The following is a 144,179-nucleotide window of genomic DNA, read 5'->3' on the forward strand; positions in this document are numbered from 1 at the left end:
ATACGAAGCTTCCATAATCCAGCTTGGAGCGGACGATCGACCGATATAGACGAAGTAGGACGGTTCGATCCGCTCCCCACGACAGACCACTGAGAACACGGAGGACATTTAAAGAATGGGTACAACGGGCGGCCAAATATGACACATGTGGAGACCAGCTAAGTTTCCTGTCAAATGTAAGGCCTAAAAATTTGGTTGTCTCCACGATTGGGAGAGCAACGGGACCGAGTCGTAAGGACGGTGGGAGAAACTCTTTGTATCGCCAGAAGTTAATACAGACCGTCTTCTCGGCAGAAAAACGGAAGCCATTGGCGACACTCCAGGAGTAAAGACGGTCAAGAGAACGCTGAAGACAGCACTCCAGGACACGTGTACACTGCGCGCTGCAATAGATGGTAAAATCGTCCACGAAAAGGGAGCCTGATACATCAGCTGGGAGGCAATCCATTATTGGATTGATCGCGATGGCGAAGAGAGCGACGCTCAAAACTGAGCCCTGTGGCACCCCATTCTCCTGGCGAAAGGTGTCGGACAGGACAGAACCCACACGTACCCTGAACTGTCGATCCATTAAAAAGGAACGAATAAAAAGAGGGAGGCGACCGCGAAGGCCCCATGTATGCATGGTGCGGAGAATGCCCGCCTTCCAACAGGTGTCGTAAGCCTTCTCCAAATCAAAGAACACAGCCGCGGTCGGGCGCTTCCGCAAGAAGTTATTCATAATGAAGGTCGACAAGGTAACCAGATGGTCAACAGCAGAGCGGCGCCTACGAAATCCACATTGTACATTGGTAAGTAGGCGTCGAGACTCGAGCAGCCAAACCAATCGAGAGTTAACCATTCGCTCCATCACTTTACAGACACAGCTGGTAAGCGAGATAGGTCGATAACTGGAAGGCAAGTGCTTGTCCTTCCCCGGCTTAGGAATCGGGACAACAATAGACTCGCGCCAGCATGCGGGAACATGTCCCTCAATCCAGATGCGATTGTATGTACGAAGAAGAAAACCTTTACCCGCAGGAGAAAGGTTCTTCAGCATCTGAATATGAATAGAATCTGGCCCTGGAGCAGAGGACCGTGATCGGCCAAGTGCGTTTTCGAGTTCCCGCATGGTGAATGGGGCATTATAACTTTCACAATTCGAGGAGCGGAAGTTAGGTGGCCTAGCCTCCTCTGCCTGTTTGCGGGGGAGGAAGGCAGGGTGGTAATGAGCGGAGCTGGAAACCTCTGCAAAAAAGCGGCCGAAGGCATTGGAGACAGCCTCAGGGGCCACAAGGATGTCATTTGCGACCTTCAAGCCAGAAACTGGTGAGTGGACCTTAGTGCCAGATAGCCGGCGCAGGCTACCCCAGACAACAGAAGAAGGAGTAAAACTGTTGAAGGTGCTTGTGAAAGCAGCCCAGCTGGCGTTCTTGCTTTCTTTGATAATACGACGACACTGAGCACGTAATCGTTTATAATTGATACAATTCGCCACTGTAGGGTGGCGTTTAAAAGTGCGTAAAGCACGTCGACGAGCACGTAAAGCGTCTCTACATGCTGCGGTCCACCAGGGGACCGGTACGCGACGTGGAGAAGAAGGAGGGTGAGGGATGGAATATTCAGCAGCAGCGAGAATGACTTCCGTGAGGTGTGCGACCTGACGATCGCAGCTTGTAAAGGTTTGATCCTGAAAGGTCGCCCTGGAAGAGAAGAGCCCCCAGTCTGCCTTGGAGATGGTCCAATTAGAGAAGCACGGAGAGGGGGTATGCTGCAGGAGATGGATAACACACGGGAAGTGGTCGCTCGAATATGTATCAGAAAGTGCATACCACTCAAACCGGCGTGCAAGTTGGGGAGTACATATAGAGAGGTCTAAATGGGAATAGGTGTGAGATGTGTCCGAAAGAAAAGTAGGGGCGCCAGTATTGAGGCAGACAAGATCGAGCTGGTTGAAAAGGTCTGCTAACAAGGAACCCCTCGGGCAGGATGCTGGAGAGCCCCAAAGGGGATGGTGGGCATTGAAGTCTCCAGTTAACAAAAATGGTGCAGGTAGCTGAGCAATAAGTTGCATCACGTCTGCCCTGGTAACGGCAGATGACGATGGAGTGTAAACGGTACAAAAGGAAAACGTAAAAGTGGGGAGAGTAATGCGGATGGCAACTGCCTGCAGGCCGGTGTGCAACGTGATGGGATCGTAGTAAATATCATCCCGGACCAGCAACATAACCCCTCCATGAGCTGGGATACCTACCACAGGGGGTAGGTCAAAACGCACAGAGGTGTAGTGTGCCAAGGCAATTTGATCGCATGGGTGTAGCTTCGTTTCCTGGAGGGCTACGACAAGCGGACGGTGCAAGCGGAGCAGCAACTTCAAGTCCTCTCGGTTGGAGCGAATGCTGCGAATATTCCAGTGAATAAGTGCCATCGTAAGAAAAGGAAGATGAGAGAAGTGGTCATCTCGAAGGCCGCTTAGGGCCTGGCTTCGAGCGAGCACTGCCGCCGCTATCAGTAGGCGGACAGTCATCGTCCATTGGGTCTATAGGGTCATCGGCCATCTCGGGAGGATGGCCGGGAGGGGGAGCTTCCTCCGCCAGTGAACGGCCAGATGTACGGCGACCAGCGGTGCGGCCAGGCGAAACGGATGACGGCCTGGGGCGGCAGCCGCTGGGTGGCGCAAGAGAAGAAATGCGCCGTGGCGGGGAAGGAGAACTGTGCTTCCTATGCGCCTTTTTGGAAGGACGTGTAGTGGAAGTACCGGTCGAAGGCTGGGAGGTCGAGGTACGGAGGAAGTCTGCACGGGATGGTTCCTTCTTGAAGGCCCGTGCATCTGACTTTGGTGTCTTCGTCTTAGCAGAAGCTGAGGAAGGTGCTCGTGTCTGTGGGGTGATGGGAGGAAGAGGAGACGTCGACCGCGCGATCTTAGCACTGGCCGAACGGACGACCGTGGTGCTGAAGGTCAGATCGCATGTCTGGGTTGCTACCTCCCGGGTAGTCCGAGGAGAGGCGAGGACAGTACTGTATTTCCCCGCTGGGAGCAGCGTGGGCTTCCTACTAGCCAATAGCTTGCGAGCAGCCGAGGTGGACACTTTCTCTTTGACCCGAATTTCCTGGATACAGCGTTCTTCCTTATAGACAGGACAGTCGCGGGAGGATGCGGCATGGTCACCCTGACAGTTCACACAACGAGGAGACGGAGGTGGACAGTCACCCTCATGGGCATCCCTGCCACAGGTGACACATTTAGCCGCATTGGAACAAGACTGTCGAGTGTGATTGAAACGCTGACACTGGTAGCAGCGCGTAGGTGTCGGGATATAGGGGCGAACAGAAATAACCTCGTAGCCCGCCTTGATGCGCGATGGCAGCTTAACACTATCGAAGGTCAAGAAAATTGTCCGGGTCAGTACAAGGTCATTGTTGACCTTTTTCATGACCCTATGGACAGCCGTCACGCCCTACTCAGCGAGGAATGATTGAAGCTCCTCGTCAGTCAATCCGTCGAGGGAGCTAGTATAGACTACACTACGAGACGAATTCAAAGTTCGGTGGGCCTCCAGCCGGACAGGGAACGTGCACAGGAGGGTGGCCCGAAGCAGTTTTTGTGCCTGAAAGGCACTCTCAGTTTCTAGTAATAAGGTGCCGTTACGCAACCTGGTACAAGATTTGACAGATCCGGCTATGGCATCTACGCCCTTCTGAATAACGAAAGGGTTGACAGAGGAAAAATCCTTTCCGTCCTCAGATCGAGAAACTACGAGGAACTGTGGGGCAGGCGGTAGTACTTTTGTCACTGTTGGCTGGTCACGTTTCCGTTTTTGGGTCGAAGTCGAAAGAGATGGAGTAGAATCCATTGCGGAGGAATCCCCCGTGATTGCCAGCGTCTCCGATGGCGCGCTCCTTCCTTGTGGGGACCCTCTCAGAGGGCACTCCCGCCTTAGGTGAATGTTTACACCTCAGGTCACACCTCCCGAGAAACAGACGGAGGGACCAATCGGCATGGTCAGAAGGTATCAGCTCAGGCAATCACCCCTCCCCGGGGCTGGCCTTTACCAGGGGGTACGCGCGTGCCTTACATGTCTACCCAGGGCGGGGACTTACGCGTTACCCCGTCACCGGCTACGCGTGCGAACGCGTGGGTCGGACTTCAGGCACGCACAAGGAAGGAAGGAAGGAAGAAGAGGAAAAAGAAGAGAGAGAGGGAGAAAGAGGACAGACTGTCTCAAACGCCGAGGCGGAGACCAGAGAAGGCAAGGAGAAGAAGGCAATGAGAAAGCAAGGGGAAGAAGGCAATGAGAAGGCAAGGAGAAGAAGGCACTGAGAAGGCAAGGAGAAGAAGGCACTGAGATGGCAAGGAGAAGAAGGCAATGAGAAGGCAAGGAGAAAAAGGCAATGAGAAGGCAAGGAGAAGGCAATGGAAAGAGTAAGGAAGACAGTGAGGTGGAGAAGAGCAAAGAAAGGAACCAACAAAAGGAAGGAAGAAACGAGAAGTGAAAAACCAAAAGGACCACGATGATAGGTTGTGGAACCGTCCGTCTCCGGACGCAGGCGCTAACTACCCCCGTGAGGGGGATGGACTCCTTTTAGTCGCCTCTTACGACAGGCAGGAATACCGCGGGCCTATTCTAATCCCCGGATCCGCAGGGGGGGCCAGCCTGGATGAAGAAGTTCAACTAAAAATGGGGCCAGGGGTAGAGGTAGGTAGAGAGAGGTAGAGAGAGAGAGAGAGAGAGAGAGAGAGAGAGAGAGAGAGAGAGAGAGAGAGATGTTGGTTGGTTTGGGGAAGGAGACCAGACAGCGTGGTCATCGGTCTCATCGGATTAGGGAAGGATGGGGAAGGAAGTCGGCCGTGCCCTTTCAGAGGAACCATCCCGGCATTTGCCTGGACTGATTTAGGGAAATACAGAAAACCTAAATCAGGACGGCCGGACGCGGGATTGAACCGTCGTCCTTCCGAATGCGAGTCCAGTGTCTAACCACGGCGCCACCTCGCTCGGTAGAGAGAGAGAGAGAGAGAGAGAGAGAGAGAGAGAGAGAGAGAGAGAGAGATTTTTTCTGGACACAGACAGGTGACTGATCCCTTAGTGTCACATTTACAATAAAAATGTTATTTGATGAAAATGAAACAGAAATTGATTCTTATGAACCTGAAAAACAACTGTAACGTTTCAGTAATGTAAATAGTAAGATTACTGACTATATAAATAACATACGTAGGTAAAAAAATCTACCATCTACATAATTCACAAAAGCAGGCATAAGGGGTAGGGGTTAGGTATGACTCTAGATGCCAAGGGTAATGACGCAGGCCTTAAAATTGCACCTGCTGGGTAACGCTATTCTTGCTGCAAAGTTAAATGCCATACACAACAGCAGGCGAAATGGAGTACAAAATTCACAAATACACCAAACAAATACTTCAACCTACCTCCATATATTTTATGTTGTCATTAACATACACTTGTGTTTGACACACTTGCGCTTGATTCTGAGGTAAGCATATCTGAATCCTCGTTGTGGAATATTTTTACTGTCAATATTTGGCCAGCACATGGAGAGGTGCTGTTCAAAAGGATTAGGCCTTTTGCTGGTACCAGTCTCACACTCACCTTTCCCTTCATCTACAGTAACAAACTTAACACTACAATGTGGAAGCACACATTACAGTCATCCATATGACACAGGCACACAGTTGACACTTTGTAACAGGTCAGAGGAAGGTAATGGCAAACTGCATCCACTAAGACCCTCTCCAGGACAGCAATGTGGGATTCCTACATCTGCCCCCCTGCACTCAGTTCCTGAAGACGTGACTGTGTGAAACACTTCAGCCTAATGAAATGCAGAGCATAGAACACCTTAGGCCAATTGTGCATAAACAATGTCTGCATGGAATGGACTGTACTTGCTTACAGCTGGACTTAAAAATTCATACACTTCCTCTACTTCACTCTTAAGCCATTGTGTTTCATTTTTTAAATTAGACTGTTCCTTCTTTCTGTGTCAATCATAAGAAACTTTGGTACAACAGAGAAACTGATGGTGGGCTACATCAAAACCAGTCATACCACTGACTGGGAAAGGGGGGAATTACAGGAGTCCAAATACAACCTTGGGGTACTTTTTACAGTTACACTTAGTATCAGTATTTTGATGTTCCTTTCACAAATGTTCAATGTACCCTCCATCAGATACCCAACAAACATCTAGATGATAGTCAAACCCATACCACACTGAAGCACCAAAGAAACTGGTATAGGCACGCATATTCAAATACAGAGAAACATAAACATGCAAAATATGACACTGTAGTCGGCAGTGCCTATATAAGACAACAAGTCTCTGGCGCAGTTGTTAGATTGGTTAATGCTGCTACAAAGCCAGGTTATCAAGATTTAGGTGAGTTTGAATGTTGTGTTATAGTCAGCAAACGAGTGATAGGACATCATATCTCTGAGGCAGCAATGAAGTGGGGATTTTCCCGGATGACCACGTCATAAGTGTACTATATCAGGAATCCGGTAGAACATCAAATCTCCAACATTGCTGCGACCAGAAAAAGATCCTGCTAGAATGGGACCAACACAATTGAAGAGAATCAGTTAACGTGCAGAAGTGCAACCCTTCTGCAAATTCCTGCAGATTTCAATGCTGAGCCATCAACATGTGTCAGTATGTGAACCACTTGATGAAACATCATCAATATGGGCTTTTGGAGCCAAAGGCCCACTCATGTAGCCTTGATGACTGTGTGACACAAAGTTTTACGCTTCGTCTGGGCCCATCAACACCAATGCTGGACTGTTGATGACTGAAACCATGTTGCCTGGTCGGACGAGTCTTGTTTCAAATTGTATAGTGCAGATGGATGTGTACTAGTATGGAGACAAACTTATGAATCCATGGACCCTGCATGTCAGCACGGTACTGCTCCAGTTGGTGGAGGCTCTGCAATGGTGTGGAGTGTGTGCAGTTGGAGTGATACGGGACCCCTGATGCGTCCAGATACAACTGACAGTTGACACGTACATAAGCATCCTGTCTCATCATCTACATTTATTCATGTCCATTGTGCATTCCGATGGACCTACGTAATTCCAACAGGACAATGTGACACCCCACATGTCCAGAATTGGTACAGAGTGACTTCTGCTAGCCACCAAACTCCCCAGACATGAACACTGAGCACATCTGGATGCCTTGCAACATGCCGTTAAGAAGAGACCTCCAGCCCCTCATACTCTTAGGGATTTATGGACAGCCCTGCAAGATGCATGGTGTCAGTTCCCTCCAGCACTACTTCAGACATTAATTGAGTCCATGCCACATCATGTTGCAACACTTCTGCATGCTTGCAGAGGCCCTACATAATATTAGGCAGATGTACCAGTTTCTTTGGCTCTTTAGCATGTATTGTTGTAAGCATGTCTAGTGTTACTCCATTCACTGATGTTGCTATGTAGCAACACAGTTGACCCAAAGTTGTTAGCGTAGAAGGCATATACAGCAGAACATTGATTACCCCACCTTCAATTAACTGACTCCTCGGATTATCTGACCACATGTTCAACCATCTTTCTGTACTTCAAACCAAACAGCATGCCAGAATTGTTGATCAGTCTTACTCCTGTCACAAGTGTCCGATTGTGTCACACGACAAACTACTGTACTGCGCTCTACAGTCTGCTGTTTACCTGTGTGCTTTTTAAGTTTATTACTGTATTTGTTTTAATTTTAAAGTTTCAATTTAGTTTTAGAGAATTTACTTGGTATTAAGCTGTGACTATATAGTGCAAGGGATTCTGAAAGACTAAAAATTGCTACAAATCGGAAAAGGAAACGTGTTGTGTGCACAACTGAACAGAAACTAAGTGTTCTGACAAAGGTGAGTCAGTTACTAAACTAGCCTCTGAAATGGGGGTTGGACAGTGAACCATTTAAGACCAGAAAAAGAACCAAAGGATCTTCAACTTTTAAATTAGAAAAAGCATTGAAAAAACAAAAAATAAAGCTCTTGGCTGACACTCTGTGGATTTGGTTTTGTTAGGAGAAGCAAAGGGATCAGCACTTTCAAGCTCTACAATAGAAGAAAAAGTTTTACAGTAGCAAACTCTTCAGAATGATATCTGGCCTTCTGATGTTGTACATCTACTGACTAGTAGAAGGTGGTGGTGAAGCTGCTGTTACCGATGAAGACCTTGATGATGATCATATTGGTGATCTTGTTTTGTAACAGTATAGCATTGAGCAAGAGCAGTCTGATGATGATGGATTATGAAAAGGATGAAGATGAAAAGATCAGCAGCTCTGCAGCAAACAATGCATTTGAGACTACCGCCAAATGTTTGGAACCACTACATGGAGGTGCCAGTGCAGTGGTGCTTCATCCTGTTGAAAAAATGAAATTTTCAGCATGTTCCCACAATGGCAGGTATACCAGGTCTTCAACACATCCAGGCATGTGAGTCCTTTAACAGCTTTTTCTGCAAGAACTAAGTTGCTATAAATCTTCACTAGGGAAACAGTGCAAATAACAAGCTGTGGAAAATCTCTCTCATACTCTTCTGTGGTATGTAGCAGTTTTTCCTCACTGTTATGTTAGGATGGCTCAATTTTCCACTTAAATGGAATGAAGCCTCATTACTGAATACCAACTATTCAGAAGAAATACTATATCAATGCCCAAAATGAATTCACATTGTTATTGTACCAAATGAATGTATGATTTGAAACACAAACAGCTCCATTAAACATCACACACACACACACACACACACACACACACACACAGGAGGAATGGCTAACTCTTAGCTGGCATGGTAAGTAGACTTCAGTGAACTATGTGCAAAACTTTGATCAATATAATCTCCATCTTGAATGAGCACTAAAATACAAGCTGTAAATTTTCCATTACATAAGCAACCAGTGTTGTGAAACTACTGGTATCTTCAAATGCTTTGAGCTAGTCGTAAGTGCAGTGTTGTACTCTTAAACTATGATCATGGTGTGCACTTTTAACTAAACTGCACCCATTGTGACAGTGAACACAACATGCTGTTTGTTGCTATGTTTTTGCCATCTCAGCTCAAAGCACACTGGGTAATGAATGATGAGTGAGTCACATGTACCTGGGATATCCCTGCCACCAAATTCACAACTCAGTGGCTTGCAGTTGGTGCTCAGATTATATTTAGTTTCATTGCTCAAACTTACACTGAATTTTTATTTTCATTCACATAGAATCTCGAGCCTTGTGAAATCTTAAGAATCTCTTTGAAAGCCCTATCTATTTCTATTGGGTTCTGGCACTTCCACCAATGACAACCTATATGAGTAAATATCCAACAGTTAAAAGTTATTGGCAGTACTATATACAAATTACAATGACTATTCTCTCTTGTGCATATATTTAACTACCTTCATGTTGTAAAAGTCCTGTTTCCTTCGGGAAAAACACTGTTGCCCTGAAGTTTAATATGATATCAGTAACAACCTAGCTGAATGAGCCATTGCAACATTTGTCTGGAATGAGGTAGGGTAAACAATAAGCCAGGACGACGTGGTAGATTCAAATCCTTTTATTCCTGAACTGGACTCCTTTGTGTTGACCTAGCTGGTTTCCTCCATTTTCCTATGCTTCATTTACACTAGTGTTCTTAGACAAAATGTCTATATCTTGTAAACTTTTCCTGTTTTTCACTACTGTATCTTTTCTTGGACCTGTCTCTAATTTAACACCATTACCACTGTCAAGGACATAGTCCTGGCACATTGATCTCTAGAAGATTTTCACTGTCCATCGGCAACTGATGTAATTCACTTTTATAACCTTACATAAAATTTTGTTTCCAATAAAATTGTTTAAGATGTTAGCATAATTTTTACACATGATTGGGATCAAGAAGTCAATTTTGTATGGAATGCATTACATATAAATTCCGTAAATCTCTCTTGTGGTGCCATGAAAACTTTGTAGTGTACGAACTCTACAAATAACTTATGTAAACCAATAGTCTGTGAATGTGTAGAAACTCTTTAAAAAAAAAAAAAAAAAAAAAAAGCATAAGGATGACTTTATGTAAACAGTTCTAGAATAATTCAAAAAGTATAATAATTTCTTTGTCTCATACTCAGCCCACAAATGAAAGGCGTGGACATTTCAATAAGGAAATGAAAAAAATACCATCACAAAGAAACTTCAATGATGTTAAGAAGCTCACTATGGATAAGAAGTGATTATTTTAAATCACATCTGAATGTTGCACAACTTGTGGTTCAAAAGAAAGTAGGTAGTTTTACGTAAATTTGTATTTGCTTCATTTTCAGAACTAGCTTTAAAACAAAGATTTAATGATGTCCCTGGTTTACACAATATTATTAACAATTAAAAAGTTAATATTTTCCAAGTATCAAATATCAGAACCTATTAATGGTACTATATTAGGTGTTGAAAGATGAAAAATAATATGCGCATGTGGTGATTTTTACATGAAAATTTGTTTTCTTCTTCTTTTTCTTCTTCTTCTTCTTCAGTCTGGAGACTGGTTTGATGCAGCTCTCCATGCTACTCTGTCCTGTGCAAGCTTCTTCATCTCCCAGTACCTACTGCAACCTACATCCTTCCGAATTTGCTTAGTGTATTCATCTCTTGGTCTCCCTCTACGATTTTTACCCTTCACGCTGCCCTCCAATACCAAATTGGTGATCCCTTGATGCCTCTCAATATGCCCTATCAACCGATCCCTTCTTCTAGTCAAGTTGTGCCACAAACTTCTCTTCTCCCCAATCCTATTCAATACATCCTCATTAGTTATGTGATCTACCCCTCTAATCTTCAGCATTCTTCTGTAGCACCACATTTCGAAAGCTTCTATTCTCTTCTTGTCCAAACTATTTATCATCCATGTTTCACTTCCATACATGGCTACACTCCATACAACTACTTTCAAAAACACCTTCCTGACACTTAAATCTATACTCTATGTTAACAAATTTCTCTTCTTCAGAAACGCTTTCCTTGCCATTGCCAGTCTACATTTTATATCCTCTCTACTTTGACCATCATCAGTTATTTTGCTCCCCAAATAGCAAAACTCCTTTACTACTTTAAGTGTCTCATTTCCTAATCTAATTCCCTCAGCATCACCCGACTTAATTAGACTACATTCCATTATCCTCGTTTTGCTTTTTTGATGTTCATCTTATATCCTCCTTTCAAGACACTGTCCATTCCCTTCAACTGCTCTTCCAAGTCTTTTGCTGTCTCTGACAGAATTACAATGTCATCAGCGAACCTCAAAGTTTTTATTTCTTCTCCATGGATTTTAATAGCTACTCCGAATTTTTCTTTTGTTTCCTTTACTGCTTGCTCAATATACAGATTGAATAACATCGGGGAGAGACTACAACCCTGTCTCACTCCCTTCCCAACCACTGCTTCCCTTTCGTGCCCCTCGACTCATAACTGCCATCTGGTTTCTGTACAAATTGTAAATAGCCTTTCGCTCCCTGTATTTTACCCCAGCCACCTTCAGAATTTGAAAGAGAGTATTCCAGTCAACACTGTCTAAAGCTTTCTCTAAGTCTACAAATGCTAGAAACGTTGGTTTGCCTTTCCTTAATCTTTCTTCTAAGATAAGTCGTAAGGTCAGTATTGCCTCACGTGTTCCAATATTTCTACGGAATCCAAACTGATCTTTCCCGAGGTCGGCTTCTACTAGTTTTTCCATTTGTCTGTAAAGAATTCGTGTTAGTATTTTACAGCTGTGACTTATTAAACTGATAGTTTGGTAATTTTCACATCTGTCAACACCTGCTTTCTTTGGGATTGGAATTATTATATTCTTCTTTAAGTCTGACGGTATTTGGCCGGTCTCCTACATCTTGCTCACCAGATGGTAGAGTTTCGGCAGGACTGGCTCTCCCAAGGCTGTCAGTAGTTCTAATGGAATGTTGTCTACTCCCGGGGCCTTGTTTCGACTTAGGTCTTTCAGTGCTCTGTCAAACTCTTCACGCAGTATCATATCTCCCATTTCATCTTCAACAACATTCTCTTCCCTATTTGTTAACGCCATGGAAATCATAGTAATAATATTCAAACATGAAATTAATACCTTTATTTCGAAGTTGACTGAAAATAAACAGGAGAAATGAAAAGAAGGGAGATAAACTCTGATCATACCAAACACCAGGGATAATTTAACAATGGGAACAATCAATTATTGACAAAATAATTTAATGGGATAGATAAAAAATCTTCTCACCAAGCGGTGGCAGAACAGACACACAAAGTATGGTTGTAATTGGCAAGCTTTCGAAGCCAGTGGCTCCTTCAGGCAGAAGGGTTGAAGAGGAAGGAAGAGGGTTGAAGGAAAAGAAGGACTGGAGAGGTCTAGGGAAAGGGGTATATTTCGGGAAAGTCACTGAGAACCACGGATTGTGGAGGGGGGGGTGGGAGAGAGACTTACTGCACTGGATGACAAGGAAAGTCCTCATAGACCTCTCCAGTCCTTTTTATTAATCAGTCTTCCTTCCACTTCAATCCTTCTGCCTGAAAAAGTACTGTATTTACTCGAATCTAAGACACACCTGAAAAATGAGACTCGAAATCAAGGAAAAATATTTTCCCGAATCTAAGCCGCACCTCCAAATCGAAACAAAGTTGGTCCACTGTAATATGAGACACAATTTAGGTCGAATGAATGACGATACAGCTACAGTAGTTTGGTTCGAGTCAAGCTTAGCAGTTAAGCTTTACCATGTAGCCATTGCTGTGTGTCAGGTGCTCCGGGTACCATTCCTTTTTTCATGTGCTTCGTCTGGTTTGAATTGATTGCTTATTTTTCTTTGATCTGGTAAGTGCCATTCTCTTTGCTATAGATGTTTATGACACTCTAAGCAGAAAATGCATAACTGTACTGTGTCATGCATAGTTTGTCGCATTCTGATAGTGAGTGTTTACGACCTGTCGCTGCTCGCAGCATGGCTTGCTTTTGTGCGCGCTACCACCTATTTAAAAAAATTGCGTATGATAGAAGATGTTCTGAACGAGAGTTTAGTGAAAATTTTTCTCCGGTTGAAAATCTTTGCAGATGCCTCTGTAGTACATTACATTCTGCACAGAAATTAGTCATCTTAGATTTAAAAATCTTGTCAATTGCCATGCTTCGTTTCTGACTGTATCACTATTAGGCATAAGAACAATACTAATATAAACATGAAATGATATGTATATTATTCCGCGTTTGCTGTTGTCTCACACTAGTTTCGTAGTTTATTAGGCAGACAGGATTTAAATGAGATAGCAGCAAACACAAAAGAATACATGACGAAATGTTTATATTCATACGGTATTATTCTTATGGTGAAAAGAATGCTGCATGCGAATCACAATTCATAAAAGTTAAAAAGTTCTTATTAGCAACGATCTCTTGTCACCGGTAGGAAAAAATTCAGAACGTAGAGTTGGCCATATTGACAAACAACCCAAACAATGTTGCCAGTCAGATTTTCATAGTACGTTGAAATGCTGCTACATTCGAAGACAAACAATACGGAATTTGTATTTACTTCATTGGATAATGTATGAAAATGCAGTGGTCGAAACTCGGGGCGGTGAAAGATAGCTCGTCTTCCACCTTTTTTTTACTGACGCAGAGGTTTTGTCGCCAGTATTTATCTTTGTGCCTGCAAAGCATGCCTGTGTAGCACTACATAATTTGACGGCAGAAGTTAATTGTGGCGGCACCTACCAACATTTTTCAGAACGTCCGCTTACTTTGCACTCGATTCTAAGCCACAGGCGGGTTTTTGGATTACAAAAACCGGAAAAAAAAGTGCGGCTTAGACTCGAGTAAATACGGTAACCAACGGCTTTGAAAGTGGCCAGTTACAACCATCAAATATCAGGGATGGATCACAGACTTACATAGGACAAGCACTGGGGCAAGAAATCGTGCTGTGATCTTGTCAAAAGAATCATCCTGTTGTTTACTTGAAGTAATTTTCTTAAATCACAGGAAACTTAATTCTAAAAGCCTGGAAAATAATCTGAACCATATTTTCTCTGGATGTGATTCCAGTTCCATAAGTGAATTGAATCACTTACTTAATAAATTAATTTGTGGAATGATTAATTCTGTAATGATGGGTTGTATCTGAGTGAGAATGTTGCATCCTGATCTTTCATTTACTTCAGGTTTGAATTTGTTTTTTATTTATTTTGCAGAATTCATAATGTGTTTATTGTGCCAATCTGTTTCAAGCAACTTTTTTGCTGATGAGGTAATTGAAAATTGGATTTGCAGAACACCATTAACAACCGTTAACAGAGTACTATGTTTAATATTTGGCAACGCTCTCTAAGTAAATGGCCCACAGGTGTCCATAACAGGGGGGCAATTGCCCTCTCCTGCAATCCGCTGTGGACTTTTTATTAATTTCTAAATTCTCATTTCAAGGAATGATTGTCTCTGAGTCTACTTAACTGCATGCAAGAGGTAACACTGTGGCTTTAGTAAATACAACATTGTTTGGCAAACGAGTTGTTCAAGGGAAATTATAATTTTCTCCTGTTGAGGCGGCAGTTTCGGCATTGTTTTGTAATCTTTGGGGATGTCAGCCTTTACAGAACAATACTGAAATAGAGTACCTGACTTTTCTGTATTTCTTTCTAGCACAGCCCTTTTGAGCTACAGAAACAGACACATCCAACACCTAGCACATTACAAGTATGGCTGCTTTATACGTCCCCAATTCCCACAAGAATTGCCCCTTAGCTTGTGCACATCTTAATCTCAACAGTAAGTCTGCATTTCATCCACCAAGGTTTGCTGAGACTTCGTTCAGTTTTACATGGTTGAGTGAATAGTTGTGTATGAAGAACACAGTCATGCTATAACACAGGTGTCTTCGTCAGCAGATCCAGCAAAGATATAAATTTCTGTTGTAACAGCAGGAAAAAATAGTGAAATATCATGATTGAAAAGGTGTTGGACCACCTTAAGCTAAATGGAGTGCAGCCCTGCATGACTCCCAACCACTGAGTTCGGTGGTCCAATTGCCATGTTACACAATACTGAACCAAACTGCAGAGCAGAGACAATTGGAAGTATGCTTTTTATTTTATTTATTTACTTTTTAGTTTATAAATTGGTTCTACCAGCTAATTTTGATGGTTGTTTCCGAAAGCTTGCTACACCCATAATAACGTTGATAATACAAAGCAATGTGCTCTGGATATACTAGTGAAATATGCTTACCTGTAACGTATAGAAGTAATCTATAGTACTTTAAAAATATTGACTGTGTAACTATCAAAAGTTTAAGTGTCCTTCCAGTCAAATTATTTCTTGGGGCATGACAAATTCTGAAACTCAACTAATCTGATGTATTCAAAAATGAACCTTATCTCCTCTTGGATAAACCTCTGCGGATGGCCATGAAATGGCCACGTTATGTCACAATCTGTACTAGTATATTGAACTTTTTAACTAACAATCTGGTTATTAAAGCAATGAACAGCTCTTGGTCACAAAAAGACTTCATTTGAGACCGAGGGCTGTTTACTGCTTTAATTTCACGTTGTACCAGTCACTGACAACGTAGCCATGTTTAAAACTTCAATCTGGTTATCAACATTCACTTATCTGAAAGTTTTCTCTCATTTGGAGTCACATTTTATAGTGTCTATGGTGAAATGTAAATAAAATAATTATGTCATTTTAGATAAATTACATCTTGAACAATTTGAGGGGTCTTATGTTGTCAGAGTCAGCAGAGGTAGGCAATAAACAACAAGGGCTATGCCTATGGGCAACATTGCATCTTATTGGTCCATGTATCCAACAGTGTCATTTATTAGGGTCCAAACTTTGACAATGTAAAACAACTGTTGTTGCAAAAACTAAAAACCTTTATGTAGAGGAGAGTAACTTACTTCAGGTGTATTTAATGTTAACATTGGTAGTTCTCATTCATTCCTCCAACTCCAATATCTGAGAGGTATTTTATGCACTGAAGATTGTGTAAGACTGAACTGATTTCTACATGATACAGGTCAATTTTAATTTAGTATATCACTGTACATTCGTAGCTTTCACATAATTAGCACTTCTGCAATGTGAGCAACATCCTGAGGCTAGTTACTAGTTTGGGAAGAGCCCGTTTCTTCACAACCGTTTACATGTAAACAGCTTTCTGTAACACTTTTTCTATGTATCTGCACCACACAGCTTAAAATGTATTCCACATATGTAACGGTGTCCAGCTAATTTGTGTGTGTGTGTGTGTGTGTGTGTGTGTGTGTGTGCGTGAAATACTTAATGCTTTTAGCAATATCTTTATGAAGCACACATTTATTGTTTTTCACATTTATATGACAGAAAAATCACTCATCTTTGTTGCCATTATTTCAGCTACAAGAATAATTTTCATTATATGTTGCTGATGGCAAGATAAGTGAAAATTGTGCTGAAATAACAGGAAACATTTGTTATGATTTTTAAATATTTGTTTTTACAATTTTAACAATCTAGAACATCAAAAACATTCAGAAATTTTGTAATATTTACTTATTCTGTTCTAACCCTCAAGTCTTACGAAAGGTGGAATTATGCTAAATTCAATGTCAATGGTAGCTATTTTCCATGATCTGCAGTGTAAGTCAAACATTTCCTGAGAATTTGCAGAGGAAGAAATATTAAAGCTTTTCTTCACATAAAGATGAAATGAATAAAATGAACATTTCTCAACTGCTAACATAAATCCATTTACTGTAAGGTATTTACAATTTTGAAGCGCACACAAATTCTGCAAACTGACTACTTTCATTATGCATCAGGCCAAAAAATCAGTCTCATTCCAATAATTATAAACTATTTAGTAGAATCATTTCCATTTATCATACTCTGTGTCCTCCAGGAACCTCCCCACAAAAAAATATACCTACAATCTTTCAAATATAGTGCAAACTATATTACTGTTACAGAGCCAGGGAGAATGCAACATACAAGGTTTAATAGAATGGAGCAGATAAAGTGTGATCATCACAGCATAAGTTTGAAGTGCATATAATCGTGTCTGCAAATTTATGAAGGTGAGGCCAGTCTGTAAATCTCCAAAACTCATACTAGTATTATAATTTGGAAGACTTCTCCTTGACTTTTCAAAATTAATACCTATGTAGCAACACATAACCTATTCATTCTATATCAGTTACTGTAATCAGAAATTCTTACAGGTGGACACAGTTGTGTACCATGGCAGACACACCTTAGTAGTTGAAAACTTCCATTTTGCTGTATGTGCAATGCAGCATTAAAATGAACTTGCAGTAATTCCAAACACATTAAATTTGTAATAAACTGAACATAAACAAATAACAATACAAAGACTAATGGTTAAAGATGTTATACATCAATAAGCCATGCCAGAATTCTTATTTGTGTCTTATAGATAGATCAAATCATTTAAACATTAAATGCTATGAGGAGAGAACTAACAGGTAAGTCTATAACATTTCAATAAGATATTTTATAACTTAAGATGCAATCATATATACAGCACCGTGTGAGAACACTTTCTTTCCATTCTGCACTGTTCACCTGTTCTAAGCTCCATCTTCTCAAAAAATTATGCCAAGGTAACATTCTCTTTAGTCTTGTTTTACCTTTTCTTATCATTACCATTTTGAATTTCCTGAACAGTGACATTCTGGTAAGTGCAGGGGGCAACACTATGTCATTTAAGCAAGTGATAGAAGATAGACAAATGACACACTAGCTCTGCAACTTCACAATAATACTACTGTACAAAACACAATGAACTGTGATCACCCACTTTGTACTCTGTTTAATAACATTGTTTTCCATTCAACAATATACAAAAGTTGACAAACAATAGTTCTGCTGACATATATGTCTAATTACAAATTTACAAATCAGAATAGAAAACTATCTACAAACCTGTGACTACGAATAGCCACACAAATTATGAAACACATACATTTATACATGACACAATGTAATGTCACCAGCTTTGACTTTCAGTATAGCTTTGAAACTCCACAGTATGTACTTTTATCACAACAATGCAAGTCACGATGTTTCAACAGCTATTTCAATTACTTCTTCAGGATTCATGTACTAATTTGAAGGGAACTGACAAGGTTAGTGACATCGACCAAATTATCTGTCTGCAATTTTCGCTTCTTTGCAAGAGCATTAACTTTTACCGCAGCAGCTTCAATCAAACTACGCCACTCATCACCAGTTACAACCTTAAAGCCACAGCAAAACACTATTTCACTAACTTCTTGTTCAAGTTTGAAAGAGCTTACTGAGTCGAAGACTGCAGTGAGGTTCTTGAGCGCCTGCATCCTCAAATCCACATTTCGGCACACAAGATTCAGCACGAAGTACCCTAACACAGAAGAAATTGCTGTACTTGCAAAATTATAAAAGAACAAGGACTTGCTCTGAAATAAAGGAAAATTTTTGTGAAATATGTTACTTAACCTAGCATTAACTATACACATCTTGCTACTGTACTACAGTGAGATTTAGAACCATGGATGCTTCATTCATCACATAACAAACTCAGAAGAAAGATTTTGGGACCTTCACTACTGATTTTGTATTGGTCAAACTAGATATTTTCATAATTAATCAAACATTAGAAGAAATGGCACACACACACACACACACACACACACACACACACACACAAAAATTGCGTTAAGCCTATGATGCAATTCTGTTGCATTTTTAACTGTCCAATGTTATTGTAGGATAATGCGTGCATGCTGCATCTGCAACACTGACATGTCCTAAAATATTTCTGAAGTGCTTTCAACTTTTTGCCACATTTAATGACCATTAAGAGTATAATCAGATGTGTAGCCCGAGCTGCTATCTGCATGTAAGGGGAAGAAGACAGCCATGCAAGGGGAACCACAAGTGGGAGGGAGGGTGAGTACTCATCCCACTGCCCACCTTAAAAACATTATGCGACCCTTGAAAACAGCAAAGCTGGTTGAATGTTCATGTACTACTGTCGTGAGCATCTGTGGAAAGAGTTAGGACAGTGAAACTACCACTAGACACAAAGTGTTTGGACAGCCATGCTTCCTCACAGAAGGTGGTGTTTGGAGGCTTGTCTGTTCTGTGAAGTAGGACAGATGGTGATATGCGGCATATCTGACAAAAGATCACAATGTTTATCGTACGTTGTTGAACATGGAATTCACAAGTTGACCCAACAGCATCATGAATTATCGCCTGATGTAAATAATTTGGAACCATTTGAGTCACTATTGGGGGTTATCACCGTGTAAATGGATTAGTGGCCCATTATTTACGTGACCTGTGCATAGACATCTAATCTTCCTACAAGCCTACCAACAAACAGTTGGATCCCTGATATGTGTAATCAGTGATGTATTTCATTCCGAAGATGGCTACACAACCTGTTAAGCAAGCAAGAGAGAGAGAGAGAGAGAGAGAGAGAGAGAGAGAGAGAGAGAGAGAGAGAGAGAGAGAATTATTAAGGAGAAATCTCCCAGCTTGTTTCACGAAGCTGTGTAAAAAGTAGAGTTTTCTGTCTTACTGAAGTCAACAAGGCTGCATTTGAAATAAAGTTGATGATATCAGTACTGTATATTAACACACTGTTTTCAGATAACTTTCCATATCACAAAAAGTTTTTGTTAGTTAGTTATAACATTATTCATGCAGGATAAGGTGTGCATGTAATGTAATGTTCTTCCTTGTTTTTAAATGTACAAAGTTCTCATCCCTCCTAATGTTGTGATGGTTTTATGTTTTCTGCAGTTCCTTCCAGTTTTTTTGTTTAAACAGTTCATCAATCACATACCTGCTTCATACTGCACCTGTGTTCTGAGTCACATGCAGCCTTATTACACGTGGCTAGCAAGTATTTACTATTACATGGTTTTCCTGTCAGTGTTCCCAGTTGGGCATCACCGGTGAACATTTTCATTGGAATTTGTGTAAATAGTTCCATACAATGTGTGATTTATCTTCTGCCTTTATTGCAATTCATGTCTCATAAATCTGGTAACTTTCAGTGTTTGGTTGTGATGTTAGTTTTTTTTTTCCTAGGTCCCTTCTTATTATTTTGAAATCGAAATTTTGTTCCATGACAACGCCGGGTTTAGGATGACCTCAGATGGTTAAGTGATTTTTACTTCTCAGTAATGTCCTGTTCTTCCTCTCAATTTACTTTCTCTCATTTTAAAAATTTCATCTGCATACTTCTTTATCTGACATGTTTTTGAACTTGAGGATACTTTCCCACAGTCTTGTAATACAATATTTTCATTATTACAGTTTACACTAGATGGAAGAACTAAGTGTCCTGAAACTAGACCTGTATCCAATAAAAGGTTGTCGATTCAGCAACTATTGTGCAGTTTCTTCATTTTACAAACTGGACTTATACAGTTGTGGCTGCCCCCACAAGAAAAACTCTATCCTCCATTAGTATGCACTAATACAAATTCCATACATTTGACCAATATCCGTAGAATGAGCTGTACAAGTGGTTTGTAATCTACATCAAATATAGACAAACTGCAATTCCCCAGAATCCTAACAATTAATAGAAGCCTGCAATTGTACTATACACACAGCTGAGTGTATGAGAACATTCCCTAAACAATGTTCCTCCCAGGTATTTATATTGCTACTGTCTTTAGTTGTTTCACATTTATCATGTACAAAAAGCTACTAATTTTTTACATTTATTGAAGTGCACAGCTCTGATGACTAGCTTTTGATGCAGATAAAAGTAGTCATTGCAATAAGCTGACCGAACTCAGTACTACTACAATCTGAAAACTCTCATAGATTCATGAATCATCCACAAAAGTCTGACTGCAGCCAATATTATCTGTTAAGTAAATGTGTAACTCTAATGATCCCATTTCACTTTCCAGGAACACGTCATATGTTGTTTGTACATCTACCCTCTCCCTTAAAACCCACATCCTTTCGTCTTTCCCTCTCCTTCCCTCTTTCCTGATGAGGCAACAGTTTGTTACGAAAGGTTGAATTTTGTGTGTTTGTTTGTGTTAGTTTGTGTGTCTATCGACCTGCCAGCGCTTTGTTTGGTAAGTCACAGCATCTTTGTTTTTAGATATGTTGTTTGTACATCAGTAGGTAACAACTCATCCACAGTAATGTGCTGTATTCTACCTACTGAACTTTTAATGTGATTACAATGCTGGCTGTATGTCCTATACGAACATATTTTCTTTAATCAGCGGCAACATGATACCGAATCACAAGCTTTACAGAAAGTATCAAACCCATCTTGGTACCTCTACTGATGGCATTCAGAGTATCATATATGAAGAGCACAAATTGGGCTTTGCATGACTGACTTTTTGGAATCCACATTGGTTTCCATGAGAATGGCAATTTGGTTGTAGAGATGCTGCTGGTATTGGTGGTGGTGGTGGTGGTGGTGGTGGTGGTGGTGGTGGTGGTATTATCTGAGTATATGCAGGATCACCACAAACTGATCAAACATTTAAAAGATAATCCTTGATTCCCAATTCAGGGAAATTTAAAGCAGTGTGAGAACAGCTTGGACAACAATTTCCTCAGATGAAAGCTTTAAACTTGTCTGACTATTCTTTCAGTCAACTGTCATAAGCAACTGGCAAGGAAGCCACATACTGGTGTTTAGTGTGATTACTCTGGTGAAATGCTCTGCTGCAGTCTGATTGATGTCTCTCAGGTAGCTCTCTCTACAATCTTCACAATTGCCTCCCATACTACTGTACTGGTTTGTAGTGTTCAGAAACAGTTGCCATGACATTTGCTTACGAAATTCAATGGTTTTGGTCCTCAGTACTCAGGGGTGAGAAGTTGTGTTTTAAATTATCCAGAACCACCTGCCTGCTCTAAGTAACAGTGGCAATATCAATTCCACCAAGAAAAAGGCTACCTTAATAGATAGCCCGAAGTCTGTGTGATGGGTGCTTCAGTATCATGGTGGACTGTGTGTGTGATTAGGCTCTAACAACTCCTGGACACTGTCATGGTGTTCAAAGCTAGTAGACTGCCCACTTTGTCTTGCTGAGAACCCACCTGCACAACTTTCTACTGTGCATTCTTCTGTCTGGCAGCAATATCCAAATAAGTTATGGTCACTGGAATGCCGATCAGTAACTACCCGCTGGGCAGCACATATGAAGGTAAGAGAGCAAATCAAATGACCAATGTCTGAGAATAACTCCATATTCAGAAGACATCTATGATCTGTCAATAGCAGGCACTCAGTGACTCCACTCACGGGGCAGGTGGATGTGGGGGCCCACTGCACACTGTATGTATTAATATTCTCATATAAGAGCAACTACTTAGACCTGCATAACAAGGAAAAAGACACAGGGAACATACAGTGATCATCTGATCCATGTTAATTGTGGAAGTAACCACCTCTGTGTAGGTCGGTAAAGAGATGTACTGTGTGGCATATATTATTTTTGAAGACGTCCCGTCTGAGCTTGCCCATTCTGCGAAGGCTACATCCACTTATTACCTGGCCATCAGACTCCTTAAAATATGTCTTAAGACAGAAGCACAATTTCCATCTCTTCATTATTGCTTTCAGTTCCTCCATATGAGTTCTGAATCCAACAATGTTCTGATTGAGTTTATTAGCCAGTTTTTGAATTGTCAATTGTTTCTTTCACAGTCTTTCCAACTGCCAATTTCTGAGAGGTCATTTATGTATAAGTTCAGAATTCCGCTGCAAACAGAAGTAGAAGGATAGTTCTGTGGTTCACTTCTGATGGCTTTTGTATGTGACGTGTGCTGTTTTCCAGTTATAACAGTTTTCTGTTCACAAAATTTGTGGTAAATTATGGTTATGAGTGGAGCTGATTCACTTGTAGGTTCTGCACAAAATCTCACAGGGGATTCTCTCAGGCCCCAAAGTCTTGCCAAGTTTCAGCAATAGCAGTTATTTCCTGGCAGCATTAATCATTATTACTTATTACTATGTCACTCACCAACTGTTATGTACTTCATTCACTGTCTTGTCAACAACTGTCCATCCTAATTTTGATGTCTCCTCTGGAATTTTTGCACCTGAGAATAATTCTCAAGGCTTTTGGGAGTTGTCATATGATGACTTCTTGTTATCATAGTAGTAGATGGTTTTAGACATTATCCTACTGGTAGTCAAGCATGTTTCAATCAGGATCTGACTATTTACATGTTTATGCTTGCCTTTGCAACCACTGTGCAGTAGGGGCTGACTCTTAAAAAGTTTACTAATATTACTCTTATGTCAAGAATGACTCTTATTTGTTTATTATGTTATATATTTTCTCGAGTCTGATCAACTATTTGTATGAATTTTAGAAACATTTCCCCTGCAAATTTGTTGCCCACATTCTAGTCACTAATTGAAAAAAATGTGACCATCCTCTTTAAACGTTTTACTGTACATGTTAACTGTTCTTATTTCAGCAGCTCTTTGTGCCTTGATTGTTCCTTCAATCACAGCATTATCATTTACCCGAGTCTTCAAGTAAATGGCAGAAAGTTATATAATCCCATTGTGGCTAGAGACCAAATTACATATCCTAAGAAATTTACATAATTTATGTAGAAAATTTACTCTACAGATTTAGACAGCATTAGGCAGGGAAGTCTTTTTTTTACTAGCATTATTTTGCAGTAAATACAGAGTATAAACGGAATTGACTGGACACATGTACACACACAAAATACATATTTTTACAGGATGACCCACTTAAACGTTTCAGGGGAAATACTTCTGGGACAACAATAGGTATTGGAACATGACTCATGGGTATGAAAGTAAATACTATGACATATTCTCAAACATAAGCAAATATTAGTTTCAACATAAATTTATGCTTCTTAATTGGACACCCTGTATTATTTCTTATAAATCAATAAATTGAAAAATCACAAAAACAATGGCGTTGGTTGTATCACATTAAGTCAACTACATTGAAATGACTGGAATGCACTGCTACTGCACATCCCTAGATGCAAGTGTGAACCCCACATTGCTCGTAATCGTCATAGGATTGATGTACATAATCTTGTTATCACTGTTATCATGAGGGCCCAAAGGAATAATATGGTTTCCTGCTACAAACATTGATCTGTACGTAATGGTTTTCCTCTTGAGTGTTTTATTTATATACATATACAATATAGAATAGTAATAGGGGGTGTAAGTTGACCTGTTACACTAACCACTCGCCTCTGCAGTTGTGCACTGGAACAGACTGCCATTGGCATTGTGTGGCGCTCACTACAAAGCAGGATTATCTGTGTAGATGTGTGTATAGGTAAATAGCATTGTGTACTGTACACTGTAACTGGCACAATGTGTACACTGTAACTGATGTTGAGTTGTAAACCTGATATTAATTTACCTGTCCATCTGTTCTACGCATTCAACATGGTTTTCACAAATGAAATAATGGTTGACATGTTATTTTATGGAGAATGTCACCAAAATGGCACATGCGCCACAACTGTATGCCCAGCGTTACCCCAATAGACATTACCTGACCCGCACTACTTTCACGAATATTGTTAGAAGGCTTTGTGTGACAGGACACATCTCCAAGAATGTGGATCTGGAACAAATGATTGGCACACAATGCAGCAGAAGTACACTATGTGATCAAAAGTATCCGGATACCTGGCTGAAAATGACAAAAAAGTTCGTGGTGCCCTCCATCGGTAGTGCTGGAATTTAATATGGTGTTGACCCACTCTTAGCCTTGATGACAGCTTCTACTGTCACAAGCATATGTTCAATTAGGTGCTGGAAGGTTTCTTTGGGAATTGTAAAGAATGGGCTGCAGAGTGCTGCACTGAGGAGAGGTATCGATGTCGGTCAGTGAAGCCTGGTGCTAAGTCGGTGCTCCAAAATGTCCCAAAGGTATTCTATAGAATGCAGGTCAGGAGTCTGTGCAGGCCAGTCCATTACAGGGATGTCATTGTCGTGAAACCACCCTGCCACAGGCCGTGCATTATGAACAGGGGCTCAATCATGTTGAAAGATGTGATTGCCATCCCTGAATTGCTCTTCAACAGTGGGAAGCAAGAAGGTGTTTAAAACATCATGAATTTTACAGTTGGCACTATGCACGCTGGCAGATGACGTTCACCAGGCATTCGTCATATCCACACCCTGCCATCGAATCGCCACATTGTGTACCATGATTTGTCACTCCACGCAACATTTTTCCACTGTTCAATCGTTCAATATTTATGCTCCTTACACCGAGCAAGGTGTCGTTTAGCATTTACTGGCATGACGTGTGGCTTACGAGCAGTCGCTCTACCATGAAATCCAAGTTTCCTCACCTCTGCTTAACTGTCATAGTACTTGCAGTGGATCCTGATGCAGTATGGAATTGCTGTGCGATGTTCTGGATAGATGTCTGCCTATTACACAATACGACCCTCTTCAACTATCGGCAGTCTCTGTCAGTCAACATATGAGGTCGGCCTGTACACATTTGTGCTGTACGTGTCCCTTCACATCTCCACTTCACTATCACATTGGAAACAGGTGACCTAGGGATGTTGAGGAGTGTGTAAATCTCGCGTTCAGATACATGACACAAATGACAACCAATCACTTGACCACGTTCAAAGTCCACGAGTTCCATGGAGCACCCCATTCTGCTCTCTCACAATATCTAATGACTACTGAGGTCGCTGATATGGAGTACCATGCAATAGATGGCAGCACAATGCACCTAATATGAAAAACTTGTGTGTTTGGGGGTGTCTGGATACTTTTGATCGTATTGTGTAGGTGTTCTGGCAGCCCCCGCAATAAATTCTCGTGCCAATTCTCATGCAACGGAGAGACCAGTGGACATCTCTCTAACAAGCGTGCTGTGTGCTTTTCACAGGCATAAATACCATCCACAGAATATGTCACTACATCAAGGGCTTCATAGCCATGACTGTCAAATTTGCCTGGAATACTGTCAGTGGTTTTTGTGGCACAGCTACAACTATTCGTAGGGTACTGTACCAATGAAGTAACATTTACAAACCGTGGGAGTTCAACTTTGGCTTTGTCAGGTAGAACATCACCATAAGTTGAGTGCCAATGTATGGTGTGATATTGCTGTGAGAAATGTGAATGCATTTCAGCGTACATACTGTATGTTTATGAGAAGACGCATGTTTGTTTTGTAGGTACAATTTTATGTTTATGTGATCGTTTCACCATGTGCCAAAGTTCAATTTAACATAGTGATTAAAATTGTCAGTGACATGTCCTGCAAATATCATGTACCATTATGTAAATGATGTACAACTAGCATTTACCTCTCTGTTAGATCCTTGGTCTGCTATTAATTATGTTTATCCTGGCCATTGATATTTAGTATTTCATACCGTTATGTCCATTCTAATACTGTAATATAGATAAATAAAGCATGAACAAGCGAACTCTTTCCTTATTTTTCGATGTGTGTATTGTTTCCCTGTCCACTTACTAACAGCGTAAACAGCAATAAATACAGCATTTGTCACATCAGAGTATGTCAATCTCACAACGATTACGAATAACATGGGGTTGATGCTTGCACTTCAGGATGTGAAATAGTGGTGCGTTTCATTTATTTCAAGTGTCAACTTCACTTTGCAATTTCTCAGGCTGCAACTGATGTACTGCAATGCAACCAACGCCATTCTTTTTGTGATATTTCATGTTACTGATTGCATATAAGAAATAATATGGGGTGTCCATTTAAATAACATAAGTTTGTGTTGAAAGTAATATTTGCTTATGTTTTAGAATGTCTCATAGTTTTTACTTATATAAGCCCCTGCTTTACATTCTTATACTGAAATATTCAAATAACAGTTGCATAAAAAGAAGCTTCATTTCTTAATTGGTTTCAGGCACTTAGTGCCCTTCTTCCAAAGGCTGTCCCCAGGAAAATACACACAAATAAGCAGAAGTTAGAATAATAATCTTAATGATGAAAAGTTTGAAAAATTTTAAAATTAACAGAAAAAAATGGTACATACTTTCAACCATCACATTATTTGTGAGTGTCAACAATAAGATGCATGAAGCACATTGCTGTTGTCCTAAGACATTCAAGAGCAGTAAGTAATGCAATAATTACTCCAGTAATGCAATAAGAGCTTGTAAGACATGTGGTTCATAGTGCCTGTACAAAAATGGTATAAGGAAGTCAAACATCAAGTGCAGACATCACGCCAGTATTTGAGCTAGTCAGCTATGACATGTATATCATGAAGCTGGTCTAAGGGTAGAGGTGAAAGTACAATAAAATAATAAAACAAAATTGTGTTGTTGCTGTTGTGGTCCTCAGTCCAAAGACTGGTTTGATGCAGCTCTCCATGCTACTCTATCCTGTGCAGGCATCTTCATCTCTGAGTAACTACTGCAACCTACATCACCCTGAATATGCTTAGTTTATTATTCATCTCTTGGTATCCCTCCACTATTTTTACCCTCCAATACTAAATTGGTGATCCCTTGATGCCTCAGAATGTTTCCTACCAACCTATCACTTCTTCTAGTCAAGTTGTGACACAGATTCTTCTATTCAGTACCTCCTGATTCATTACATGATCTACCTGTCTACGCTTCAGCTTTCTTCTGAAGCGTATTTCAAAAGCTTCTATTCTTTTCTTGTATAAACTCTTTATTCACCACGTTTCACTTCCATACATCACTACACTCCATACAAATACTTTGGATTGTTTGGGGGAGGAGACCAGGCAGCGAGATCATCGGTCTCACCGGATTACGGAAGTACAGGGAAGGAAGTCAGCCGTGCCCTTTCAAAGGAACCATCCTAGCATTTGCCTGGAGCGATTTAGGGAAATCACAGAAAACCTAAATCAGGGTGGCCAGATGTGGGATTGAACCATTGTCCTCCAAACGAGAGTCCAGTGTGCTACAAATACTTTCAGAAACGACTTCCTGATACTTAAAACTATACTCATCGTAAACAATTTTCTGTTCTTCAGAAACACTTTCCTTGCCATCACCAGTCTACATTTTATATCCTCTCTACTTCGACCATCATCAGTTATTTTGCTGCCAAAATAGCAAAACTCATCTACTATTTTAAATGTGTCATTTCCTAATCTAACTCCCTCAGCGTCACCTGTTTTAATTTGACTACTTTCCATTACCCACGTTTTGCTTTTGTTGATGTTCATCATTCAAGACACTGTCCAGTCCATTCAACTGCTCTTCCAGGTCTTTTGCTGCCTGACAGAATTACAATGCCATCAGCAAACCTCAATATTTTTATTTCTTATCCCTGGATTTTAATCCCTGCTCCAAATTTTTCTTTTGTTTCCTTTACTGTTTGCTCAATATATCCTTTACTACTTGCTCAATATACAGATTGAACAACACTGGGGATAAGCTACAACCCTGTCTCACTCCCTTCTCAACCACTGCTTCCCTTTCATGCCCCTTGACTATTAACTGCCATCTGGTTTCTGCACAAACTGTAAATAGCCTTTCACTCCCTATATTTTACCCCTGACATCTTCAGAATTTGAAAGCGAGTATTCCAGTAAACATTGTCAAAAGCTTTCCCTAAGTCTAGAAATGCTATAAACGTAGGTTTGCCTTGCTTATCCTAACTTCTAAGTCAAGTCGTAGGGTCAGCATTGCCTTATGTTCCGACATTTCTACGGAATCGAAACTGACCTCTGTAGTTTGTTTCTACCAGTTTTTTCCATTCGTCTGTAAAGCATTCTTGTTAGTATTTTGCAACCAAGACTTACTAGACTGACAGTTCAGTAATTTTTGCACCTGTCAACACGTTTTCTTTGGGATTGGAATAATTGTATTATTCTTGACGTCTGAGGGTATTCCGCCTGTCTCATACATCTTGCTCACCAGATGGAAGAGTTTTGTCATGGCTGGCTCTCCCAAGGCTGTCAGCAGTTATAACAGAATGGTGCCTACTCCCGGGGCCTCTTTTCAGTGCCCTGTCAAATTCTTCATGCAGTATCATATCTCCCATCTCATCTTCATCTACGTCCTCTTCCATAGTACTACCCTCAAGTACATCGTCCTTGTATAGACCCCCTATACACCTTTCAAAATTTTCCCTTCTTTGCTTAGGACTGGGTTTCCATCTGAGCTCTTTATGTTTATACAGGTAGTTCCCTCTTCTCCAAAGGTCTCTCTGATTTTCCTGTGGGCAGCATCTATCTTACCCCTAGTGATATATGCTTCTACATCTTTACATTTGTCCTCTAGCCGTTACTGTTAAGCCATTTTGCATTTCCTGCCAATCTAATTTTTGAGACGTTTGTGTTCCTTTTCACTTGCTTAATTTACTGCATTTTTATACGTTCTCCTTTCATCAATTAAATTTAATATCTCTCCTGTTACCCAAGGATTTCTACGAGCCCTTGTCTTTTAACCTACATGACCCTCTGCTGCCTTCACTATTTCATCTCTCAGAGCTACCCTTTCTTCTTCTACCATATTCCTTTCCCTTGTTCTTGTCAATTGTTCCCAAATGCACCCTGTACACAGCTATACTTCTCATGAGATGTAAACAAAAATGTAAATATACAAAAGCAACATAGTAAGCAATGTTTTTTTATCATGTCAATATCAATGAAAAGTGGTGTTATGGATGGGAAATTTGGGAACTGATCTCCAAATAGCTGCAGTGAGATCAGTAGCATGCAGGTAGGAAACCTGTCAACAAAAGGAGTGTGAAGAGCATCATGGGGCTGGAACCTGTGGCTGCAGTAGCCAATATTAAGAGTCGGAAAGTGACTAGAGGAAAGGAAGTGTGGGGGCAATTATATTATAGTGAAACAATTAGTACTAGAATGTAAGCAGCTCGCAGATACATTTCATGAAAGAATTGTGTCTAGTGGATTTAATACCAACAGCATGGCACCAGGAAATACAACCACACAAACTGCGTGTGAGATGCATCAAGGAGTGAAAAGCAATAACTGGAGTAGATGGAGAAACAATTCCTAACCAGTAGCAAAAATGAAGACTCAAAATTAACCTTACAAGAAAGGACAAGTAGGCATCATAGAACTCTCTTGATACAGTGGAGAAACCTGTTCAGGTATGTATACGAAGTCTTAAGTATACTTCATGAAGTAAATATAACTAGTGACACCGTAAGATGTATGAAATAAGTACAATAGTTTCGACTACCTGATCATGAATGACAAAGTGGTTATTAACCGTTAACATTACTTGTAACTACAGAGTAGAGCACCTGTAACTATAGAGCATCTTTAGGTCACTGTTTGCATGGAGATAACCACCTGTAAATTGTACATGGTTTAGTATCTGCAATAATAAATGGTTAACTGTCCGGGACAGTAAGTAGCTAACCACTTAGAACTGAAAATCCTTCACTACTTAGAATTGTAATATCTAACAACCTGTGAATATAGAAGATAAACTTACTAAAATCTGGATAAAAAAGTTAAAGAACAAACTTCAGTAACAAATGTACCAATAGTAAAAGGTGGACTAATTGTAGCTGTGAGCAGCTGTTTAAACGTGACTGCAAATGTAACAGCAACCAAACACAACAATGCATGGTCAAGCTATAGTGTGTAAAATACTACTAAACATTTAGTGGTTACGAATAGCAAATTAGTGACCATTTGAGTACAGAAACTTGGTACTGATTGCAACCTACTGACTACAACTTACTGAATATAACAGCAAATAACTAATTTTAGGAAGAACTGTAACTTACCAAATGACAATATTCTGCCTACAAAAATTAACAGGGTCAGGTAATTAACTACCTACACTCTGAGAACCCAATTATATACTGGAGGCTGACTGTACAGCACTGCAATCTTTAAAAAAATGTGTGTGCGTGTGTGTGTGTGTGTGTGTGTGTGTGTGGGGGGGGGGGGGGGAGGAGGAGGAGTAGGGGAACTGGGTGGGGGTGAATGGTTGGTTGGCTGCAAGAGGTGGGGGGGGGGACAAACTGGGGGAGGGGGAATGAGTTCCGCATACACAGAAAGGTGTGGGGTGGGGAGAAAGAAATAAAGAAGCTGAACTACAAATGCAAAACTGTGTGAGCAAAATGCAATGTGTGTGTGTGTGTGTGTGTGTGTGTGTGTGTGTGTGTGTGTGTGTGTGTTTGGGGGGGGGGGGGAGGGGGGGCGAGGCGGGGGCACTTGGGATGGGGGTTTCAGGAAGGGAGGGATACATGGGGGAAATGTGATGAATAGGAACAAAATTAGCTTGAACAGCTAAATTCTTAGAACTGATAAGGTGTAGCAATTGTGATAATTAGTTGCTTCATGATTATAGCAACCTTCTGCAAACTACTCAAAGTAACATATTAATTGTAACTTATGGAGTGCAATGTACCATTTGTAACTGTGCCACTAACTGTGGCCTACTAAGTAATTACATTCTATCTATGAAAGTTGACAGGTTTCTGTAACTAATTATATATGAGAGGAGAATCAACTAAATTTCAGGAACTGATAATGAAGCACTGCAATTACAACACAGCTGTATTTCCTGCTGCCATGCTATTGACATCTGCACATCAGTTCAGTGATGTGCTCTTAAATGTACAGAACTGTGTAACTTGTATAAAAGCTGTTAGATACAATTCTTTCACAAAACATGCTTCCAGTACTAATTGTTTCACTGTAATATAACTGCACTTGAGCTTCTTTTCCTCTACAGTCACTTTCCGACGGTTAATAGTAGCCAACGATTGAGGACTCTTTCTCCACTTACTCCAGCCACAGGTTTCCAGCCCTATGATGCACTTTGTCCTCTATTTCTATTGACAGGTTCCCTACTAGCATGCTACTTATCCCACTACAGCTGTCTGGAAATTAGTTTCAAAATTTCACATCCACAGCACCTCTCGTTGTTGGTATTAACACATTTTATCTATTATCAGGTTTGTATATTACTTACTATGCTGCTTAAGTGCATTTACATTTTTGTTTACACCTAATGACAACTATAGTTGTGTACGGTTTTGTTTTTTTATTATTTTATTGTGCTACACACCCTGCCCCTCCCCGAGACCAACTTCTTGATATGCTGAATAGACCCCGTTCTGGAATGATGTCTTTACTTGCTATTTGGCTTCTATATACTATTTCTGTACCAGTACTATAAACCACATATAAGCATTTATGAGCTCTTACTGTATTGATGGATTCAGTATTGTATTACTTATTGCCATTATGCTTTTGAAGAGTGACAGCAATACACTGCATGCATCTTACAGTTGACACTCACAAATGATCCAATAGTTATGAGCACAAACTATTTTTTGGTCTTTAATTTTTTATATTTTTTAAAACTTTTCATCCTTAATTTCAAAATTATTATCTAACTTCTACTTATTTGTATTTTTTCTGTTCAACCTTCCGAATAAGTGCCTGAAAACAGTTAAGAAATTAAATTTCTTTTATAAAACTGGTTGCTGAATATTTTGATATATACAACTACAGTTGCTAAAAGTGCATTAAGTAGTAAATGATATTCTTTCTTTTCCTCCCATGTGGGAAATGAGCCATTGACTGCATGTAGAAGTAAGATGGTCCAAAAACAAAAAAGAAGTACTGACTGAAACAAAGCTGTGACAGCAAGTCGTGAACTGAGTGTGGTGGCTCCATTGGTAGAACAATTGAAAGACAATGGTTCCAGGTTCCAGTCCTGGTCTGATGCACAGTTTTAATCTGACAGCAAGTTTCAAATAAGCACACACACTGCTGCAGAAAGTAAATTCCTTATGGGAAAAACTGTTACGGAACTTCACATGGAGGGAATGGGGGGTATAGCTTTGTGTGACAAATCATGTGGTTTACATGGTAAGTCTAATACTTGCTGATGAACTGTTCAACACGTATATAACCACTATGTGAATTGACGTATGATGAAATGCTGGTTTGTGTGCTGTTGAAGATGTGAAATGAGTAACACTCTAAAAGAAATGTCATTGCTACAGATTAAGATGGTCCAAAATGCAAGTAATTTTTAACTCTAAGGACCAATAAATAAGAGTGAGCACAAGTAACCATTACCAACAGATGTGAGTTGCACTATAATGAATAAATTATTCGTTTTCGTGGCTCTTCTTTGTGAGTATAAATAATTTTTTTCAGGCTCCTGGAGATATCTACAATAAATTCCAGCTGATGTCATCAACAGAAAACATGCATGAAGAGCATCCTATGTGTGAAATGGTTGTGAAATAGGGAAGAGTTACATTCTTGAACGAGAGAGTAACTACCTGTAAATGAAAGCCAGAAAGTATTTATTTATTTATTATTATTATTTTTTTTTTTTTTGAAAAGGCACTGGTAAATTATTGGAACAATAGCAGCTAGAGAACTATTTGCGTCAGTACCAATTTAAAAATAATTTAGTTTTAGATATTTAGGGTCTACTGTGCAACTGGGCTTTAGATGTTGCAAAATATATACAACTTGAAAAATTTGCAGCTCCTTCACTAGATTATTCATTTCAAAAGACTGCATGAGATTTGGTCTACAAAAGTAAGTAATAATGCATCAAGAAGCTTTTGGTATGAGTTTTAAGGACAAAATTTCTTATTCTAGTTACGATATGAGTACAATGTAGATTATCCCAATTTTAAAAGAAAGAAGTAAAGGATGGTGCCATTCGGAACACGCTGTTCACAGAGTCCAGTTCATACTTTCACATTAACTCACCATACAACACTTATGATCAGTTCGAGTGGTTTAATGTTACCTGTGTTGTTGATTTGTCTTCAAGAATCAACAATAAACTTTAAAATGTCTGTTCAGAGGCATAAACAACCATGTGATAAATTTACTGAGCTGAGAGGAAGGATGATGTTACCTGTTTTCATCTGTCACACTTTTGTTCCAACTTCTTGTGGGAACAAATCCTATCTCCTTTTAAATACTTTGATAATTGTAGGTTTTGTTTTGCTTTGTTTTAGGGCGCAAAAACAACTAGGGTCATATGCGTTCATGTCAGGACAGTAGAACATGAAGACAAAGGGGAGTTAAAAACAACTACACATTAATCCCAATCAACGAAAGAGAAGACAGCTAAAAACAGGGACGTGGAAAAAAGGCCTATAAAATATACCTTAGAGAAACAGTCTTGAACTAAAGATCTAATGTCCTTAGTCATACTGCTATAACGGATAAAAAGCAAAATGTGGTTGACAGCCTGCTCGTTCGCTAAAACGACTGATAACTCAGACGGCAAACACAAATGAAGTGGTTAAAAAAGGGCATTCCATCAGGAAATGGCAGACTGTCAAAGGCTGAGGGCAATGAGCACGAAGGGGTGGGGGATCACCACTTAACAAATGGCACTGTTAAAAAGACAGTCCCTGATATGCAACCTCTTAAGGTGAGAGGCCTGAGAGGAAGTCATCCAAGCCACTGGGAGAGGCTTAATGCTCCTGAGTGTGTTCCCAAGAAGGGGGGACCAATGGAGACGCCAAAGTGACACTGCCTGCTGACAGACGGCAACACACATCATCGGAGGAAAGATCAAGTGACAAGCTTTCCTGGACCCATTGCACTAAGGGATGGATGGTGTACAGCACACACAGGCTTTGAAGGGCACAGAGTGAGTGAGCAGATCAAGCAATTGAAAAGCCTGTGTCACTGAGTGTACTGTGTAGCCTGATCAGGGCAAAGAGCTCTGCTGTAAATACTGAGCAGTGTTCCGTGAGCCAATACTGAAAAACATTGGTACCAATGACGAAGGTGAAGACACCACCACAGTCAGTCTGAGAGCCATCAGTGTACACAAAAGCACTATCATGATAGTTTCGTGCGCAGGTCGTGAAACTGAAGGCAGAGTGAGGCAGTAGTACTGTCCTTAGGAAGCGAATGAAGACCAAGGTGAACACGGGCCAGCACACGAAGCCAAGGTGGTGAAGGGTTCACACCCATTGGGAAAGTGGCAGGTAATATGAAGTTGAGCTGCCAGAGCAAGAGCCGAGAGTGAACTCCAGAAGACAACAGAAAAGGGATGTGCCCACTACTGGCAATTAAAGGAGTCATCAAAGGAGGAGGCATAGGGTGGGCAGCCACGTATGGCAGACAAACGGCATGCATATCTGCTGAGGAGAAAGTCACGGTGGAAGGGGAGGGGTAGTTTGGCAGCTTCTGCATACAGATTGTCAACTGGGCTAGTGTAAAAGGCACCAGTGGCCAAATGGATGCCACAATGATGGATAGTATGGAGATAGCATAAGAGGGACGAAAATGTAGATGCATAAACTAAACACCCATAGTCTAGTTTCGAACGTACATGGGACTGGTACAAATGGGGGAGGATGGTTCAATCTGCTCCCCAGGAAGTACCACTGAGGACATGTAGGACATTGAGGGACCCCATACAGTGGGCTACCAGGTAAGACACGTGGGAGGACCAAGAAAGTTTTCTATTGAGCATGAGCCCCAGCAATTTCGTAGTTAAAACTAACAGAAGAGCAATAGGTCCAAGATGTAAAAATGGTGGAAGAAACCAATTGCGCTGCCAGAAATTCATACAAACGGTTTAGTCAGTGGGAAAATTAAAGTTGTAAGGGTGCCACTACCAATACACTCACTGCAGTCTACATTAGTACGTTATTTCTGGTGATCGCAGTATCGTTGATATACCAATCATCGGGGAATCCCAAGTAGACTGAGTATTTTTGAGACATTGGAGTTAGTCATTTGATGACTAGTGATGAAGGATGATTGTTAGGTTGCATCCCAGAAGCAAGGGTAAAAGATTAATTCTGAAGAATAAATAGTTTGAAAGTGATAAGAAATACTTAAATTCTGATAATAATTAAATATTTATGGGAAATAATTTTGTGAAGCTAACTGTGAAGAATCTTGAGTAATGAGCAGTTTGAAGACTGCAGAATGATTCATGTATGGCAGCCATTAGCAGCACACGGCAAACTAATTTCTTTACAGGTAATATTGTATAACAGTTGAATATTGGGAAAAGTCAGACAATTTCAGGTGAAGGAACTAAACAACTGAAATACTCATTACATAAATTAGGTGAAGAAAACTGTCTTACATGACTACTCAGAAGTGGCAATGTCAGACTTTGTGACTGATTAGGACCCTTAAATTTGCTATATATAATGCAAAACAGTGTTTAAATTGACATATTATTTCTGAACTATCATTAAATACAGTTGCCTGTAAGTAAAGGGTTCACAGTGTAGAGGTTGATTTACTGTTCTAGACTATACGTAGGAAGGGTTTACAAACCATGAAAATAATTGTGAATAATCACTGAAAGCCACATTTCAAACTTGCTCTGACAAAGTGTTACAGATTTTTCAGAGCCCACCTGACATACTTTAATTGGAAAACTGAAAATATCTCGATAGTGGAAAGAATCTTGCAGATCGTTAACACAGGTAGTACTCAAACTAGACAGCAAACTTTCACGTACAAAATTGCAATATCTTAAAGTTTCAGTCCTTGGTACATAACCAATTTTCATCTCTTCAGTTTATACATACTATGAAGTACACAAGGCGTAACAACAGCAACAAAATCAGTCATTTCTGTCAACTTGGGTCATGAAGATTCCGAGGTTGCCTGTCCCAAGCCAGAATAAAGGAGAAATGACAGATGAGTTAAAACACACACACACACACACACACACACACACACCCTTGGTTCAGCTGGCATGGCTGACAGCACCACGTAAGGGCCCTTGCCACAAGGTTACAGTAAATACCTCAATGGCAGTGAAGATGATGGCAGAGCTGACAAAAGAGACAACCTCCTCTCCATGGCTAAAATGGACAGAAGAAACAACTGTTCCACATGTTAACAGTGGTACCCCGACAGAGTCCGTTCCACATGTTAACGGTACCTGACTAAGTAAATTCCAGGCGAACAACCCTGTCTTATTTTTGGGATTCAAGGATGATCCTGGATTTCCTGCTTTCTACAACTTGTAACTTCAAATCACAAAATGGCAAGTTCGCACAATGGATGCAGTACCCCAGATGGTAACTCTGATGAGGAATCCACCATTACATTTTGTAATGCACTGGGACCTAGGATTCTAGGGAGACTTAACATTTACGGTGATGAAGAGAGTGTTACATCGAAAAGCCTTCTACATTTAAGTTCAAGAAGTAGCACTACTTTGGAACACTAAATGTAAATTCTCTTCTGAAAATTGGGAAACTGAAGATATTGGAGTTATTTCTAAAGAAGAACTACATACAAATTTTAGCAGTGCAGGAAATGAGATTATTAGATGAGAATGTAATTGAGACACAACATTAGAGAATTTATAAAGGAAAACCAGCAATAAAAATAACAGAAAAAGTGCCTCTGTCAGGAACAGAATTTTACGTATACAAAAGATCGTAGACAGCATAACTAAATTTACACTGAAATCAGAAAGAATGTCCATGTTTACAAAAAAGTGCTAGAACAAAAGTTATACCCTTATAAATCGCCATCCATCTATAAATGATAGCAACAGAAGAAACCTGCAGAAAGAAAATCAATTTGGAATCTACGAGAAACTGAAATCTCCAACATACCTAAAAACAACACTAAATTCCTCCTCAGCAACTTCAATGTGCAAGCTGGGAATGAAAAGATATTTTAAAATATTGTCGGCGAATATCCAACACACTTAAGAATAAAACAGAAATGGTGCGAAACTGATCAATATGTGTAAAATGTTCCCATTAAAATTAATGTCCACACATTTTCATGACCTACCAAGAAGAGCCAAAACCAAACAACAGAAACTTCAGCTAGAAATATCAAGACTGTAAGAAAAGGAAGATTGCTATTTACCATAAACATAACACGCTATGTTGAAAACTGGCACAATTAAAAGATATTTACACATAAGCTTTCGGCCTTGGCCTTCATTGGAAAAAGAAACCCGCATCATTCATTCACACAAGCAAGCATTCTGAGCTGCCAGAATTGGTGCATGAGCTTTACTTGCTTGAGTGAATGAATGATATGCATTTTCATTTTCCCAACAAAGGCTGAGGATGAAAGTTTATTTGTAAGTGTCTTAATTGTGCCTGTCTGCAACTTTGGGTGTTATCTTTACGGTAAGTAGCAATCTAACTTTTCCTACCTTGTTAAGAAAAGCCAAAACCTGGCTTCTCCAAACCTATGAAAACTTCAACTTATCATACAAAGAAATATGGAAATTGTGAATGCCAAAGTAATCAGAAATAGGGAATTCGGTTCAGATTATTACTTCTCTACTAAGATTAAAATACGATTTCTCCCTTCTAAGACAAAACAATAAAACCAGAATTTGGTCTCATGCAACTCCACTATAGCTAATGTTGCAACAGAAAATAAAAAAAAAATTAGAGATGAAATTTAGATAACAAAAGAAGGTGACGAATGAACTCCAGGTAAAAATTACTAAAGCAGCAGAGAAAGCTTTACGACTGGCCAAGAATAACAGGAAGACAGGGTGGAACAACGAGCATGAAGAATCACTAAAACAAAGAGCTAAAAATGGAGACATTAAAAGAAGAAAACAACATTTTCAGAAAAAAATCAAACAAAGAAAAGAAACAAAAAATAATATGGAAAAGCACAAGAACCTTTGAAAATCTCAGTTTATGGAAACACAAGAAAATTTTAACAATAACACTAGAAATTTTTACCAAACTTTTAAATATATACTTAAACAGTATCAAGCACAAAGTATTTGCTCTGAAGAGGAAAATGGCAAAATAGGATTAAATAACAAAGAAAATAGTGTAATACTATCAAAATGTTTTGACACTCCTAAACTGTCTAGTTCCAATACTTACGTTAGATTTAAAATAAAATAAAATAAAAAAAAAACCCAAAGAGTGAAAAATCTCTCACCAACAGAGCAAGAAATTCATGAAGCGATCATACCACTCAAAACCACAAAGCAAGTGACAAAGATTATAGTGCAGCAGAATTAATGAAATGGTCAGAAGTAAAGAAAAGTTTTGGCAACAATTGGAAAAACCAAAAACATTCCAAAGAAGAATGGAAAATAGCATTAATTCACTCATTACACAAAAAGTGAGACAAGCAAAATGTCAATAATTGCCGAGGAGTGTCACTTTTGCCAGTGGCATACAAAATATTATCAAAAATTCTCCTGGACACAGTTGTAGAAATTTTAGACAAATGATTTGGGGAATATCAGGGTGGTTTTTGAAGGGAAGAGCCTGCACGGAACAGATTTTTAATTTAAAATCAATAATTTGTCAGAAAATGTTAATCAGCAAACCTATAATAGTATCATTTATTGATTTCAAGAAAGCATTTGGCATTGTAGACAGAGAATCAATAGATAAAATCATTAGAGAATTTCATGTTAAGGCAAAATTAGCAAATGATATGTGAAACTCTTAACAAATACAATTTCTGAACTTAAATTTATGGGAGAAGTGTTTCAGCCATTTGAAATAACAACAGGTGTTAGACAAAGGGATGGTTTATGTTAAACATCTTTATATAACTGATGCTGCCCTTTATCCAAAATATAGTGACAATAATATAGTCCTGGTCCACATGGTTCCCAATGGAATTAGACATTAAAAAAAATTATATTAAACTGTGTTCTAGAAAAAAAATTCTAGGGATGTGGAATTAATGTGTACTGTCTGGCTTTTGCAGACTATTCTGGAATGCATTCAGAAAATCTGACATATGCAATTATTCAAATCTTCTGGAAGAAATAGCAAATAGAAAGATTTGCAGTAGATGCAAGAATTAACAAAATTGAGAGAGCACTTGATTTGGAAAATAATATTCACAACAAGAAACACACATGTAGAAAAACAAAATTAAAAGACTATACCACAGCTGTATGATCAGAATGTTTATATGGATGCGAATGCCTAACAATGAATTATGAGCTGCACAGATAAGAAAGATGGATTGTTAGGAAAATAAGGGGTGCAATACAAACTACTGATGGCTTGAAAATGAGAAGTAATGAGGAGATCTAAAAGAATAGAGAAAATATCACCATTAATACCTAAAAGATGATTAAAGTTTTTAGGCACCTCTGCCGAATGAATGAGAACAAGCTAACGAAACAAATATTCATGTATTTCTGGAAGAAGAAATCAACAATATGCTATTGTTACACAAGTAATGAAAGAACTAGAAAGAAACAACATCAATGAATTGGAAAAAACAGACAAACTTTTTTAACAATAAAATGCTAAATTTAGAAGGCCTTGAATGCAGAAGAAAGGAAACGACAACATGATGAGAACATTAAGGCATACTGGAAAAATGATAATTTGTGAAAACACAGTACTGTGTGCTGGAATAAAAGCGCTAACCTGGATCATACCAAGCCACTGCATTGTTAAATATGCTACCCGGGCACACCTCAGAGACTGACAAAGTATCAGGTTTGCATTGGTTACTTTCCCCAAAATTCAAACCTGATGTAGGATCCTGGTACTCCACTCAACTGTTACCTCCAGGATGAAAGATATAGTAGGAAGTTCAACTGAACTACAATGTCAGGGCAGTTTGGCACTTTGTACTACGAGGGATGTTCAATAACTAATGCAGACTTTTTCTGAAAGCAGGTTGGGTTCATTCAGGATTCTAATACACATTATCCTCCACTCTTTTGCTACAAAATTTAAACATTATTTCCTTTCAATGCAATGGCCTTATGCCACCTCACAGAGAGCCTGTATGTCCGCATGGCGCTACTCTACTTCTCGAGGTCGGAGCCAATGTCATCCACATACTGCTCCCCGTGGAGTGCATCCTTCATTGGACCAAACGGATGGAAGTTTGAAGGTGCAAGATCCAGGCTGTAGAATGGATGAAGAAGAACAGTCCAATGAAGTTTTGCGAGCTTCTCTCGGGTGCACAGATTTGTGAGGCCTTGCATTGTCATTGCTAAGAAGAATTTTGTTTGCACTTTTGTTGTGAATAACACACTTAAGTCTTTTCTTCAATCTGCTGAGTATAGCACAATACGTACCAGAGTTGATCGTTGCAGCATTAGGGAGGACATCAAACAAAATAACCTGTTCAGAGTCCCAGAAGACAGTCACAGTGACTTTGCCTGCTGAGGGTGCGGCACTTAACTGTTTCTTTGGAGGAAAGGTAGTGTGGCGTCACTCCATGGATTACTGTTTCACTTCCAGTTTGAAGTGATGAATCATTATTTCATTGTTTGTAACAATGTTTGACAAAAAATTGTCACAATCAGCCTCGTAAGGTGCAAGCAATTCTGCACAGATGGTCCTTTGTTGCTCTTTATGGTCTTCTGTTAGGTGGAAGGGAACCCATCGGGCGCACACCTTTGAGTATCCAAACTGGTGAACAAGTGTGTCAAGACCATCAACAGACATCCAGTTGAGTATCCAGGTGTTTCACGGAGATCTGTTCATCACCTCACAGCAGTGTGTGGCTGGCCGGCACACGGAAGACTGGAAAGTTTTGCACAAGCTCATTGTGATGACAGTCACCTCATCCAATGACTCACCATGCTTTTGTTCACTGTCAGTTCTCCATAGACATTCTGCAAGTGTCTACGAATATCTGTGATGCTCTGGTTTTCTGCCAAAAGATACTCAATGACAATTCTTTCATTACAGATGCCATTTTGAAGGCTACGTGTAGTGTTGCCAACAGTCTGAACTTCATGGAACTGTAAGGGCTGAAGTGCAAATATTCTCACAAGAAATTTTTCAACTGAAATTGGCAAAGGAAAAAGTGAGTTGCATTATTTACTGAATCCCCCTCATACTACATGCACACATTTAAACTTGTGTGGACTACATTCCATATAATTTACTCTATAAAGAAATTAATATACTTCCAGGGTAATACTATCCTCATTTCATACATACATAATTACAAAAATTTATTGCAGCACTATAGTAAACTGACCTGTCTCTCCAATGCATGTTTTAACTGCCTGCAGAACATCTGGCTCCAGAAATTCCTTTGGAGGGCAGCTCATACCAAGTGTATGATTCTTACTGTCAACATCAAACAACACTACGTCGAATGTTGTACCTGGAATTAAAAACAAATATTACTCTCTATTTTAACCTGCCCCTTATATGTGTGTGTGTGTGTGTGTGTGTGTGTGTGTGTGTGTGTGTGTGTGTGTGTGTGTCACATGAGTGGAGGGGAGGAGAATAGTTGAGAGAGTGAGAGAGAGAGAGAGAGAGAGAGAGAGAGAGAGAGAGAGAGATATTGGGGGGGGTGTACACTTTGTATCCTTACCCTTCTCTGCAGCCTGTTGAATATACTGAATGCCATCACGAATGTATACACCCAAGCGCTCATCTTGAACCAGCCCAAAATAATTTGTTGCAATTTCCAACATAACAGGGTCTATATCTACAGCTGTTATTCGAATCTGTGAAGATAATCATAATAAATGTTAAAAGCTTCTTAAAATAAGATATATAACAGGACTTAGAAAACAACATTTACCTTTGTAAAACAGTGTTGTATGAAACTGCATAGACCACCACCTCCCAGACCAATTACTGCTACATGACACACTGAATTTTCTGGTGCTGCCAGAGCCACTCCAACAGTCATATAAATGAGGTAGTCACTAGCCAAATATCCAATGTCAACAACTTTCTTCGGCTTTCCTTTCCTCGATTTTACTGAAAATTGTGAGAAACCACCTTCATCCTGAGCAATACTTAACATAAACAACATTGCCCAGTTTGGTTTATCTGAATATTTTTGCTGCATGATGACACATCGCTAATACTTACGTATCTTCAAACGAGCTTCTGATTGTACTGTGCCTTGATTGTTCAGGAAAATAAGTCTTCTAAATAGTTTTCCACCATCACCTTCAGCTTCTTCTACCACAAAGTCACCTGACATTTGACTATGGCCTCGGTAACAGACTTCTCTACGGCCAACATCAGATCCAACTGATAGGAAGGGAATCTATGAAATACAAAAATTAGATTATCTATGGAATCAATTAATGAAAAATAATTACAATTTAATAAGAAATGAGATACTTAACCTGATTACCCTGTCGACATCCTGGCGGCGCTAAGTGCAAGATACTGTCACACAATTCTTCCTGTACTGCATCCAAACCCTTATACGTGTGATCTCTATGTAATGCTACTACTGCCAGCCTGTCAAAGCCAGCAGACTTTAGCAATGCAACTCTGCCTTCTGGGGTTGCAAACAGCCACTCAGTTTCTCTGTAACGAAGGATAACATGAAGTACCTAAAATAGACTGGGGATACTTAACCTTGGAAAACACACTTCATACTCACATCTAACAGTCACTATCAAGACTATATGTACACAAGTATGAAAGCCAAATAAGGTTTAAATTTGCAATGTGATGAACTGGAAAGGAGTATACCTACAAAGAACTTTGTATGAACCCTTTCCTGCCCAATGATACTTGAAAGAACTTTCCTCTTTCAAGAGTCAAAAAACAGCATGGTGTTGACTTCTTGCATTCGCATTCTGTCGGGACATCATTACTCTGATGTATCACTGGAAACATTTTGGCTATGATAGTTCAACATCTCTGCCTAAAGATGGCAGTAAAAGAAGATCTTATTCATTACCTTGCACATGGAGTTTCAGTGAAGCTCATAATCTGCAGCAGTGTCCCCAGAATTGATCATGGCCCCCTGGTTCTGAGTCGAGTGGAAGGACTGAATCAAATATTTCAAAGGTTCTGTGAAAAGCTATGCTGCAACTTCCTGGGCTTGTGCCATAGGGCTGAGAACTGGTAGGGTCCCCCTAAATGGGTCAGGTGTGCACTACACATCAGAGGCAGCTACCCACGCAGGTGACTGTGTAGATGGTGCTCACAAGGGCTTTTTAAGTTAGGCGGCTCTCCACCCAGTCCAGCTCATGACAGTTGTAGGAGACCAGAAGTACAAGTGTAAGATTCAAGATAATGCGCTAAGTGGCGCTACCCCACCACTTTGTACACATTACACCCAAGTTTTAACTGTCCACCACCTTCTGATGGAATGCCCTTTTTTTACCACCTATGTTCCAGCTTGGGTTTGCTGCCTGATTTATCAGGCATTTTAGCAAATGACGCGTGGGCCGTCTACCGCATTTTACATTTTATCCACCGAAGCTACAGGAATTTTTCCACAAGTGATGTCTCACCACCACCAACTACACTGTCACCTTTAAGTTTGGCCAGCCTCCCCTTCCCATACCAATTGACTGGTTTTTGGTTTTGTTGTACTTCAGAGCACAAAAAACAACTGGAGTCATACACACCCAAGTCAAAACTATTGAACACGAAAACAGAATAGTGGTGAGTATTAAAATCCTAGTAATTAGCTGCTGAAGCATGCACAACAACGCACCAGAGCTTGAAGCACTCCTGAAATGCAGTGAAGCTTACATAATACTAGGTACAGAAAGATGGTTGAAACCTGAAATTGACAGCAGTGACATTTTTGGGGAACATCTGTGTATATCGAAAGGATATGCTAATGGGAAATGGTGGTGAATATATTTGTCATGGTGGTGAATGTAGTTGTCACAGTAGACAAGAAACTCAAATTCACAAAGATATAAATTGAAATGGCATGTGAGTTCATCTGGGCAAGACTTAGTAGTAGCAGTGGGCACAAATTGTAAATATGTCGTCCTATTGTCCACCAGACTTATAACCCAATGTAACAGAAAACTCACAAAACTCCATTACCTTGTGTGTAAGTTTTTCAATCATACCCTGCTCATCGGTGAAGAATTTAATCAACCAACCATCAGCTAGTAAAATTACAGTTTTGCTAGTGGTGGTCATGGCAAGACATCCCGAAAACATTATTAAATGCCCTCTATGGAAACTATCTAGAACAGATAGTTCTAAACCCTACTCATTTTTATTTATTTTTTTCATTTACACACGAAGTTCCTTAGGGCCAACTTGAGGAGCAAATCTCCAGGGTCACAGAACATGTCAGTACTTGAAATTCCAACTTAAAAGTAATAACAGACAAAAATAAAATGTTTATGAACCCAAAAAAAGTCAATCCATAAGTCAAAGTAAATGCAATCAACAATACAACAAGAATCAGCTTAATTTTTCAAGGAACTAATCGACAAAATAGAAGGAGTGACCCATGAGGAAATTCTTCAGTTTCTATTTGAAAGCACTTTGATTACTGCTAAGATATTTGAATTTGAGCAGTAGCTTATTGAAAATGGATGCAGCAGTATACTGCACACCTTTCTGCACAAGAGTTAAAGAAGTCCCATCCAAATGCAGGTTTGATTTCTGCCAAGTATTAATTGAGTGAAAGCTGCTTATTCTTGGAAATAAGCTAATATTGTTAACAAGGAATGACAGGCCAATGTCAAAATACCCAGACTCGTGAGCATGGGTCAACAAGAGGTTCATGAACTTAGACCAATTACTGCCTGAACCGCCCGTTTCTGAACAAAATATACTTTTAGAATGGAAGAGTTACCCCAAAATATAATACCATATGACAGAAGTGAATCAAAATTAGCAAAGAAGACCAATTTTTGTGTCGAATGATTGCTCACTTCAGATATAGTTCCAATAGTAAAAATGGCAGCATTAAGTATTTGAACAAGATCCTGAACGTGGGCTTTCCACAACAGTTTACTATCTATCTGAACACCTAGAAATTTGAACTGTTCAGTTTCACTAATCGTATACTCATTCCGTGAAATTAAAATGTCAGGTTTTGTTGAATTGTGTGTTAGAAATTGTAAAAACTGAGTCTTACTGTGATTTAGCACTAGTTTATTTTCTACAAGCCAAGAACTTAGGTCATGGACTGCACTATTTGAAACCGAGCCAATGTTGCAAACAACATCCTTTACTACCAAGCTAGTGTCATCAGCAAACAGAAATATTTTAGAATTACCCATAATATTAGAGGGCATATCATTTATATAAATAAGGAACAGGAGTGGCCCCAACACTGATCCTTGGGTCACCCCCCCCCCCCCCTCCCCACTTGACTGTACCCCACTCAGAACCCACATCACAGCCATTCTCAACATAGTGAATAATGACATTTTGCTGCCTGTTGCTGAAGTAAGAGGTGAATCAACTGTGAGCTACTCCCTGTATTCCATAATGATCCAACTCCTGGAGCAATATTTTGTGATCAACACAATCAAACACCTTAGTTAAATCAAAAAATATGCCTAGCGTTCGAAACCATCCAATAACTCACAGAGAAAAGAGAATATAGCATTTTTCCTTGTTAAATGACTTCTAAAGCTGACCTGTACACTTGATAGCAAATTGCATGATATAAAATGCTCAATTATCCTTACATACACAGCCTTTTCAATAACTCTAGCAAACACTGATGGCAATAGGTCTAAAATTTTCTACATTATCCCTTTTCCCTTTTTATAAAGCGGCTTTACTACTGAGTAATCGTTCAGAAAACTGGCCATGCCTAAAAGAAAAATTACAAATATTGCTGAATACAGAGCTAACATGTGCCGCACAGTGCTTTAACATTCTGCTAGGCACTCCATCATATCCATGAGAGTCCTCAATGTTCAGTCATTTAATTATAGACTCAATCTCCCCCTCGTCTGGATCACAGAGTAGTATTTCACACATCAATCTCAGAAAGGCATTTGCCAAAAAAGTTATATGATTCCCTCTAGAAAATAACGATTATTGAATACTGTACATATATCTGATTTATCAGTAATAGAAATATTTTTACTACAAACTGATTTTATATCGATGACCTTAGGCTGCTAACTCTTCCTTCACAACTGACCAAATGGTTTTAATTTTATCCTGTGAATTACCTATTCCATTTGCATACCAAATACACACTGCCTTCCTAATAACATTTTTAAGCACCTTATAATACTGTTTGTAATGGGCTACTGTAGCCTGATTGTGACTACTTCTAATATTTTGATATAATTCCCACTTTGTTCTACTTTTATTTCCTTATCCCACTAGTCAGCCACCCAGGCTGCCTATTACTATTAGCACCCCGTTTAGATCATCATCATCATCATCATCATCATCATCATCACCACCACCACCACCACCACCACCACCACCACCACCACCACCACCCCGTTTAGAATGTTCTAATGGAAAGCAACCCTCAAAGAGCATGAGAAATGAGTTAAGGAAAGCATTATATCTATCATCTATGTTATCAGCACTATAAACATCCTGCCACTCTTTTTCCTTGACAAGGTTTAAAAAACTCTATTGCTGTTGGATTAACTTTTCTACGAAGTTTGTAATTACATGTGACGTTTGAGTACAAAAACCTTTTTGTGTTAAAATTTGTGCATCCTTGTCTGAAAGGCCATTCGCCCTTTTACTAACAGAATGGCCATCTAGTGATGAAGAATGAATAAAAATACTGTCTATGGCTGTGCTACTTTTCTGCTGCACCCTAGTTGTAAAAAACACAGTCTGCATCAGATCATATGAATTTAGGAGATCTACCAACATCCTTTTCCTTGCACCATTATAAACAAAATTTATATTCAAGTCACCATATATAACTAATTTCTGGTACTTCCTACAAAGCGAAACAAGAACCCTCTCTAGCTTGAGCAGATTTGCTCTGAAGTCAGAGTTAGGGGACCTATAAACAACAACAATTAGATGTTTAGTTTCATTAAATTCAACTGCCCCTGCACAACATTCAAATACCTGTTCAGCACAGTGCCATGATGTGTTTATGGACTCAAATAGAATACTGTTTTTATGTACATAGCCACTTCCTCACCCCACAAGGAACTCCTTGAAAAACAGCCAGCTAATCTGTATCCTGGTAAAGGAAGCCTCTGACTTGTCAAATTATTTAAGTGGTGCTCCAACACACCAGTAATTTCAGAGCCAACATCTATAAGCAGCTCACTAACTTTATCTTTAATACTTCTTATATTTTGATGAAATATGGTAATTCCTTCTCTACTTGGAAACATGACATCCTCTGAAAATGGGCCCGTAGTTAGAGGGGCTTCCTTTAAGCAAGTATACCTATCAGCTGACTTCAATCTAAAAAAGATGCAGCTCTAACACCAACTACTCCCACCACCACCCACTACACTATCACCTGTAAGCTTTACCAGCCTCCCCTTCCCATACCTATTGATTGGTTTTTGGTTTTGTTGTGCTTTAGGGCGCAAAAGACAACTGGGGTCATACGCGCCCAAGTCAAAACTACAGAACATGAAAACAGAGGGGAGTTAAAAAATGACAATATGTCGGTCCCAATTAACATAATAGAAGAGAGCCCGCGTGTCATTTGCTAAAATGGCTGATAAATCAGGCACCAAACCCAAGCTGGAATGTAAGTGGTTAAAAAAGGGCATTCCATCAGAAAGTGGCAGACAGTTAAAACTTGGGTGCAATGTGCACAAAGTGGTGGGGTAGCACCACTTAGCAAATGACGATGGCTAAAAAGGCAATGCCCAATACACAGCCGAGTTAAAATAATCTCCTCCTGGTAGGAGGGCTGAGAGGAGATCGTCCAAGCTGCTGGGAGAGGCTTAATAAGCCGGAGCTTATTCCTGTGAAGGGAGGACCATTAGCGATGCCAAAGGGACACCACCTCCTGACAGATGGCAACACAGAGATCATCTGAGGCAATATAGGTACTCGCAGACTGAGGTATGTGGACTGCAGCCTTGGCAGCAGCGTGAGCAGCCTTGTTACCTGGCAGACCGACATGGCCAGGAACCCACAGAAACATAACACTGGCTCCACAAAGAGTGAGCAAGTGACAGTTTTCTTGGACTCGCTGCACTAGGGGATGGGCAGTGTACAGCGCATGTACTTTGAAGGGTACTGAGGGAGTCTGAGCACAGGACACAATTGAAAAGGCTGTGGCGCCTGAGGAAGTGCGGGGAATGGAATGTTCTGCAGCAGTAAGAATAACGTTTGTGAGATATTCTACCTGGTCATCACAACTGGGGAAATCTTGTTCTTCAAAGTTCACCAGGAAGGAGTAAAGCTGCCAGTCAGCCTTAGGAAGCTGCCATTTAGGCGTGCACGCAGATGGGGTAGGGGTCGGCAAACGCATAGCACACAGGAAATGGTCGCTCGAGTAGGTGTCAGAAAGAATGGACCACTCAAGACTAGGGGCAAGGTGGGCAGTGCACAAGGAGAGGTCCAAATAGGAATAGGTGTGCAAGGAGTCTGAGAGGAAGGTGGGTGCTCCAGTGTTAAGCCAGAAGAAGTTAAGTTGATTAAGGAGGCCAGCCAAGAGAGCACCTTTCTGACATGTCCTGGGAGAACCCCAAAGTGGATGATGCACGACAAGTTTGTGTGGCTATCTTCCACAACAAGCATATCAATACTTGTTTTGCAAATAAAACTGTCTTTTCCTGCTGCTAGGGATGCACATTAAAGTCACAGAGTAGCAGAAATGGGGGAGGTAGCTGCCCAATAAATTGAAGGAAGTCTGCCCTGGTGACAGCAAATGATGGAGGGACATATATGGTACATAGGGAAAAAGTCAGGTGGGGAACGAAAAGGCAAACTGTAACAGCTTGAAGATGGGTAGTCAGGGAAGATGGTTTGACTGAATGTCATCCTGTATGAACAGCTTGACACTTCCATGGGTCAAGCCAAATTAAGTGGTCCAATAAAAATTAAGTTGGTTGCTTGACCATTTTTAAATATTTTAATTTTTTTTTATATGTGATTACCCTACAATTAAGAAGTTCAAATCAGTTTTTTTAAAAAAATTACCTTTCACCTTGAAAAATGGCGGCCATTTTCGTTTGTAAGCACGCGACAATGTTTCAGTTCAGAGACATTAGCAAAAAATATGAATATCACTGCACTGGGTTAAGTTACTGTGGTATCAACATTCGATACCACACTTGTTAGGGGTTGCAGATATCGACCGTGGTACGTAATAGATATCGCTGGACCTGTGAGTCGCAGCTGGCACTGCTCAGTGGCTTGCGACAAGTATCTAATGAGCTCTCGTCCACTCTTGCTCAGGACGTCAACTTGGAACATAGCATAGCCTTCAGCTGATAGGAAGCAACCTCTAACAAGGTGCTTAGTGAATTATGGCATATGTACTGCCTCTCTAGATATCTGTTTGTAATTTATGTATGCAGCATATGAAGAAGCCTGCAACACAAGTTAAGTACAATATTTATTATTTTTTACCAATGACTACTAACTATTTCAGTTGTTGCAGATACAGACTATGCTGCCAGCTCCCTACAGACTTCACTGTCAAACCTGCAATATGTGTTTCTATTTAGCATTGGCCACCTATCATAACAACTGACGAGAATCTTAACAGTTACAACATTGCAATTGACATTATTGTCTATTACACAAAATACCCTAAATGCAAAAATAACCAGTCAAAATGACCTCCAAAGTTTGGTATCCAAATTTTCAAAAATCCACTTTTTAGGCCCAAAAATAATAAACAAGGAGTGATTTATGAGAGTATTTTCTTCCTATGGTTAGATATCATACACTACTAGCCTCATGTACAGCGAGAACACTTACAAATGTTTCCTTAATTTTTTATAAATTTTTGAAATTTGAAAATTTTCATTTTTTGTAATGCTTGGGGTTAGTTATCTCAGGTGGGACTGAATATAAAAATGATTTTTGCAAGTTTGTACACCTATATGATAGCAATGTACGGTAAAAATTTCAACGTTGATATCTGACTGAACAAAGATATGAATTTTTGAAAATGAAATAATTCACATTACTCTGCAACTGATCTTATGGTTGTTGCCTATTCATGTGTGATATTGGTAGGATATAATCAATTATTGAAGTAAGGTACTGAATTATATACAAAAAGTGGAACCATCACTGAAAGTAACATTTATATTATTTTGACATACTTAAAATAAATATTTTCAATTAACAGTCTTCAAGATGCAACTGTTCCTAAACCTGGTGGTGAATGTTACAAACACTTATTTCTTCAGACAGCTTCCGTGATATAGAATAAGACCTCCCAGTTGCTGTGGTTCAAGCACTGAAAGTTTCCTTAAAACATTTTTCATTGGTATCCAAATTTTGTCACTATTAGATTTCTGAATTATGTTCTTGGGCCAGCAGGGTGGTAAAAATGTGCAAAAATAACATTGTTTTCCAAACGCATTCTTTCAACCTCTGCTGTACATCATACACACATGCCACTATGTCATTCAAAGTTAAAGACAGATGTAATTTTACTGACTCAATGATCCTCATAAATTTCTGTTTCTGATGTTACATAACATAGAACTAAGTTTTCTGCAATGTCGAGGAATTTGTGGAAATGACTTGTTCCTTTTATTGCTATACAGTTCTCAAATCTGGTTTGAAGTGTTGTTTTCATATGCAGAACCACTACCTTCTTGATCAGAAAATAGGAAATGCCTTTAATATTGTCTCTGCAAAAGCTATACATGTCCTGTACTGTGAGAATTTGGTCTGTGGTTGGTCTTTGTAAGCTGGCTTTACTTACTTCACGTTTTGTTGTACCATCACAAGCATTTTTATCATTGCAAGATGCAAAAAAGTGCCATTCAGCCTCCAACTCAAAGTCTACTCTGTGGTTGCACAGATTGGAAAAATTCTTTTTGTTCTTATACAGACTATCACTTCCATCTGAAAAGTATATCAGCTTCTCAACCTTGGGAAAATTTTCTTTTATGTAATTTTTTACATACTTTTGAAACATGTACAACCAAAGTGTTGTACTCCAAGTAGTCGCTTAGAATGCAAATTGAAGAACTGCAAACTTCATCTTACTCATTTTTAAAGTAGAGAATAGATGGATGCACAGTTGCCTGGTCACTGACCCAGTGGTACCCGTGTATTGCATCCTGAATCACAAATGTAAAATTTTCTGCATAATCAGCTAGCACTCTGCATTCAGTTTCATGAAGTTGAGCTTTTTTGTCCTCCAAAAACTCACTTTGGATTTTATAAACATAGTGGTGCCTTGAGTTTTTGTACTTTATCAATTAAAGATTCCAAGTACTCTTCCTGAGATTTAACCACTGTTATCATTTCTGCACTGTGAATTGTGATCCACTGTTTGAAGGTAATACTGTCAGGCATTTCCTCTCATATTCGTGAAACAATTCAATAACGGTTTCCTTGCCAGGGCATTTATTACACAAACTCATCATGCACTCATAACTTATTTTTGGGCCTAAAAACTGGATATTTGAAAATTTGGATGCCAAACTCTGGAGGTCATTTTGACTGGTTATTTTTGAATTTAGGGTATTTTGTGTAATAGACAATCTTGTACAGGACACTTTTCTAAAAACAGGACACTTTTCTAAAAACAATCATGTCAATTGCAATGTTGTAACTTAACACAGTGCAGAGACATTCAAATGCTCGCTAATGTCTCCAGACTGAAAAATTGTCTCGCACCTACAAATAAAAATGGCCGCCATCCAGTAAAGGTGCAAGATAAATTATTTTAAAAATCTGTTTTGAACTTTTCAAATATAGGGCAATCTCACATAAAAAAAATTAAAATATTTAAAAATGGTCAAGCAACCATCACTGAACCACTCCATATGGGTTGGCCCTCATGAGATGGAATGCAGACCGCACAGGGAGATCAAAACGAGTCAGAAGAACTGTGGAAGCTCAAAGCGGTTGTGAGGGCATAATTTCATTTCCTGAAGGCAGAGTACAAGGGGTCTGTGGAGTCCAATGCTGAAAAACAGTTGTTGGTGCACACCAGTGACATGGAGGCTGGCTGGGTGAGGTATCATGTGGTGCCACCATCGAAGAGCATCTTCAAGGTGGTGAAGGAGAAGACCATTTGCCTTTAGTGGACTTCTTTGAGCCTTTCCGGTTAGAGGAAGACTCAGGTGTTGTTTGGCTGGAGGGACAGAGGAAGTCTTCATGGGAGTACTCCTGCTGTCCTTTCCGGCCTACCAGTTGGGTAGCTGGTGGTTTCACCCCTTGAGGCAAGAGTTTGATGGCTTGTTGCACAGCTGGACAAGGGGGATGGCAATGCTACCTTGACACTGGGCGATTTCACAACCTCAGAGCCGAATTGGAGGTCACATGTCTGCATGGCCATGTCCTTCATGGAGCCTGGTGTAAATTACACCACAGGAAGAATTCAAAGTTCTTTGGGCCTAGACATGAACAGGGTAACCGTGGAGAAGCGGGGCAGCAAGCAATTTTTATGCTTGAGAATCAGAATTGGTCTCCAAAAGCAAAGTGCCATTCCGTAAACGAGAGCAATATTTCACAGGGCCAGCAATTACATCTACACCTTCCTAAATAATAAACGGATTTACGGAGGCAAATGACTGACAGTCTTCAGTATGTGAGACCATGAGCAACCGTGGTGCAGCAGGAAGGGCCTTTGAATAATTAGCTTCATTGCTTTTATGTTTTGTAGACATTTAGTGGGAAGATGATTGACTCATCGCAAGGAAATCCCCATGATAGCCAGCATCTCCGATGGCGCGCTCCTTCTAACTGGGGGCCCCCTTCCCAAGAGGGTGCACCCACCTTAGGTGATTGTTCACACCTCAGGTCACCCCTCCCTGGGCCTGGCCAGAGGGTACGGGTGAACACTACCTGTTGACCCAGGGCTAGGAATTCTATGTTACCCAGTCCCCTGTTACGCGTCAGTCGCGTGGGCTGGCCTTCAGGAGTGCACACGGAGGAGGAGGAAGAAGAAGAAGAAGAAGAAGAAGAAGAAGAAGAAAGAGGATCCTCAAACACTGAAGTGGAGGAATGAGAGGATAAAGGAAACAAAGAAAAGAAAAGGGAGAGAAAAACAAAAGTGAGACTGTTCGTACGTCAGCAACAGAATGCAGAACATTTCCAATAATAACCCAGACATGTTCCCCAAGGGAGGGGAAAAAAATAGAAAGAGGATAGACATGAAGCATGGAAGGGAAAGAATTCTGCAAAGTCTAGGGCCCTGTTGGTAGCCAAGCATGAACCCGCCAAAGAGGTGCAGGCCATGCCTAGTGAAACCCGACCTACTGATGGACCTCACTGGCACCACTGAAATGTGACCCATACCCTCTGCCATCACCACCCCCTCCAGCTCCATGTTAACACACCTAACAGCCGCATTAAGATGAGGCCGATCATGACGCTGAAACAGTTGCACGAAATGCACGTTAGTGCCACCAGTTTCAGTAGCTCATGATGAAAACATATTGGCTCTAATGGCAATGAAGAGATCTGACCTCTTTGAGAATGTCCACATTGAAACTTATCAGTGAGCAAGACATGGTTGTGGCAGCAATGATTATCAAGGAAAAAGGACAACTAAAACAAGCAGAAAGATATATAGGGTGTTACAAAAAGGTACGGCCAAATTTTCAGGAAACATTCCTCACACACAAAGAAAGAAAATATGTTATGTGGACATGTGTCCGGAAATGCTTACTTTCCATGTTAGAGCTCATTTTATTACTTCTCTTCAAATCTCATTAATCACGGAATGGAAACACACAGCAACAGAACGTACCAGTGTGACTTCAAACACTTTGTTACAGGAAATGTTCAAAATGTCTTCCGTTAGCGAGGATACATGCATCCACCCTCCGTCGCATGGAATCCCTGATGCGCTGATGCAGCCCTGGAGAATGGCGTATTGTATCACAGCTATCCACAATACGAGCACGAAGAGTCTCTACATTTGGTACCGGGGCCGCATAGACAAGAGCTTTCAAATGCCCCCATAAATGAAAGTGAAGAGGGTTGAGGTCAGGAGAGCATGGAGGCCATGGAATTGGTCCGCCTCTACCAATCCATCGGTCACCGAATCTGTTGTTGAGAAGTGTATAAACACTTCGACTGAAATGTGCAGGAGCTCCATCGTGCATGAACCACATGTTGTGTCGTACTTGTAAAGGCACATGTTCTAGTAGCACAGGTAGAGTATCCTGTATGAAATCATGATAACGTGCTCCATTGAGCGTAGGTGGACGAAACTAAAATGAGCTCTAACATGGGAATTAAGCGTTTCCAGACACATGTCCACATAACATCTTTTCTTTATTTGTGTGTGTGAGGAATGTTTCCTGAAAGTTTGGCCGTACCTTTTTGTAACACCCTGTATATGTTCAGTAAATTAAATAAAAAATCAATAGTGTCATATCAATGAGGAAATTGAAACTTTCAGCACAGAGCCGGAGCATGTGGAGGAACCATGGCTTAAGTTTTAAATAATAGCTGACCATGCACTGGATAGATGTGTGTCCAGTAAAATGGTTTATAATGGAAGCTACCTTTCATGGTATATAGTTACCATAAAGAAACTTTCAAAGCAACAGAGGCAACTGTATAATAGATGTAAAATAAAGTAGAAGGCTATAGATAGAGAGATGCTTAATGAAACATGTTTTATAGTCAAGAGAGCAATGCATGAAACCTTCAATGACTACTATCACAGAGTATTGTCAAATGAACTTTCCTAAAACCCAAAGAAAGTCTGGTCATATGTAAAACCTGATAATGGCAGCAAAGTTAGTGCACTGTCACTCATGAGCGAGACAGCAACAAACTGAGGATAGAAAAGCTAAAGCTGAAAGGATTAACTCCTTTTCCACATAATCCAATCTTCGTATTACTGAAAAGATGAATGAAATGTGCTGGTCGAGTTAGGCCTTCTTAATTACAATCTATGGAAGATGCCTTGAACAAAAAACCTTTTCTGGTAGTTGGAAAAATGCACTGGTCACATCTGTTTACAAGAGGGTAGTAAATGTAATCCACAGAACTACCATCTGATATCCTTGACAGAAATTTATTATAGAATTTTTGAATATTTTCTGAGCTCAAACACAATGAGGAAACTAACAGAATGACCTCCTCCATGCAAAGCAGGGAGTATTTTCAACACGTCAATCATGCAAAACCCAACTTAAGCTTGTCTCACATGACATAGTGAGAGCTTTGGATCAAAGCAGTCAGGTAGATGCAGCATTTCTTTATTTCCAAAAAGCATTTCCCTCGGTATCACATCTACACTTATTGTCGGAAGTACAAATCATATGGGGTATCAAGTGAAATTTAAGACTGAAATGAGGACTTTTTTGCAGGGAGGACACAGCATACTGTCTGGGAAAGAGTCATTGTCAGATGTAAAAGCAACTCTAGGTGTGCCCTATGAAAGGGTGTGTAGACCCTTCATATTCATGTTGCATATTAACGATCTTGTGGACAATATTAATAATAACCTCAGACTTTTTGCAGATGATACCACTATCTATAATGAAATACTGTCTGAAAGAAGCTGCATTAATATTAAGTCAGATCTTGTTAAGACTCCATCATGGTGCAAAGACTGGCAACTTGTTTTAAATGTTCAGAAATGTAAAATTCTGCGTTCCAGAAAACAAAACATAGCTTATGACACAGGATCTATGAGTCACAGGCAATTTTTGGAATTTTTCCCGACAGGATAAAATACGCAATTATGAAACCACTTTATAAGATAGGTGACAAGACAGACTTAAGCAATTATCATCCAATTTCCTGACTCTCATTTTTTAGAAAATATTTGAAAAAGTAATGTACTGAAGAGTAGTCACACAATTAAGAGGAATCAATTTACTCCGCACATCAAAGTTAGAATTCCAAAAAGGTTGCTTGACTGAGAATGCTTTTTATACATTCCTCATCAAATTGTAAAAGCCTTAAGAAATAATATATCTAAAGATTGTATTTTCTGTGATCCCTTCAAGGCCTTCAAATTGTGTATACCATGACACTCTTACAAAAACTCTAGTTTTATGGAACTGATTTCTTTACACCCAGCTGGTCTGAATTATGCTTCACAAACAGAATGCAAAAGGTTGTGGTGAATAATTCAGGCAATGTCGGAAAGGTACAAAATTTTAGTGACTGCATTAAAATCACAAAGGGAGTCCCACAGCGCTCAATTTTGGGTCCGCTCTTACTCCTCATATATATCAACGACCTTCCACTTAACATTCAACAAGCAAAATTTGTACTTTTTGAGATGATACCAATGTTATAATAAATCTCACTAGAGAGAAGGCAACGGAAAAGTTAGTAAATGATATTTTCCAAATTCTTAAGTAGTTCTCTGAAAAAAGACCCTCCCCTAAATTATGGAGAAAACGTGCGCGCTACCCTGATGTGTTCACTAGGCTAAATACGTGGTGACGAACTTTCATTGGTGTGTGTGCCATGGAACGGCAACTGATCTAACACTTACATCTTCACGTACGAAGAGTTAGTTTGTGAACAAACAATCACGAACTAGGCACTAAAGCAAGACGACGGCTTTGGAAGAACTGCAAAAGGCAATAGACAGATGAAAAAAATTAGATGAGCTGTTAGTGCACAACCAGAGGCCGAAGAGCGAGCTACAGGTACCCTCCACATGTCTGGTCTCTGCCCACCCAGAACCAGCTGAGGGAAACTTCCATGCACATGGCATGGCCACACTGACCTTTTACTGTCACAGGAGCAACGGCAAGCAAAGGATGTGTGTTGGTTAGGCTGCTGCCCTTTTGGCTCTGCAACCAAATCATATGGTTCAGCCTGTGACCTCGTCAACTTTGGACACGTAATGAGCCAGCTAAATCAACACTACGCCACTGAAATACGGGTCACAGTCGCCACACCGCTGAAGCAGTCTTCATGTAATCGACTAGAAGAGGAGACAATCCAGTGAATTTCATAGTCACAGGAACAATGGGTGCATCAGTTGCTGCTCCAAGGAGTGTGGCAATAGGAGTCCATCTCAGTTGCTGCACCACTTGTGGAGTCCTGAACTCGCTGTTACCGTCTTGATGCGCAGCCTTCCAGCAGAAGTGCAAGTAAACACTGCTGTGTAAACAGAAATGCAGCTGGATGCCGTCACGGACTTGGCTGATAGGGTGCATGGTGCGCTGAGAACAGCGCCCAATGCTGTAGCCATGGCAGCAAATTTGACTCCGCACCAACACGTGCCTTAGCCACCGACACAAGACGCCAGGATGCCCCATCTAGTCCACGAGTTGGTAGCACGGGTGACAGCACTCAGCATGCAGATCAACCAGTTGGCACCATTAGTGGCAGCAGATCCTGATATCGGCAATTTGGCTCGTGCAACCAATAGCGCAGTACCAGCCGTTTTTCCGGTACACTGACAATGTTAGAGCAGCAGCTGAGCGGGCTTTTCCGGTATCATTCCCGCATTGCAGTGAAGCGACAAAGTGTTTGCCTCCCTCCTCGCACCCAAATGCCAGTTACAACCAAGCCTAGCTGCACTCGGCTGAAGTACAATATACAGGCATCTCTTCACAATGGAATGGGTTCACAGTGTGAAGTACCTTTTCAACAAGGGTTCTGATAGGTCTATTTTCTCCTAATCTAAGCTAAGAAACCACTGGAAGGCTGAGGCACTGCCTGTTACAGCAGGAAACAATTCAACAATAAAAACGTACCAGCACTCCTCACTGAAATTTAGAACTTGGACTGTAATGCACATTTCCATGGACATTTACTGTGGCTGGTGGCAATGAATCAATCCTGGGTTTGGATTTACTCGGCCACTACAATTTATTAGCTGACTTCGCAAATGCCCTGCTGATCGATTCGAGAATAAATCTGAAGATAGCGGGATAGTGACAGCTGGCTGCCTTCTTCTGTGTTAAATGAAGTCTCCCAGACTGTACACAAACATTCTGGAGAAATTTCCAGACCTCATTCATCCACCTGGTGCACAGAGGTATGCCGATGGCCCATGATACTGGACTACACCTGGTCCATCCACCTCACTTGTGCCGAACAATTTACTGTAGCAAAGGCCGAGTTCAAGGCCATGCTGCTATAGGACATTGTTCAACCGTCATTCAGCCCATAGTCCTCGGCCCTGCACTTACTGTCAAAGAAAGATAATTCGTGGCAACCCTGTGGAGACTATTGTACCTTGAATGCATGAATGGTGCCAGACCCACATCCAGTACTGCACCTGCAGTATTTTAGCCACGCTTTGGTGGGATCAGTTTATTTACCAAACTACTGCATGAATGCGTTCGTGCAGATACCCCGTAGCACATGAAGACGTTCAGAAAAACAGCAATTATCATGCACTGCAGGCTTTTCAAAAGCTTATACATGATGCTCGGTCTTCAGAATATCACCCACACCTGGCAGCATTTCCTGGATGACATTCGAAGTCTCCCAAACTCCACGGCCACCACCTAACAACCTTCTTTTGGCACCTGAGAGGCCGGCATTGTCATTAATCCCTCAAAAAGTATACTTGGAGTATACTTGGGTCACGGAAATTGAGTTTCTAGAGCATTTACTCATCCCTCGCGGACCCACGCCAGTACCACACGAGGTACAGAGGATCTTCAACATGCTGTGCCCGCAGATGCACAAACACTTATGGTGCTATCTTGGCAAGTGCCTAACACTTTCACGGCACTGCAACCCCTGACTGTGGTGCTACACAGACCTACCTTGAAGGGAAGGACTCCTGTTAAATGAATGGAGGCAATGCAGAGAAAATTTCTTAAGTCAAACAAAGCCTCGCACAATGCTGAACTGACCGTGGTCATGGACGCTAGCCAGAGAGCCATGATGCAGTGCTTCAACAACGCATCGGTGGCAGTTGACAGCGACTTGGTTTCTTCTTGTGCAAGCTTTCAGAGTCATAATGTGCATGGACAACTTGCAATAGTGAGTTGCTTGGGGTGTTTGAGGCAGTACAATACTTCCACCTGTTGGTACAAGATCGTCCCTTCTTCATTTTCACCGACCACAAGCCACTAACTCGCCCATTTCCAAACAATAATACCAAATGTATGCCATGCCAATTGTGGCAGCTGGAGTGTATGTCACAGTTCTCCACCAACATCTACCATATTTCTGGAATTGACAATACAATCACAGACTGCTCATCCTGCAATTGTGCCATTATCTCTCCTCCTGTGAATTTCAAGAACACTGCCCAAGAACAGGAAAATGACAAACAACTGGACGGCCTCCGCCATGACACCTCCAGCAGCCTACAGCTCAGGCTAGTGCCTGGTTGGCTCTGCCCACAAAATTTGGTGTGAAGTTTCAACAGGCACAAAGAGCCCATTCCTCGGAGAGAAATTCAAGTGTTGTGCTTTTGACCATGTCCATGGAATGTCACACCCCTGCATCAACACCACAGTGTCACTCATAGCTCAATGTTTTGTCTGGCCATGACAATAGGAAGACTTCCATCAATGGGCACACACTTGCAGTGTACACCAGCATGCCAAAGTTGGGAGGCACACCCACACACCTGTTGGTGCCTTTCCCGACATGACACAATGTTTTGCGCACGTCCATGTCAACAGTGAGGCCTGTTCCCTCTGTCCCAAGGCAAGCTTTATCTGCTGACAATAGCAGACCACTTCACGTGCTGGCCCGAGACAATGCCAAGACTGTCGGCACACCAATCGTTGACACATGGGTCGCACGGTATGGCTGCCCCAGTCACATCAGAATGGATCACAGCCGGCAGTTTCCTATGTGCTGTTCAAACAAGTCGCCCAACTGTGTGACGTGCAGTTACACAGAACTGCCATCTGCCACCTAAAATCTAAAGGCACAGTTGAGCAGCTCCATCAAACACTAAAAGCCACCCTAACCTGCCATGATGCACCCTGGGCAAATGCACTCCTGCTGGTACTGCTCAGCCTGTGAGTAACACTGAAATAAGAGATCAGCACTTCACCTGCTTACCTTATGTACGGACAATCTCTCACCATCCCTGATTATTTTATGGAGAAGATACCATTAACGTGCAATGCATCGGCCCCTCCACTGGCAGAATGTCTGCACGCCCACATGGACTACCTCCTATCGCACGGCACCGGCAAAATATTTGTACATGCTGACCTACAGCGCTGCACACACATGCTACATATTGACATAGTACAGCGACCACTTCAGCAGCTTACTCAGGTCCACACTGTGTCATTACCTGCGGTGAGGGAACGTTTGACATTAAGTACTGCGACAAGCTGGTGAAAGTGTTAATCGACAGAGTCAGGCAAGCTTACATCTTGAATGCTCCTGCCACCATTCACTTCTTCGACCCTGTGGAAGATCTGTTAATGGACAATGCTTCCTCCTCCATCATCGATCAAGACAGAGCCTGCATTCGTGGCTGCCAATGACGCACGCACAATGCCAGCTGTCATCATGCTGCCACGTGCGGCCCACCCCACTTTGCTCAGACCGAAGGCCCAGCCATCCAGACTGCACTCACCCCAAGAGCCCACGCCAACCCCACCACAGCCACCAGCAAACTACATCACATGCTCCAGCCACTGCATCTGTTTCAAATGCCCGTGCTGTGTCTTTAACAGTCCTGCAGGCGCCCCTGCTGTACACACCCTGTCTCCAGTGAGCCGAGTCATCAGCATGTCATCTCTAGCTGAACTCTGGAAACAATCTCCCGTGCTTGACTGCTTGCCCATTGCAGCTCCCGGTCTCATATTCATGTCCCTGTGCCTCCGCCACATCAGGCACTGAGGCCAGATTAACTTACATGCCGGGTTTTTGTGTCCTTTCCCATCAGGCTCTGGATATCTCCCTCCATACCACTGGGCTTGCCCATCGTAATTCCAGGAACTGCGTTCGTGTGACGACACCACTCTTACATGAGTATAGACACTTCGCATGATTTCTGTACCTCCTCTGAGTTGAAGTATTGAGTCCGGACTGAATCCTACGCCACGCTCCCGCAACCAAGTAAGTCTGTGAATTCTCAACAGTGAAATTCATAACTGTTTTATTTAGTTACCTTTTATTATCAGTGTTGTCCCCCCCCCCCTCCCTGGGACCAGTGTTCGAGTGGAACTGTTACGTAAACACAGTAATTGCGATCTCTGGTCAATGGCCATTGCAATCCAATTTCATTTTTGTCACTTGTTCATTTACTCATTTGGCAGAATAAATATGTTTCCGGAGAGTGTTGTTATCACTTCTCATTACCACTCTCTCAGCATAGCCCACACCCTGAACAAAATGAGTGGGTGCAACAGTAAAATCAGCTCTCTCTGCATGACTGACAGGCAAGCAGTGATACTTTCACATTCCCTCTTCAGTGTGACACGTGATCAGGAGTCAGTAAGTAGAGTAGAACACTCCAAATTTGTGTACATACTGATGAAAACTAACTGGAAGAAGCACTCCCAGTCTATTTCTCTCCTTTTCCACTACTCCCCCCCCTTCCCCACCTCTCCCGTGCCCACCGCCTAACCTGCAGCACTTCACTGCCTGCCAACCTCACCATACTATCCCTCCCCATCCCCGCCCCACCTTCTCCTTACCCCCGCCCAGTCACTACTCCCATCATGCACTGGTGCTGCTGCTCACAGTGTGGTTTCAGCTGCTTTAGACTACAGTCATGTGTCTGAGGTGTGTGTGTGTGTGTGTGTGTGTGTGTGTGTGTGTGTGTGTGTGTGTGTGTGTGTGTGTGAGAGAGAGAGAGAGAGAGAGAGAGAGAGAGAGAGAGAGAGAGAGAAAATTTTAGACGAAAGCCTTAATGGCCGAAAGCTTAAATTGTAAGAGACTTTTTTTGTGCCTATCTGCAATCCAGCATCTCCGCTATATGGTGAGTAGCAACTTTCCTTCTCATAATATTGTAACTATGCCTTCATAACATATATTTTTGCTAATTAAATTTGTAATAAATAATCCATCACAATTTGAGAAAGAGTGATATACATACGTGTAACACTATTGGGAAAAATGACTTATTACACACTGTTAAAGCTGTCAGTGGCTCAGAGAGGAATTCAATAAGCAGCAATAAAAGGTTTTGATCATTTGTCCATAAACGTAAAATGTCTGACAGGTAGCAAAGTAAGTTTTAAATCTCCTGGACAACTGCTGCTCTTCCATTCACAAATTTCTACTTAAAATTTTGTAGCAAAATAAAAAGACAAAAAACCTTTTAGGTGTAGGTGCATGTGTACGGATAAAATAATGTTTTCATTAATGTTGACAGTCATGTATACATATCCTATAAACTGACTGGTCCCACATCATTTTGATGTCAGAATTGCTGGTGATATATGGAACATGTAGCTAACAGTTGGAACTGACCAACTCGTACAAACACCCAGGTGTAACACTTTGTAGGGATATGAAATGGAATGATCACATGGGCCCAGTCATGGGTGAAGCCGGGTTCAGACTTTGGTTTACTCATACAATATTGGGAAAGTGCCATCAGTGTACAAATGAGATTGCTTACAAATCACTTACGTGACCCTTGAATAGTGTTCGAGTATGTAGGACCATAGGACTAACAGGGGATACTATACATGTACAGAGAGGCACAGCACAGATGGTCACAGGTTTCTTTGACCCCATATGAGAGTGGCCCCGAGTTTCTGAAGAAACTGGCAGACTCTTTAAGATAGTTGAAAATTATCCCAAGAAAGCCTGCTTACAAAGTTTCAAGAATTGGCTTTAAATTATAACTAATAATATACAACAAACCCCTTTGTATCTCTATTATGGGGATAATGAGGACAAGATTTGATTAATTACAGCAAGCTCAGAGGCATTTAAACAATATGTAGCAGCCAAGATCACCACTACCCAGTGTAGTGCAGTGTTGCGAATGCGTGTTGACATGTGATTATTTTCGTGTCACTCTCTACAAGTGCTGTGTTTTGCAATGATGTCTTTGTTATTCTTTGGTGGAACATAGTACCTTCCTTGTTATAAAGAGTTACTTAGCTACAGGTTGAGCCAAGTTAATACTTTCGGGGACAATACTACCTACAGATGGAATTTCTCAAACTGTATTTTCCATTGACAAGCTTTTCCTTTCTGTACATCTGAATTAAGTTAACAAAAATTCTCATACAAGAATATGCTACAGAGATTCAAGACATAATCACTGCTCCTGTTGCAACGGGTGCTTACAAGAAACTTAAGATGGAACTGATCCACAAGGTATGTGTCTCACGAGTAACACATCAGGTAAGTTTTAACACAAGAAGACATAGGCGACAAGACACTGTAGGAATATTTGAGAAATTTATGGAGTAAGGTTGACACCAATATTGTGCCTGATAGTCTTCTGCATACATTGTGGAGTAGTCATCTGCCACCTCAAGTGATTGTTGTTATAAGCATCTCAAACCAACAAGGTATTGGATACAGTGGCTGAATTGGCCTGTAAAATACTCAGCGCAATAACACCCATGCCGTAAATGCAGTGACAGCATCATGCAACAGCTTGTTGATGCCCACTGCTACACGCACTGATTATGTTCTGGTGGCCAAGGTCAATTTGCTGGTTAAGCAGATAAGTGAGCTGTTGATTCACCAACATTGCAGCAAGGACAGAGGCCATTACAGCAAGAAATTGAGAAGCTTCTTGTGAAGTACCTCCTCAGCATCTGGGAGGACTCAACCCTCCATCTGTTGGTGCCAAAATGGTTCAAATAGCTCTGAGCATCATGGGACTTAACATCTGAGGTCATCAGTCCCCTAGATCTTAGAACTACATAAACCTAACTAATCTGAGGACATCTCACACATCCATGCCCAAGGCAGGATTCGAACCTGCGACCATAGCAGCAGCGCGGTTCCGGACTGAAGGGCCTAGAACCGCTCGGCCACAATGGCCAGCTGTTGGTGTCACAAAAGGTTTGGAGACCAGGTGTGTGAATGCACAATGCCTTGTGCTCACCTAAATGCCACTGCCAGTCGGAAGTAGGCCTATCAGCCGACTGCCCGGCTACGACACAGTGAATGTTCATAAGTGAACTCAAGTCCGGACAAAAATATTTAGTGTACTTCTGTGCACACAGTAACACAGCATATGACCACCAACCACCTTCTGCCTGACTGCAGCTAATAATGCTACATACTGACGTGCAGTACACTGCAAATCAAGTTGGATCTCTGTGGCGTGACCTGGTATGGGACATTACAATTGCGGACATGTCAGTACCCATAATAGGGGTGAGATTCTTAGCCTATTACTAACTGTTGTGAATGCTCGGCTAGTTGATGACCTCACTGGCTTAATAACCTTGGGTTTCTGCTGAAATGTAGCAATGCAAATGGCCAAGCTCAAGCTTGTACATGCCACATGGACTTACTGCAGAAATTCCACCTTTCAGTAGTATTATCCCTGAAGCATTGTAGTGCTGCAAGAATTTCTGTGTAAATTCTAGACCCATCGGCCTTCCACTGTCTCGAACACCCAATATTTTAGTTGTCAGTGGGAGAAAGGAACCCTATTTACTGCACATCACCTGTCTGTGTGTGCAGATTTGAAGTTTATCATGGGACGATTGTAGACGCAGCAATCAAATGGCACCAACGTGTGTTTGCCGGTCGCACCATGGAAGCCATAGTGAAAGAACAAAGAGTGTTTATGTATTCTGTGGCGACACAAGGAGACTTACTTGACTGTGTTTGATTATGTGGAGAATGAGATTTATAAAAGTTTGATGTTTAACTATACGTCGTTAAGTGAAGCAAAAGAAACTATGTACGTCTGCTTATTTTTATAAGCACAAAGAGTCTTGAGAAATTTCTGTTCCTAGCAAACATACTTCAGAGATGAAGAGAAAAGGAGGCTGCAGCAGCAAGCTAACCAGCAAGGAAAGTCGACTGACCATCTCAAGTAAGTCGTATCGTTAAGGAAGTGGGACTTTACACACATACCTCACCACTTTAAGTTGTCCAAAGCGTTAGAGCATTAACTTACTTCGCCTGTAGTGAAGTAAGGTACTCTGTGGAAAAGAGTGACAAATTAGTAGCATAGTTGTGGATGAAGAAAAAGAAGACTCCCATCCCCTCTCCCATAAAGAACTGCCAGAGCTGGTATTCATCAACTTCTAAACGTAAAGACGAACTATAGACAATTAAACATGGATGAGCCAGGTGATGACTTCAAGAACACATTTTGGCAGAAGGCTAATGCCTGTGCCTTCCTCAAACAATCTAAAGTTCCAAAAGAAATCCCACCACTCGTGCTGCAAAGTGAAACAGATTTTCGCAGGGCAGGTTTAGTTGTATCATAGAGGCACTACTGTGTCGATCGAAATTTTGACTTTATGTTACGAATTAACAAAAAGGGAGACAAGTTAATTATCTTATGGAGATACTCAACAGCTTGAGGCGATTCAACTATATTTTTTTTTTACTTTTCATTTGAATATCATAAAGAATTTTATTTCTTGCAAAGAGCAGTCATGAAATGACCCTACAGAATATGATTATAGCAGACAAAAATTTTTCTTTTAGGGACATGGTCAATGGATGAATAGTGCGGCCATTTTAAGACACTACGATGTTTGTAAACACAGCAGCAAGAAAACACTAAGACCAAAATATTTATGTTGATGCAATAATGTATTCACTGAAAGTGTTAGTCTCATGCGTGTAGTTTTCACAGTAACCTAATTCGTTATCACAGTTTTTTGATTTTCCTTTGGATTTGAGCACGCCTAGTCACTTTGGTATGAGCACTTGCACTTGATTCATGAATTACTTGCTACCCCACTCTCAAGCACCTGCTAGACCATGAGCAATGAGTGAGTTTGATGCATGTGCTGACTACCTCTATTAGTAATGCATTTCACATAGGAATACTTCATGCTGATCTAGAGTATATCAGAAACAGAGGAACTCTATTTAAAGCATCACAAAACTACCAATTTTTCAGCTTAATATGGCCTACAGCAACTTGTAGGGACCTGAAAATCAGAATGTACTTTGGCAAAGTTAGCATCCTTTGCGAAATTACCATGTACTTTCGAGAAATTACTATGTATTTTTATATGAACAGAGACGGTCTCTCTTGGTTGTGAAGTTATTTTTATTAAAATAATGCCTTTTTGCCAGTTAAGGATTCTTCAGATTTTCTAAAAGAAAACGGCAAGTAAAGATGTATTTATACAAAATTAGGGGCATGGTTCTAAGCTGCACTAAACTTTTGCACATTATTTAAAAATATTTAAATAAAGCAAATTAACAGTTACAAAAGGCTATCATAGCATCACATATCACTAGCTGGTAGTGCCGTTAGAACAATGGCACAAGCATCCAAAGGAAGAACTGTTGAACAAGATACACTGGGACAAAACCCAGCGTATAAATTTAAGAGGACGAAAACAACGGATGAATGTATGAGGGCAAACATAAAGGGGACGAGATTAGTGTTTAACGTCCTGTCGACAATGAGGTCATTAGAGAGAGAGAGAGAGAGAGAGAGAGAGAGAGAGAGAGAGAGAGCACAAGCTCGGATTAGGGAAGGAAATCAGCAGTGCCTTTTTGAAGGAACCATCCCGGCATTTGCCTGAAGCGATGTAGGAAAACACAGAAAACCTAAATCAGGATGGCCAGACACGGGTTCGAACTGTCGTCCTCCCGAATTCGAGTCCAGTGTTCTAACCACTGCGCCACTTCACTTGGTGCATAAATGGGAGAAGGGGCACAGACAAATAATGTAACAGAAAATATCTTAAAACAGTCAGAGCCACCAGGTGAAATGCAATTTAGAGCCAAATACACATTGAATGTCCTGGATATCAGGTGACTAAACAGTCTAATAGATGGCTACATTGAAAACAGAGTGCACAGGAAAACCACGTCGCTCATATTAGTAGGACAAAACAACAGAAGGCACTAGTGTCAGTAAAAATTAAACAAATCCAGGCATAAGACTATAAGAATAAGTGGCTACAGGCAAAACACAGCATCTTAACTAAAATGTGTGAGAGCACATAGGATAAAAAATTAAACAAAGGTTAGGAAATATAATAAAATAAATGTTGCCATTAAAACAATAAAGGCTACCAAGAGACTTATGCTTGGTTTTCATCTTTTTAAGTGTACAAACTTGGTTTTGTTTCAGTGTATCTCGTTCGACAGTTTTTCCGTTAGATGGTTTATTACTATCGTCCTGATTAAATGCCCCATCAGCTAGTTATATGTGTTGTTTTGATAGCCTTTCATTAGTGTTAAATTTTTAAAAGTAATTCAGTGAGACATTTGTCACAAATTTCAAAAACGAAGAACTGCAAAGACAGAGGAATTCCAGAGAGGGCTGTTTTAAGTGCTCTTAACCTACCCAAAGTGCAGACACAATTCAAATAAATGGTATGCGCACACACACACACACACACACACACACACACACACACACACACACACACACACACAAATCAACTCTACAATTTTATTGTGCATGCAGCCTAACACCCACTGAGAATGTTGTAAAGTGGCAGACTTAAGTGTACACACACAGTTCATGCACGCACAATTGTGAGTACTCTAAATTGACAGTAACCTTTCTTTCCGCTAGCTTTGAAGGCAGATACATACATGGGATGGAGGCATGTCTCAGTAGTGTGTAAACAATACTTTAATACATTGCAGAGGCCTTAATATTCACTTACCTTCCTTGTGGTACAATGAAAGCTGCGAAGCGACGACTGGTCTCTCTCGAGTATGGCTGATCCAGTACATAAACAGTATAACGTGGTGTATCTTCATTAGGTCGATGCAAATCTAAAGATACTTCACCATGGCCTGCAACAGTGCCACGACTCAATCGGGCACACACCATTGCAGATTGCTGCACAGACCTCACAGCAATAACAACATCTGATTGTGTCTTTACTCTCTGAATTTGTTCACAAGTAAAGCACACTTCCAGAACCTGTAGAAAATTGTGCCCATTTTGTGATTAAAACTAAGGTCTTGGCAACTTTTATATACATATTTTATATCTATATGAGAAATACAAAACATGTTACGGTAATAAGGAAATTTTTATTGTAACAGATAAAAGATATGGCCATGAAGGTAAAAAGGCGCTTACACTAAGGACTAATGTAGCATGCGTAATACGCACAGTGACAGCCTCTGTGGTTTAGGAAGTGCCTAAATTAATGAAACATACGTAGATTATCAGTTGGTTTGTTAAATATGACTTACATATAAAATTAAAACAATGGAATAGCAAAATTATGGAAAGGATAGATTGCTACTCATCATATAGTGGAGATGTTGAGTCACAGACAGGCACAACAAAAAGTGTCTTTTTGTTTTACCTGTCTACGACTCAACATCTTCACCATATGCCGAGTAGTAATTATCATTTTCATAATTCTGTCAAAAAATGCAGTAGAACACTTATTCAACTGCATTGTCTAACTGACAAAAATGAATGTAAAGGAAAATAACAAAGAGAGAAAATTGTTAGATTATAAACTCAGTGCCAATAAAAGCAACAGATATCCTCAAGTTGAATGTGTGTTGTACAGGTGGTGTCAGAGTCACTCAAGATGCTAAAATGTATGCAAAAAGAATACAAGGCAAAAATAAACATCTGACAACATAACTACAAATTAGCATTATAAGACAGGATTCTGGCCATTACTTACCTTCAGGATGTGACATGTATAGTACTGACATAAGACACACAAAAGTAAAAGTTACTACACTTTCTTGTTTTCAGAAATAGTAGTTCTTCCCTTGAGGAGAAGAGGTGAATTGGTTGGGGAAGGTTAAAAGAGAAGGGCAGGTCACTCAGAAACCAGGATGAAAGGGACCCTATCTGGAAAGAAAATTAGAGTAGATGGTCATATTATGATGAAACACACGTATAGAGAGGGAAGGGAAATGTCTGGTTGGTTGGTTTAAAAGAGAGGGGGAGGGACCAAACTGCTTGGTCATTGGTACCTTGTTGCAAATAAAACAATGCCACAAGGGTAAGAATAAAGCAGACAAGACGTACAACACAAAACGGAAAGAAAGAAAAAAACCACAAGAATGAAGGAAAGGTAATGAACACTGAAAGGAACAAAAGAGGACAAGAAAGCAACAGAGACACACTAGAAACAGTTAGAAGAGAGTAAAACAAGAAAGCAGATTACAGTGGCTGGCTGACCATGAGAGTAAAAAGGAGAAGCCAGCCACTCTGCAACACATTAAAAGCTCCACCCTAAAAGCACTAATACAGAGGAATGAAGGACATGCACTAAAACTTAGATCAAACGATAAAATCTAGCCACACGAATAAAATTTAAAACTAAAGCTGCCGAAGGTAGGGTGCTGGGAAAGTTAAAAGTTCGCCGCAGAGCGGCTAAAAGTAGGCAGTCCAGCAAGAGATGGACAACCGTCATTCGTAAGCCAGTGACACAGAGGTGGGTCCTTGCAACAAAGGAGGTGACCGTGCGTTACCCACGTATGGCCAATGCGAAGCCAGCAAAGGAGAACCGATTCCCTGCAAGAGGTCCGCACGGAAGACTTCCACACATTCGTAATCTCCTTACTGACATGAAGTTTCTTGTTCACATTGATATGCCAGTCGGTCTCCCAAAGCTGAAAAGCCCTGTGGCATAACACAGAACGCAGGTCAGGTTCAGAGAAGCAGATCTCCATAAGCTGTTTCCGTGTAGCCTGTTTGGCCAGCCTGTCGGCAAGTTCGTTGCCTGGGATTCTGACGTGACCTGGGGTCCAGACAAACACCACTGAACAACTGGACAACACCTGGGCATAGCTGGACTCCTGGATGGTTGGTATCAAAGGATGACGAGGGTACCACTTGTCGATAGCCTATAGGCTACTCAAGGAGACAGCACACAGAAGAAACGACTCCCCAGGGTATGAATGGATGTGCTCAAGACCACGAGATATAGCCACCACCTCTGCAGTGAAAACACTGCAGCCATCGGGCAAGGAGTGCTGTTCAATACGTCCTCCATGGACATACGAGAAGCCGACCTGAGCATCAGCCATTGAGCTGTCGATGTAAACCACTTCATGGCCTCGGTACATGTCAAGAATTGACAGGAAGTGGCAGCGGAGAGCCAAGGGGTTAACTGAGTCCTTAGGGCCATGTGTGTCCAGGTGAATCCGCGACCTAGGTGTACACCATGGAGGTCTATGCAAATGGACCTGAAGTATAGGTAGTAAACACAAGGACTCCAGTTCAGATTCTAGGGATTGGACATGAACTGCAATTGTAAGCCCCTACCTGGGACACTGATGCAGGAGATGAACTGCCGTGGATGGGAAAAGGGGAAAAGGAGACGGTCATTCGGATGCACTGGAGAACTACGAACATGTGCAATGTAACTGGCGAGCAGATGTGCAGACCTAACCTCTAATGGAGGGGCCCCAGCCTCCACCAGGAGACTGGTCACTGGACTCATCCTAAAAGCTCCCGTCACTAGTTGGAACACCACAGTGGTGCGCTGGATCGAGTAAACGCAATGCTGAGGGTGCTACCGAACCATAAACCACATTCCCATAGTCAAGGCGGGATTGAACAAGGGCTCTGTAGAGCTGCAGCAGCATAGAGTGATCTGCATCCCAGTTGGTGTTGCTCAGGCAGCAGAGGGCATTGATGTGCACTTCCACTTAAGCTGACGAAGATGAGGAAACCACGTCAATCGGGTATCGAAAACAAGTCCCAAGAATCAATACATCTCCACTATAGTGAGTGGATCATCATTAAGGCAAAGTTCTTGTTCTGGATGAGCGGTACGATGCTGACAGAAGTGCACAACGCACAACTTTGTAGCCGAAAACTAAAAACCGTGGGCTACAGCCCACGACTGCGCCTTGTGGATGGCTGCCTGTAGGCAACGCTCAGCAACACCAGTACTGGAGCAGCTGTATGAAATGCTGAAGTCCTCTGCATACAGAGAAGGTGAGATGGAGGGCCCGACAGCTGCTGCTAGACCGTTAATGGCCACTAACAATAGAGATAGATTCAATGCAGAGCCCCGCAGGACCCTATTTCCTGGATATAGGGGAACTATGGGACACACCAACTTGGGCACAGAAAGAACGAAGCGACAGGAAATTTTGGGTAAAAAAAGGGAGTGGGCCTCAGAGACCCCAGTTGTACAATGTGGCTAGGATATGATGTCGCCAGGTGGTGTCATACACTTTCCGCAAATCAAAAAAGACAGAAACAAGGTGTTGGTGTCTGGAAAAGGCTGTTTGGATGGCAGACTCGAGGGACACGAGATTATCAGTGGTAGAGCGACCTTGGTGGAAACTGCTGTAACTTGAAGCCAGTAGGCCACATGACTCCAGGATCCAACCTAACCACTGACACACAATACATTCTAGCAGCTTACAAAGAACGTTGGTGATGTTGATGGGCAGATAGCTATCTACGCCAAGCGGGTTTTTGCCAGGCTTGAGCAATGGTATGATGGTGCTCTCCCGCCATTGTGATGGAAAGATGCCATCGCATCAGATCCAGTTGAAGATGATGAGGAGATGTCACTTGTAGTTAGACGAGAGATGTTTAAGCATCTGACTGTGGATCCGATCTGGCCCAGGAGCTGTGTGAGGCAATGTGCATGAGAGGACTTTCCCTTCCATCTGCCGTTGAGAATGCAAAAGGCTGGGGGGTAATTCTCTGATGCAGAGGCCCGAGCAAAGTGGTCAGCAAAGAGCTCGCATTGGTAGGTAACATGCCATTGATGGTAACACCAGGGACAACTGTTGGGGTCTGGTACCCAAAAACACATCTGATCTTCATCCAGACTTGGGAAGGTAACGTATGGCACCCAATGGTTGAGACATACCTCTCCAAACATTCCTGTTTCCACCTTTTGTTAAGCTGGCGAACGCGGGCAGGGAGCCATTTAAACGCTATTGGGTGCTCTAGGGAAGGGTGCCGCTAATGTCATGTAGAGCTCGCCAATGCTCTTTAATTGCCTCAGCAACTTCTGGCGACAACCAAGGTACCGACTTTCTCCGGGGGAACTCAAAAGAGTGAGGGATTACATTTTCCGATTGTTGTAGTTACCTGTTCAACCACAACATCGATGGCACGATGTGGGAGAGTTTAAACGGTGACAGAAGAGGTGGAGGCTACCCAGTCTGCTTTGTTCAACGTCCATCTGAATAGGTGACCATGGGCATGATGCCAGGGGAGTGACAAGAAGATGGGGAAGTGGTCACTACCACACAGGTCATCATGTGCTCTTCAGTGGATAGATGGGAGAAGTCCTGGGCTGCAAAGTGATAAATCAATGGCCTAGTAACTACCATGAGCCACGCTGAAATATGTGGCAGCCCCGGTATTTAAGACGCAGAGGTCGAACTGAGACAGTAACATTTCGACATCTCTGCCTCGGGCAGTAAGCACGGTGCCACCTCACAAGGGGTTACGAGTGTTAAAACCTCCCAAAAGTAAGAAAGGTTTAGGGAGTTTAGGAATCAGCCAATGCGTTCAGGGGTACTGCACCATCTGGAGGAAAAGGTATGTTGCAGAGATTTGTTTCCTGCGTCATCCATGTCCTGACAGCCATAGCTTCAAGAGGGGTGTGAGAGGGCACAGGCTCACTACATACTAAGTCCAGGTCATAGACAACTCCACCTGACACACTGTTATATTCACTACAGTTCTTTTAATACCCGCTGGAGCTGCAAAGGACAGGGATCTGCATTGCCGGGAACCAGGTTTCCTGGAGGTCAACGCAGAAAGCAGGTGTAAAGTGTAACAAGTGCCGTAGCTCAGCCAGGTGGTGGAAAAAACTGCCTCATTTCCACTGGAGGATAATGTAATCTTGAGGCTGGGAAGGCATCAAGCATTCAATGAGGAAGTTTACACCTCAAGGTCACCTGCCGCCACCAACTTCTTATTTCCTGAGCAGCCTATATCCATTGTATCTGAGGGTCCAGTGAGATCTAGGTCCTCAGCAGACGCCAGAATCTCCACCCCATCCTCAGAATCAGAGCTTGTAGGTAGAAGTGGTGTGGGTGCCACTGCAATTCGCTTGGTCTTGGGGGTCTTGTTTTTGGGTTTCTCTTGCTGCTCCTTGGGTTTCTCTGGCTGGGAGGGCTTCACTGTTTCAGTCTCAGGGACTGAGGATGATCATGAAGCCCTACAACCAGCTGCTTTTGGGCACTTCAACTTCCGCCACTGATGATTGTCATCTTTCCCACTAGCAGAAACCTGGGAAGCGAGCTCAAGGGACCTCTTCCTAGTGAGATGAGCCGAAAAAAAAACTTACGCTTCTCCACCTAAGAAGTGGGGACTGGTGTCCGCGATGGTTGGGGGGGGGGGGGGGGGGCAGTGCTCCTGAGGTAGGTGGTGTGGGAACAACAGGGAGGGAAGTGCCTCCAACCATCAAGAGGGCAGGTGTCTTCCCGTTTGGTTGGTTTAAAGGCAGGAGAAAAGACCAAACTACGAGGTCATCGGTCCCTTGTTCCTAATAAAACAATGCCACAAGTGTGAGAATAAAATGGACAAAACATATAACACAAAACGGAAAGAAAGGAAAAAGCCACAGGAACAAAGGGAAGGCAACAAACACTAAAAGGGACAAAAGAGGACAAGAAAACAACAGAGAGACACTAGAAACAGAAGAGAGTAAAACATGAAAGCAGATTACAGTGGCTGGCCAACCACAAGAATAAAAAAGGAAAGCTAGCCACTCTGCAACACATTAAAACCTCCACCCTAAAGGCACTAGGGTGGAGGACACAGAGGGACAGAGGACATGCGCTAGAATCTACATAGAAGTATAAAACCCACTCTCACGGATAAAATGTGAAACTAAAGCTGCTGTGGAGGCACTGTTGCCTAACACCGAAGGTAGGGTGCTGGGAAAGTTAAAAGTCTGCCGCAGAGCAGCTAAAAGTGGATAGTCCAGCAAGAGGTGAACGACTGTCATTTGGGAGCCACAGCGATACTGAGGTGGGTCCTCGGGACAGAGTAAGTAACCATGCGTTAGCCACGTATGGTCAATGCGGAGCTGGCAGAGGACAACTGATTCTCTGCGAGAGGCTTGCATGGAAGACTTCCACACATTCATAGCCTCCTTAATTACACACAGTTTGTTGTGTATGCAGTTATGCCCTTCCATCTCCAAAAGCCAGAAAACCCTGTGGTGTAACACAAAAAGCAGCTTTGGAGATGCCTATCATGTCGCCTGTTGGCAAGACTGTTACCGGGGATTCTGACGTGTCCTGGGGTCCACACAAACACCACTGAATGGCAGGACTGTTCCAGAGCATAGATGGACTATTGAGTGGACGCTACCAGAGTGTAACTTGGGTAGTACTGTTTCACACCTTGTAGGTTGCTCAATGAGTCAGTACACAGGAGAAATGATTCGCCAGGGCATGAGCGGATGTACTCAAGAGCACAAGATATGGCCGCCAGCTTTCCAGTGAAAACACTGCAGCCAACCGGCAACGAGTGCTGCTGAATATGTCCTCCATGAACATATGCGAAGCCTACGTGACCATCAGCCATTTAGCCGTTGGTGTAAACTACTTCAGAGCCCCGGAACACGTCAAGAATCTAGAGGAAGTGACAGCGGAGAGCGGCAGGCTTAACGGAGTCCTTAGGGCCATGCAAAAGGTCCACATGAAGCTGTGGCCGAGGCGTACACTACGGAGTTGTTCGTGAACAGACCGCAAGTAGTGGTGGTAAAGGGGAAAACTGCAGTTTGGAGAGAAGGGACCACATGAGAACCGCAATCGTTAGCCCCAATCTGGGCCGCCGGTGTGGGAGATGGACTGCCACGGGCGGAAAAAGGAGACAGTAATTCGGATGCTCAGGGGAACTATGAATGTGTGCTGCATAACTGGCGAGCAGTTGCGCACGTCTGATCTCCAGTGCTGGGACACCAGCCTCCACCAGTACGCTGGTCACCGGACTTATCCTAAAATCTCCTGTCGCTAATCGAACCCCACAGTGGTGCACATGGTCAAGTAAATGCAAAGCTAAAGGCACTGCCGAACCATAAACCACACTCCCTTAGTCAATTCGGGATTAGACAAGGGCTCTGTAGAGCTGCTACACCGTAGAGCGATCTGCACCCCAATTGGTGTTGCCCAGGCAACAGAGTGCATTGATGTGCTACCAGCACTTCTACTTAACTGACGAAGATGAGGGAGCCAAATCAATCGAGTGTTGAAAAACCAGTCCTAGGAATTGATAGTCTCCACTACACTGAGTGGATTGTCATTAAGGTAAAGTGCAGGTTCCAGATGAACGACACGATGCCGACAGAAGTGCATTGCATAACAAACGACTTTGCAGCTGAAAACTGGAAGCCGTGGGCTAGAGCCCATGACTGTGCCATGTGGATGGCTCCCTGGAGGCACTGCGTAGCAACAACAGTATTGGAGCAGCAGTACGAAATGCAGAAGTTGCCTGCATACAGAGAAGGTGAGACGGAGGGCCTGACAGCTGCTACTAACGTGCGCGTCATTTATGTTGGCGGCCGATTTTAGGTTCGTTCTGCGCATCTGACGTCGCAAAACACAGTCAGCCAATGAACAGAGAACGACATTGCCAAGTCTCGACTGCAGTGCAGAGCATGGATGAGTGTCTTCAGTTTTAGAAACGTTCAGTCATAAATAAAGTAATAGAACAAAAGCAATGTCTTGATAGCAGACATTCTTTTACAGAAAGTTTGGAAAAAGCATTCTTTATACCAATTGCTTCATATTCTATTAATTAATTAAACCAAACAAGCAATAAGACTCCTAATTCAGGCGATGGCAAGGAAAGGTGTTCGTATCACTCTCACGAACCGCTTTTTCACAATAAAGAACAGCGGTAATTGTTTATTTCCTATTGTACTTCGACAAAGCGTGAGTAATTCATAGTCACACCAACAGTGTTTGTCAGTATTTTGCGTGACGTGTTATAGTCCTCATGCCGTTATGTAGTCAGACGAGGTGCGTTAGCGTAACGGTTAAGGTGTTGGGCTGCTATGCGAAAGGTTATGAGTTCAAACCTCGTGCGGTGTTTAACATTTTCATTATTTAAAAACAATATGGAAGTGCCTTACTTCACGAATTATATTCGTTTGAATGCAATTTTTTGGAATTTCTAGTGCTTTGTCTCTTCATTAACCCTTTCGCTGCTGCAGACACGTGCTCGCCACATTCCGCGCTGTGCGCGATTTTGTCATCACTGCACTGCTCGCCTGTGCAGAGACATGGTGTTCCCACTGCTTTGACACACTTATCATTCGATTTCACAAAAACTATTTGGCCCAAAAATTTGATTTTTACACGTCTTCTCGACTGATACCTTCCCCCCATTGATGTTGTTGTGGTCTTCAGTCCTGAGACTGGTTTGATGCAGCTCTCCATGCTACTCTATCCTGTGCAAGCTTCTTCATCTCCCAGTACCTACTGCAACCTACATCCTTCTGAATCTGCTTAATGTATTGATCTCTTGGTCTCCCTCTACGATTTTTACCCTCCACGCTGCCCTCCAATGCTAAATTTGTGATCCCTTGATGCCTCAAAACATGTCCTACCAACCGATCCCTTCTTCTGGTAAAGTTGTGCCACAAATTCCTCTTCTCCCCAATCCTATTCAATACCTCCTCATTCGTTACGTGATCGACCCACCTTATCTTCAGCATTCCTCTGTAGCACCACATTTTGAAAGCTTCTATTCTATTCTTGTCCAAACTAGGTATTGTCCATGTTTCACTTCCATACATGGCTACACTCCATACAAATACTTTCAGAAACGACTTCCTGACACTTAAATCTATACTCGATGTTAAATTTCTCTTCTTCAGAAACGATTTCCTTGCCATTGCCAGTCTACATTTTATATCCTCTACTTCGACCATAATCAGTTATTTTACTCCCTAAATAGCAAAACTCCTTTACTACTTTAAGTGTCTCATTTCCTAATCTAATCCCCTCAGCATCACCCGATTTAACTTGACTACATTCCATTATCCTCTATTTGCTTTTGTTGATGTTCATCTTATATCCTCCTTTCAAGACACTGTCCATTCCGTTCAACTGCTCTTCCAAGTCCTTTGCTGTCTCTGACAGAATTACAATGTCATCGGCGAACCTCAAAGTTTTTATTTCTTCTCCACGGATTTTAATACCTACTCCGAATTTTTCTTTTGTTTCTTTTACTGCTTGCTCAATATACAGATTGAATAACATCGGGGAGAGGCTACAACCCTGTCTCACTCCTTTCCCAACCACTGCTTCCCTTTCATGCCCCTCGACTCTTATAACTGCCATCTGGTTTCTGTACAAATTGTAAATAGCCTTTCGCTCCCTGTATTTTACCCCTGCCACCTTCAGAATTTGAAAGAGAGTATTCCAGTTAACGTTGTCAAAAGTTTTCTCTCAGTCTACAAATGCTAGAAGCGTAGGTTTGCCTTTTCTTAATCTTTCTTCTAAGATAAGTCGTAAGGTTAGTATTGCCTCACGTGTTCCAACATTTCTACGGAATCCAAACTGATCTTCCCCGAGGTCCGCTTCTACCAGTTTTTCCATTCGTCTGTAAAGAATTCGGGTTAGTACTTTGCAGCTGTGACTTATTAAACTGATAGTTCGGTAATTTTCACATCTGTCAACACCTGCTTTCTTTGCGATTGGAATTATTATATTCTTCTTGAAGTCTGTGGGTATTTCGCCTGTCTCATACATCTTGCTCACCAGATAGTATATTTTTGTCATGACTGACTCTCCCAAGGCCATCAGTAGTTCTAATGGAATGTTGTCTACTCCCGGGGCCTTGTTTCGACTCAGGTCTTTCAGTGCTCTGTCAAACTCTTCACGCAGTATCTTATCTCCCATTTCATTTTCATCTACATCCTCTTCCATTTCCATAATATTGTCCTGAATTACATCGCCTTTGTATAAACCCTCTATATACTCCTTCCACCTTTCTGCCTTCCCTTCTTTGCTTAGAACTGGGTTGCCATCTGAGCTCTTGATGTTCATACAAGTGGTTCTCTTTTCTCTGAAGATCTCTTTAATTTTCCTGTAGGCAGTATCTATCTTACCTCTAGTGAGACAAGCCTCTACATCCTTACATTTGTCCTCTAGCCATCCCTGCTTAGCCATTTTGCACTTCCTGTCGATCTCATTTTTGAGACGTTTGTATTCCTTTTTGCCTGCTTCATTTACTGCATTTTTATATTTTATCCTTTCGTCAATTAAATTCAATATTTCTTCTGTTACCCAAGGATTTTTATTAGCCCTCGTCTTTTTACCTACTTGATCCTCTGCTGCCTTCACTACTTCATCCCTCAAAGCTACCCATTCTTCTTCTACTGTATTTCTTTCCCCCATTCCTGTCAATTGTTCCCTTATGCTCTCCGTGAAACTCTCTACAACCTCTGGTTCTTTCAGTTTATCCAGGTCCCATCTCCTTAAATTCCCGCCTTTTTGCAGTTTCTTCGGTTTCAATCTGCAGTTCATAACCAATAGATTGTGGTCAGAATCCACATCTGCCCCCGGAAATGTCTTACAATTTAAAACCTGGTTCCTAAATCTCTGTCTTACCATTATGTAATCTATCTGATACCTTTTAGTATCTCCAGGATTCTTCCAGGTATACAACCTTCTTTCATGATTCTTGAACCAAGTGTTAGCTATGATTAAGTTATGCTCTGTGCAAAATTCTACAAGGCGCTTTCATTTCTTCCCCCCAATCCATATGACTTAATTTTGTTTCGATGTTCAACGCAGTTATTATGCAGCATTAAATGTAGTGAACCATTGCACGAAATTTTGAAGAGTTTGCAGAGGTAGAAGTCCGTATACTTTCCGTATGGTCAATTTTAGTTGCCACAATGTTGAGAATGAAATGTGGACAAGATACCTAAATTTCATATAAAATTTACTGTATAACAATATCTCATTTAATTTAAGTACGACATAGGTGTCGTATGTAATATTGAGAAATATTCCGTCTTTTGTGAATGTAATAAAAGTATTATTTACACCGGACGCGTTTGGCTTTATTTTAAAGCACTTCAATCAAGGAAAGGTATGGCACATACACAATGATACTCATGTTCTCTTTCTTGTTTTTGTTCCACAGTCGCAGTTTTACCAATGGTACTGAAATATATTCCTCTTCTGCAACTGTAATAAGGGGCTTATTTAGACCAGACGTGCTTCTCTCTTTTGAAGCATCTTCTGTGGACAGTATTTTGTCTCCTCCATTGCCAAGTCACCTTTCGTAGTTTTGTGCTGCGGTAACACAATATTCAATGTTTGTGTTGGCAGATCAGTGTTTTAGCAAATAAATGATGTTTGTGTGTGCCCCACACAAAAATTATATTTGACATAGCTCAGAGCACTTCACTGATAGACGGTATATTCACGTCCTAATGTTTTTGTAAGTCCACAGTTTTGTTTAATGTATTTTGTCTACATCCTTTTGATTGATTAAGTGCTTTGAAATAAAGCCAAACATGCTCAGTGTAAATAAAACTTTTGTTACAGTCGCGAAAGACTGAATATTTCTCAATATTACATACGACACCTATGTGGTACTTAAATGAGCTATTTTTATACAGTAAATTTTATATGAAATTTAGGTATCTTGTCCACATTTCATTCTCAACATTGCGGCAACTAAAATCGACCATACGGAAAGTATACTCTATGGACTTTTACCTCTGCAAACTCTTCAAAATTTCGTGCAATGGTTTACTATATTTAATGCTGCATAATAACTGCGTTGAACATAGAAACAAAATTAAGTCATTTATGGGGGGAAGGTATCAGTCAAGAAGATATGTAAAAATCAAATTTTTGGGCCAAATAGTTTTTGTGGAATCGATTGATAAGAGTGTCAAAGTAGTCGGAACACGGTGTGTCTGCACAGGCGAGCAGTGCAGTGACAAAATCGCGCACAGCGCGGAATGCAGGGAGCACGTCTTTGTAGCAGCGAAAGGGTTAATGCGGCCGTGGTGGCTGTACTTCATGAACTGTGCGCTCCCCCCTAAACGTAAGCTTGCGAACCATGCTATACTATGGCGCTGCTTCTCTTGGCGCGTGCGTCGTGTGCAACTGGCAACGCAGCAATCTCTCGCATCTGGGCGGGCATGCACGAGCCGCCAAGATAAAAGAATTGAACTATAGATCGTTAATGGCCACTAAAAAAAGAGACACACTCAATACAGAGACCTGCGGGACTACATTCCATTCTCCTGGATATGGGTGTCACCAACTTAGACACGGGAAGTACGGAGCGACAGGAAGTTTTGGATAAAAAAAATCAGGAGTGGTCCCCGGAGACCCCACTCATACAATGTGGCAAGGATATGATGTCGCCAAGTCGTGTCGTATGCTTTACGTAAGTAAAAAAAAAGATGGCAATCAGGTGTTGAAGTCTGGAAAAGGCTGTTCAGATGGCAGACTAGATGGACACAAGATTATCAGTGGTTGAGCAACCCTGGCAGAAGCCGCCCTGACATGGAGCCAGTAAGCCACGTGACTCCAGGACCAAAACCAACTGCCAACGTACCATACATTCCAGCAGCTTAGAAAGAACGTTGGTGAGACTGATGGGCCAATAGCTATCCACATCAAGCGGGTTTTTACCAGGTTTGAGCACCGAAATGATGGTACTCTAGTGCTCTCCCGCCATTGAGATGGAGAGACGATATCGCACCAGATCCGGTTGAAGATGACAAGAAGATGTCGCTTGTAGTCAGATGAGAGATGTTTAAATCATCTGGCTGTGGATGGGATCGGGCCCAGGAGCTGTGTTGGGGCAATGTGCAAGGGCACTGAGGAGCTCCCACTCTGTAAATGGGGCAATGTAGGATTCACTGCAGCGTGTAGTGAATGAGAGGACGTTCAGTTCCAGCCACTGTTTGAGTGTGCGAAAGGCTGGGGGTTAATTCTCCGAAGCAGAGGCTTGAGCAAAGTGCTCGGCAATTTCATTTGCATCAGTACAGAACCTGCCATTTATGGTAACATTGGTAACAGGTGTTGGGGCTTGGTACCTGTAAAGACGTTTGATCTTTGCCCATACTTGGGAAGGTGCCATGTGGCACCCAATGGTGGAGACGTATCTCTCCCAACACTCCTCCTTCCATTGTTTGATAAGGTTGTGAACACGGGCACAGAGCTGTTTAAAGGCTATCAGGTGCTCCAGGGAAGGGTGCCGCTTATGCCGCTGTAAAGCTTGCCAATGCTACTTAATTGCTTCAGCGACTTCTGGCGGCCACCAAGGGACTGCCTTGCACTTTGGGCGCCCTAAAGAGCAAGGGATCGCGTTTTCTGCCACAGAAACAATTGTGCTAGTCACCTGCTCAACCATTACATCAATGTTACTGTGTGGGGGGATTCAGTGGTGACAGCAGAGGTGAAAGTTCCCCAGTCCGCCTTGTTCAAAGCCCATCTGGGCAGGCGCCCATGTGCCTGACGCTGGGGCATTGACAGGAAGATGGGGAAGTGGTCACTACCACACAGATCGTCATGTGCTCTCCAGTGGATAGATGGGATAAGTCCTGGGCTGCAAATTGATAAATCAATGGCCGAGTAACTACCATGAACCACACTGAAATGTGTGGTGGCCTCACTATTTAAGAGGCAGAGTTCGAATTGCGACAGTAAATTTTTCACACCTCTGCCTCAGCCAGTAAGCACAGTACCACCCCACAAGGGCTTATGGGCATTAAAAGTTCCCAGAAGTAGGAAAGGTTTAGTGAGTTGATCAATTAGTGCAGCTAATACATTCAGGGGTACTGCACCATCTGGAGTAAGATATACATTGCAGACAGTTATTTCCTGCATCGTCCTTATTCTGACAGCCATAGCTTGAAGAAGGGTTTGAAGGAGCACATGTTCACTACAGACCGAATTTAGAAAATAAACGCTAACTCCACCTGACACACTATTATAGTCACTAAGGTAATATCCCTTATAGCCGCAGAGGGCAGGGGTCCGCATTGCTGGGAACCAGGTTTCCTGGAGAGCAATGCGGATAGCAGGTGTAAAGCTTAACAGTTGCCGTAGCTCAGCCAGGCGGTGGAAAAAACCGCTGAAATTCCACTGGAGGATGACATCGTGAGACTGAGAAGGCATGGAACATTCAATGAGGCAGTTTACGCCTCAGAGTCACCTGCTGCCACTGATTTATTGCCTGGGTAGTCTATACTCATTGTGTCTGAGGGTCTGGTGAGATCCAGGTCCTCAGCAGATGCCAAAATCTCCACTCCATCCTCAGACAGAGCTTGTAGGTTGCAGTGGTGAGGGTGTAACCACAATTTCCTTAGTCTTAGGGGTTTTCTTCTTGGATTTCTCTCACTGCTCCTTGGGTTTCCCTGGCTGGGAGGACTTAACTGGCTGAGTTTCCGGGACTGAGGATGAGCGTGAAGCCCTACGACTAGCTGCTTTTGGGCTCTTCAGTCACTGGCGGGTGTCGTCTTTCCCACTAGAAGGAACCTTGGAAGGGAGTGACCCAAAGAACCCCTTCCTAGTGAGCGAAGTTGAAGAAGACTTACAGTTCTCCGGCTTAGAAGTGGGTATGGACATCCCTGATGGTTGGGGAGGGGGGGGGGGGGGGGGGGTTGCTCCCGAAGTAGGTGGTGCAGGAGCAACAGGGAGGGAAATGCCACCCACCATCGAAGGGGCAGGTGTAGTCTTGCGGCTCTGAGAGGTGACCTGTGTTGGCGGTGCTGATAATGCCAGAACTGTTGGAGCGGCAGCACAAGACGATGTCATACGCACAGGATGCAGGTGTTCAAATTTTCTCTTAGCTTCAGTGTAGGTCAGTCTGTCCAGGGTCTTTTACTCCATAATTTTCCTTCCTTTCTGGAGAATCCTGCAGTCAAGCGAGCAAGGTGAATGATGCTCTCCGCAGTTGTCACAGATGGGAGGCGGGGAACATGGAGTATTGGGATGTGATGGGCGTCCGCAATCTTGGCACCTGACGCTGGAAGTATAGTGGAATGACACATGGCCAAACTCCCAGCACTTAAAGCACCGCATCGGGGGAGGGATATATGGCTTGACAACATGGTGGTAGACCATCACCTTGACCCTCTCAGGCAATGTATCACCCTCTAAGGATGAAGGCACCGGTGGCTATCTCATTATCCCTCGAACCCCTATGGACACACCAGATGAAATGAACACCTCGGCGCTCTAAGTTGGCATGCAGCTCGTCGTCAGACTGCAACAGAAGGTCCCTGTGGAATATAATACCCTGGACCATATTTAAGCTCTTATGTGGCCTGATGGTAATGGAAACATACCCCAGCATGTCAAAAACGAGTAATGCCCGTGACTGGGTAGAGTATGCCGTTTTTATCAAGACTGACACCGACCACATTTTTGACAAGCCCTCCACCTCCTCAAACTTGTCCTCTAAATGCTCAACAAAAAACTGAGGCTTCATTGAAACAAAGGAGTCCCCATCAGCTCTCTTACATATTAGGTACCAGGGCAAACAAGGTTCGCTGCCGTCCTTAGCATGGCATCCCTCCCCCCATGGTGTGGCCAGGGAGGGAAATGATTTAGGGTCGTACTTCCAAGCATTGTACTGTGACTTTGAACACTTGGAGATGGCTGGTGTGTGATCACCAGCAAGTGATGATGTGGTACGCTTCATCGCGTGCCATCTGTCCAGATGCCACCCGCTCCGACCAGGAGCCCTCCCCATGGGCACCACCCAGCTGCAACAAAGGCAGGAAGGCCACTGCCGGGAGTCCCGCTGCCCCCGGGTGACGAGCATCTACTCCTCGGCATTCGTGGGGAGTTAACGGCGCAGGCATCAGCAGAGCGATCCCTGTGTCGTCAGGGGGCTACAACCTACAGGGTACACAGCGGCCCCACCACAACGGACTGGCTACCATGCAGGAAATCAGGTACAGCCAAGCAAACAGGTCCTTTATCATCGTCAGCACAGAAAATGATACTGCACAGTGGATGGAGGAAAACAAATGCAGGAGGGTGACCTCGCCCAACAGCTGGAGAATGAGCGGAAGTGTAAATCCATGTCGACGAAGGATGCAAAGAAGTCTCAGCACATGATGGACACGATGCACCATATAAGGCGCCCTTCCCCAATTGGTTCACTTTTTGGGAAAAATTGCAAAACTGGAGGTCAAACCCTACAGGGGACCATCAAAGGCCAAAATGTGAGAGACTCTTAGTCGCCTCTTACGACAGGCAGGGAATGCATCGTGCCTATTCTAACCCCCGGACCCACACGTGGGGATGTTATACTGGTGCAAAATACAAATGTAGAATATGTAGGATGAGAGAAAATAACTAACTAGCTGCTAATCACTGAAGCAAGAGCAACCACAGATCAAAGATGGGGAACTGAAGACAGGACATTAATCAAAAACTGTGGCCACATGCGAGAGAAGCAAACAAAGAAAGAACTGGAAATATCAAAAAAGCAAAATCTTGAGTAAAATGCAGATTAAAGAAAGAAAAACAGGACAGCAATAATAGGACACAGATGAGAGCAAAGTTGTTGGATAAAAGTTAAGTAAAAAGCTGATAAAATCTACAGGTTGTGAGCGCGCACGCACGCACGCACACACACACAATGAAATATTGTTGGCTTGGTCTACCACTATTATTTACAAACATACAATGGTGTTGGTTACGAAACACAGTCAGCAACTGAGATTTACAACATTATGCCATAAAGATATGTATACCAATCAAGGTATTGGCAGAAAAAGTGATGAACCTACATTTAGTAAGAAATTGACTGTTCATGCTACCTAATGTTCCCGAATGCATCACATGATAGCTAGTAGTTCCTTATGTACCACTAGAAAGGGCTGCCTACTTTATAAATTGTTTAGTCTTATTCTACTTTTGTTCTTGCGTTTGAAATTAACCAAATATAAACATTCAATATCTCAACAAACACTTTTGTGGGGTAGCACTTTCTTCTCCCAACCCCTCCAATTCTTACTGTATCAGAAGTTTTGTTTCCAAAATAATGGACTAACATAAACAACTATGAATATTACTAGTTTAATAACATTTGTGTGTTTCCTTACTGGTGTTGCATTGGCCAATTTCTTAAACTTAGTGCAAATTACTACAAAAACGGGGAAGGCAGGCCCATCTCCATCAGGTGATTTTCTTTCAGCTTCAATACATCTGCAAACTCTGAACATCCACCCTGCAGCTGGGAAGTACTCCAACAGTTTCAGAAGGATGTGTTCTTGAAGTAAAGAGACACAGACATAACGGCCACCCACCCGCAGGACACGATCTATCTCCTGTACAATAATAATAAGAAAAAGATTTAATATATTTTAATGGACGCCATTAACGCAAGATAAAAGTTACAAGTATAAAAAATTGTACATACACTGAATAATTTATCTATTCTCTTCTGAACTTCTTCACTGTTGTCCGGCATCAAAGCATCAAGTGTTCCTTTGTCGAGGACAACACTGAACTCATTATCATCGAATGTCATATGTAAGGCATCCATCTGTTTATAAACCATATCTGGCCGGTCCTTGCCATGTGTTTCAATCATCTGCCGTATAACAACATGACTAATGTCTATATTTGTTAGATGCCTATTAAAAACAAAACACGAATCAGTATTTGTGATAAATGTTGTCTTTGTAACTCTACTATAATGCAATTATTTATCAACTAATGATTGGTTGCTCACTGTAATGAACAATGAAATACACACTAAAATGGCATTTTCCATTTATTCTATAATATCACAAATAAAAATTTAGTCTATCAGGCATCATGATTTGGATTTTACAATATAAAGGAAGAGGGAATGTCTTTATTTAGGCCTACTTATTCAAGTGTTAATTATGCCACAGAATATTATCTGCAGAGTCTGCTGGTCTCTCTTTTATTTTAGTCATCTGAAGTTAGTAAAGCAAGCATCTCTAAAGCTTTTTAGCAAATACCAACCACAGTCCGAGGCAGCAGCTTGCATGAAATGTGATAGATTAGTTTGATGTTCCATGGATCATTTGCATGATAGATCTCAATGATGTGGAAGAACGAGTCACTATATATTCACATCACAAATTATATAAGGCTGCATGTTGATATTGACAAGCCATCACCGACCCCCTCCCCCCACCCCACGCTTCTAGGTATAAGTTAGTAAATCCTACCCATGCCCTTTTACACACTACAGTAATAGTTATCAATGATAATTTTTTAGCTTGCTTTCAAATATTACTTTGCTGTCTGTCAGACTTTTATATTACTGGGTACGTAACGGAAAATTTTGGGTGCAGCATGGTGCACCCCTTTTTTGTATTAAAGACATTCTTAATTTGGAGTAATGAATGTCATTTTCTTCTTCCGCCACTGTAATTATGTACATAATTGTTCCTTTTGAACTGCAGTGAATTATTTACAACAAACTATGAGGGAATACATGTAGACAGGACATCCACTGGTTGGCTACACCATCAATCCCATAAAATTTCATTTCATATAGGAGAATATTGTGATTCACAAAACATTAGACAGGGTGCAGAAAGCATCAACTAGCAATACTTTGTTATTTAATGTTTGTAAAATTTGATGAGTGAATGTGTAAATGGCATTCTCAGTAGAGCAACCTTCCTGAAATGCAAACTGTTATTTACTGAAGATAATATCGTTGCTTAGGTGGGATACTATTCCAGAATACGGTACATCACTTTCTGACACACCCTGAACTACAAGGTCATTAATGAAGAACTGTACTGACATCTCTCCTATCAACTTTCTTAGAGTTATTTAACAGTGACATATTTCAATTTCTCAAGAAAAATTCCTTGAGTTAGTGATACATTACATATTTCAGACAATGAAGTAGGGCTTATTATATTATCCTGCCTGCAAATCAACTTTAGGGGGTCCCAACTTTGAAAGAGACTTCACAGGCCTCAAAACATTTAAGATATCTCTGTGCTGACCAGGTTCCATACAAATAGTGATCACTGATTAATAAGAGCAAGCACTGAATTGAATACAGAAGATAAAAGATTGACACTTATTTAATGAAAAAGAAAAATTTTAAATTTCAAAAATCTCTAGGAATGGAAAGAGGATTTCAAGAAAGAATTAAGATAAAATTAAAAGAATGTGAAGCAGAAGCATTAACAAAGACACTAATCACAACAGTTGAAGAATTGGGTGGCTTTTGCAGATCTCAAAACCAATCAAAGAAGCTGACAAACAGTAGGTTTGATTACAAGAGAAGAATAATAAAAGTCCTAACAGACAAAAATAAGACAGAATATACACAAAAGTGCAGGGCACTGAAAAGAGTCTGAAAGATGACATCAAGAAGTATGCTAAAAACCAGTCTTGAAAATAAATCTCGTTTAAAGATGACCAAGGAAAAGCTTATGGTTCTTTCCAATCAGCTAATAGCATCAGACACAGAACAAGGGCAAATTACAGAAAAGAAAAAAATACTCTAATATACTGAGAATTTTTACAGTAACATGTACGATAAAGTCACTATCTTAATCCTAGATGAACTGGATGCCTCTTTTTCCCAAATACCAGAAATAATCACCTCAGAGGTCAAACATGCTACAGACAAGATAAAAAAGGGACCACACCAGACAGTGATGACCTCTCAGTCAATATTTTAAAGTTATTTGCACAATGGAACAAGATTGGAATAAAGCCAGAATACATAAGAAAGGTAGTGCTAAAGATTTAAATAACTAGCACCCTAACAGCCTCCTGTCCAAACTGTAGAAAATTTTTTTACTAGGATTTTGATTATCAAATCACTTGACCTCATCCAACCCATTGAGCATGCTGGGTTCTGTGCAGGGTTTAGTGCAATTGATCATATCCTCACTCCACGCAAAACAATTAGTAGAACAAATGAGTACCAGCTACCTCTTTGCCTTACCTTCATAGATTTTGAAAAGGCATTCAAGTCACACAGTTTTGTTTGAAGTTCTAACAGAGCAAGGAATAGGACAGGCTTAAAAGTCTTATAGAACACACACAAAACTTCCACAGCATTTGTATATGTAGTTAAGAAACCAATGAATTTACCATTGAAACAGGTGTAAAACAAGGTGACTATATCTCCAAAACTATTTTCAGCAGTCCTCGAAAAAGCAACGTTCAAATCAGACTGGAAAATAAAGGGAATCAAAATTCTGGGAAAGAGATTACATAACCTCAGGTTTGCTGATGATATTTTACTACTTGCAAATAGTGTAGAACAACTCCAAATATTGGTTAGTGAACTTGCGTCAGTCTGCTCTGAAATTGGACTAAAAATGAACTGTGATAAAATTAAGAGGGAGGGAAATTCTACATATCTGTCTGGCGCAACTGCAAAGCGTCACAGAATACATCTACATGGGTCATCTGCAAAATATGAAAGGAGACCTAAAACCAGGTATCTCTTGATGTATTAAATTAGGCTGGCATGCTTATGGAAGATTCCCTTCAGTTTCAAAGTCCAAGATGTTGGCCAAGCTGAAGAAGACAGTTTTTGACTAATGTATACTACCAGTCACAACTTGTGGCTGTGAGACGAACATTAAATTAGTTCACTGTCAGAAAACTAACAGTAGCCCAAAGAAATGGAAAGATCAATGCTGGGCTACGCAACGAGTTTACATCAGGTAGAGAACAAAGGTCAGTGACGTAACAGAAAGAGTGAATACCCTGAAATGGCACTGAGCTGGTCCTGTCCCTAACAAAAGATGGCAGGTGGTTAAAACAAGTACTAGACTGGAGCCCAATTTACCAAAAACTACCAAGGGGAAGAACATTGGACAGAGACTTAATAAAAACATCTTGATTGAATTGGTAATAGGGAGCTCAAGATTGGCAGAACTGGAAGAACCTGTGGGTATCTTGTGTTGCACGCCAGCTCAAAGAGGCCAAATCATCAAGTGATCGATGATGATGATGATGATGATGATTAGTTTGTGGGGCGCTCAACTGCGCGGTTATCAGCACCCGTACAAAGTCCCAACCTTTGCTCAGTCCAATCGTGCCACTGTCATAAATGATGATGAAATATTGATAACAACACAAACACCCAGGCATCTGGAGGCAGGTGAAAATCCCTGACCCCGCCGTGAATCGAACCCGTCAAGTGATCGAATTGGCTGATGACAATTGTATGGGAACAAATCATTAGTACTGTGTTGAAAACACCATCAAATGCACACAGGCATTTTTGAGAGGATACACAACTTTCTTAATTTCAGAAGGAGGAGCTGGAGATACAATCATATATCTGAATCTTACGAGAGTTGCTTTTTCAACAAACTGCTGAGATTCTTCTCTTGAGCTGTGTATGTACATTTTCTGCAACATTAGGAAATGATTATTAAACTTATCTGCTACACCTACAAGGTGAAGAAAAATACCTAACCGTACGGTCAGCATGCAATTCATAATCCACATTCAAGACAAAATTTTATCTAGAAAAATCCAATCAGATTAATTTTGACAACATATGCATGGAACTGTTTATCAGCCCACACTACTGCATCAGTCATCTTAGATGGTGGGGCATCAAACCCACATCCAATCGAGCTATAGTTTGAATCCTTATCAGGTTCTTTTTTTATTGTTTTTTAAACGCTAATTCCCAGTTCTCACTGTTTATAAGCAGGACATCATTCTATCATATGACAATAGTCTATTACATGACAGTGACATCCATTAAACTGCATGCACGTGTCTACTAAACACGCAGTGCACAACCGTAACCGGTTCATGTAGGGCTGCTTCCCAATGGAATACACAAACAATGAATATGTTATCGATTGGTGCTGGGTGCAGCTGACAACCAAGCTCCTGCTGCTCATGCATATCCTGTATGGTCCCTCAAAGCCACCATCAAGATAAGGATGTTTCTTGTCACTCAGAACAACATCTTTGGGAAATTGGTAACCTTTGTCAACAAGTAACGGACAGAGGTCGTTCAAGGCCTATACATACTGCACATACAGAGGACGTGATTCTTGAAAGCGTTCACCAATCACCATGGTGACATACCCATGGTATTGCAAGGCATTTCCAAATATATGAAAGACTGGTTATTGAAGTGTTTCACAATGAAGAACTGCATCCTTACCATTACATGTTATCCAAACACAAGTAGCCAGACAACGGCATTTAATGGGTATAGTTTCGTGAATGGCTTTTACACCAAGTGGAACATAATGAACATTTTATAAACAACAATATATGGACTGAGGAATCTAGCTTCACTCTTAGAGCTATTTTCACCATTCGCAACAGCCATTATTGGTGTAACACAACCTACACGTCACTCGTAAATGTGACTTTCAGGTACACTTTGGTATAAACCTGCGGGCTGAAATTGTGGGAGGAGAACCAGGTAGTTTAGCCTACCTAGTGCACGTTTATTTTTATCTCACTGGATAAAGATGATGTTACTGTATCCACTATTATTTTCTATAGGCTTTATTTGTGACGTGGACGAATCAAAGTAGTCCTTTACGCCTGTAAGTAGCTCATGTTATATCTTTATGTTTAAATAAAGGCTACAGTAACAGGTGGGATTGGGTTGGAGGAAGAGACCAAACTGCAAGGTCATCGGTCTCATCGGATTAGGGAAGGATGCGGAAGGAAGCCGGCCGTGCCCTTTCAAAGGAACCATCCCGGCATTTGCCTGGAGCGATTTTAGGGAAATCACGGAAAACCTAAATCAGGACGGCCGGACGCGGGATTGAACTGTCTTCCTCCCGAATGCAAGTCCAGTGTGCTAACCACTGCGCCACCTCGCTCGGTGGAAATTGGATACAATTTGATGTTTAACTGCAAAAATTTGATACAAACACACTGTTCGAGTCATGTTCACATCAAATATCACCAAACATCAGTGAGTAGGCATATCTGTTCCTCATGATATTGCCTTGTCTCACAGAGCTAATGAGACAGCTCCAACACAGCTCAGAGTTCATGCTACTTGTTCTTCACCATGTTCCGCATACTTACAGCACTGTCAGAGCCTCTTTCTTTATTTTTTTAAATGACTTTTCTATTAAACCTATTGGTAGGACTACATTTGGTAGATACACTTTTGTCTTGAATGGGGAAGAGGAATCACATGCCGACTGCCAAGTGTGGCATAGTTTCTTCACTCTACACATCTATATCTACACTATGCAAACCATCGGGAAGTGCATGGCAAAGGGTATGTCCATTGTACCAGTTATAAGGTTTCTTCCCATTCCATTCCTGTGCATGCTGTAATTTTTCTAATATTGTCCTCATAATCGCTATGGGGGTGATAAGTGGGTTGTAGCATACCCCTAGAGCCAGTACTTGAAACATCGTTAGTAAAATTTCTTCAAGAATCTGACAGTTCAGTTTCCTCAGCACTTGTGACACACTCCCATGGGTCATACAAACCTATGACCATTTTTGCTACCCTTCTCTGTATACACTCAATATCCCCTGTTAGTCCTATCTGATATGAGTCCCACACATTTGAGCAATATTCTAGAATGATTTGCAAGTAATCTTTTTTTGTAGACAGACTGGATTGCCTCAGTATTTTATCAATAAACTGAAGTCTGCCACCTGCTTTACCAGCAACTGATCCTATGTGATCATTCCATTTGATATCTCAAAAACGTGTTACACCCACGTATCTATGAGGTGGCAAGTTCCAACTGTAACTGCACTGTAGTCATAGGGAACTATATTTTTTCATTTTGTGAAGGGCACAATTTTACATTTCTGCACACTTAAAGCAAGCTGGTAATCTTTGCAACACTTTGAAATCTTATCGAGATCTGACTGACTGTTTATGCAGCTACTTCATTACAATAACTGGATCATCTGCAAAAAGTCTGAGGTTACTATTGTCAAGAAGGTCATTTATATGCAATGTGAACAGCAAGGGTCTGAACACACTTTCATGGGGCATACCTGAAGTTACTTTTACATATAACAATGACCCACCATCTCCGACAACATACTGCATTCTCCCTATCAGAAAGTCTTCAGTTCATTCCATTTGATTACCCTATGATCATACTTTTGACAATAAGCATAGGTGTGGTACTGAGTCAAACATTTTGGAAATCAAGAACTTCTGCATCTACCCGACTGCCTTGATCCCAAGCTTTCAGTATATCATGCGATACAAGTGTGAACTCAGTTTCACATGACTAAAGTATTCTGAATCCATGCTGGTTAGCAGGGAGGAGGCCATTCTGTTCGAGATACCTCATTATGTTTAAGCTCAGAAAATGTTCAGATACTACAACGAACTGATGTGAAGGATGCTGGATGGTATTTTTGTGGCTCACTTCTACTACTGTTCTTGTGGACGAGTGTGACCTGTGCTATCTTCCTATTACTGGAAACGGCTTTTGTTCAAGGGCTCTACAATAGATTATACGTACAAGAAGAGCTAAAACTGGCCACAAATTCAGTATAGAATCTGATAGGTATTCCATTGGATCCTGGAGCTTTGTTCAGTATTAATGATTTCAGCTGTTTCTCAACATCACACTCTTATTTCACTCATGTTTTCGGTGGTCCAAGGATTAAACTGGGGCAACATTTGAAAACAGAGTTAAATATTTCAGCTTTATCTTTTCTACCCTCAATTCAACTGCCGTCTCACTCATGAGTGCCTGGAAACTGACTTTTGTGTCACTAACAGCCTTTACATATCACCTGAATTTCTTCAGGTTTTGTGAAAGATCATCTGGCAATATTCAGCCACAGTAGACATTCAAGGCATCATGCATTGCTCTCTTGACAGCCAAATACATTTCATCCAGCACCTCTCTATCTATAGCCCTACACTACAATTTACACCTATTATGCAGTAATCTCTCGTTCTTTAGAAGTTTATGTACAGTGACTGTATGTCATAAAGGGTCCCTTCCACTATGAACTGTTCAACTGGGTACACATCCATCCAGTGCAAGGTTAACTGTCCATTTAAACTTCAGCAGTAGTTCCTCTACATGCTCCAGCCCTGTGCTGAAAGTTTCAAGTTCCTCATTGATAACTGATGATTGTTTTTTAATCTGGTTTACTGAATATATAAATCTTTCTGCTTGTTTCAGCTGTCCTTTATACTTAGGTAATCACTATTTCAACAATTGTGTCATGGTCACTGATACCAGTTTCGATGTGGACATTCTCAAAGAGGTCAGGTCTATTTGTTTCCATTAGATCCAATGTATCTCCATCATGAATGGGGTGCCTAACTACCAATTTTAGGTAGTTTTCAGATAAGGCATTTAGTACTGCTTCACAAGATGTCTCATCACACCAACCACTAACAACACTAATATTCCCATTTAATTGTTGGCTGATTAAAGTCTCCACCAATGGTCACAGTATGATTTCATTTGATTCAATAGCGATCCTAGACTCTTTCGAAGCTTCTGTGCCAACTATGCATGCCACACTGCAACTGCCACTATATTGTGACTGAATTGCTGCTACTACCACAGTTAACAAATGTGTGTGTTTTCCCCCTGAAATACAAAAACTTTTTGCAGTCCCGAAAAGACTGCAGAGATTTCATCCAGCACCACATCATTCCCAATTTTGATGTTAAGGAAAACATTTTTCTCCTTTGTGCCACTCTTTTTAAGTTATATTCTTAACTCTATTTGTCCTTACTATACAAGGTTCTCAGGACCTCACCAAAAAACTGAGGGATGATAGGTCACATAAAGATGATCATCTTTTGTTAAAGAACACGGTGTTTTGGTCTGCCATTTATGTTTTATGTGCACACCCATGATGCGCACTGCCACAAGAAACGGAGTTTGCGTTCTTAGCATACTGGTGATTGCAGGCATGATACAAGAACCAGATTTTGAGGGCAAAGTGATCTGTAGATTTAGCAGTGAACCTTGAAGTAGCACATGTGCTGTGTGCCAAGTTACTATATAAGGTCCTGTATCTCTTTGGAGATTATTACAGCCCAGAAGTATAGTCTTCAAAAGATGCAGATTTTTATGACCAGCTTATTACCCACATCAAATGCAATGGTTCATATACCACAGATTGAATAATGTTGCCTTCAACACGTTTTATTTACAGATGGGGCCTTCTTTACACGTGGCAGGTATTTCAACAGTAGGAACAGTCACGCTGGAAATACTTGAGTCTCCAAGCGGTTGCTGTTAGATCGTACCAGCGAAAGTTCTCCATAAACATGTGGGCAGAAATTGTGGATTATGATCATCTAGGATTTGTAATATTTCACCTAGGTTAACTGGAGCAGGTAAGTTACAGTTCCTGCAGACCACACTACGGGGACTGCTGGACAATCCCCCCACTTGCTATGCACACAAGTCTCTGGTTGCAGCATGATGGAGCCCCAGCAGAGTTCAGCATTGTTACGTGAGCACAGCTAACGCTCGATTTCGGGGAACACTTGGTAGAATGAGGAAGAGGTGTTGTATGACCAGGGCATTTGCCCAAGTGGACACCCCTTGGTTATTTTCTATGAGGAAATGCCAAGAGCAGGTTTACATTACTCCAACTACCACAAGAGCTGAGCTGACAGGCAGAAACACTTATGCATTCCACAAAATCTGACAGAATCCTGACATGCTCTCTAGAGCTGGTCAGGTATTGATACAAATGTGTGCAACGTGTACTGGGGCACAAAGTAGGCTTTTTGAACAATTTAAGACAATTACAGTCATAACACTAATAATAATAAGTAATTTTTGTGCAATTATTATTCTTTTACTTTCAACATTGCAGCACAGTCAGCAATCATGATAATCTAATATATAAGAAACTATCAGCCTCGATTGCGATACTGAAACCAACCTGTACCTAGGTTTCAGTCCAAATAATTGAGCCTTCTTCAGAAGATATACCTGAATCTATAATTTGTCTATAAGAGGGCATGGCCTACTCAGGCTGTTTTAGTTTCATTTCTAGACCATGCCCTCTTAGACAAATTATAGATTCAGGAATATCTTCTGAAGAAGGCTCAATTATTTGGACTGAAATCTAGGTAAAGGTTGGTTTCATTACCACAATCGAGGCTGATAGTTTCTTATATATTCAATTACTATTCATTACTGTAACATTAATAAAAATAAAAAATCCACTGTGTGACCTATCATTTCTGCAAGTTTGTCAGTGAGGTCCTGAAAAACATCAGGTATTCTATGCTAAGCATGTTGTCCATTCCTTTCAATAAACATTCAGCCACAAGGGTATGTTGGATGCCAATATCATCCCAATAAATCCTCTAACATATATTCCTGTTTATTGATTCTCCCACATGCAAGTGGAACAACAGTCTTGATAATCAACTAACCTAATTTAACTTCTCTTTAATAAAAACTTTTTCTTGATCTTTCACTTTTGTAATGCCCACTTTCATTGGTAGACTTTTTAGACAGCTCATCAGACTTCCTTTGGCCATAATCTTGTAAGGATTGCCAACATATATTTCCACCTAACAATACTGAAGGCTTTGTATGTGTCCACAAATGTAAGGAAGGTACTTTTATTTTTTTCTTCACCCTGTCAGACTGCTCAGTGCCGGAATTTCTTCTCTTGTACGTCTTCCCTTCTTGTTACCAATGTAATCTTCATTGAGTGGCGCTTCAATTTTTCTTTCTCTTTTTTTGTTAAGCAATTTAAAAGCATAATGTTTTATTTGCTAACCTCGCCACTGACAATGTTATGGAAATACTCTTTAGGAAATCTGAGTTCATGAATCATCCACTGTTCTCTCAAATTCTGACTGCAGTGCTGGATCACTTATTTCTTCCACATCAATCATCAAACGCAAAATTTATGAGATTAATATCTCTAACAGAACACGAAAAAGATGCAGTCCTGTAATACTTAACATACCCATTTCCAAATGTATTAAATAATTCAAAGCAATTCACAGATAAGTTAACATGCACCATTGTAAGGATTGTCCATGGAAAGCAAAAATGTTGTTCAGCTATTACATTCCAAGGATTATTACCTACCTTTGCAACAACAGGATAACTAGTGAATCTTGCTTCTACTGGGGCATACACATTCTGCAGGTTTTGATGAAGTGTCCACTTACAATTCTTCCGCTATAATTATGTAGCATTTTATTTAACCTCTGGATGCATAACAGGGAACATTTTAATCCAGCAATCTTATATTGCCACTGAACTGTCTTAAAATTACTTTATTTTCTGGATAATTCTTGGAAATGTGACTGACATCCTACTGGGAAATTATCTGATTCAAATAAATGTTATTATTTTTATTTATTAATGTTTTAATCCCACACATCTAATGCATGACAGGGTCTCTGACTCCTTGGCAATAAAGTGGTCTAGCAAATAGGTTATTCCATATCTGAACGTACTCTGCAAACCACTGTGATGTCTTTGGCAGAGGGCACATCCCATTGTACCAGTTATTAGGGTTTCTTCCCGTTCCACTCACGTATGGAGCATGGGAAGAATGACTGCTTCATTGCCTCTGTGCATGTTCAGAAAATACCCATATGTAGAAATTAAGTTGTGATATGAATGTAAGACGACTCATTCTACATCATAATCATGCAAAATGACCCATGGAACTAACTAGCAGTAAATGTTTATACAAGTTACTAATTCAAAATGAACATAAAGAAGCACAGCTCATCTTGTTCTGAGTAAAAGATACATTACGCCCCACCCACTTTGAAGTCCGAGTTGACATTTATAACATGCATCAGAACACTCCTCAGATTTCTCTATAGCAGAATAGATTTTCGAATTTACCTTGCAATTTTACTTGTTTGATACAAAAAGTGTTTGAAATACCTATGGACTAAGTCAACAATGACTGATTATTTTTATAAATAGCTGAATCACCCACATAACAGGGTTCACATCATAATGATGATGTGTATAAATTATTTAACGTAAGCGCTACCAACAATAAGACATAGTTCTCAAATTATGCTGTAGTCCATTTGTCACTAACACCACAATTTGGGGTGGATGAGGGAGGAGAGAGTGTTGGGATCAAAGTTCCAAAGTGCACATATTGAGTCCACTATCTTCATGTAACTTCTCACTTGGAGGTTAATTATTCATGCACAGAAGGAATTATTTTGAGTTGCGTGTGCTTTTATACAAACTTCTTGTGGGTATATGCTGAATGAGCTAGGAAAATTAATCACTGCATATTTACCTACAGATGAAATTTATGACCAACACATTTGAATTTTGATGCAATTATGAAATTAGACAACAAATGATCTGCACTACCCTGTAATAAATCTTATTTTAGCAAATAATTTAAATACAAAGTTGTACAAGTGCTTGACAAAGTCTGTGAAACCTAAATGACGAGCAAGAAGCCCTATATACATTAATTAACATGTGCAAGCTGAACGTATCTATACTTTCCTAATTCTAAAAGTTGGCAAAATACAAGTGGCAAACAACTAACAGCTCTACTTGAAGCGGATTAATACGGAAATACTCAGCATGTATCAGTGTATGCAGTAATAAACAGCAAAAATAGATTTTACATATCAACTTGAGCACACTGTGTGTAAATCAAAGAACACTGTAACATGAACCAATTGAATGAGGCAGTGAGGCCGTTATGATACTGACCCTCATACTTGAGGAGCCAGACTTCAGCCTCTGCATTCATCCTGATTTGGGTTTTGCTATATCACTTCAGGCAAATGCCAGGATGGTTTCTTCATCGAGATTATGCCTAACCACTGTCCTATCGTTGCAGACTGTACTTATTTATTCTGAGTATATCTATATTTTGTGATATTGATTTTTATTTCATTACCATGACAATTCTTATGTCACTGATAGATGATCCATGGGCGAATTAAAGTAAGTAAATATGACACTTCCTGTGTTAAAAAAAAATTACATAATGTTCCACAGACGTGCATCGGAACCCCTCAACCTGACACACCTCCGACGAACACTTTTTTACCCGTCGCCAACTTGATTCTCTTCATCTTTCCCCATCATTTTAATTGCAGATCTCCAAGCTACACGTATTTTACATGTTAACACCCAATAATTTTTTGATTTTTTACGAACCTGTAGCCAACATCATATAAATCTGCACTCAGTGAGGAATTTCCACAACCTATCATAAGAATAATGTCCTTTGGCTTGATATATTTGTGCAACAGGCCACATAGTTCCGGGTACTCTCCGTACCTGCAAATTAAGGTCCATTAACGCTTATTATACACAAAGTACCGGTGTCAACATCATGTTTACATGTCATATGGGTTACGCCGAAACTAGTGCCTTACCACTCAAAAGCCCTGGTTCCCCGTTTCTTGAAAAACGAATTCCAGAAATCCTTGTGACTAAATTCTTCGTGAGACTTTGGTAAAAGGCTCATTTATATTCTGCGCAACAGGTTAACAAGCTTTCAGCGTCTGAAAGCTTAGCGGCTACATGAACACAACAAAAAATATTCTAACCAGAGGACATTCCCTCACACCTCTTCATTTCATTTTAAATTACCTAAATGCTCTGGCACTACGAGAGTATCGATACCACACCGATTCGAATAAATGCGTCATGTAGCTCTGCGACTTTTTCCACTTTATATTTATACCCGTAAATTGAAAACACGTGGCAGGGGATACTGTTTCTTGTAGTATATAATTATTTATTATGCTGTTTCCTATTTCAGTTCATGTGTCAGAAAGATGTTTATTCGATAGTATTGCAATATTGGTTGCCAGTATAATAACGCTTGATACAAGAGTCCATATTAGTGCCAATAATAATAATAACAATAATAATGATAGCCTCTTAACACTAATTAGCCCCAACACACGATGATGTTTTCTTAGGACTATGAAAATAGTGATTATCATCATCATTCTTCAGGTAATATTCTTTCGGCCTGTTCTGACCTCAGTTCAGTTTATATGCCAGAAGCCAATAAAAATAAAAAAGACCTCAGTTCATCTTCGTGTCAGCTTCCTGGGTGTCTTTGGCCAATAGGTCTGTGTGACAGTGTCACTCTCGGAGACACTGCATTATCCATTCTTTCTAAATGATCTTCCCACTTGCTTCTACAGGGTGTTCAGAAATTCCCATTAGAAACTTCTAGGACTTAAGAGGGGACTGAGTAGATAATATTTTGCATTGGAACTCATGTCCGGAATTGTACCATTCCCATACTGCAAAAATTTTAAAACATGCTGTTAACGTGATATGCAGGAAATCCATGTTCGAGCCCGCACAAATTTTCACTGTCGTCATGCGATTATGTAGCTGATGGTAGTCCATATTCGCAACTACGAATACATTTCCTCTATCTCATGTCGACTATAATCGCCTGTTCCTTCGGACATGCATGCATTTCCGAACGAACTTTGTATCTTAATTCGGATTAATAGAGGCACTGAAACATTAAAGTACTTTGACAATTATCCTTATTTATTAGATGTGACCCAGTACATAACTTGTTTTACAGTTTCACTAATTAATAATGAAAGAAACAGAAAGGAAACTTAATCAGTTTTCACAAACACTCTTGTTTACAGTAGGGCCACTTTCAATTCGGGTATGCTGCATCTCCTTGAATCACCACAGTCAAGCATGCTGTTGGGGAAGTTACTCCTTTCTCGAAGCTGTTGCGTAATTGTGGGCAAAAGCGTATGCCATGTAGTCAGACATTGTGGATAACGATCTTGATAAAGGCAATTAGGAGCTTCTCCATCATCATGAACTTCGCCATACAGAAGTATATGTCGGTGTATTCTGGAAATGTGTACTCAGCCATGTTGCTTTAACACTCACAGACATGTGAATGAAGCACGAACCAAGCCAGAGGGGTGCGACAGATATCAAACGACATCAGCCGATTCGATGTAAGCACCCTATACATAACTAAACTGTTGCTTGCATACCTAGCAAACATATTTTCAATTGGCTGTAGCACGGAAACAGTACTTTCAAAATACTGTCTACTCAGTCCCCTCTACAACTCCTAGAAGTTTGTAGCGGAAATTTCCGAACATCCTGTATATTTGTCCACTTTATCCCATATTGCAAATGTTTGTAACTGATTCTGCATACCCTGGTTTCTTATTTTATCAAAGCGTGTGTGTCCCAGTAGTGCCCTAAGGAATTTCATTTCTGTGTCTTGTATGTGGTTGTGGTCTTTCTGTCTTAACATCCACATTCCACTGCCATATAGGATAACTAGCACTACCATCTTCTTATATAGCTTCAGCTGTGTTTCGGTAAGTGCTGTTTTCAGCAAATTGTTCTGCGCATTTCCTGGTAACTTCCTAATTTATTAAGTATCTATCATAATCACACGAGATATCACAGTCTAAATAGCGATGAAGTTGAACCCATTCTAAACTTTTGTCATTTAATTAATCATATCTGTGGAATGCTGTGGCTACTGATTTTGATGTAGAAATTTTAAAATTGTGTTCTTTACTAAAGTTATTTTGTAAATAGATAGCTGTTTGAACATTATCTTCAGTGTTTTACATAATCATTTAGTCCTCAGCATATGCTAGAACATTTGAAGTGGTCCTTCTTGACATAATTCTGGATCACGCCTCATGCTTCCATCTGTGTAGGATATCACCCACATAAATGTTAAAAAGCCTGTGTTATAATACACATCTTTGCCTTATTTCCTGATTAATAACTATATTTCTCCTACTGTAACTGGGTAAATTGAGCCTGAAGTAGGTGCCATGTTATAAACCTTTTATACACTTTATTATGTGTTTAAGGTAGCCTGGTAGAGCCATTTTATTTCATAATTCGTGCCTGTCTGTTTTATCGAAGGCCTTCTCTAGATCTACATATGCCATATATCTGCGCAAATGATATTCCCTTCTGTCCTCTAGCAGCTGTTTCATAGTCAATACGTTGTAAATACAAGCTCTCCCTTTTCAGAAACTATTCTGATCGTCACGTTCTTCATGCAAGAGTGTCCCTACTATTGGCTTGAATCCATTAGTTAATATGCCTGTGTATAGCTTATAGGTTGAATTCAATATACTTATACCTCTGCAGTTTGTGAGTTTATTACTTTCCCCTTTGTTAAATACAGGAGAGACAGTAACTATTAACCAGGGATCAGGGAACCCCATTGTCAGCCAGCAGACGATTAACACACGAAGAAGGCCGAGTCTGAGAGTAAAAATTCTCCATTCTTTATGAGTTCTATATTTATGCCATCTGGTCCCAGTGACCTTTTGTTCTTTTTTTAATATTGCCTCCTAATGCAAGGAAGTCAATACTTTTTACTAATAATCTTCAAGATTAGTAGAAATGCTTATAATGTTCAGTTCATTCACCATGTGTTATTACATCTATTTGTGTGTTGTCTCTTTGAGGTATATTTAAATCCATACATATTATAAAACAGTGGGCCAATCATAGCGCCATCTGGTTTCCCCCTTCAAGCTAGACAAGTTTTGTTCTTTGTAGTTTTTTCGTTTGACGCTTATTTCGTGAGATATTTGGCCCAGTCACGATCAATGGACCACCCTGTGTATATATATATATATATATATATATATATATATATATATATATATATATATATATATATATGTGTGTGTGTGTGTGTGTGTGTCTTTAACCACTGGAGCGATCTTGACCCAACTTGGCACACATATCCTTTACTGTCAGGCAACGATTTTTATGAGGATAAGAACCACCTACCTAACATAGTTCAGAAGATATGGCGTTATAAACAATAAGATGCCTGAAAAACTGGTGCGCATGGAGCTTTAATACTTTTATTCTTTACTACTAAGACACTCATACAGTCGATTCAAATTAAGAAAACTCCTGACACTTGAGAGCGTTTTGACAGCTTTCAACTGTGAAGCACAAATGGTTGTAGGCGAAAACAGAACTGTAGCCAGTTATAGAGCTATGCAAAGGCATTTCCATAGAGATGTCTACATAATCGTGTTGTAAACACACGAAGCAGCTGTGTCCAGCCTACAGAAACTGTCTGGGATAACGTTCCTTAATTTGGATACTGTACTCATACATTTATAAATTATGCATTTCTTTCCATAACGGTTTCATCATTTTGTAGGTGTTTTCATGATTACTTGGATGTTTCACTACAAACATATTTTATTTTCACTTGTAGTAGAAAATTGGCAAAATGACTACCTGGACAGTGATAGGTTTATCAGCTAGTCCTTTAATAATTTATATGCGAAGCCTTTGGCCTCATCTACATCATGTTCCACGTCACAAATGTTTCCCAACTGTCTCTGTGTGTGCTCTTTTTGTTAGATATTTGGCTGTGTTTCTAGCAGCTATGTACTGTTGTCTAATTTGATCTGTTTTTAGCTGTACTTAATTTTCATACACTATTTTCTGTTTCACTGTTCAAAGTGGTTTGTTTACTCAAGACTTCAGCTACAGCTCTTTTCATGCAATTCTTTATGCTCTGCTGTTCTTCATTAATGTCCTTCTATATTTCATTTTCTACCAAATATATGTTCAATATTTGATGATAGAGAGAGACCAGCTACTGATTTTTCTTTAACAGCATAATTCTATAATTTCCGTCATTTTAGTTTCCAGTAATCATGTCTTTCTTAGTTTTTGTCTGTCTTATTCCAAGAGCTATTTTGGACATCAGCAAATAATGACTGATGTATATATCACATCCTCTAGATACTGTTACATCATTCACTAGAGATACTCCTTTTGTATTAGCTATCAAATAGTCAATGTTTGATCTAGAAACTCTATCTCTCCAAGTGTACTTAAGAATATCCCTTTTCCTATAGAATGCATTAGTTACCTTTAATGCATTAAATGTGCAATATTCTCGTTTCTTCTGGCTTCCCAAAAGTATCCTACAATGTCCTTGATAGGAGTGTTCTGAACTCAGGCATTCCAGTCTGCACAAAGTTATGGCATATCTGTTTTATTAATCTCTCTGATGGCAGATCGCAATTTCTCATAGATTTTCCCCATCTCTTCTTTTCTGCCTTCTTATGGACTGTAAACCTCTACTATTGTCATATGTCCTGTAGATATTTTAAATTGCACTAACGTAAGTCTCTCATTATAAAAGATATACGTGTAATCCTTCTTCTCTACTGTGGCGATAGTTGCTTCTCTTATATTTTGATGTAATTTATATTCTTGTAGATCCACTGTTCCCCATAATTTAGTTTTGTTTCATATAATGTGGCTATATTTATCTTCTTCTTTTGCAATTCATTCTGTAGCTGAACTTCTTTTCAGCAGACAATTCTGACTTTCCAAGTTGCTGAACTGAGTGTGTCTGCTATTCCAAATGAAGGTGGTATGAGTCATAATTTTGCTGTATGGCAGTCAGTCAGCTGCTTACATATTAATGTTCTGATACCCTAGCATGTTCTGATGAACATTTGTTCATTTTCATTTTACACTTTTATTTTTAAAAAGTTTGCTCATATTATTTGTTTATTGCTGAGAGAGAGATGTACCCACCTCTTAATCAACTGTTCTAATAGATTTTTGTGTTAAGAATTACGATATGACTGGTGTCAGTAATTCTGTGTCCATTTGCTCAAGTATTATTGAAAATTCACATATGAAAATGTTATAAAATTCTTGGGAAGTAACTTGTTAATCAGGCGTTACATGCTCGGGTTTAGAGATGGTAAATTGGACATTAGGATTATGTTTTACATGAAGTATCTACAAAAGTGTATTCAGTGCAAGAAAACATGCAAAAAATGGTTCCTTGATTCCACAGTTATCACAACTGTGTAACACATTCATTATTTTTTGAAAAAAGTACAGTGATATGGATTTAGGTAAAAATACATAGATATTTTCAAATCATGTATATCATACAAGAGGCAGTAACATAAATTCCAAATAAATTTTGGAACTAGGTGACATCTAGAGTAATGAGTCAGTAAAGTCATCTCTCAGTTCCTCACATTTGTTCACCTTCTTCTTATCATATTTACAATGACCTGAAAAAAATAGATCTATTGAGATAGACCAACTATTTATATTTGTTAGTGATATCAACAACTCTTGCATATATTTAAAACATAAAAGATACAGGAAATTTTGGCACTAAATAGTACCCAATTATGGTCCATTTTTATAATTTTACCCACACATATGCTGATTTATTTTTGGTTTTCAAATATACTGTCTTCTACAGAATACAGTGTTTCTTTCGTTATTCTCATTTTTTATCCGTACATGTTCGACACCTGCAATAAGTCCCACTTTATTTCTGTAAGATATTATACAACCTTTTGCTTGGTTTTCTACTTTGCGTATAAATACTATAACAAGAACTTTTTATTTTATTGTGATTAGTCACCTGAAAATCACAACAAAATAAGAAACATATTTTATATTTTTTAAGCCTGAAATAGAGAAACAAACAAAGCTTTATTTAATAGTTTACTGAGATGAAGTTGAGACCACTAAATGTAACATGGCTATCGAAACATACATAGATAAAAAATAAGAAAAATGAAAAGAAGCATTGTGTTTTTCAGAAAACACAAAAAAATTGCTGCTTAATCAGAAGTCAGCAGATAAGATTATTTCAAGCACTCATTAAAACGTATGTATTTCTAAAAATTAAGCTATGATATTTGTCTAATAACGCTAAATATAAGGCACATAATAATTAGCATACTAATTTTATCTGCCACTTCTCAGTAGATGAAAAATGCTGATTTCCAATATCAAAATATAGGTTAAAGAAAGAACACAAAAAATATTGCAATTTGAAGTGATGGACTGACTCAGGAAAATTGGGCAGTTATGACATTGTGTTTTTTGGGTACATGAAGATAAAAAAGCATTGATAGTTAAATGTTTTTGACACTAATAATATTATTTGTGCACAGTAACCTCAAAATCAGAAGTAAATTATTTCATATTTACATATACTTGCTATTTTGTTTCAATTTTTTAAATTGTCTGGCAAGTTGACGAACATTCTCTATAATAGAAAAAATGTATCTTACAAAATCAACTATTAAATGAATGTTGTGGCATAATTAAGCTGGATACCCATTTTGAACCCTCTACTACTGATAGGTATTAATATTTTCATTTGTATGTGAAAAAGTTCATGGGAAACCTGCTAAAATGCATTATTTCATGATTGATTGTTTGTATTTTATGTGAGGGATAATTTTTAAGTTTTTTACGAAAAATGTAAATTTATTTCTATTAAGTTTCATTAAATATGTTATCTGATTTAAATAAGATCTCTACCAGAGATGCAAATAATTAATTCTATGAATTTTTATGGAATCTTCGATCTTGTGCATGCTTGGTAGGAAGAGCTATAAGAAGGCAGTTGCATTTCAGTTACCAGTATTGTAGGTAACAGTCAAGTTCTGCTGTAGATGTTGTAAAGAGTAGCCATGTTTTGTATGGAGTTAAAGATTGGAAGTTGGCGGCAGTAATTTTTTTCAGTCAGTCAAGTGAAACGTTTCATAATACAGAAGTTAAAATTGTGAAAACTCCTCATTTCATAGTTAAGAACTCAACAAATATTTACAGTTCTGGAAAGTTTTGATTTCTTTGTACAGGAAGTATCTGAGACCATCACACCCCCAAAAACAAGATAAGGAGGCCAGCAACAGAATCAGCTAAGTAACAAAACTGTAATTCATTAATGTGGTTATGCTTTTCAATATTAGTAGAATATGACATATATCCATGAAGTGGATATACCTTGAGAGAGTTATTCTTTATTGGAACAGCATGTTGAAAATTGTAAAAAAAACTGGAAATCGTATTTCTCTTATTCCGTAAGTCTTTTCCTATTATGTCTCCCAAATAACATTATCGTCCAAGAACTTAATAACTGAAGAAACCTTGTAGGGCTGATGTCATGGATTTAGTAAGGAACAGTGTTTATTTTTAATAGGTGGAAGGTGATTCTTGCTAGAAAACCTACACATCTTTAATATACAACAGTATGTTTTCTCACATAATGTGGTTTCTGGTGTTCCAGTGAACAACTACCACAGAGCTTTAGTTTGATAGAAACATTGTAGTGGAACAGAAATTATGAGTTTACCTGAAGCCTTTTTGCTGTATACTCTTAATAGTAACTTGAGGTTAAAGATTCTGTGAATACATTTTGATTAACCATTTTTGACACAATTCAGGTTTCATTTACTGCAAGAAATTTCCTTTTTTAAAGTTACTATGAGTGGTTTGAAGTGTCTTTTTACAGACTCTAGAATTACTCTGTATTAAGGCAGTTTATTTTTCTGTTATTATTTTCCTCTTTTTGTAAATAAAAAGTAAACTTGCTCCATAATGACAAATATAAATCTATTGCATTTTGTAAAATGTGTTATGATGCTACACTGATCACTTCAAATGTTATTATTTTAGTGTTACTTCTTCCCCGTCGTCACATTCAACTAGTTTACTTGTCAACAGAAATATGTTGACTGCAAAATATGCTAGTATGTGTGAGTTGTGGGCTATCAACTTGTTTGACAGCACTTTTAATTTACAAAGACATAGAACTGTAGAAATCAATATGTAATAAATTAAGCAACATAGTAATTAACTTATGATAGAGAATGTAATGTGTGATATGTATTATAAACTAATGAAGCAATATAAGGGAACTGAAATGTGTAAAAAAAAATAATGTGTGGTATTATATATGTAAGGTAAGCCAAATGAATAGAAGATATTCACTGTAGCGACATTGTATGTAATCCCAGTAAGACAATGTGTTTACTGAAAGATTGTGTCATGGTATTCCTAGTTGCACAAGCAGTATTGATGGTTTTACAGTAATTTCCTCATTTTGGGAGAGTTGCTTTTGCAATTCATTACATGATGGATCCCTCCAAAACAGCACATAAAGTGGATATCCAATATCTTCACACAGAAGGGGTGTATGCTTCACAGATGTATCATAAGATGAAAAAGGTGTGCGGAGAACAGTGTCTTACATGATACACAATATTCCAGTGGTGTCAGCATTATGAGGCAAGGTGCAAGGCCAAGGACACCATCTTTCAAAATTTTCGACACAAAGTCCTGGAGCATTCTCCCTACAGCCCCAATATCTGCCTATGAGATGAATATATCTTCAGTATCCTTAAAACAATTTACGAAAAGTCAGAGTTTCACCAGTGACAAGGAAGGGTAGAGCACCATGTAAGGTGGATATGTCAGCAGTCTAAGACTTTGTACACTGAAGCCATCCACTCCCTTCTTATGTCCTGGGATTCGTGTTTCAATGGTAGTGTCAATAGCCATTATGTACAATTGCACCATTTCACAAGAACTGTAATCATAATATTGTTATTAAAATTTCTTTACACATATCTGTAGTCTCTTTTTCATTTGTGTCCTCATTATTTTGAATGTGTGAAGCTTTTAGAATTGTTAATAGTAGCACATGTAAGCATTCTGAGTGCTTGTAAAGACTTGGTATCCAATGACAAATAAATAAAAAAATTGTTCATATACGACTTTTCTCATATGCATAATATCAGGCCATTACTGAAATCAATTCTTTCCATATGTCTCCAGAGGTACTTTGATTTCACTCATGACTATCATATTTTTGGTTAGTCATAACAATTTGAAATTCTTTGTCTTCTTTGCATATTCATACACTACAAATACTTCAAATCTTGCTTAATTCAGTGAATAGTCAGTCCAAATACTACAAAACTGAGGACATGTGCAGAAGAACAGTCTAACCTTCAAATGCAAAAACTTCGAGATAAGTGTTGCTATCTGTTTCTGGATATTAGAAGTATCAAAATTGAGATTTGTCTCACCACTAAATATCACTTAGGGGTCAGACAAATGTCAATTTTGATAGTTTCCAAACCCAGTAACAGAAGGCAATACTTACCTCTAGGCTCTTACATTTAATGGTTAGCCTATTTTTCTGTGTATGTCTTCAATTATTGATAGAAAGAACCTACAGATAGGCTACTTCAAATGGTTTGACTGAACAGGGAATCATTCTAGCAACAATATGGGCCACAACTGGGAAAATTCAATGACAGAAGTTGCTTTGACAAAGAGCAGACAGTTATGGCCTGGCACCTTTTAAAGAGCATTTTGGAAAAGGCAAAGTTGATTGGTTATTTACAGATTACTATAGTGAGGATCTATAGAAAGTAATTGAGAGATGATGAAACAATGAGTAGGCAACAATGTGTTCGATGTCCACACCTCATCACAGAACATGGATGCCAGAGGCTTGCCCACTCTGTAAAGCAGTAGGGACAGTGATGTGTGGCAGGTATGACTAGAGAGAACAATACTGGTGTCGGTGCAAGTATTTCAGAGCACACCGTTGGATGCACATAGTGGAACATGGAACTCTGCAAAAGATGACCCCTTCATGTTTCCATGTTGACCCAATGACACTGTCAGTTACAGGTGTGGTGGGCAGGGGATCATCACAGTTAGTGTGTGGATCAATGGAAACATGTTGCATGGTTCTATATATCATATTTCTTGTTACATCAGGACAACAGATGTGTGCAGATGCACTGACATCCAGAGAATAGCTACTCTAAACATGCTTTGCACAGTGCAGGACAGTGGGGGCAGTATTATGCTGTAGAGGCGTTCACCCTGCCTTTCATGGAAAACACACACACACACAAACACTATACTGAAAGATTGTGTGATGGTATTCCTACTTGCATAAGCAGTATTGATGGTTTTACAGTAATTTCCTCATTTTGGGAGAGTTGCTTTTGCAATTCATTACATGATGGATTCCTCCCAAACAGCACAAAAAGTGGATATCCAATTTCTTTACACAGTAGGGGTGTATGCTTCACAGATTTATCATAAGCTGAAAAAGGATATATATATATATATATATATATATATATATATATATATATATATATATATAATTTATTTAGTTTCCTGTCACAGTTGCATACATATTGCTTAATGATGACTGGTATAATGTCACAACATAGATTGGAGCCTAGTGGCATATCGAGGGAATGAGTCACAGCCAGTCAACTGAACATTTCACCATACTTGCAGTTTCTTTAGTAGTGATACAGTTCGCTGGGCAGTGGGCCTCCTTCAGAAAGTTTCTATAACACTGAAGAATGTGTCAGTACTTGTCTTCTGCATTAGCAGTCCCATTTTAGCCATACAAGAGTAGTCCAGAAAAATATAGATACTCTTTGATAGATCATATCTTTGGAAGAAAATGGCATACCGTTGCAAGTTCGCACAGTAGCACAGTGCATTGTTTTCTCAACAGATCTCGGCACGTATTTCTGGCTGATAGCAATGTAGCAGTGAATGAAGTAAGATTGTCATTTGAGTAACAAAAGGCCGTATTAAAGTAGTACTGGAAGTATGAAAACATGATGCAGGCACAATGGCAATGGTATAATGCGTATGGACCTCAGCCACCAACATATTCAACAATTATTCATATTCGCGATAAATTTGAAGCAGACGGTACTATCAGGATTTGCATTAGGAAAGGTATGGCCGATCTAAAACATAAAATCCAGCTTCCAGCACTGCTGTGTTGCAACATTTTACTAGATCACTTCAAAAATCTATGAAGCAAGGTGCACGTAAAAGCAAGGTAAGCCAATCAAGTGCACAGCGAGTTCTGAAGAGAGCATAGTGGAAAGTGTACACTACGAAATTTCTGCACGCTGTAAATGAGGACGACCTGTACTGAAGGGTGGAGTACAGTGGGCAGTTTGGAAGCATGCTTCTTGAGGCTGAATGGTTTCCAGGTACGGTTATCTGGTCTCATGAGGTGGAATTCCAACTGAATAATACTGTAAACCACTACAACTGCATGTCCTGGGCTCCTGAAAATCGTCACATTCACATGGACAAATATGTTAATCTACCAGGTGTTAATGTGTGACATGGTTGTCATTGTGTGGTTTGATTGGCCTGATCTTCTTTGAAGGTACCATAACTGGTGAGGTGTATTTCCATATACTGCAAACATCGATTATACCTGCCATCTTAAAGGTGTTCGGAAATGAACGATTTTACCTACAACAAGATGATGCTCCACACAACTACACCAGAGATGTCAGAGGCTACTGGATGAAAATCTACCTGGACGATGGATAGGTCTGAGAGGAGCTGTTGAGTACTCACCGTGGACTCCAGAGTTTACACCTCTTGACGTCTACCTATGGAGAACCTTGAAAAATGGAGTTCATCAACAGAAGACAGCTACACTGAACGAGCTATGAGAAACTATCAAGGCATCTTGTGTGGCTATCACACCAGAAACACTGACAGCTTTAGCTCTGTCAGCAGGTGATTGGCATCGACGTTGTTTGGCTGTGCATGGGGGTCACTTTGGACACATAAAATAACCTTCCCTCCATGCCAAAACTGTGACGGTCCATCCTTTTTTTCCGTTACTTTTGACTATCAAAGAACATCCACATTTTTCTGGACCCCTCTGTGCATACCTTAGGTGAGCAGGGCATCAACCTGGCAGAGCTATGCATCGATGCCCACTCTGAGTTGGTCTTTACTGTTGGGTCGCTGACACTTTTCTGAGCAGCTATAATCGTCGTAACCAGAATGTGAACGAACGACTAGTGCCTGACACCCTAACCGTCAGATCGCCTTCACTCTGCCGCTGTTTGTACAAGACCACTTGCTGGGGAAGCTGCTGGTATCTCACAGTTCGAGGTATGAACTGAGGTGTTCTCATATCTGTGCCAATGGGGTCCACCAACACCAGCAGCTTCTCAACAGCCATTAGCCCATGGTTCGTCAGCCTGAGCAACACCACTGTCGACCATGTCATTGGGACGCTAGGCCACCCTGGGGTAACACCAGCTACCAGCTGAGTTGAGGCTATGAGCGCTGCAGGGCTTCTTTAAGAGTACTGCAGTCACTGCAGTCCCAGGGGATCCTGAGCTTGGGGGGGGGGGGGGGCACCATGAACCCTGTAAATATTTGTTCTTACTTAATAAAGTGTGCTTTCCTGTAACAAGAAAAAAAAATTATTCAAATTTAAAATGTTAACAGGCTTCATTCACGCTACATCCACTGTCGAGAGCATCTTCGTTGTTGATTCTATTTTTTATTAAATAAGACAGTCTTGACGAATACCACAGCAGTCGTTCTGCCATTGAACAGATGAAAATAGGTATTTCCATAAAATGTAATCTTAAACAGAACTGACAGTGTTTTAATGAAGGTGATGTTAAAAAGTGATGTTATTAAAGCTTTGTTAGTTGATAATGGTGAAGAATCATAGACTTCATACAGACAAGAACTAGTCGATGAAACTGTTCCACTAGCGGAAATACCTAATAATAACGTTTCTGCAGAAGAAACTCCTCCCCAAGAGGAAAGAAAATCATATAAGGAAGGTAATGGCTTTCAAATTGTCAATGATCTTAGCGATCTGGGAATCTGGTCAGATATTATAATTGATAACTTTACTATACGAGAAATTAAGGTACTTCTGCAATACATTAGCGAAATAATTGTCACATTTTCTGTTTCCAAGAAGGTGTTTTAGTGTTTTTCATGGCTTTCACCATCTTCCAAATGATGGAAAACTTTAGGGAATGTGAATTGCACATTCTCGACTGAAAATTAATTAATCATTCAACTCAAGACTAAAATAATTACGAAGAAAAGAGGAGGAGATCAGTTTTGTTGGGGTTATTTTCCGTAGCATGTTTCCTTTCCGAAAGAAATCTTTCGTTAAGAGGCGACGTTTTTCAAAACAGCTGCAACTGAAGATTTTTTTAGAGATCTTACAGGACTTCGTTACTTCAGATACTAAAAAACCTTGTCATACCGCTTGCAGCTCGTAGGGAACAATATTACGACAGCAGGAGAGACATGTAGAGCAGGAAGAGTGGTACTCAAGCTCGTATCATTGAAGAAGAAAGGTAGATTCCATATTTCTAGATTTCTGGAAAGTGTTCGAGCCAGTGTCCCACTTCAGGCTGTTAAAGAAGGTACGAGCATATGGTATAAGTTCACAGATATCTGAGTGGCTCGAAGACTTGTTAAGTTATAGAGCCTAGTATGTTGTTCTCGACGACGAGTGTTCATCAAAGAAAAGGGTATCGTTAGTAGTACCCCAGGGAAGTGTGATACGACCGCTATTATTCCCTATACACACAAAGATTTGGCGGACAGGATAGGCAGCACTATGCGGTTGTTTGCTGATGACGCTGTGTTGTACAGTAATGTGTCGAAGTTGAGTGACTGTGGAGGATACAAGATGACTCAGACAAAATTTCTAGATGGTGCGGCGAATGGCACCTAGCAAATGTAGAAAAATGCAAGTTAATGTGAATAAGTAGGAAAAACAAGACCCATAATGTTCGGATAAAGCATTAGTACTGTCCTACTTGACACAGTCACGTCGTTTAAATTTCTGGGCGTAACGTTACAATCCAATATGAAATGAGCAGGTGAGTATTGTGATAGGAAAGGCGAATGGACTACTGCGGTTTACTGGGAGAATTCTAGGAAAGTGCGGTTCATCTGTAAAGGTGATCGCATACAGGATGCTAGTGCGACCTGTTCTTGAGTATTACTCGAGTGTTTGGGATAGTTACCAGATTGGATTAAAGGAAGACATCGAAGCAGGTCAGAGGCGGGCTGCTAGATTTGTTATTGGTATGTTCGAACAACACGCAAATGTTACGGACATGCTTTGGGAACTCAAATGGGAATCTCTGGAGGAAAGGTGACATTCTTTTTGAGGAACGCTATTGAGAAAATTTAGAGGACCGGCATTTGAAGCTGACTGCAGAATGATTCACTTGCCTCCAACTACATTGCATGTAAGGACCACGAAGATAAGATACGAGCAATTAGGACTCATATGGGGGCACAGAGACAGTCGTTTTTCCCTCTTTCTGTTTGCGAGTGGAAATGAACGGAAATGACTAGCATGGATGCAGTGGATTGTGGAGAATCGATGTAGATTACTTTATGCCTCTGTGAAGCACTTAAGAATCACGTTAACCTGACTCTGAAGCATCTGTATGATACAAGACGGGGGGGCTGGGATTGAAATGTTTAGGGATGTAATACCTGACCTTGACAACAAAAGACTTGCGATAAGAGTTAAAAAATATATGCAGAAATGACCTAAAGTGTTTCAGTGAAGTATCTAGGCCCTTGAAAGAAAACTCAAAATTTAAGTTTTCTTTGCGTGTTGGGCAGAATGTAAAGCACTTCAGTAAAATTAATGAAATCAACACTTAGTGCCAATGAAGAATATAGAGCCAACAGTTTTGAAAAGGCTCAGAAAGAAGAAGAGGAATTGCTTGCATCTTTAGGAAACGTTGCTGAGTTAACAGAATGCAGATACACAGCTATTAAAAGGCAGTTTTCTTACGAAAGTGGGGATAAATCCATGCCAGGGGAAGGGAACCGCTTAAGGGTAAACTTCCTCTATGTTGTGTCAGACATCGCTGTTATGGCTTTGAAGGAAAGGAAAGGTTTCAGTAGCTCAGTAACTCCTTTGACTTGCTCAGTGTTGTTTTTGACAACAAGAACTTGACAACAAATCACTAATTTTGTTAGGTGGATTTGTGTTTTTCAACACAAGATAGAACGAAAGCTAAATGGAATCGTTTCTTGTGGAATTAATGATGTCCTGAAAATCTGAAATGTGCTTGTCCCAATCAATACGTATTTTGTGACAGCAGTTACCACAAAGTTTTCCAGTCTCTTTCATATTGCGTTGGAAGAAGCATGGTATCTGGAGATAATAATGGGTGTAATATATCTATCTTGCTGTTTGCGTTTCCATATTACTGATCGAAATTTCGATCCATCGTTGGAGATTTCCTTCTGAACATGTCCAACATGAAGCAAAAAATGTGTAGTAAAAGCATTAGAAACAGTTCTAGCAGTGGCTTTTCGTAACTGAGTGAAAGATACAAATTTTGTAGTACTATAGCAACGATTAAGTAACAGAAACCTTTATTAGTTCTTGGAATGGTTTCAAATAGTTCATCATCTGCCATTTGTCTTAATGTGATGGGTACAATAGGGTACAGAGTAGCAATGTAGAAGATTTAGCTTTTTATCAAATTCTGCAAGCTGCCAAGGCTCGTCGAATATGCCTTTTCCATATTTGTGAAATAACAGTTCTGTCGTAATATCAAGAAGTAGTTGCGAGCACCATAATGGGGTAACTCAAGTGTGTAGACTAGATTAATTTATTAACAAGTTCTGCATGTACACAGGGAGTCCAGTTGTCGCTGTCACGGCGAGAGTGACGAAACAGAATATTTGTGCACGGTGTAGTGAGAACTGATTGTTGTCTGGATCGTCACGCCGCACAAGTTTGTTCTCTTTCCAGACTCTACTCTCTGACGATGTCTTCTAATAACGCTGAAATAAAATTTTCAAAAGCTACCTGTTTAATATAAAGAAGGCTGAAATTGGTTTGACAGAAATTAGCGGCGATTTCTTGCTGGTTACTGCACAGAGAGTGTGAAAGTGCATCTGCTACAGTATTCTGGGTTCGTGGGATGTAGACAACCGTAAAATCAAATTCCTGCAAATAAAGTTTCCAACGACTAAGTGTGTCATGTGTGACTTTAGATGATAAGAGAAACTGAATAGCTCTGTGACCTGCATAAACTGATGTGTGTCTGCCATAGATAAAGTGACGGAACTTAGTGAAAGCCCAAACAACAAATAATGTTTCGAGTTCGGTGATGGAATAATTTCTGTCAGCCGATGTGAGGATGCGACTAAAAAGGTGATGTTTTTCTTAACATTTGTGCCTTTTTCCTACATTTCCTGAAATACGTGGACACTAAGAGCAGTCCTGGAGCTGTCTGTAGCAATCGAAAGATTCTTTGTCGGCTCAGGATGTGATAGGAGTGCAGCTTTAAGTAAAGCATTTTTTTAGATTCAGAAAATTGGACTGTGCTTGGTCATTCCACGACAATATAGTAATTTTACCAGTATGATGACAATCTAGTGCAGAGTGTAGTATAAAACGGTGAAAAAAGCTGATCAAAGGAAGAGGAAGCTGTGAAGTAATGTTACGGATGGCTTGTAGTTTGTCGGGATCGTGCGCAATGCCATCTGCCGAAATTAAGTGTCCTAGAAATTTAATAGAAGCCTTGCCAAAATGAGATTTACTGAGGTTCACGGTGACACCTTCTAGCATGCGAAGAACAGAATTATATTCCGACCACGAAGGTTCTGCAATTAGAATGTCGTCAGTGTAGCCTACGTGGTGATTCTGCCTTTTAATTCACTTGGAAGAATAGTATTCATCGCACTGATGAATGCAGTGGAGTTAATTGTTAAACCAAAAGGCAATTTACAAAATTGGTAGTAGCTACCGAAACATAAGACAGCATGTATTTACAAAATTGGAAGCAGGTACCAAAACATAAGAAAGCAGTGTATTTTCTGCATTTGGGATATAGTTGAATTTGACAAGAGCCAGATTTTACGTCCAAAGTAGAATAGACCGACGTTCCGTAAAACTTTTGCAAGAGCTCTTCCAGCGTTTGCGGACGATCGGTTTCAGTAATGATGATTTTGTTGATATGACGAGAACCCATCACAGGACGAAGTGAGTCATCTTTGTTCTTAAAAATGTGAAGAGGGTTAATATATTGAATAACGGCTGGTTTAGTGATAATTCGGTCTAACATAGCCTGAAGTTCTTGTTTGACTTGATCTCTGTAAATGAACGGAATGGAATATTGTTTTGCATTAAATGTACCGTGCGGTTTTACTTGGAATTCGAAAACAAAACTGGACATTGTTATGATACATTGTTAAATACTTCAGAGAGCTCTCAAAGAATATACTACACTGTTGGCGTTCATCGTCGGTCCAAGCTCTACATTCACTTACTTTATTGTTGATCGTCTGCATAACGTCATAATCAAATTCATAAGGGATATTGTTACTATGGAAATAAGTGTCTATAAAAAATGTCGTCTGCCAACTGATATTCTTAGATGATGAAATGACCTCTAATCTGTTAACGAGTTGCTCCTCAGCTGACAAAGTATTCTGAAAAGCAACAGCTCGTTGTTGCGTATCAGATTTCAATTTAAGCAATGACTTCTTAAAGTTGATAACAGCGTCATGTTCGACAAGGAAATCCATGCAAAGGATGACGTCAGTTGTTAAGAGGGGAACGATCCAGAAGTTAGCATGAACTGTGTGATCAGCAAGTACCAAAGATAGGTGTGTTTGTAGTTTCACATCTACTCCCTTGTTGGAGACTGCATCTCGAACTTCCGTTTTACCAAGGGGAAAAGTAGGACAGATATTGTCGGCATTACCTTTTTGAAATGCTGTTTCATTTATCACCGTTATACCTGAAACAGAGTTGATCACTGCAGAAAATAAATACAAGCCAATTTTAATTTAAACTATGGGATGAGAAAATATTATTTTGAGTTTGGTGTCTCTCTTGTAATAGTGTGTCCGTAATGTCGTCGGAAGTTATGACGTTTTCCAGAACGGTATGAGGAGTAGCAGAATGGCATTGTACGTTGTCCGATTGAACAATGTCGGTAGTTTCTAGTCATGCATTACTAGTGGGCTGCTTGGTGGCAGAAGATTGCTGTGGTAGTTCAATTATTTGTACTGTACGGTTGTTTTGGCCTTCAGTATGCTACGGTGGATGGAAACGAATATGAGGTTCATTAAAAATTAACTGAGGCGGCTGAGGCTGATTCTGATGAAGTTGCTCTTGCTGAAATTGTTGGTTATTCCGTTGTATGTTTATGGTGAAAATTACTTTGCTGCTGATTGTTTCGAAGTGACTGCGACCATGGGCTTTTGTGAAATTATTCCCTTGCGATTGTGTAAAATTATTAGACTCGGCCATATTGGCAAAGCTGGGCAGCGGCACACTGAACTCTGGTAGTAGAGCTTGTAAACCGTATTGTTGAATGTTTCCGGGCTGCTGCGGCTGCGGCAAGAATTGCGTCTGGAGACTGTGGCTGTTGGTGTCGAAATTCTGGCATTGTTGCTGCTGCTGAATGTACTGGTTATCAGAATGTTGTCTCTTATTAAAGTGTCCATGAAAATCGTTATCGGAACCAAATCTTTTATTTCTCCTGTTATAGACTGGGTGGGATTGCTAGTTGTAACCGAATGAGTTGTTACCTTGAGTGCTGTTATTAAGGTTGTTATTGGCGAAGGAGTAGTCTGGTTGCTGAATTTATGGTAATTACAATAAATCCCTGAGTGCTGGAGTACTTTCCTTTTGCTGACTGGTGAGAAGGGAAACTCGTAATGAGCGCGGAAGTCTTGAGGTGCGTAACAGTATGAGTGCAGATTGGCTATATGGTTCGGTCAGGTACTGATTTTGTTGAACCATACTAAAAAAACTGGGTGATAATGGGAAAACTGGAGTGTTCGAAATTGTTTAAACTGATAAGCCGGTCTTTAATACCTCGCTGAGTCGTTTCTGACCAACGCACAGATAGAAACACATTTTGGAACTCTTCGTCGGAGTAACAATGCATTGCTATGGGTCTCATACGCATCAAAGGACCTCCCTCTGAAAAGCTACAGAATGATTCGAGCTTATGTGTCACTAGCCAGTTTGGTGGCAGCAAAAATGAAAATTGCTGCACCCAATCGAGGGGATGCAGGTCTGTGTGATTATTTCTAAACACCTTGAATTTCCTTAGATAGGAAATGTTTATCCCTCTACTGCCTGGCGTGACTCTGAAGTCACGTCAAATTTTATCGTTATATTTCGCATTAGGATCGTTATTTCTTTCTTGACCAGTGTGACTTGAGTGTTACAATATGGCTGCTTTATATTTAGGTTGTTTGCACTGGCACCAGAATAATATTATCTTTGGTAGGTAGCATTGAATGTTGGACTGCAGTCATTTGTCGTTTTCCTGTGCTGGTGCAAGTTTAGCTATTATTTATAGTGATGCTGTTGTCATTTTTCAAGAAACAAAAATACTTAGTTAGAAATGTAAGTATCATTCTTCATTATAAACACTGCATTTCATGTAACTATAAATATTGCGTGTGCTATGAGCGAATTTGGGTCCATTTCTCTGAAGTCACATTGGGCAATAATGGAATCATAACCTCACTTTGTTACAGAGTCATGGAGCCCAATAAGTTTTATGGAAAACGTAAGAAAGGTGAAGAATATGAAGTTAGAACTATTCCTCGGTATGAATCAGAAGATTCTGTCTTAGATTCAGATAGTGAGGATGATATTGAGATAGTAGGAAAGCGTCAAGGTGACATAATTGTAGGCAAGAGTGATAATGATAGTGCAGAGGATGGTGATGATGCTGTGCTTGTGAATAATGAAAGTGATAACGAGAATGTTAGTGATGAATTTCAAGTCAATTATGATTGGAGACGATCTAGCAATCGTATTATTCGTCCTGTTCAACCATGGAAGTGTTGTCTCCCTTGTGCACCGGAAGAGCCTCATCTATCTATCACCTATTTTAGGCAGTTGTTAGACGATAAAATTGTGGAAAATGCTGTAGAACAAACCAACTTATATGCAATACAGAAAGACATTTCGAAACCAATTAACACTGATAAAAATGAGATTGAACAATTTTTTGGTTGTTGTATGTACATGTCCATTTATGGACTTCCATCGTCTCATATGTATTGGAAAACTACTACTAGAATTGCAGCTGTTGCTGATGTAATGAGCCGCAATAGGTGGGAGCAGCTAAAATTAGGATTCCTTTTCAATGATAACGAAACTATAGATCAAGCTGACACATTGTACAAGATCAGACCCTTTCTGGAGCCATTGGTTGAAAATTTTCGAAGAATTCCCATGAGTGAAAAATTGTCAGTGGATGAACAGATGATTCCTTTCAAGGGAAGACACACCTTGAAGAATTATGTCAAAAATAAACCTAAAAAATGGGGTTACAAAGCATTTGTCTTGTGTGTTTCACATGGAATTGCACATAATTTAGAGATATATTCAGGGAAAGTGAAACATGACTCATCCTTACCTGATGTAGGTGTGAGTGGAAATGTTGTTCTCAGATTGGCTTCTGTAATACCTAGACACATGTTTCACAAACTTATTTTGGTAATTGGTTCACAGGAGTTCGGTTAGAAGTTGAACTAGAAAAGATGGGTATTCAGTCTTTAGGAACTGTGAGACCTAATCGTCTCAAAGGCTGTATGTTCACTTCCGACAAAGTCATGAAAAAGAAGGGTCGAGGGAGTTATGAGGAACATCTATATAAAATTGATGGCATTACTTTGAGTGCAGTAAAATGGTATAAGAACAAGCCTGTTCATTTGCTCAGTACTTTTGCTGGTGCTCATCCAACATCAATAGTGGAGAGATAGGACCATACAAAGAAAGAAAAAATAAATGTTGAATGCCACAGTATTGTTCACTATTAAAATCTGTGCATGGGTGGTGTTGATCTGTTGGACTCACTGATAGCACTGTATCACATCAAGGTCCAGTCGAAGAAATGGTATTTGAGAATTGTATTTCACTTGCTTGATCTGACTGTAGTCAATCAATGCTTGGCTACTACACAGAAGAGATTGTACAGAGTGTAACGTGAGAAAACTAGATCAGCTCAACTTATTGGACTTCAAATCTACTGTTGCTGCTTGTCTTTGCAAACAGAATAAGGATGGACAGAAAAAAAGGCGAAGACCTAGTAGTTTGTCAATGGAAACTGCAATTCAGTTAAAGAAGAAGACTGGGTCAGCAGCACCACTGCCTGAAAAAGAAGTGAGGAAGGATGGAATTTGCCACTGGCCTCCATTTTCAGAAAAAAGAGTACGTTGCAAAAAACCAGGATGTAATAGTGCACCAAAAGTGTTTTGCACAAAATGTAAAGGGCATCTTTGCTTCACACCAAATTATAACTGTTTTTTTTTTATTTTCATACTCAGTAGTTCATGTCAGAAACTAAAAATAACCAGAAAATTGCTGACATTAAAATCAATTTGTAAGTTTGTATTTTTTTAATTATTGTATTGTGTATGTTTTTATCTGTAATTAATAGTTATCATATTATTCTTTACTTACTTCCAATTTTACCATAACATGCAGCTCAATTCTTGTCTCGAATTAGAAATACTAAATTATTTGTACAAGACTGAACAAAAAATGTAACTGCCCACTGTGACCTCAGAGTCACAGAACTATTTTTAAAAAATAAATTATTTCAAAAACGAAAATTCATCTTATATGTGTTAAATACATTATTCTCTAACATTCTGTGCATATAAATATTTTTTTCTACAGGAAATAATAATTTGGGCAATATAGGGTTATAGTCGAAACCTTCGTGTTGGCGATTTTGAGAAGGTTCGATTGTGTGACGGCTGGTTTGCATCAATCTCACGTACTCTTTTTAGTCTGCTTATATTATTGTGAGGCTGAAAATTAGGTGACTGTTGCTGTTGCACGTTAGGCATGTTAGTTTAAAACTGATTACATGGAGAAAAATTTCTGATACTGGTTGCTTCTTGATGTAAACTATTAACCTTCCTATGTAGCGAAATGTTATGTGCATCAAGCCGGTTAATGTTTGCGGCATGGACTGATAGTCCTGAGATTCAATAAATACACTGGGAGCTGGGTCCTCTAATTTATTTTCAGCTTGGTTTTCAAGTCTTTCTAACCATACTGGTAGCTCATCTCAGCTTTCTGCGAGCGTAAGAATGTGTGTGGAATGTTTGGATCAAAAGCGTCAACTTGCTTCTGTAGTTTGCGCGTATTTTTGTTCATCTTCTTCAAATCTGCTTTAACTGTGCCAGGGTCCTGCACCAGCTCTTGTTTGTTCAAGCCGGGAGCTTAACGCCTCAGTATCACATGTGCCCCCCTTTCCCCCCCCCCCCCCCACCCCCCATATGAACCACGGACCTTGCCGTTGGTGGGGAGGCTTCCGCGCCTCAACGATACTGAAGGCCGTACCGTAAGTGCAACCACAACGGAGAGATATCTGTTGAGAGGCCAGACAAATGTGTGGTTCCTGAAGAGGGGCAGCAGCCTTTTCAGCAGTTCCAGGGGCAACAGTCTGGATGATTGACTGATCTGGCTTTGTAACACTAACCAAAGCGGCCTTGCTGTGCTGGTACTACGAACGGCTGAAAGCAAGGGGAAACTACAGTCATAATTTTTCCCGAGGGCATGCAGCTTTACTGTATGGTTAAATGATGATGGCATCCTCTTGGGTAAAATATTCCAGAGGTAAAATAGTTCCCCATTTGGATCTCCAGGCAGGGAGTACTCAAGAGGACGTCGTTATCAGGAGAAAGAAAACTGGCGTTCTACGGATCGGAGCGTGGAATGTCAGATCCCTTAATCAGGCAGGTAGGTTAGAAAATTTAAAAAGGGAAATGGATAGGTTAAAGTTAGATATAGTGGGAATTAGTGAAGCTCGGTGGCAGGGGGAACAAGACTTTTGGTCAAGCGAATACAGGGTTATAAATACAAAATCAAATAGGGGTAATGCAGGAGTAGGTTTAATAATGAATAAAAAAAATAGGAATGTGGATAAGCTACTACAAACATATTGTGAACGTATTATTGTGGCCAGCATAGACATGAAGACCACGCCTACTACAGTAGTACAACTTTATATGCCAGCTAACTCTGCAGATGACGAAGAAATTGAAGAAATGTATGATCAGATAAAAGAAATTATTCAGATAGTGAAGGGAGACGAAAATTTAACAGTCATGGGTGACTGAAATTTGAGAATAGGAAAAGGGAGAGAAGGAAACGTAGTAGGTGAATGTAGATTGGGGTAAGAAATGAAAGAGAAAGCCATCTGGTAGAATTTTGCACAGAGCATAACTTAATCATAGCTAACACTTGGTTCAAGAATCATGAAAGAAGGTTGAATACATGGAAGAATCCTGGTGATACTAGAAGCTATCAGACAGATTATGTAATGGTAAGACAGAGATTTAGGAACCAGGTTTCAAATTGTAAGACATTTCCAGGGGCAGATGTGAACTCTGACCACAATCTATTGGTTATGAACTGTAGATTAAAACTGAGGGAACTGCAAAAAGGTGGGAATTTAAGGAGATGGGACCTGGATAAACTGTCTAAACCACAGGTTGCACAGAGTTTCAGGGAGAGTATAAGGGAACAATTGACAGGAATGGGGGAAAGAAATACAGTAGAAGAAGAATGGGTAGCTCAGAGGGATGAAGTAGTGAAGACAGCAGAGGATCAGGTAGGTAGAAAGACGAGGGCTAGTGGAAATCATTGGATAACAGAAGAAATATTGAATTTAATTGATTAGAGGAGAAAATATAAAAACGCAGTAAATGAAGCAGGCAAAAAGGAATACAAATGTTTCAAAAATGAGATCGACAGGAAGTGCAAAATGGCTAAGCAGGGATGGCTAGAGGACAAATGTAAGGATGTAGAGGCTTATCTCACTAGGGGTAAGATAGATACTGCCTACAGGAAAATTAAAGAGACCTTTGGAGAAAAGAGAAGAGTTCAGATGGAAACCCAGTTCTAAGCAAAGAAAGGAAAGCAGAAAGGTGGAAGGAGTATATAGAGGGTCTATACAAGGGCGATGTACTTGAGGACAATATTATGGAAATGGAAGAGGATCTATATGAAGATGAAATGGGAGATCCCAAAGAAAGCAGGTGTTGACAGATGTGAAAACTACCGAACTATCAGTTTAATAAGTCACAGCTGCAAAATACTAACGCGAATTCTTTACAGATGAATTGAAAAACTGGTAGAAACCTACCTCGTCGAAGATCAGTTTGAACTCCGTAGAAATATTGGAACATGTGAGGCAGTACTGACCCTACGACTTATCTTAGAAGCTAGATTAAGGAAAGGCAAACCTACATGTCTAGCATTTGTAGACGTACAGAAAGCTTTTGACAATGTTGCCTGGTATACTCTCTTTCAAATTCTAAAGGTGGCAGGAGTAAAATACAGGGAGCGAAAGGCTATCTACAACTTGTACAGAAACCAGATGGCAGTTATAAGAGTCGAGGGGCATGAAAGGGAAGCAGCGGTTGGGAAGGGAGTGAGACAAGTTTGTAGTCTCTCCCCAATGTTATTCAATCTGTATATTGAGCAAGCAGTAAAGGAAACAAAAGAAAAATTCGGAGTAGATATTAAAATCAATGGAGAAGAAATAAAAACTTTGAGGTTCGCCGATGACATTGTAATTCTGTCAGAGACAGCAAAGGACTTGGAAGAGCAGTTGAACGGAATGGACAGTGTCTTGAAAGGAGGATATAAGATGAACATCAACAAAAGCAAAACGAGGATAATGGAATGTGGTCGAATTAAGTCGGGTGATGATGAGGGAATTAGATTAGGAAATGAGACACTTAAAGTAGTAAAGGAGTTTTGCTATTTGGGGAGCAAAATAACTGATGATGGTCAAAGTAGAGAGGGTATAAAATGTAGACTGGCAATGGCAAGGAAAGTGTTTCTGAAGAAGAGAAGTTTGTTAACATCGAGTATAGAGGTAAGTGTTAGGAAGTCGTTTCTGAAAGTATTTGTATGGAGTGTAGCCATGTATGGAAGTGAAACAAGGATGATAAATAGTTTGGACAAGAAGAGAATAGAAGCTTTCGAAATGTGGTGCTACAGAAGAATGCTGAAGATTAGATGAGTAGATCACATAACTAATGAGGAGGAATTGAGTAGAATTGTGGAGAAGAGGAGTTTGTGGCACAACTTGACAAGAAGAAGGGACCGGTTGCTAGGACGTGTTCTGAGGCATCAAGGGATCATCAGTTTGGTACTGGAGGGCAGCGTGGAGGGTAAAACTCGTAGAGGAAGACCAAGAGATGAATACACTAAGCAGATTCAGAAGGATGTAGGTTGCAGTAAGTGCTGGGAGATCAAGAAGCTTGCATAGGATAGAGTAGCATGGAGAGCTGCATCAAACCAGTCTCAGGACTGAAGACCACAACAACAACAACATCATGCACTTTTCTTCAATTTTCTGGATTCGTGTGTCAGCAGTGGTTTTCAAATCAGTTAAATCTGTCTGTATTTTCTTCTGTGATTGTTGTACTCTGTTGACCTCGTCTGTAACGCAGTTTATACTAGTGTCAACATGGGTTGTAAGACTAATGAGCAACTGCTGTTCTACTTAGTGTCTTTGTACTGCAATTGACTGTAAAAACTGTTTGTACTCCTCTGTGTGTTTACGGACAAAGTCTTTGTATCGCTTTTCTGAGGTCTCAGTGCGAACTTTCAGACGTGCATCTAACCGAGTGTTTTGTTGATCTATTGTTTCATTAACTGATTTGATTTCATCCGTAAGCTTTTTTAGACATTCCACTACATTCATGTCTTAAAGCATTAATGTCATCTGTCAAAGGTCTGGTGCTGTCTGCGCATTGCCTGGCTATGGAGTCAAGTTTATCGCAAATACGTTTTTCACTGTCCTCAATATCTGTATCTACCTGTTTGAAACGGTTACCAGTCGTTTCTGTATGCTGGAAAATTGTTCGTTGAACCGAGTAAACCGTTCATTGAAATGGACAGTGATATCATCTTGTTTTTTCTCATATGCTAGAGAATTGTTCATCAGTTTTGTTATTCTGTTTAACCATCATTTGCTTGAGATTTTGAAGTATCGTTTCCATATTCTTTTGAAATGATGTGTCGGGTGTCAACTGTGTTGTGCTTTGTGATGTGGAGACATATTGTACAACCATGGACGTCCGTTCTGCATAATTACCGCTAATCGAATCTGACGGATTTTTAAAAACGGTCTCAGTACTTTGCGGTACTGTATCCTCTGACACACTATTGGCATTCTGGTTGACTATAGAAGAATTGGGAAGTTCATTGACGTGATTCCGTAAAAGATCCAGTTCTGACGCCTGTGAGTTAACCATATCTATCAGAGCGTTGTCCGCTATGCCGGAATCGACAGTCTGAGCGGATGGTAAACTAGATGAAATTATACTCTCAGTAAACTATACATAATTTTGGAAAACGGAACTCACGTTTCCTGTGGTGCTTTGCAACTGTTGCACCGCCGAGTGGCTACTATCACTTTCAACATTGTTGCCAGTAATCGGAGAATCGTCCATTTCGGTATCTTTAATGGTCAGATTACGCACCAGAACCTTACCACTTTTGCGCGTCGTCGTAAATCACATACAGAGTACAAGCCAACGACAAAAAAGAATCAACAACCAAGTAAATTAAAAACAAGACAGAGCACAAGAATGCTCATGAACTGCGGAAGATTTTTTGTACAAGTTAGTAAATTGCGTTGCGAGAAAAAATCTGACTACTATTATCGCTACAGAATGGTTCAGACAATAGAATATGTGTCTATTTTAATATCAAAGAGAATTCGCAAAGTGAACGACTGGCAGAGCTGTCGCTAAGTGTGAAGTTCTTTATAAAATTTAACGTTCTTTAAAAACTTAATGTGTTTGTTTGCCAATGAATATGAAATGCGTAATGTTTGTGTTACTCAGATTTACTGAGTGATGTGCTGTTGAGGAAACGGTGTGCTTAATCCGTTTTACTGTAATCAAAAAAATTAAACGACTTAATCTGGAAAACCAATACACAATGTCCCTAATGTAACCAATCCCTTTCAAATTTACCAGGGTTCTATGGCCCTATACAATAAACGGACCAAATTTCCCTTAGCTCTAGAGTCACAATGGATGTAATCTTGGTATTCTGTTCTGTCTGCAGTAGGCACAGAAAATATTCAATCTTGGCACAGTGAAGTGCAATACCGGCTGTAAAATACCTTCATACAAATAATATCAGTAGATTGGCGGATAAATGAATAATCTTACAAATGTTCAGTGAACATATTGGATGTTGGCTCAGCGCTGTGCAATGCTGCCTGCATTGAAACTGTTACAAACATCAATACTTTTCTGATTCTGGTATATTAGTATTTTTTATTCTGATCCAAAAATGATTTCTTTTAGAAAAATATTCATTGGATTTAAATAAACATGACATCAAAGAGGATGAGGTACAGTACTGATAAGGAGATATGCTAATACCGATTGCTTCAGTTTGAACACTGTATTCAAAGTAAAGTTTCACCTTCACAAAATCTGATATAAAATATTTTACATTAACTTCAAAATCAGTGAACTTCTCAATTGTTCTACAATTCTGACTTACTGTCGTAATTAAAAAACACTTGGATTGTTACATGAGAAAAAGTCTGACATTATTTGACAAAATAGATTCCAAAATTTAAATTCACTGTATCAGGATTACAAAACACACAAAATATTACAAATTGGATATATCTGATCAACCAATACATCAACTCTGATTGATAATACTTGGTTTCTACATTCAAAGATCGGCCAACTCCACATATCATGTTGCTGCATACTTAAAACTAAAGATACAAAATTTCATTACATTACAAACTTTTCCAGTTGCTTTCCGTTTGAGTTACAGTATAAATGCATTACTCTTCTATAATTACTGTGTACAATGATCATTATTTGTTAATTATCAGTATCACTTCAATTCTTGGTAATCTTATAGCCTCACAAATTAATAATACACACTTCACACATTTATGGAAATAACTAAGACCTAATATTTAGTGGGTCTGTGTGGGCATAAACAATATCATTCATCACTTCATTTTATAAAAGCTGAGTTGTGCTGCGTCCATATACCAACAACCAAATTCTCACAGCTAGCCACTAGCTTTAAGTCTTACATCCTACCTATGACAGTGCGAGGGCAACTGCTACTGCTTCACATGTTCCTACTTACAATCGATTGCACCACTCAGGCAACATCTTTGGTTCAGTGGTGTCAAAGATACATCTCTTCTAAATATGACAACCGTTTCAGGTAATTTTTCTTTAATTGTGTTACAAAATCAGGCTCCACATTCAACTGGACCTCTCCCATATGAAGCATATTTGTAGTAGTTATTATGTATGTCTCATGTTAGAAAAATAGCAGTACAGACCGATCTTTTTTACACATTTTGCTGTGCTGTAATAGCCCCATGTACGATGCATGTACCAAATTAAGGTATCTTTACATGTGACTGGAATATGAACACGCCATGAGTCAGATCGTACATCACATCTATAGAACAAAACCTCATTATGTATTTTGTAAAGCTGTTCTACTTTTTCAGAAACATGTTGTGAAAGCAGTGTTGGTCATCATTCTGCAAATCAACCATACTTTTGCACACATCTAAATAATAGAGTCTGTAATTACCATTGTTCATTAGCACTATATGATAATCAGTGTTTTGTTCTATAAGTTTTGTGTACTCAGGTAAACCTTGTGGTAGACAAGACAGGGCGCTTTCCTCTATAATACCTGTACGAGAAGTAATATATAATTTAAAATATAATTTAAAATGCAGTTTAAAAACTATTCTCTTGCAAAAATAGTGACCAATGCATGGAGTAGTTTATATGACATAAGGAAGCTTAATGCAAGGTGATCACAGAATTCTTTGATATTTTTTCTCATAAGTACAGTAACAGAACTTCTTGATGGCACAGAGTTTCTAACTCAGTCGTAGAGTAGGTTCTTTTGTGTGTGGTTAACAAAACTGATAACATAAATATTATGTTTACCACCTTTCACATTAACTTGAAATAAACATGGTCCCAAACCAGTGAATAAGGCATCAGTAACAACCCAACGATCTTTGGACATATCTGGATGACATAGACTATCAGAGTTGATTAAACCATGCTTCATTGAATCAAAAACTTTTCTGGTAGTCCTCTGATGAGACTCAAGGTGCTTTTTTCTTTAACAGTTTCAATAAAGCTGTAGTATTCAAAAGTTTATTAGTTACAAATTGTATGAAAAACGAGCACAATAAAAAATACCTTCGGATATGTTTTAGTTCTTGGATAAGGAAAAGTCTTTATAGCACTGATTTTATCTGGATGTGACGTTATACATGAAAAAGATATTATGGCCTAAAACTTTAATCTTGTCTCTCACAAATTCTGACTTCTGTAGATTTGCTGTTACTCATGGTTCTGCAAATCTGTGTAATGATCTTTCCAACAAATCTGAATACTCTTCATGTGTAGGGGCAGCGATCAATAGGTCATCATTGTATCAGATTACTTTATGTACTAAGAGAGGCCCTAAGATTGTGTCCCGGGAAGTAATGAATACACCTGTTTCTACATTTAATCCGAATTCAAATACACAAAATTGATAATTCCTTACTCCAAATATGAAAGCAGTACATTTTCTGTATTATTTTGGCAGTCTGAACTGCCAATATGAATATATCAGATCGATGCTGGTAAGCTGCTTAACTCTATGAAATATTTGCAACTGTTCATCTAAATTCTCAGGACTAGTGTGAATATGAATGGTAGTTTAATTGATTTATCACACATTTAAAAGGATATGAACATTTTCATTGGGCTTATTCCGCAACCTTAGTTGAATGATCAGCATCTCTGACTGCCATGCAACGGGCTCAGGTTCGATTTCCGTCTATGTTGGAGATTTTCTCCATTCAGGGACTGGGTATTATATTGTCCTCATCATCACTGCATCACCGTTGACATGCAAGTCACCCAGTAAGGGGTCGACTGGCCTGTCTTCCACTCAAGTATTTGACAGATTTCGTTTGTGACCACTGCTTGATTGGTCAATGGGATTGGGTATATATATATATATATATATATATATATATATATATATATAATGGGGATGAACTTCAATGTGATATTAGTTCAAACTAATAATACCTGGTTTCACATACATTAAGAGCATCCTTTAACTCTGCCTGTTTCTAGGTGTCAATGGCCATAGACTCTATAATTTTATCCTTTGTTTGATCTTCATTATTCTCAACCAAACTACTGTGAGGAGGTGTACGAAAGATGTATGCAACTTTTATTCTAATTAACTTCACCTGTAAGCTTAGGCAGTATTTACTATGCTCATTCCTTGACTTTACCAAGTCAACATCAATATTTATGTCATCAGTGTTCAGAAAACATTTGCCTGAGAAAAAGTTGATCATTTGTCCTTCTCTCTTAGGAATTACATGCCGAAACTGCATTCAACAATCAACCCACTTTCTATAAGTAGTGGGAATTATATCGCTCTATTTCCTAGAACATCATCCACCTATGTCTGCACTTTGACATTTCAGGACTTGACACCGATTGCATCAACATTCTGTCAATTCTGTACAGGAAGTGTGGGTACTCTTGTGATCCCACGAATTCTAAGTTGGCTGAGATAAAGTTCACCACAGCACCTGTGTCCAGAATAACTGTACTCTTTGCTATGATCATGATATTTGTAGTGATTGATTCTTCCCTAATCTATGTCATCATTATACTTCGATAGACTTATTGTGTTACTTATTTATTATAATATTTATTATTTATTATAATATTATAATATTTATTATAATATTTATTGTGGGATGTGGCGTGCGCCAATTTGTGTCATTTGCATGGTATTTTCACAGGATCTTCTTGTATGTTATGATTACTATACACGTTTTGTTTGATTGTGTTTTTCCATTTTGGGAGTTCATTCATTGTTACTGTTATTATTCTGACAGTGCCCTGTCCCATTACCGTAATAACTGGGTTGATATCTAGTAATATTTGTTCTTTTTCTGTTAAAACTTGGTACACTGCAATAATTAAGTTGAATGTTATGTGGTGGAGGACACTGGTTGCGTCACAAGGTTGACACAACACTCTCCTGCCACTCTGTCATTGTAAGAATGCATGCATGACCGAAAGGAGTAAGCCACGCCATTTTTGTTATTGAACACTTTTGAAACTTAATGTATCAAATCAAGTGGATCTAATATAGACATGCCGTGATCAAGATTTGTTTTGGGCATGTGAACTAATCTGTCTCTTACATTCAGTCACAACTTGGCTTTCATTATTCCTAAAACGTCCCTCTGTAATAAGGGCTCATCACAATCCCAGGTCTTTTTCAAGTACTTCCCGAAATACTTTTGTATCTTTCCATGCCTACTGTTAAATGGTTCAGGATTAAATATCTGCACACAACCAAACCACTCTGGGAAACTACGATCAAAACCATAGGTGGAAGCACAAGCGGCCAAATACACTACTAGCTAGGGCATAGCCACCTATGGTAAACTAACATACACTAACAAGCGACAAGCCCCTGCATATCAGCAACATTGACTGGTAATTACCAGCTGCTATTAGAGCTGACCAACAGGCCACAGCAGGGACACCGACGAGCTCGCCCACTGACACACTAACAAACCGCCAACATTACCTTACACTGTGCGTCCGATGTATGACCTATCGGACACAAAAACGATAATAAACCTAACTGCTGCAGGTTGCTGACGCTGAACGAGAGCTCTACACCAGCACCCAGCGCCAGCCTCTGAGCAACACAACCGCACAACGACAAAGGTATCGACATGCATGATACCCACTACTAACAAAGCCTACCCTTTCACGACCTATCGCAGGCAGCAAGACATCTGCTACTGCTCTTACCACCCGACCTAACTATCGCAGATGTTTTTTTCGCTTGGCTCTTGCCTTGGCACTTTTTTGCTCTGCCCTTCAAACCGCTACCCTTTGTTTGACTTCAACCCAATCTATCTCCAGATGAGCGCGTATTAATGGATAACCTTAACCAGACGTACGCAAACATCGCAGTACCCACATCCTGCGACACCTCACGTTAGTGAAAACTAACCCTTATGCAGAGATGGCTGTAGACCTATTGAGTTGGCCATCATGCCGGTGTGGGCGTGGAGGGGCTCCACCTCTTTTTTTTTTTTTTTAACCAATAGCTTGATAAGAATGCCTTCCTGAATTGCTTGTAAGTTTGACAACTTTCAGCAGTATTGGGTGCCTAAACGCGGCTTATCCCTGAATAAAATCTGTGATGTAGTGTATCTTTTCTTGATTTGTCCATGATCTTGGTAATAGGCCTTTAAATAACTTGATGAAAACGACAGGACGAATATTTCTTCTATCAGGTGTAAAGATGTGAAACTGTGTTTTAACAAGCTCTCATCCCATAGAATGGATGATAATAGAGGTGCTGTCCCTCACCTCATAGGACATACGGTTTGGTGACAGAGCTATATAGTCTACTTCATTTGTATATATACCTCATATGTTACAGGATGAATATTTTTATCTCTTATACTAGCAACAGAGGGTAGTGTGTCATCCTGTATCTGTTTAGCGTATGACTGCTGATACTGTGTTGTACTGATTTGTGATGTGTCACTGTCTTGCCACTCTGTTAAATCTTAATTTAGACAGTTTTAATTCGTTTACCTCTGTGTTAATTACTTTTTCTGAAGTGCCTGCTGCGCGGGATTAGCCGAGCAGTCTAGGCGCTGCAGTCATGGACTGTGCGGCTGGTCCCGGCGGAGGTTCGAGTCCTCCCTCCAGCATGGGTGTGTGTGTTCGTCCTTAGGATGATTTAGGTTAAGTAGTGTGTAAGCGGGTCGACAGAAGCGTCCGATCCCACGCGTCGGCTTTGACCCGTGATGTAAGGGTGTTGTCGTGTGTGACGTCATGACGGCGCGGAGTTTGGTTTGAGTGTGGCTGTCTCCAGTTCTGTTTTACCTTATTTTATTTACTTTTCTGATCTGTTCGTTCTATCTCGTGAGATTTTTTTTTTTAATTTAAAAACACTTATTACTTATTTTAATTATGTTTCCTCGAATTTCTGTTTTAGTTTATTATATTTATCTTTCTGATCTGTTCGTTCTATCCCGTGAGACTTTTTTTTAAAAGACAAAAAACACTAATCAGCTACTGAAGCATCTTTATCTTCTATAGGTTGCAGGGGTTACGACCCCTGGGGAGGTGGGTGGGTATTCATGCATGGCTGTCTTCACTTACACGTTGTAGCTGCGCAAGGCGTCTAAATTTGTTTATATTTAGTTTGCCCCCCACCCATAACACCCCATTTCTCGCGCTTGTCCCGTTAGTGTCATTAGGCTTCTTGTGGAAAGTGTGTGTGTTTGTTTTTGTTTCCGCCATATTTGTGACGTCATGGGTCAAAGCAGACGGGTGGGATCGGACGCTTCCGTATTTCCGTGTAAGCTTAGGGACTGATGACCTCAGCAGTTAAATCCCACAAGATTTCACACGCATTTGAACATTTTTTTGAAGTGCCTGCCTCCCTGAGATAACACATAATTAACTATCTACTGAACAACATACGGTAGTCCTTAATTTAATCTTTCATTTATGTTTGTTTCCTTACTTGCAATCCACTCAGAAAAATCCTTAGGAAAGCTTTTAGTTTCTGCATCGAACTGAATCTTTATCTTAGTCTCTTGCTCAGCAAAAAAATGTGTGTGAATTACTAAGAGACCAAACGGCTTAGGTCATCAGTCCCTAGACTTACACACTACTAAAACTAACTTATGCTAAGAACAACACACACACACACACACACACACACACACACACACACACACACACACACACATAGTTCTACAGACACTTAGGTTGGATGAAAACAGACTCACTAAGAACAAATTTTAACATCATTAATGCAAGTAAATTTCAGGACCAGTGGATAAAAACAAGACAAGAAGATCTGTAACAACTGAAAATTTCAGAAGAATGAATTGAGGATAGAAAACAGTTTCTACCTTAGAACTAAATCAACCTGACATCAAAGGAGAATACAAGGCACCTACTCAGATAACGTGGTGGGCTGTGCCAATTCGTACACAGGTCCTTTAAAACAAAACTGTATTCACAAATGGTTCTGCATTTCATTCATGAATTCAGAATTGACCCATTTAAACAGTTTCAAAACCTTGCCCAGGGCATGGCCCACCTAGTGCATGTCTTAACCCAAACCAAGCCAAATTAACCACAGATAAAACCTGCAATAAAAGACATGTTAGTATGTTGTTATCATAGCATTAACTATCACAAGAAGCAGCTTCAGATACACACAGCTGATGTGATACATTAATAACTTTTCAAGAAAATTCAGTTCAATTAATAATTTACTAAATGAAACTTTTAGCAGTTCAGCTAAAACTACACTAGGGGCTTGCCCTCTCTGCCAAAAAATCTATTTGCCCCCGCCTATTCAGTGACAGCCAGAAATACTTTCATGTCACAGTATCAGAACGATAGATGATTTTCGCTAAACCTATCTGTGATGTTGTCTGTATGTTTGTATAGTTCCTTTATAGATTGTCTCACGCCTTTTGCAGTTTGGATATTGTTTCTGTAGTTGGAGATTGCGTTCAGTCCTGTGGGTTGGATGGTTTCTCCTACGAATCTGAAGTGAATGGCCTACGAGATTTTTCCATATTGTGTTTTGAATGGGAGTTCTCGTTTTTTGATGCTGATATACTGAGTTTTTCGTGGCAAATTTGGAATCCAGTCTTACAACAGATTTCATATAGCTTATCTACTGCTAGTGTGGCTTTGTCTTTATTGCTCGTTAATATAACCAGTTCATCTGCAAATCCAGGGATTTCGCAGCGACTCTTTTTGCTTTCTGTTTTGTAATTTGGGTATCTCCGATGTGCTTTTCCTATACTCTGAGTATTTTTTCCAGTGAGATGTTGAACAAGAGTAGTGATAAGTCGTTTCCTTGTTGGAATCCTGTGTAAATGTCGAATGAGTTTAATATTTCTCTCATGAATTCGACTATTGAGGGGGTCCACGGTAAAGTTTCGTGTATGATGGTTCTATTATTTCTGTAGATTCCTAGTACTTCTATGCTATTAAACAGCACATTTCTGTCAACAGAACTGTAAGTATTTTGGAAATCTGCAAAAGTGACTGTAGTGTTCTGACATGTAGTATGGTTTTGGGATTGCAGATAAGTTCAGTACAGCATCTCCCTTTCCTCTTTCCTGCCTGGTACTCGCCAGTCTGTGGCTGCGCTTGTGGCTCAGATCGGTTCAGAAAAGTGCTGGAAGAAGAGATCTCTGTAATTGTTCATATCTGTTTTGTCTCTTTTCTTGTGGAGTCAGTGTTCACAAGATGATCTTCCATTCTTTTGGAATTTTCTCTGTTTCTCACATACCTCATATTATTCTGCGAACTTTTGGCGTTATATTTTTCTGGTCCAATTTCCATAACTCTACAATAATTCCATCTTCGCCAGGTGCTGTGTTGTCTTTCAATGATTTCGTTGTTTTCTCCATTTCTTCTATGTGAGAGTGGAAGTGAATCAGGTTTTGGTGCTGGTTTCGTAAATTGGAGTTGTTGGTATGGCTTTTTGCAGTAGAGTAGTGTACTGAAATATTTGGCTAAAATTTCAAAATTATTGTTTGTACTAGTTTTCAAGCATCCTTCAGGTCGTAGGAAGCATTGGCTAGGAGACCAGTAGCCAGCATAATTTTCTCTGAGGATCTTGTAAAAATTGTGGGTGTTGTCCATGCAGAAGTCTTCTTCTGTTTCGGTCTACTTCTTGTTAGTGTAGTAAGGTTTTTGTTGTGGAATAATTTTAGGGACGGTTTTCTGTACTTCTGCATATTCTTGCAACTTTTCCATTGTCTTATAACTACTGAAATTATTCAATGCTTTAATTCTATATTCGATAGTTTGATTTCATTTGATGTTCCACTTCCTATCTTTATCATTCGTGGTAGTTGTTCTAATTTTAATGTTTGCTTTATTTTCCTAACGAGTTCATATCAATTTGTTGTATCTACCATATGGATTTTTTTAGGATTTTCTTCTTGTTGAGTTCTAGGCATTTGGTATCATTCCAGGGAGTTTGGTTTACTCTTCTCAATTTTCTGTTGGGTGGAAATTTTACTTTGATTTGGAGTAAGGAGTGCTCTGACTCGAAGTTCCCCCTCCTGGTTTTTGCATTTAGGGCTTCTTTGTTCCTCCTCCTGTGGATAGCAATATGGTCAATCTGGAATTCATGGAAGGTGTTACGGAGGATTTCTATATCTCTAGTTTATATGTGGATTTCTGGAATAGTGTTGGCATAATTTTGAGATTAAACTTTTGGCAGAGGCTTATGAGGTGTTTACCATTTTTATTGGTCCTGTTGTGAGCGGTTTACAGTCCTGTGATCTTACTATGCTTCTTTTCTTCTTAGAACTGCCTATTGCAGTCACCTTTTAGAATCTTGATGTTATGTTTTGGAATTTTGTTCGTAATTTCCTGCAGACGTCCCCAGAAATCTTCTGTCATCTGTGGATCTTTTCTGCTGTAATAATTTCTTAGTGTATGCACGTTAATCAGTGACTACACATTGTCTCCTGATTTTACTTAAGGTGTTGAGGCTTTCTGAAGGTGATGTAAAGTAAATGTCTAAATATATGATGGACTTATAAGCTGCATAATCTGGGACAAATTGTTTCAGTCATGTGTTAGTATGCCAGAATACTGATTGTCAATCTCTCAAGTCTATTAGATAGGTGTTTCAGTTTCAATTGTGTCGACACTGTTTAATTTTAGTGTATTTTGTGAAAAATTTTTGTTCTGCTCAAAGAAGTTTTGAAAAGCGCTGATCCTTGCCTACATGCCTATGACCAGAACGGGAATACAATCTACTGACTGAGCCCTGTGGTAGTGGAGTTCTTTCCTGTTGTTCTGCTGTGGTTGTTTCATGTTGAAGATCGTTGTTTTTGGCAATCTATGATGGAGATCAGTTCTTAAGTCTTAATTGCTGGGATCAAGCCGTAAGTCTAACAGACAAACCAACTAGGTGGGCAAATGCTGACAACAGCCACTGGATGTCAGATCAGATGCTGATTGAACTTGCGATAGTAGGTGCCTGTATTGACACTAGAACCCTAGGGACAAATTTATTATGTCATATGGTGTACTAGAATAATTTTATTGTGTGGTTTGTGTACTATGACTTTTCATGCTGCCCTTATTTTTATATGCTCCAACTCCACTCTTAGATCAAATGTAGATGAGTCAGACGAATTCAAGCATTATTGTTGTATGGGCCATATTTACATTTTATAAGCTGTCAGCTTAGCAGACAGATTGTTGTTTCCTAGTAGCTTATAATGACTGAAGCCTATCTCTCAGTGCTTTTGCTGATATAACTGTACATGTTTGTCTCCTTCTGCACTTTTACTATCAAATTATGTTTGGCATAATAAAATATGTTTTTATGCTTCACAATGTATTTCTTGTTCTATATGAATCTTTAAACACATTAAGTTTCAGAGATTTTTTGTTGTTTAATCATATTCAGTATTATCATGTTCTTAAAACTCTGGAAGACATTTGAAGGGTCTGTAACATGAGAGAATGTAGAAACAAATTAATTTTTTTGTTTTAAATTATGCTAAATTTCTATCATAAAAGTATATCTATTTTTAAAAAAATGTTTGATTTGTAAGTGTGAAATCTTCTAATGCAAGATGACTTGAGTGATGTACAAACTATTACACACAATGTTTGCAAGGATTGCAGCTTCAGTTCATCTAACAAAATATGATCACAATTTTATAATTAAAATGTTTCTTCAATTGTGTTAATCAAAGATAAGATTAGGTGAACTCTTCATTCCACATATCCATTTTGGGGAGATCCTCATGGATATGGAACATGTAAGACTTTCTTTAAACATTATCTGATGTTAATAAAAGTTAGTAATATGTGAACATTTTATGTTACGCCTTACCATGGCTGTTATTGACATTGAATGAAACAATAAGTTTACTGTTACCAGTCACTGCTTACCAGTATTTATCTCCATGAGACAGCTCAAAGGTTTAAACCTCCATCAACAGGTATTTGTTAGTATGACATATATGTGTGTGTTGTGCTACAATTTTTGGAGGAATTTGTGGCACTGTCTAGTGGAGAAACAAAACACTGTTTCAGAACATGGTTTTAGATTTTTTGACATAAAACTAAACGAATATCCAATGGTAAAAATAAAATAAGTAAAATTGATTACCTGCAGTGGTCACAGGTTCGTTTCACTGTCGTAAGAAAGCACAAGTATACTGTCATATTTTGTAAACAAAGACGGCATCTGGAAGCTAACAGGTGCAAGGACGTTATGGCAACAGATAAATACTATCACAAACTACAAAGAATATATATATTAACGACATTATTATGGAATATGTTTTAAAGGATTTTGGAGACCTTTGTTTTGAGGTGTTGAATACATGTGTTGAAATTAATATTTCAGGTGGTAAATAAAGTCAATTCTGTCAAGTTTATATAGCTTAAATTTCATACTCGTTTATATAATCAGGTGACGTGTTGCAAATTTTAAGGTCAATAATTATGTTGGCTACAGTTGTAAAACTGTACATAAACAACAACTTTGGTTGGGATTCAGAGGTAGGGATGAAAGGGTGGAGGTAGAGGGAGAGGAAGAGAAAGAGGAAGAGATAGAGAGAGAGATGGTATGGAAGAAGTGAGCAGATGAGAGCAAGTTTTCCAAAACACAGGTTCTTAAGATTATATCTGTTACATATTATAACTAACTAAAGGTTGGATTAATGTATTGGTTAATGCCTTAAAATATGCAGATAATGTACAATTTGTGTCGTTAGTTGATGTACATATGGTTTCAAGCTACTGTGGGTACAAGCTATTGGTGTGATGATATATTTGGAAATAAGGTCAATCCATTGTACATTTTGAGAATGTCATGGTAGAATAACTAAATATTATGGTAAATATTAAGGTAGGTGTGTGTGTCATACATACACACACACACACACACACACACACACACACACACACACACACACACACCTACCTTAATATTTACTACCTCGTTCTTGTGATAATGGCCAACTCGAGTGAGCCCATAGAAGTGAAAACACCAGCAATACTGCAAATCACGACCATTCGCTGTTCTACAGAGAAGATCATCATTGTGAAAAATAAAACCCTCTACAGCGAGGGACCGCTCCTGCCTCCCTACAAGCATCAAACATCCACTTTTGCTTCTTTTCGATATACAAAGCCCGCCTCCACGCTCTACTAAGTGTGTACTACTCGTCTCTGTTAAAATGGTTGCTTATTCTAATCTCAGCCTTCTAGTTTATAACGGTGACCCAATATGATGTCGGATGAGCCAAGACTCTCGTGTTTTCAGATTGTATTATGTGTTCGTTTTTCAAGCAATGCTCAGCTATGGCTGATTTGTTGTTTAATGTATCGCTTATCCTCGATAAAAGATTCTGTAACTATGCGAATTGTCTGACCTACATAGACTCAAAAAAGCAGTCCTGAACACGTTAGTACATGAGCAAATTATTTCTGACGATGGCCACCTACAGTTTGGATTGCGGCACTTGAAACAAATGTTCAGAGAGGATCGTTATAGTAAGAGAAACATTGAAGATGCTTCCATTTGCCACCGAAGAAGGATGGCTTGTGAATCGGTGGAAAAGGCCAAGCTGGCTGCTTTCCCGACATACATTCGTGCAACGAGCAGCACGTTAGGACGTGTCCTGTGATGGACTGAGACAAGTGTTCTGGCCCCCCTCCAAGACACAATATACATTATGCTGCGCCCCCATTAAAAGCGACATAGCTCTTCGTGTGCCTGATGAGCATCAAGAACGTTCTCCACAACGTCCGACTGTATCACATACAATTTCCTCCACAATTACGCAACCACTTAGAGAAAGGGGTACCATGACCGGTGCTCCAAGGAGACGCCACATACCGGAACTGGAAATGGTTGTACATCATCATGCTGATGAGAACCTGTCGAGTAGACAAGCAATTGCGCGTGCAATGGATGTTGTTCCCATCACCGTCTGGCATATTATGGATGACCAACAACTACATTCGCATAACCTCCAATACTCCATGCCACCTCTAACACTCACAGACGCGTGAATGAGGCTCCAACCACACCAGCCAGTCCGACCTAAAGCACCACCTACCATGACTACCCAGTTGCAGTGCTACCTAGCAAATATGTTTTCAAACGGCTGTAGCACGAAACGGTACGTTTGTGGACATGGGTTCCTGTTCTACTGAATATATTATGTGCTCACTCCACTCAACAAATCCTAGAAGCTTGTAACGGAAATTTCCGAAGACCCTGTATTTAGCTCAGACAATTCTAACAGTTGCAGAGCGTTCCACTGAGCTCAACAGACATATCAAACACAGGGATGTTGAGAAGTCTGCCATAGCTGAGAACAGATACAGAGGGTACAGGCTTAGCAAGGCGTGGGGGCGGTCTTTGGATATCAGAAAGAAGCAAAGACGGATGCCTGACGCTTATAGGGGGGCGGGAGCGGCAGTGTCAAACGTGGCACCGGCTCGTCGCGCCGCCTGACGTCACTCAGTCCAGCTGCGAACAGGAGCTGTTGTGAGCTGCCCAACTCATGTTCCACGTACATTTTGTTTCGGCCATCTCTGATTGGTGCCACAGACTGCAATGGTGCTTACACAAGTGCGAAACCGCCACAACCCTGATTGCTCCGTTTTTAATAGTCAGCGTCTCTTCACTTGTGTACAGTGTTTCAAGTGTTTAGAGTTCTTCAGTTGTTTCTCAAGTGTTCTTAACTGTGCTGTCTGTCCACGTTTTTCTCACTGTTTTTAAACAGATCGTGATGACAGTGTTATTTACTTACATTCTCCCACTAACACTATCTTTCACAATAATTTTAAACTCATGCTATATATGTCTCCTTGTTTTGTGTCTTTATGTCTAATTTAGAGACTAGTGTCTCCTTGCTGAAAAGCGAGTTGATTGTACAACTGCCAGCGCCCTCCTCCCCCGCCCCCTCCCGCCCACATGGAACGAGGGGAGATGAAAAAACAATAAAGGAAAGGAAAATCCAGCTCTAGCAGTCAGTGGGTTTAGCTACTGACGACGATGGCGGAGACAGCCATCAAACAGTCGAGAATTTTATTCCAATTGATGGGGCCTGAATACTGAGAAGCTTTTATTCACCATATATCATTCTTACTTCTCTCTTTTGTGCAATAAATACTTTCTTTCTAAGTGATGAATTACCCCAGAAAATTATTCTGTAACATATTATTGAGCAGAAATATGCAAAATATGTCAGGAGGTTTATTCTGTTGTCTAAGGCAAGACATTACACGAAGGCCTGTTCCAGAAGTCACAATTTCGCCACAACCTACGAGAACGTCGTTCAGGCCAGACAATATACAATTAAATTTTTGTAGATAGAAATTTAGAATAACTATTAAAATGTCTATCGGTGGACTTTGAAGATTTTTTTTTGAATCAGATTGATTGAGTGACTGTTGGGTTGATCTTTAGATAGGAAGTGTTTATTATAAGTGAATATTATGCAAAGTTTAGGTCAGTGACATTATTAACTCAGATGCAAGTGACTTTATATATTTATTGTTCTGTGTATTAATGGTTCTTACTGGGGCAGCTCATAAAATCGCAACGCAACAGCAGAGCGAATCACAACGGCCCTCAGCTGTTTCTGAGGTTAGAGAAACATTAGACGCTAGCTTAACTGAAGTAGTGCCTAGCGGCAACATTAATCAGGCCCCACAACAAAGCTTAAGTGTTTCGATGTCATCTGAGCAGGATGAAATAAACCAATTGCAGCAGTTAACACTGTTAGCCAAAAATGTAACAGACTTAACTAAAGCGCAAATAGAGACTAAAAGGGAAATGGCCAAAAATGTAACAGATTAACTAAAGTGCACATAGAGACTAAAAGGGAAATGAATGAACAATTAGCAGCCAATCAAGTGAAAGTGGAACAATTAGCAGCCAATCAAGTGAAAGTCCAGGCGCAATTACTAGCTAACCAAACAAAGTTGAATGAGCAATTAGAGGCTAATCAAGCGGAATTAAATAATAAATTAATAGAAAGTTTTCAGAAACTTGATGATAAATTAAATAAAACTGTGGAAGAATTGAAAATTCAGAATGAAAAGACAGAATTAAAATTAGCTGCTCAAATTGAGCAAGTCACTCAACAGTGTAATGAAAATGCGAAGAAGTTACGCCTAGAGCTAACCGAGTATGTTGCTACTAAGCTTGATACTATTAAAGAGCAGGTCAAGTCAATCCCACAGATACTTCAAGCACAAGAACAGATGCAATGACCTATGGCGGTAAATCCGGTATTAGTTGAAGTTCAAGATGAATTAAAGCAACAAGTAAATGAGATGTCAGCAGATATGCAGGATTTGAGATGATCACAAGACAAGTCTCCGAAGGACATCCAAGATTTGGATAAATGCATAAATAACATAAAGGAGAGACAAGACGAGGTTGATCATAAGGTAAACATTCTTACGGGAAAATTCTCACAGTTAAGTTTGGAAAGGCAAAGCATTTCTTCAGACGATATTGAACAAACGGTCAGAACAGCTATACAATCTATGACCGAGAGTTCTGAAGAAAATTTATTTAATAAAGGTTTGTGAGAAGCCAGAGAAGAACTAGGCGAAGAACTTAAACAATGGAAAGAAAACATTGAGAGATCTTTAAATCTATCTCGAGAAGATTTGCTTCCACGCAAGGAAATGAACCCATAACAAGATCTATCAATGAAGCTACATTATTTAACCGATCAAGTACAGAAAGGGACATTAATGCACACATTCACTTTTGCAATCAACATCAATCACAACACTATGAGGGTAGTCATAATGACTGTAATTATAAAAGCAACACTGAGGAGAAAATGCTGAAACAAAGTCAATTCCAGATCTACAACCCAGACAAGAAAAATGTTCATCCCGTAGTGTTTGTAAGAAGTTTTAGGGGAGTGCTGCCAAAAAACTGGAGTGAGTGGCAAAAGGTTAGTTTCATGACAAGTTATATTCAGGGGTCAAGAGCTATATAGGCATCTGATATGATGTCAACTTGGGACACATGAAGATTTTGAATGAGCATTTTTATCCAAATACTGGTCTGAAGAGGTGTTGGCCAACTCTTGCAGGATGAACTAGGATCAGAATACCAGGTCACCAATTTTTTTAAACCTAGTGCTGGTCTGGAGCAGGTGACAGAGGATTTAGGATCACTTTGCAAAGATTTCACTAAGGAAGACACCGTGGTTATAGTGGGTGGGGCAGGTAACAGTATTGACAGAGATCCTGGGTACAGCGTAGAGTGTGACCTGGCGAAGATTGCATCAGCATCGAGGCATACCAGTGTTGAGTTTGTATCTGTTCTTGGGCGCCATGACCGACCTCATTTGAACTCTTCTGTCAAGAGAGTTAATTTGGAGCTGGAACGGCTGCTCATGTCGGGTGCGGGGTCACACATTGGTGTGGTTCATGTTGATTCTATCAGTAGGTGGGATTATACTAGGCATGGCCTTCACCTCAACAGGAAGGGGAAGGGTAAATTGGCTGGGGAAATAGCAAGAAAGTTAAAGGGGGGAGGCACTGTCATGAGTGGTAAAATACCAGTGGTTATAGGATTCAGAAAAGACCCTTTTTTAGGGTAGGGAGGACAGAAAGAAAACAAATTTTAAGAGAGGTTAGAACTGAGACAAACCTTCAGTTTGAGAAAGAAATCAAAAAACATAATTCCAGCTTATTACATCAACATAAACAGCCATTGGTTAAGAATTTTCAACTGTCAGCAGATATTTTAACTCCACCCAATTTTAAGTCAGTCAATGTGAAATGTCAGCTATCTTTATTGCATCAAAATATTCGAGGACTGAGAAATAAAATTAATGAATTAACTATCTGCATAGATGAATTAGAGTCTTCAAACCCAGCTGATATAATCTGCCTCTCTGAACATCATGTGACCACTGGTATAGAACTTTTAAGTGTTACAGGGTTTAGGTTAGCATCTCATTTTTGTAGATCAGAAATGGAGAAAGGAGGAGTTGCCACATTCATCAGGAACTGTCATAAATTTAAGAACATAGACATTCATAAATTTTGCCTAGAACAGCATATGGAAGCATGTGCAACAGAATTAGATTTTCACAAAAAATCTTTCATAATATTAAGTGTATATCGAGCACCTGCAGGTAACTTTAATCTGTTTGTAAACCACCTTGAAGCTGTACTGGCCCATTTAACAACCAAAAACAAAGAAATAGTGGTTGCTGGTGATTTCAATGTAGATTTCCTTAAAGACTCTCCCAATAAGAACCTATTTGAGTTAGTAACACTATCATTCAACTTAATTCCCACAGTAAAGTTCCCCACTAGGATAACCACTTGCTCACAAACAGCCATTGATAATATCTTTATAGAAAAGTCAAATGAACAAAATTATATTACAAAACCAATAGTCAATGGCCTCTCAGACCATGACATGCAGTTCCTTCTGTTAAATGTTAATACTGAACAGGATATAAAATCTGTTAAATCTGAGCTCAAGAGGGTAATCAGTAAGCCAAAAATTGATTATTTTAGGACACTCCTCAGAGACATTCACTGGACTGATGTTTACAGTGCTCATGGCATGAATGAAAAATATAACATTTTTGCTAATAAAGTGCTTACCTTATTTGAACACTGCTTTCCCCCAAAACTTACCAAGGTTAGAGCAAAGTCTACAAAGAAGCCATGGATTACTCGAGGAATAGGGGTATCTT

General features: G+C 40.1%; 1 protein-coding gene across 1 annotated transcript; it reads right to left on the reverse strand.

Annotated features, from left to right (window-relative positions):
* Positions 1-16,322: 16,322 nt before the first annotated feature.
* Positions 16,323-99,231, reverse strand: LOC124615857 (eEF1A lysine and N-terminal methyltransferase homolog). The gene is made up of 11 exons (XM_047144016.1): positions 99,006-99,231; positions 98,785-98,907; positions 86,097-86,313; positions 85,780-86,004; positions 68,425-68,687; positions 43,060-43,246; positions 42,797-42,977; positions 42,501-42,682; positions 42,288-42,423; positions 41,946-42,074; positions 16,323-18,399 (listed from the first exon to the last, which is right to left on the reverse strand). The coding sequence occupies exons 1-11, from the start codon at positions 99,095-99,097 to the stop codon at positions 18,116-18,118; spliced, it is 2,019 nt and encodes a 672-aa protein (XP_046999972.1). The 5' UTR covers positions 99,098-99,231; the 3' UTR covers positions 16,323-18,115.
* Positions 99,232-144,179: the final 44,948 nt, after the last annotated feature.

The sequence above is a fragment of the Schistocerca americana genome, chromosome 5 (genome assembly GCF_021461395.2).
Source record: "Schistocerca americana isolate TAMUIC-IGC-003095 chromosome 5, iqSchAmer2.1, whole genome shotgun sequence".
NCBI lineage: Eukaryota > Metazoa > Arthropoda > Insecta > Orthoptera > Acrididae > Schistocerca > Schistocerca americana.

Excerpts from the sequence above, each read along its gene's own strand:
- LOC124615857 (XM_047144016.1), bottom strand. The coding sequence starts at position 99,097 with ATGAGCCTTTTACCAAAGTCTCACGAAGAATTTAGTCACAAGGATTTC. Across the intron at positions 86,314-98,784 it reads TTATATGATGTTGGCTACAG|GCATCTAACAAATATAGACA; the intron begins GTTCGTAAAAAA and ends TGTTTTTAATAG. Across the intron at positions 42,075-42,287 it reads TCAACAGGCTGCAGAGAAGG|GTACAACATTCGACGTAGTG; the intron begins GTAAGGATACAA and ends TTTTAATTCCAG.